The sequence below is a fragment of the Pseudorasbora parva genome, chromosome 9, assembly GCF_024679245.1.
Source record: "Pseudorasbora parva isolate DD20220531a chromosome 9, ASM2467924v1, whole genome shotgun sequence".
Lineage (NCBI taxonomy): Eukaryota > Metazoa > Chordata > Actinopteri > Cypriniformes > Gobionidae > Pseudorasbora > Pseudorasbora parva.
In genome coordinates this window covers 47,629,533-47,773,711 of record NC_090180.1, presented here as the reverse complement: position 1 = coordinate 47,773,711, position 144,179 = coordinate 47,629,533, and the positions used below count along the sequence as shown (strand labels likewise).

The 144,179-nt window shown below is 39.0% G+C and overlaps 6 protein-coding genes across 9 annotated transcripts in view; 2 read left to right on the top strand and 4 right to left on the bottom strand.

The window, feature by feature from the left end:
• The window catches only part of onecut3b (one cut homeobox 3b), a 31,091-nt gene extending 13,336 nt beyond the window's left edge, over window positions 1–17,755 (bottom strand). The window contains exon 1 of the mRNA XM_067453362.1: window positions 16,570–17,755. Coding sequence (XP_067309463.1) covers window positions 16,570–17,602 — 1,033 coding nt within the window. The 5' untranslated portion in view covers window positions 17,603–17,755. The remainder of the gene's footprint in view (window positions 1–16,569) is intronic.
• Window positions 17,756–46,327: 28,572 nt separating this feature from the next.
• pias4b (protein inhibitor of activated STAT, 4b) lies at window positions 46,328–107,508 on the top strand. Of its 3 annotated transcripts, none has more exons than XM_067453361.1 (11): window positions 46,328–46,404; window positions 97,678–98,005; window positions 98,854–98,938; window positions 100,005–100,046; window positions 100,125–100,215; window positions 101,227–101,352; window positions 101,823–101,928; window positions 102,805–102,878; window positions 102,960–103,120; window positions 103,212–103,336; window positions 107,113–107,508. In XM_067453361.1, the coding sequence occupies exons 2-11, from the start codon at window positions 97,681–97,683 to the stop codon at window positions 107,298–107,300; spliced, it is 1,323 nt and encodes a 440-aa protein (XP_067309462.1). In that variant the 5' UTR covers window positions 46,328–46,404; window positions 97,678–97,680; the 3' UTR covers window positions 107,301–107,508. The 3 variants fall into 3 exon arrangements, with proteins under 3 accessions (XP_067309462.1, XP_067309461.1, XP_067309460.1); XM_067453360.1 differs by lacking the exon at window positions 46,328–46,404 and adding an exon at window positions 96,642–96,787 and having other exon boundaries at window positions 107,116–107,508; XM_067453359.1 differs by lacking the exon at window positions 46,328–46,404 and adding an exon at window positions 96,642–96,787.
• Window positions 46,998–52,215, bottom strand: LOC137089892 (interferon-induced very large GTPase 1-like). The gene has a single exon (XM_067453456.1). The coding sequence runs from the start codon at window positions 52,213–52,215 to the stop codon at window positions 47,893–47,895; it is 4,323 nt and encodes a 1,440-aa protein (XP_067309557.1). The 3' UTR covers window positions 46,998–47,892.
• LOC137089789 (interferon-induced very large GTPase 1-like) lies at window positions 61,379–66,109 on the bottom strand. Its single transcript, XM_067453358.1, has one exon. It carries the CDS (start codon window positions 66,095–66,097, stop codon window positions 61,448–61,450), a length of 4,650 nt encoding a protein of 1,549 aa, XP_067309459.1. The 5' UTR covers window positions 66,098–66,109; the 3' UTR covers window positions 61,379–61,447.
• A 578-nt stretch (window positions 107,509–108,086) lies between the features above and the next one.
• On the top strand, window positions 108,087–136,238 carry map2k2b (mitogen-activated protein kinase kinase 2b). 2 transcript variants are annotated; one of them, XM_067452883.1, is made up of 12 exons: window positions 108,087–108,338; window positions 108,556–108,778; window positions 110,778–110,988; window positions 122,490–122,636; window positions 123,644–123,721; window positions 126,820–126,871; window positions 126,959–127,083; window positions 128,008–128,209; window positions 130,372–130,424; window positions 130,846–130,907; window positions 131,321–131,366; window positions 135,202–136,238. In XM_067452883.1, exons 2-12 carry the CDS (start codon window positions 108,690–108,692, stop codon window positions 135,310–135,312), a joined length of 1,176 nt encoding a protein of 391 aa, XP_067308984.1. In that variant the 5' UTR covers window positions 108,087–108,338; window positions 108,556–108,689; the 3' UTR covers window positions 135,313–136,238. The 2 variants fall into 2 exon arrangements, with proteins under 2 accessions (XP_067308984.1, XP_067308982.1); XM_067452881.1 differs by having other exon boundaries at window positions 108,087–108,778.
• Window positions 111,996–119,438, bottom strand: LOC137089788 (uncharacterized). The gene is made up of 4 exons (XM_067453357.1): window positions 118,602–119,438; window positions 118,252–118,420; window positions 116,793–116,951; window positions 111,996–116,389 (listed from the first exon to the last, which is right to left on the bottom strand). The coding sequence occupies exons 1-4, from the start codon at window positions 119,257–119,259 to the stop codon at window positions 112,381–112,383; spliced, it is 4,995 nt and encodes a 1,664-aa protein (XP_067309458.1). The 5' UTR covers window positions 119,260–119,438; the 3' UTR covers window positions 111,996–112,380.
• Window positions 136,239–144,179: the final 7,941 nt, after the last annotated feature.

Here is a 144,179-nt window from a genome sequence, read left to right as displayed (position 1 = left end):
ATCTTTAACCCAGCATTTTTATAGTCATCTGGGTTCAATTTGAATGCATTGATTAAATAATTATTTATAGTAAAAATAACAATCATCGGGTGCATATTATGATCAAATATTAAAATCGCCCTTTATTTTATAAGATCATATGCGCGGTGTAAAAATAATCGATACTCTGAACGTCTGAACACAGAACAGGTTAAATCTGAAGCATTTGATTCGGTTTAGATCTGACTTGATGTCATATCTGCTCTTTTTATTGTTTATATGCCAACTGAAAACACCATATTTTGATTATTCGTTGCCACAAAAATAAATAAAATGATTTGACCTGCACGCTTTATTACTGATTTGATTGTTAAATATCCATTATATCAGTATGCGCGATGCGAATAAATAGATAAATCGATACAACTATAGCCTAAAACATAAATAAAAGTAATAAACCACACGCGCTTGTCTGTGAAATGCCTATTACAGTCATGTTTAAAATATGTGTGTGACATTTTGTGTCAACCAGTTGTAATAATAAAAATAATAGCCTGTTATTCTAGTTATTAGGTATAATCTCGGTGTTTTTAAACGCACGATGCATCATTTAGTCTCCAAAACCTCCGAATATTAGAAATGCTCGTGGATATTTACAGATATGGCGCGTTTAATGCAGACAAAAGTCAATATTTGCTTGTGTTTGTGTGACTTGCACAATATTGATGAGTGTGTTTATCAATCTGGCTGCGTTAAAAAGCGTTCGCGTCGCTTTATACAGATATTGGGATGTCATGGATCGGCATGAATTTAGAATTTCGGGCAACTCTCTCTCTCTCTCTCTCTCTCTCTCTCTCTCTCTCTCTCTCTCTCTCTCTCTCTCTCTCTCTCTCTCTCTCTCTCTCTCTCTCTCTCTCTCTCTCTCTCTCTCTCTCTCTCTCTCTCTCTCTCTGAGAGAGAGAGAGAGAGAGAGAGGAGAGAGTTCAATGCCAGCTATGAAATGAAGTCGCCTAATACAAATTAAGTAATAAATAATGAATGCAGTAAGTCCTGGACTGGAGACAAATATTAGACGATAAAGATGCTCTATTGTTCTATATGAGGGAACATCTGCTCGATGAATATACTCCAAATGTGATGTCCCATATTTAAATAATCTGACTAATCAACTGTAAAGGTTCATATTTTCATCAAAATCGGCTTTACAACAAGAAAGGTGAAGATAAAGGTTCATGTTGGAGTATGTTAGACATGTGTACTGTACAATACTTCAGTAGCCTATAATCGCATTCATATTGAAATATATCATAAACTCTCACACAGACTCAAAAGCCCATCATAACCAAATTTTATGTTCCTAAAATTGAAATTTACTGTTCCATAAAATAACCTTCAACATCCACAGACTCCTTCCGTTCGGTCCTTTAGATTTTTAAAGGGTTAGTTCACCCAAAAATGAAATTTCTGTCATTTATTTACTCTCCCTCAAGTTGTTCCATACCTGCATTATTTCTTTCTTCTGCTGAACACAAAGGAAGATATTTGGAAGAATGTTTGTGTAAGCAGATCTTGAGCCCTATTGACTCTAACTAACCCTCTAAAATCACTGAATGGAGCCACAATCTTCATTCAGATCATAATTATATCAGATGTTTATGAACTCCAGTATGAAACGAGAGTGTGTTGGCCAGTGTAATATATATATAACAGAGCGTCCAGGTCAGGGTGAGTTCTTCTTTGTCTTGCGGGTTTCCTAACTGGTCTCCAAAATCAATTTCTCAGTGGACAAACATCTGACAGCCCAGATCCATCCCCACCAGCTCAATTAAACGCCATCATAGAGCGTTTGACTGATCCGACGCCAACAGCAAACCCTCACTTACACTCCAGAAATTAAGATGCTATGTGTGTGTGTGTGTGTTTGTGTATAGCTACTTGTTTATTTTACATTGTGAGGAGCAAATGTCCCCACAATGTAATATAAACCTGAGATCAGCACCCAGCGGTCCCCACAATGTAAAGCGATTCATAAACATACTAAATTATGTTTGTTTTTTTAAATGTAAAATTGCAGAATGTTTCCTGTGATGGGTAGGTTTAGGGGCTGTGTGTGTGTGTGTGTGTGTGTGTGTGTGTGTGTGTGTGTGTGTGTGTGTGTGTGTGTGTGTGTGTGTGTGTGTGTGTGTGTGTGTGTGTGTGATGGGTAGGTTTAGGGGCAGGGGCTGTGTGTGTGTGTGTGTGTGTGTGTGTGTGTGATGGGTAGGTTTAGGGGCAGGGGCTGTGTGTGTGTGTGTGTGTGATGGGTAGGTTTAGGGGCAGGGGCTGTGTGTGTGTGTGTGTGTGTGTGTGTGTGTGTGTGTGTGTGTGTGTGTGTGTGTGTGTGTGTGTGTGTGTGTGTGTGTGTGATGGGTAGGTTTAGGGGCTGTGTGTGTGTGTGTGTGATGGGTAGGTTTAGGGGCTGTGTGTGTGGGATGGGTAGGTTTAGGGGCAGGAGCTGTGGTGTGTGTGTGTGTGTGTGTGATGGGTAGGTTTAGGGGCTGTGTGTGTGGGATGGGTAGGTTTAGGGGCTGTGTGTGTGTGATGGGTAGGTTTAGGGGCAGGAGCTGTGAGTGTGTGTGTGTGTGTGTGTGTGTGTGTGTGTGTGTGTGTGTGTGTGTGTGTGTGTGTGTGTGTGTGTGTGTGTGTGTGTGTGTGTGTGTGTGTGTGTGATGGGTAGGTTTAGGGGCAGGGGCTGTGTGAGTGTGAGTGTGAGTGTGAGTGTGAGTGTGAGTGTGAGTGTGAGTGTGAGTGAGTGTGTGTGTGTGTGTGTGTGTGTGTGTGTGTGTGTGTGTGTGTGTGTGTGTGTGTGTGTGTGTGTGTGTGTGTGATGGGTAGGTTTAGGGGCAGGGGCTGTGTGAGTGTGTTTGTGCGATGGGTAGGTTTAGAGGCAGGGGCAGTGTGTGTGTGTGATGGGTAGGTTTAGGGGCTGTGTGTGTGTGTGTGTGTGTGTGTGTGTGTGTGTGTGTGTGTGTGTGTGTGTGTGTGTGTGTGTGTGTGTGTGTGTGTGTGTGTGTGTGTGTGTGTGTGTGTGTGTGTGCGCATACAGTTTAAAATCCATTACGCCTATGGAAAGTCCTCACAATTCACAAAAACCTAACGTGTGTGTGGGTACTTATGCATTTTATGATTGATTGAGTCTTTTGATCACATTTTACACACACATGCACACACACACGCACTAAATGATTACCATATAGAGCATTTTTAGAATGTAAACACTTGCATTATTTGCAGTACTCATGGATTTATCTTGCATTTGGAGACAAATGTATCCCCAAACTCTAGTGTAAACAAGTACAATCATTATATCTTCTGTACTTGAATATATTGCAGTATTAGATGAGCGTTAAGTGAACATTACATTTTGTCATTTTGCAAACACTCTTCTATGAACATTCCGAAACAAGTTACATTTAAAAAAGGTTCCATGAACGATGTATTTTGCAAATGTTTTGAGAACAAAACGTTACTGGAAGAACATTTGTTCATGACTTCAAGAGAATATATGTGAACAGACTGAGCATTTGCTCTTCTGGTGTGTGTGTTTGTTCTCCATCTCACACACACACTGGTCATGTAAGATCTGCATGTGTTTGTGTGTGTTTCAAAGACAGATGTGTTGATGGGAAAGCTAGTGGTGTTGCAGGGAGGGGGTCCGTGTGTGTGTGTGTGTGTGTTGCACGGCTGGCTGCGGTTGCTGCTGGCGAGAGCCCTAGAGATGCAGGAGCGAGCAGGGAAAGGAAATCAATACAGATTCAGCGCAAGTCAGATAAGCCTTAACAATGTGTAGCGCAGACGCACTCTATAACCCAATCGCTCGCGTACACACAACATTATTCCTGCAGACGCACGGGTGCATTTAAACATGCTAATAGCCCACCGTATATATTCATGCACGCATATGTTCATACGGCTGCACATGCATGTGTTTAGCATGAATCTAATTTCATAACAGTTTGAATTCAGTAATGAAAATGCTCTTGGGCCAGTCCAAGCACTGCAGATGGAAGCGAGCCCTTTATCAGACATGATGGACACACATGCACTCCCTTTGGAAATAAAATAAGCATAAACATAAGAACACTGGAGCTTCATGAACAAAATATGATGATCATGTTCTCCTGTTTACAGCTTCACTTTAAATTGTGTTTCACAATCCCCAAATGTCCAGGTTTAAATTAGTCAACACTGTTATAAGAACGTTTTCCCAACGTTCCCATTAAGTTAGTAAACCGCTATTTCTGAATGTTAGGTTATGTGAACATTATGGGAGCATTCCATTTTAGATTTTTGCAAACATTATAGGGGTTACTTTTGAATGTACTCTGCTTTTTATTGGCTGGCTGATGTGTTGCTATGTAAAATTCACCAACCCAGAGTTTGGTCCAGAATTGAATATTTTAGTGGTGGAACAATATGGATATTACATTGACTGATGCAATACTGATATAAGATGATCTGAGGCTGAGCATTCATTTGCCGTACTCCTACTATTTTTACAATAATATATTATGCATTAGGGATGCTGCAATTATGGAATTTCTGGCCGATACGGTAACTGATAATCGGTATTATCTTGATATAAATTTTTCTGAGGCTGACTATAAAAATAAAATGCAATCAAATACAGTAGACCAATGCTTTTGTTGTAAAACTTAACTGTGATGTGGATTTTTTTTGCCGTTTACCGATATATCGGTATTATATCATATATTATTTAATAATTTTTCTGAGCCTGATTACAAAAACAAAATACAATCGGATGCAATGGACAACTGCTTTTGTTTTAAAAACGTAACTGCGATTTTATGGAATTTCTGGCCGATACGATAACCGATAATTCTTCATATTTAGAAGCCAATAACCAATATATCAGTATTATATCTTGATATGAATTTTTTTGAGCCTGATTATAAAAATAAAATGCAATCATATACAGTAGACCAATACTGTTGTTTTAAAAACGTAATTGCGATAATGGAATTTCTGGCCGATATGATAACCGATGATTCTTTATATTTGGAAGTCAATAACCGATATATCGGTTATATCTTGATATGAATTTTTCTGAGCCTGATTATAAAATAAAATGCAATCATATACAGTAGAAGACCAATACTTTTGTTTTAAAAACTTAACTGTGATATTATTATTTTTTACCAAAACGATAACCGATAATTCCTTATATTTGGAAGCTGATAATCGATATATTGGTATTATCTTGATATAATTTTTTCTGAGGCTGACTATAAAAATAAAATGCAATCAAATACAGTAGACCAATGCTTTTGTTGTAAAACTTAACTGTGATGTGGATTTTTTTGCCGTTTACCGATATATCGGTATTATATCATATATTATTTAATAATTTTTCTGAGCCTGATTACAAAAACAAAGTACAATCGGATACAATGGACAACTGCTTTTGTTTTAAAAACTTAACTGCGATTATGGAATTTCTGGCCGATATGATAACCGATAATTATTTTTATTTGGAAGCCAATAACCGATATATTGATATTATATCTTGATATGAATTTTTCTGAGCCTGATTATAAAAATAAAATGCAATCTTATACAGCAGACCAATACTTTTGTTTTAAAAACTTAACTGCAATATGGAATTTCTGGCCGATACGATAACCGATAATTCCTTATATTTGTAAGGCAATAACTAATATATCGGTATCGGTATTATTACATATACATTTTTCTGAGCCTGATTACAAAAACAAAATGCAATCATTGTTAATATTACTTTTGAATGTTCTCAGAAAATTCTAAAAACAACAGTAACATTTAAAAAACGTTAGACTAAAATATTTCAGACAAAATAATGTTTCTGCGCCAGAATGTTATTAAAAACCAGATAACATTTGTTCACAACCTTCTGAGAACATTCCCTGTTAGCTGGGGATCAGGATGTGTGCGCGCAATGCAAGCGCCACTTCAACCTTCAGATATCTCTTGTATTTGCTGACGAGCACAAATGATAATCAGTCGAGCATGTAAATGAGTTCACGTCTGCTCCGTGTGTCTCGCGCCGATATCCTCCAGATCCTCGCTCCAGTTTTCTTCTTGCTTTTCCTTCTTCAATCCATTCAATGTTAATGTCGTGCGTGTGTATTCGTGGCACGTTTTACTTTGCTTACCAAGAACTGACTGGGTTACGCAGGCCTCACGTCTCCCTCCCCTCGCGCTTATCAATTATTAAAGCCCCGATCGATCATTTCAGCAACTTGCCTCCATCCTCCGCTCCTCACAAAGTCAAACCTCTCCCACCCTCAATCAATGGCTGGATCACCTCGGCGTCTGCTTTTATGTCAGATATCATCTGTTTCATATTTTAAGATTTCATGTTTTCCAGCTTTGTGCTCCTCTAAAATACGCTAACTGTTATTTCCACACTTTTGAGAGGGGAGAGAAGAGAAAAGAAACAGTGCTATTTTGTTTTGGAATCTTTTGAAGTTTGCGTGTGTGTGTGTGCGTGTGTGCGTGTGTGCGTGTGTGTGTGTGTGTGTGTGGTTGTGAGAGCGTGAATGTGTGTGCCCGTGCGCGCGCGTGTGTGTGTGTGTGTGTGTGAGTTAATGTGTGTGTGAGTGTGTGTCTGATCATATACTGATAAAATTACAGTTTTGAGTATTTATTTGATCATTTGTTGCATCATATGTGAAAATATTTGAATTGGTTTTAAATATTCACATACTTGATATTAATAATCGAGTTTGATAATCAAATAAAATGAGGATATATACCATGGTAATATCATGGTTTTCCTTAAATTATTATGGAGTACCATGTAAATACCAACATTAATCGATTTGTACCGTAATATCAGAATAAGGGAAATTAAATATCATTAATGTTGATGTTTAGCAGACCTTTTCCACTTAGTTATCTGAATGAGGAAATATTGTAGATATCTATTGTTTATATGTGTGTGTGTGTGTGTGTGTGTGTGTGTGTGTGTGTGTGTGTGTGTGTGTGTGTGTGTGTGGTGTGTGTGTGTGTGTGTGTAAATTGCTCCCTCTGAAAATGTACAAAAAGATGATTCATAAAGTACATCAGTATTTTATTGGCATTAATGTGGTGTAAAGGCACGCGAGACGAGTTTTGCATTACTGTTATTTGCTAATAACTTTGCTGTTTTAATAGATATCATGCTATTATATTATATTATTAGTAGCCTGTTGGTGTAAGGCAAATACTGTGCATTTAATTATAACCATGTCAACGTCAAATGTGCAGATTTTGCCTCTTTGTTTCTGAAGGCCAGCTCTTGCACTGCACTAGTTACTCTCAGATATTATGGATGCATAATAAGGTTTGCAAAGCAACTTTAAGCATTTTAATAACCGATATGAGCCGCTGTGTTTCTCATTCAGCGACTCCTGTCCTCTCATCAGGTCTCGTGGGTTTTTGCTGTTGTGAATGTTCGGATTCGATAGCGGTGGCAGTCGTAATGGATGGCGGGTAATTTTTTGTGATGTGTTGCAGAGAAAGAGAGAAGGGATGAAGAGAAGAGGGGGATGGTGGGCCACGTTATTGATCTTTGATACGTGCAGCGGCAGGCAAACATACGTGAATGAGAGACTGTAGGCCTATAGCGTGCTTTACAGCACCGCCGACTGAGATTCTGTCGCTCACAGCACTTCTCAACGACTGCTGACTCTCACTTCACCATTTCAGCTCAATTCAGTCTACAGATCATAAGATTCATTCAGATGAGACACACACACACACACACACACACACACACACACACACACACATTTGTTTTTATGACATATGGGGACATTCTATAGGTGTATTGGCTTTTATACTGTATTTTCTATCCCCTTACACTGCCCCTACCTCTAAACCTACCCATCACACACACACACACACACACACACACACACACACACACACACACACACACACACACACACACATTTCATTGGCAGATGCAATACTGATATAAGATGATCTGAGCATTCATTTGCCGTACTCAATATATACAATATATATTATGAATTAGGGATGCAGCGATATGGAATTTCTGGCTGATACGATAACCGATAATTCTTTATATTTGGAAGAGGATATATCAGTTTCATATATTGATATTATTATTTTTTCTGTGCCTGATTACAAAAACAATATGCAATCAGATAAAGTGGACAACTGATTTTGTTTTAAAAACTTAACTGCGATATGGAATTTCTGGCTGATACCATTAACCGATAATTCTCTATATTTAGAAAATGATAACCGATATGTTGTATTAAATATTGATATTAATGTTTCTGTGCCTGATAACAAAATACAAAAAAATAAATCATATACAGTGGACAACTGCTTTTGTTTTAAAAACATGCAATATGGAATTTTAGGCCGTTATGATAACCAATAATCCCTTATATTTGGAAGCTGATAACTGATATATATCGGTATTATATCTTGAAATACATTTTCGTGAGCCTGATTATAAAATCAAAATGCAATCGAATACAGTAGACAACTGCTTTTGTTGTAAAAACTTAACTGCGATATGGAACTGTTGGCCCTTACCAACAATTCTTTATATTTGGAAGCCTAGAACCGATATATCGGTATTATATCTTGATATCATTTTTTTTTCCGAACTTGATTACAAAACAATATGCAATTAAATACAGTGGACAACTGCTTTTGTTTTAAAAACTTAACTGTGATGTGGAGTTTTTGACCGATACCAATAAACAATAATTATTTATATTTGGAAGCCGATAACCGATATATCGGTATTATAGTTTGATATACATTTTTCTAAACCTTAATTGAAAACAAAATGCAATTACAAAAACAAAATGCAATCAAATACATGGCAAATTGCAATCCATTTTTTTTTTTCAAGGTAAAAAAAACGCTGACATTGCGTCTTCCCTCTAGCATAAACTAAAGCATGCATAATGTTATATAATAATGTGTGCAATAAAAAAAGAACTGTAAAAATTACTGAAGGAAACTAGTTAATTTTACTCAAATATTACTTAAGTTTCTAGGTTTATTTAATATTAAAAAATGTTCTCTTTATGTGTACTCAAATGTAATAAGTTCATAGCACTCGCACATAGTTTTTAAACTTGAATGGTTTAAAGCAATCGGTTTGAGTTACCTTAGCACATCTCATCTTCTTTGCTAATGTTACTCATTTCTGAGAAGCGTTCTGTAATGTCTGCGTGCCACTAAATTCACTATAGAGGGAATATATGGCATTCTATCAAATGTCTGCATACTATTGTATATATATATGCTAGTATTTATAGTCTCATTGTGAGTCACCAGCTATAACATTTACGATTAGCTTTAAATACAGGAGAAAATCTGATTTTACTTCATGAGAGCCAGTAGAATAATACCGTTAATCATTTCTACTTGGCGTTGTGTGATTATGGGACACTTAAAGACATTTGTTGTTGCACTGCCGTCACCTTTCCTGTGTGTAAAAATCAGCGCCAAGAACGAGTCGTGTGTGTGTGTGATGTGGGAAAGCTGCCGTTTATATTGTTGATAATTGTCGTAATATCTGAAAATGATCTGTGAGTAATCTTTACAAAACTATAGAGTTCTGCTGTTTGCTGCAAATCATTTTTGCATGGAGGGATTGAACTCAAATGAGCTCTGAATCATGTTTTATATCATATGAGACATTATTGTTAAGTGTTAATCATTTTCATAATGTTTTACACTGCACTGCATTGTTCATAGCTACAACTTTAAAGTGTATAATGCATCAACAATATAACACATTAAATAATATTTTTGAATAATAAACATACAACAAATTAATTTGCATTATGAATGCATTTATAATGCATGTTATTATAATCAATAATGTGTATTATGAATTAATTTATAATCCATTAAATGCACATATCATAGTGTCTGCTAATGTTTTAATTCAATCTACAAATGAATTATATTTCATAGTTACTGTCAAATGAGTGTTTTGCATGAGTTGTAATGGGAACGGAGAGTGATTATCTCTATAATGATGTCTGTAGTGTTATAACTCATCATTATCCCGTAGTGAAAGCTTTGCAGAACGGAGAGAGAAACAGATGTTGACATCAGCAGAAGTCTTACTCTGGTAAAACACACCGCTCTCGTGTCCCAACATGAATCAGGAAAACACCTGGCCACACACACACACACACACACACACAGTGCTCTCTCTTTCACATACACTTGAGAACCGGTGTCTTGAAGCGATGTCTTTCTTTGTCAATGCCAGCGGCGGTGTAATGTGAATCTGTGAGTGTGTTTAGTGAGTGTGTGATGAGAGACACGAGAAAGTGTTTGTTTGGAGATAACACTGGATTCACCAAAGTTCAGTTAGTTTGAGGCTGGTTCATAATTACTCTTCAGAACAACAGTGTGTGTTCATTGGGTTTGCGAAGACAAGACTTTAAACGAGTGAGTGAGTGAGTGAGTGAGTGAGTGAGTGAGTGAGTGAGTGAGTGAGTGAGTGAGTGAGTGAGTGAGTGAGTAAGTGAGCACGTATGTTTGAGTGTGTGTTTGTAAGTGTGTGAGCATATGTATGTATGAGTGTCTGTATTTTTGAGTGTGTGTGTGTGTGTACATGTGTGAGAGTTTGTTTGCGTGTGTTTGTGTGTGTGTGTGTGTATGCATCAGTTCACATCTGAATAATTTTCCTTTCTATAGCAGTTTATTATATATCACACTCTCATGCGTTTTGCTTACAATATCCATAATTTAACAGTAATTGTATTTGTTGTCCGGCTGCGATCCTTCGGGAATCACTGCAACGATCCTTCAGTTTAATATCTGTGTGCTCTAAACTAACAGAAATGCAGTATTTTATACACCGTCAGTTGACTAATGCTATATCTGATTATATCCGTATCACAGAGGTTCTGTTCAAACACATTTAATGAATCACTTTCTGTGATATACACTCCCCTAAAGGATTATTAGGAACATACACTAATACTGTGTTTGACCCTTTCGCCTTCAGAACTGCCTTAATTCTGCGTGGCATTGATTCAACAAGCTGCTGAAAGCATTCTTTAGAAATGTCCCGTTCCACCACATCCCAAAGATGCTCAATTGGGTTGAGATCTGGTGACTGTGGCGGCCATTTTAGTACAGTCAACTCATTGTCATGTTCAAGAAACCAATTTGAAATGATTTGAGCTTTGTGACATGGTGCATTATCCTGCTGAAAGTAGCCATCAGAGGATGGGCACATGGTGGTCATAAAGGGATGGACATGGTCAGATCAATGCTCAGGTCGGCCGTGGCATTTAAACGATGCCCAGTTGGCACTAAGGGGCCTAAAGTGTGCCAAGAAAACATCCCCCACACCATTACACCACCACCACCAGCCTGCACAGTGGGAACAAGGCATGATAAATCCATGTTCTCATTCTGTTTACGCCAAATTCTGACTCTACCATCTGAACGTCTCAACAGAAATCGAGACTCATCAGACCAGGCAACATTTCTCCAGTCTTCAACTGTCCAATTTTGGAGAGCTTGTGCAAATTGTCGCCTCTTTTTCCTGTTTGTAGTGGAGATGAGCGGTCCCCCGTGGGGTCTTCTGCTGGTGTAGCCCATCCGCCTCAAGGTTGTGTGTGTTGTGGCTTCACAAATGCTTTGCTGCATACCTCGGTTGTAACGAGTGGTTATTTCAGTCAAAGTTGCTCTTCTATCAGCTTGAATCAGTCGGCCCATTCTCCTCTGACCTCGAGCATCAACAAGGCATTTTCTCCCACAGGACTGCTGCATACTGGATGCTCTTCCCTTTTCACACCATTCTTTGTAAACCCTAGAAATGGTTGTGTGTGTAAATCCCAGTAAAGGAGCAGATTGTGAAATACTCAGACCGGCCCGTCTGGCACCAACAACCATGCCATCCTCAAACCTGCTTAAATCACCTTTCTTTCCCATTCTGACATTCTCTGAACTCTGTCTCGACTCGGACTCGAATGAGCTGGTCTTGAGTACAACACTGATTCACACCCAATCTGACGCTCACAGGAACTTATATTTTGCCCTCTCATACTGCTTGATTTTGGCGCGTGTGTGTGTGTGTGTGTGTGTGTGTGTGTGTGTGTGTGTGTGTGTGTGTGTGTGTGTGTGTGTGTGTGTGTGTGTGTGTGTGTGTGTGTGTGAGTGTGTTTTAGTGGGTGGATTACACTCGAGTGTCCTTCACCGGCGCTCATTCACTCTCCTTAATCTCAGAGCTTAACACAACTGTCCTCACATTTCAGATGCGTTATTAAACAGCCTCTTATTTGGCCAAAATTCCCCCTTGGTGTCAGTGAAAAAAGGCCTTATTGGAGGCTTACTCTAAATTGATGTTTTCACAGCACAAGATGGATTTCCCAAAGCCTTCGGTGCGTCAATATCTTTGCACTTGTAAAGTGTTTGCAGAAGCGGCTGCGGCAGAACATAAAACGCTCAAACCCGTCCTGGCCGTTTATGGTTTTGTTTATTCACGGATGAAAAGCTTTCATAGAGAAGGCCATTCAATATCATTTTTTTATGGAGAAAAGTACCTCTGAGGGTGTTCTTTGTGCATTATATGTTAACACTTTATCTGTTTTAGGACCGGTGGAGGATAGGGGGGGCTAGTTTGGAGTTGTTTTGGGATAAAAACAGAGCAAATGGAAACCCATGAAGTCAAAATGGCTGACGACTCCCTCCTGTCTCATAGTTTCAGACGCAGACCTCAACAGACTGACTGACTGAAAACACACACACTCGAACACACACACTCACACACCCAACACACTCTGAGTAACTCGCTCTCGGCCATCAGTTCCTATTCAACCCTCTTTTAAATACGAAATGGACTTAAATAAGTCACTGTTGTCATCCGATATGAGTATAGAGATGTGAGATTGTCGGGCATTTTATATTTTAGAGATATTAAAGAGAGCCTGTGTGGTTTTGCTTTCCTATGATGCATCTCATCTGTGCTTAGGATCAGTTATTAATATTCATGCTATATTTGATCATCTGAGTATTAGAGATTACCATTAAATTTCTGTTCCCATTTCAATGTATAGTATATAAAACACACACAATAGAGACTAGTTGCATGCTCTTGTAAATAATTGTAAGAACGCTTTAGTATGAATTGTTTGTGTAATAATGCATTAAAATACATTTTATTTTAAAATACAGTAGCATTCCTCTACTGTGGATCTGAACTCTGAGAGAGAGAGAGAGAGAGAGAGAGAGAGAGAGAGAGAGAGAGAGAGAGAGAGAGAGAGAGAGAGAGAGAGAGAGAGAGAGAGAGAGAGAGAGAGAGAGAGAGAGAGAGAGAGAGAGAGAGAGATGTCTTAGTTGTGCTGAGGTGTAATTAATCACGGTTGCCAAGCGATCCATTAGACATTCAGATGCTCACAGATTGGACATGTGTCCAGGCGCAGGTCACTAATGCTGCCCTCTCTAACCACACGCGTCTCATGGGCCGGAGCCACACAACCCCCAGAAGCTGAGAGGAGAATACCTATTGATTACTTTACTAATAAATCTCAGATATCAATATGATGAATAGATGTGGTGGAGTATTTCACAGCTGGAATGCTTTTATTAGTCTCTTTACTACGACTGTTTCTGCACGTAAGGAAAGTTCACTACAACCTCTCGATTCAGATGGTGGATGGATGGATGGATGGATGGATGGATGGATGGAGAGAAGAGATGGATGGATGGAACGGTAGATAGTTGGATGGATGAATGGATGGATTGAACGATGGTTGGATGGAGAGAACGATAGACAGTCGGATGGATGGATGGATGGAGAGAATGATAGACAGTCGGATGGATGGAGAGAATGATAGACAGTCGGATGGATGGAGAGAATGATAGACAGTCGGATGGATGGATGGATGGATGGATGGATGGAGAGAATGATAGACAGTCGGATGGATGGAGAGAACGATGGTTGGATGGAGAGAACGATGGATGGATGGTTGGATGGAGAGAAGGATAGACAGTCGGATGGATGGATGGAGAGTGATAGACAGTCGGATGGATGGATGGAGAGAATGATAGACAGTCGGATGGATGGATGGATGGATGGAGAGAATGATGGATGGATGGTTGGATGGAGAGAACAATAGACAGTCGGATGGATGGATGGATGGATGGATGGATGGATGGATGGATGGATGGATGGATGGATGGATGGATGGAGAGAACGATGGATGGATGGTTGGATGGAGAGAACGATGGATGGATGGAGAGTGATAGACAGTCGGATGGATGGATGGATGGATGGATGGATGGATGGATGGAGAGAGAGAGAAAAGGATAGATAGATAGATAGATAGATAGATAGATAGATAGATAGATAGATAGATAGATAGATAGATAGATAGATAGATAGATAGATAGATAGATAGATAGATAGATAGATAGATAGATAGAGCGCGGTGAATAAACGCCTCCTCTCGGGCTCCGTTCCAAAGGGACGCCGGAAACTGCGCTATCGATCAGGCGGAGGTCACGCTCCGTAACCGGGCGCGCGCTCGGGCTGTTTCTGAGAGTCGACGGGTATCAGATGGAGCCCGCGGGCGCGCGCGCGAGTGAACGCGCGGCAAAACACAGACGCGAGCGTTTCGGAGAAATCCCACGAGCGCTGATCTCCATCTGTCGTCGCTCCGTCCCCAGATCAGCCTCTGACAGCAAATCGTTCTGTAATGTTTGATGGTCATCCAGTGCAGAATCAGAAACACACACACACACACACACTCCGATCCAACGCGAGGAAACCCGCATCTAAAGCGCAAAATTAATACATTTGACTAAATATATATTTAATGGACTACATTATTAAAAGTCTTGCACGTGTTGCCGGTCAGTGAAGGCGTGCGTTACTGCGCGCTGAGTTATCGGTTTGTTTTGGTTCCCAAGGCTCTGAGTTAAACTATCAGGAACCTCTAACGCCGTCTCACCTTGCGTGCATTTAATAATATGATACAAAACTGCCATATGAAGTCCAAGCTTACACTTGCGGCAAACACTCTTAAAGCTTATGGACATCTGTGGCTGCATGAGAAGTGTGTGAAAATATGACTTTATATTATAAAACATGTAGAGACTCACAGCATGTTTATCAGGCACAAGTGCAATATTTAATATGAGATATTATTATGAAAAATGTTGCCAATTATTACATTCTTTAAAAAAATGCTGGGTTGTTTTAACCCAAATATGGGTAAAATGTGGTTTTCTATTACATTGTAGTTAATATTTGTCCATAAATATTTGTGTATTTTTTAACCCAAGGGAAGGGTTAGCCCAAACTTGCCCATCATTTTTTTAAATTCAATTTTAGTCCATATTTGGTCCCGCATTGCATTTTTTCTTCTTTTGATCACATGTTGCCCCAGGAACACATTCATATAATTAGATAGCGAATAATACATTGAATTAAATGGAAAACCCAATATATGGACATTTTACCCACATATTAATATATATTTCATAACATTGAGAATCATATTTCCTGAAACCTAAACTGTTCTGGTGTCCACATTGCATAACATACGAACAAAATATGATTTTCTCCACTTGTTTCTTATGCTCTAAACAATGTAATGACACTCTAAAAACGCTGGGTTAAAAACAATCCAAGTTGGGTTGGAAATGGACAAACCCAGAAATTGGGTTGTTTAATTGGTCCATTCACTGGGTTCAAACAACCCAATTTCTGTGTTTGTCCATTTTCAACCCAACTTGGGTTGTTTTTAACTTAGCATTTTGTGGGTGTATGAAAAAATATATATAATAAATAATGTTTTTTTTAGCAGCAATGCCACAATATATTATGTATTATATATTTGTTCATGCATTTAAAAAAATGCTGAGTTAAAAACAACCCAAGTTGGGATGAAAATGGAGAAACCCAGAAATCGGGTTGTTTGAACCCAGTGAATGGACCAATTCAAACAACCCAATTTCTGGGTTTGTCCATTTTCAACCCAACTTGGGTTGTTTTTAACTCAGCATTTTTTGAGTGCATGAACAAATATATAGTACATAATATATTGTGTCATCGCTGCTAAAATAAATAAACAAACAAACAAATAAATAAATAACCTTCTTTATTTTTAAGAGTGTAGATGCATGCACTTTAAACAATGCTGGGTTAAAAACAACCCGCGCTGGGTTGAAAATGGACAAACACAGAAATTGGGTTGTTTAATGGGTCCATTCACTGGGTTCAAACAACCCGATTTCTGTGTTTCTCCATTTCCAACCCAACTTGGGTTGTTTTTAACTCAGCATTTTTTGAGTGCATGAACAAATATATAATACATATATTATGGCATCGATGCTAAATAATAATAATAAATTAAAAAATAAATTAAAAAATATTTTTAAGAGTGTAGATACATGAACTAATACATAATAAATAATATATTATGGCATCGCTGCGTTAAAAAAAAAAAAAACAAAAAAAAAAAACACTATTTTTACGAGTGTAGATGCATGTTATGTCTCCCAGATGTCCCCGTGGATCCCGGCGATGTGAGGGGGTCTTACCTGCAAGCCTCAGCGCGGACATCCGCTGGAACTCGGGCTCCTGTAACCATTTCCACATCCGCCTGAAAGTCTCGCGGCCGGACTTGAGTTTACTCCACGGCTTCGGGTTGCGCAGGAGGTCCGACAGGGTTCCCTGCGACCGACACAAGATCCTCTGGGCGAAAATGGCTTGCGGTATGCTGTAGCGCTTCAGCTCGGCCGTGATCCGCTGCGCCACCTCTTTGGTGTTAATCTCCTCCACCTGCCCCGCGCCTCCGCTCTGCGCTGCGCCGGCCACATGACGCTCTCTCTCGGCTAACATGGATCCGTTCGCCTGCGAGTGCAGATGACTGTGGGGGTGCATCCCGTTCAAATTGGAGATCATACCGTGTCCATGTCCGCCTAAACTCCGTGCGAGATGCTCCTCGCTTCTCGAAAGCATCGCCGCGTGGGACTCGAAGCCTCCCGGAGAGAGCATCTTATCGTTGGGGAGGTGCGCACCGGGTCCGTACGCGGAGAGCGCTTGTTGGGAGTTGTGTAGAGAACCAAGCCCGTTAGAGAGCGGGGAGAGTGGCTGGCCCATACCGGACATGTCTTTGGGATAGTGGCCGTATAAGTTGCCCATTGAAGCCAGGCCGCGATCGTCGCGCATGAGGGTGAAACTCCCGCTGACGTTCCCGGTGGCGAGGCGCTGGTGCGCGGCGTGGTGATGCGAGTGCGGGTGCGGGTGGTGGAACTTATCGGAGACTGTAGAGATGGGTGGTAGATGCTGAAGCGGCGTGAGGGTGGTGTACGTGTTGGATAAACTCATGCCGGACTCACACATGGTCATTGCCGGATGCAGGTGTCCGGAAAGCGCGGGGTCGCTCCGGTACTCGCCGGCGCCCTCCAGAATCGAAGCCATGCTGGACACCATCGCCGAACGCCCGTGGGACACCAAGTTCCGGTGGGAAGCCGACGACGGTCTACCGTGCGAGGAATTCATCAAGTCCCCCGCCTGGGAGTGCGACGCGACGCCGTGCATGTTTCCAATGTTTTCCATCGTGAGCTCCATCGTTTGAAAGGGAAGGGAAGACCTGCACAAAAAAGACCCGCAACGATTTCAAAACCAATCCATCGATTTCAAACAGTCCGCGGTCGGTCCGGCTCGGTGCGCCGAGGCTTTTGTCCTGTGTTTAAATCGCCGTTCGCTCCTGCGCGTGTGGCTCGTTCGCTGCGCGGCGGCGCTTCTGCTGGGAGGCGGGACGCGCGTCTGTCTTTGAACGAGAGCGCGCGTCTGTGTGTCTGTGTGTGTGTGTGTGTGTGTGTGTGTGTGTGTGTGTGTGTGTGTGTGTGTGTGTGTGTGTGTGTGTGTGTGTGTGTGTGTGTGTGTGTGTGTGTGTGTGGGCATGTTTTTGTGAAATATCAGGACACAAATGTGTATAATGCCATGGGTATGACACAGGTATTACAGGAGAGGGTGAAATATGAGGACATTACCCATGGCCCCACTTTACAAAAGGCTTATAAATCACACAGGAGGAGTTTTTATGAGAAAGTAAAAATGCAGAATGTTTCCTGTGATGAGTAGGTTTAGGGTGTGTGTGTGTGTGTGTGTGTGTGTGTGTGTGTGTGTGTGTGTGTGTGTGTGTGTGTGTGTGTGTGTGTGTGTGTGTGTGTGTGTGTGATGGGTAGGTTTAGGGGCAGTGTAAGGGGATAGAAAATGCGGTTTGTACAGTATAAAAACCATTACGCCTATGGAATGTCCCCATATGTCACAAAAAGAAACGTGCGCGTGTGTGTGTGTGTGTGTGTGTGTGTGTGTGTGTGTGTGTGTGTGTGTGTGTGTGTGTGTGTGTCACCTTTGACTCTAGCATGGAGGAAGCCTTTATGACTAAGGTCATTAAATACCAGCCGCTCTTAAACTCCATCTCAGAGTTCGGTTATCGAGGTAGACTACTGGTGTTCATCTTCGGCAGCTTAGGACACACTCATAGGCTGGTGGTACGAGACCTTCAGCTACTTGGGAAGCCCAAGAAAATGGCCAAACAGCTAGCGAAGTATTGTGCCCTGTCCGCTATTATAGGCAGCCGCGATAAATGGAGGAGACGCTGCTACTTATACCCATAACACCTGAGAGATGAGCTTTTGTGAAGATCTGTGTATGCCACTGGGCCATGATTTTGTACATGCGTTTAACTGCACCTATAATGTTTCTGTCCCTGTAAATTATTTCTTTTAAAGTGGACTTAAATAAATTGTTAAAGTGTGTGCATGACGTGCGCTGGCCTCGGTGCTGAAGTCTCGTCTGTTCTATCAGTATGAGTTCACTTTCTCTCCTAAAACAAATAAAGCACATTAATTATTTATTTAGGGAACACTTCATTTTAAGATACAAACTCTTCTGAGTAGTGTTCATTAACTACATGCCCTTAGTCACGGTTAGGCTTTAGGGTTAGTTACTCGTAATTATGCATAATAATTTACTTTATTTCCCGGTGTCTTTGTTACACAGTTAAAATAATGAAGTGCATTGATTACAGTTAGTTGCGTGTGATGTAGTGTTACCTAATTTACTGTTACTACTATATGTAGTAGTGTTACCTTTATTAGGTGTATATATAATTCCCGTAATATTAATATGGTTTTATAGTATTAATCTGATCTGAAATATGCTGTTATTTTGAATGAATATGTGATGCATGACCGGATTAATAATACCCAAACAAAAGATTATAACAACATATTTATGAAACATCAAATATATATTGCATGCAAAATGTGTTTATTTATTACATAAACATATAAGGCTAGGTTTGCATGCAATTTATTGCTTTATAATAAATATAGGCCTGTCTTCTTACAAAAATTGCTTTATTGAAAATGCGCAGATGTCTGTTAATATTGCATTGAAACAGATACACACGTGTTGCCAAATAAAGATATAATATGCATTCTTAAATATCATATTTCCTGTCATGCAAACTAAAGCATGTTGTGAGATATAACGCGTATAAATATCGCACACGTGAGGATAAATGCGCGCTGATATGATGACCGTCGGCTCTCCTGCGCGTGCTTCCTTTTGGGTGGTCATTGATAAATCTGATCAATATATTGACTGACACTGATTAATTATGTTTTTTGACCCGGGCTGAGGGGCAGCACAGGTCAGAAAGTTTTGCTGCAGAGAAGAATGAACGCAAAGCGAGGAGGAGCAGCCGCGGGAACACAGGTATATATACTGTATAACATCATAGATCGGGTTACACTTTATTATAAAGGGTGCTCTGGGATTATAGTATTTAACAATAGGGGTAGGATTATGATTGCATTTGCTTTAGGGTTAGTTGCATGCAATTATGCATCATTTATATAGTTATTATTACTATAGTAAGTGCATGCAACAGTGGGTTACACATGGACGGTGTCATGTTTACAGTGCAATTATATATTTAAGTGCTGAGTAATATTTATTAACACCATGCACTACTATAGGGATGCAGTTATGCATCATTTAGAAAGTTATTATTATAGTGATGTAACGTGTGTAACAATGATACTGTAAAAACAGTGGGTTATACTTTATTTTTTAGGTGTCTTTGTTACACTGTGATTATATATTTAAGTACTGAGTAATATTAATGAACTGCATGTGCTTACTCTGGGGTTAGTTGCATATTATTGTGCATATGGTAAATGTGACATGTAAAAAATAAATAGGCACTGTATAAGTGTCCCGGTTTTTATTTATTTATTCGGTTGCATTAATAGGTTATTTATTAGTTGTATTAATTTATTTGGTGAAACTTAGTCATATTGTAGACCTCTGTAATTCTCTGAAGTAATTTAAAGCATGCATTTCGGACTTTTTCCGCTCGTGCACATCATTTGACTCATATTAAATGAATCCTATCTTTGACTGGTTGATTGAGTTGCGACTAACCGAAGCGTGTTTTAGCTCATCTGAATTATGAATATAGCATCAGTGTGGATGTGCATGCTTTTCTCGGTGTGCAGATGAGCGCGAGGCCTTCAGAAGTAATGCCCACACTTTAGAGCTGACACACACACACACACACACACACACACACACACACACACACACACACACACACACACACACACACACACACACACACACACACACACACACAGCTCTGTGTCTCCTCGCTTTAATGTCCCTCTATTGATGCGCACTTCTATCGGATATAAATCACGCGTCTCGAGCCAGCGGTGGATCGGTTAGTGTGCGCGGCGCCGCGGCTCTGGAGCTTCAGTATCGGCGGCCTGACCACCGGCTTGATGGATGTGCGCGAGCGCGAGCCTTTAATTCACCCACCGGCATGCGAGCGCGCGCGTGCGCGCTTCAAGAGTTTAAGAATGAGTGTTTATGAGTTTATGCACTGCACAACTCATGCATTTATTTGCAAAAATCATAATGGTAAATGCACATGCAAACAGGAGCGTGCATTTGTCCACGAGCGCGGCGGAAAACATTATTTAACTATGTTAAATGCATTTGTTATAATGTTCTGCTTATCTTTTGTTCAGAAGCGGCGACTTCTTATAACCTCAGCGATATAATGTGCATATCATCTAGTAAATATGAGTTTATTAACCTTAACCAGGACATGTTTGCCTGTTTGTGAGTCTGCTTTGGTTGCCGTTTTATTTTGTCATCTGTACTGTATAAAGGAAATCATGTTTGCATTGAACAGATTTATTAGTGGTCAATAATACACAATATTTCCTTAATAATTATGATTCTAAATTCCTAAAATCATTATATTTGTTCATTTCATTCGCTCTTTTATTTATTTTATAAGCCATGCCTGATTTATTAAATATAGTAAACGTTTCTATGAACTAAATAAAGTTATGTTATGTCAAAATATAAATAAAATATATATAATATAGGATATATAATATCGGTCTTGATTAGATCTTTTTGTTAAACTTTTAGCTATTCTTTTTATGATCCCGGTTATTGATTAGACACATTTTGAGAAAGTCCGACTTTCCTAATATTTTAAAGTCGTTATGATTTTTTTTACACCTACATATTCTTAGAAAAAATACCTGCTATTTTAGCGATGGCTTGTTCATTTTATAGAATTATTTTAGAGTTTATTATTACTATTATTATTATATCAAAAACAGCTGATAACATGAGTTGTTGTATTATTATTAATAAACACAATTTCCCCCCAAATGTCAGATGTTGGGTAAATATAGTAAATTAATTTGACAGAGATTTAAAAAAAAGTTTTTATTAGTGATCTAAAATGTTTTGATCTTAAATTACGCGGGAAAATAAAGGCTTGTGTTTGACGAATGCCTCCTTCAGGCTCTGTTAAATCGCTGTTTTGCTCTCATTCAGGTAAATATCTCGGAGGATCTGTAATAATCCAGTTTTTTGAACTCTGTGCCCTGATCTCAGATCTGCTGTGTGATGTTGAGGGAAGACAGACGACCCGCGCGCTCCTGTATCGATGCGATCGGTAATCAATAGCCTTTAGGTCAATGGGAATGCACAGATTTGGGGTCTTACGCGGCAAATGAACCTCCAGAAACACGGAATAAAACACAGCCGGATCGACACGAAACGCGCGCGACCTGCAGCTCTTCCTGTGAACGCGCATCTCTAATAACTGTTACTCATAAACAACATTCGCGATGAACTTTTTAAGTTCATCATAATTTGTCAGATAGAAAAAACAACGGGAGAAGCATCAGAAGGAAACAGAGTGTGCTATATTAACTCTACACTCTAAAAAACGCTGGGTTAAAAACAACCCAAGTTGGGTCGAAAATGGACAAACCCAGAAATTGGGTTGTTTGAATGGGTCCATTCACTGGGTTCAATTTCTGTGTTTGTCCATTTTCAACCCAACTTGGGTTGTTTTTAACCCAGCGTTTTTAGAGTGTATATTAAAAGGGTATTCTTGAAGTATTTCATTTTAATATTTCTATAGTAGAACTCTCCTAAAATAAATCACGAAATCCTGAAATTACATCAGAGTTAGAATTAGTTTGGGAATATTAATAGGATACAAGAGTGTTTATTATTATTATTATTATTATTATTATTAAACATAAAAAACAATGACATTAAACAACTAGTCCAAATATTAAGTTTGCGTTGAAAAAGTTATATTTATCTTTCTTGTTTTGGCGCGTGCGTTTTATTTGGTCAACGCATATTTATTTTAGTAAAATGCATTTGCTTAATTTCATCGTGATGATATTAAAGGGGCTGATATTAAAAATCATAATAAGGGCAACATCATGCAGGCCTACAGAAGATTCTGCATAAATTCATAACTCATACCGCGGCAGAAATCGATGAGACAAAAGCCTTCAAATGCATCAAAATATTGCGTGTATATGGTATTATTTTGATGCAATATGAAGTGTGTCTGTGTGTGTGTGTGTGTGTGGGCATGTTTTTGTGACATATGAGGACTCAAATGTGTATAATGCCATGGGTATGACACAGGTATTACAGGAGAGGGTGAAATATGAGGACATTACCCATGGCCCCACTTTACAAAAGGCTTATAAATCACACAGGAGGAGTTTTTATGAGAAAGTAAAAATGCAGAATGTTTCCTGTGATGGGTAGGTTTAGGGGCAGTGTGTGTGTGTGTGTGTGTGTGTGTGTGTGTGTGTGTGTGTGTGTGTGTGTGTGTGTGAGTGATGGGTAGGTTTAGGGGTTGTGTGTGTGTGTGTGTGTGTGTGTGTGTGTGTGTGTGTGTGTGTGTGTGTGTGTGTGTGTGTGTGTGTGTGAGAGAGAGATGGGTAGGTTTAGGGGTAGGGGCAGTGTAAGGGGATAGTAAATACAGTTTGTACAGTATAAAAACCATTACAACTATGGAGAGTCCCCATATCTCACAAAAAGAAACGTGTGTGTGTGTGAGAGAGAGAGAGAGAGAGAGAGAGAGAGAGAGAGATCAAATAGTCCAGAAATCAAACGGATCCGACATCAAATAAATAAAATAAATATTATTTGCAAACGCATGCGTATTTTTGTAGATCTTGAATCGCTCTTCAATAGTGACATCTGCAGATATAATGACACCCGATTGATCCTTCAGCCTTTTTTTCTCCTTTGCACATTATGAAATATGAATGTTGATGACTATCAGTGACTTCTGCCCTAAAGCTGCTCTTTAGCAGTCCGAACATGCGCCTTTATAATCAACTCCAGCACATCCATGAAGCATCTTTTGTAAAATAAATAAATATTAATAAATAAATGAAATAATAAAACATCCCAGGCCTGAAATTCATTGGCGCACCGGTTGCTAAGAAACAGACAGAGAGATGGATTGAGAAGGAATAGTCGATCAATTCTAGAGAGAGAGAGAGAGAGAGAGAGAGAGAGAGAGAGAGAGAGAGAGAGAGAGAGAGAGAAATGGTCCATTTTGCATTTTTTCCTTTTCTTTCTCTTGCAAAGAGACATTTAAAATATAGCTATATTGGAAACTGCATATTTGCATGCATATGCATTAATATTAAACATTTGTGCTTTAACACACCACACACACACACACACAATATCCTCCTCAAAACAGGTCAAGTAAATACTGGTGAATTTGACCACTCGTGCGTCCAGATAAACACTAGCTGTACACACACACACACACACACACACACACACACACACACACACACACACACACACACACACACACACACACACTGTGAGGATATTGAGAATGGATATTGATCTCCAGCTCTGTCTCATCTCTATTCTACAGTAGCAGTGAATGCCAAACTCTCTCTTTCTCCTTCATTTCTTCCTCTCTTCCTCCAGCTGTGGAGTGTTTTCTGTGCTCTGTGTGAATTTATTAGGACCAAAATATCTGGAATCGCTATGGAAACACAATGAGATCAGAAGCTCTGGCCCAGTTTGAATCGTGCAGCAGGGTTTCAGGTGTGTGTGTGTGTGTGTGTGTGTGTGTGTAATGCTGTATCCACAATGCAATGTACTTGACTTGACCTTCCGTTTCCAGTGTGATGCATCATCCACTAAAGGAACCGCGTCACCATTTCATTCCCAGATGCACACAGAGTCTTATTTCTGTTCTCAAACTTCTCCAGATCTCACGCTCCACTCGTCACATGATGGAAACCCAGACCCAACATAACACAACCGGCATAAATCTCACGCTTAACGTTAATTTTGCACAAAAGAGTCATAATGTAACGCTTCATTTGGGCCCTCTCCCCTTTGAGTGTCATGGCAAAGCATGCTGGGAAATATAAACCCCAGCCCAGTTTCAGTTCAATTTAAGTTCGTCTGAATTAAAAGAAACAAGTTCATAAAACTCAAAACAATGAACGAGTTCAGATTACTGAGAATGGTTTTGAGAATTTAAAAGAAATATAAAGTTCTAAATACTCAAAAGTTCATTTGTTTAATTTGAGTCAGCTGGGTTGTTTTAGCCCAGTGATTGGGTTGTTTTAGCCCAGTGATTGGGTTGTTTTAGACCAGTGATTGGGTTGTTTTAGCCCAGTGATTGGGGTGTTTTAGACCAGTGATTGGGGTGTTTTAGCCCAGTGATTGGGTTGTTTTAACCCAGTGATTGGGGTGTTTTAGCACAGTGATTGGGTTGTTTTAGCCCAGTGATTGGGTTGTTTTAGCCCAGTGATTGGGTTGTTTTAGCCCAGTGATTGGGTTGTTTTAGACCAGTGATTGGGGTGTTTTAGCCCAGTGATTGGGTTGTTTTAGCCCAGTGATTGGGTTGTTTTAGCCCAGTGATTGGGTTGTTTTAGCCCAGTGATTGGGGTGTTTTAGCCCAGTGATTGGGTTGTTTTAGACCAGTGATTGGGTTGTTTTAGCCCAGTGATTGGGTTGTTTTAGCCCACTGAATGGGTTGTTTTAACCCAGTGATTGGGGTGTTTTAGCCCACTGAATGGGTTGTTTTAGCCCAGTGATTGGGTTGTTTTAACCCAGTGATTGGGTTGTTTTAGCCCACTGAATGGGTTGTTTTAGCCCAGTGATTGGGTTGTTTTAGACCAGTGATTGGGTTGTTTTAGCCCAGTGATTGGGGTGTTTTAGCCCAGCGATTGGGTTGTTTTAGCCCAGTGATTGGGTTGTTTTAACCCAGTGATTGGGTTGTTTTAGCCCAGTGATTGGGGTGTTTTAGCCCAGTGATTGGGTTGTTTTAGCCCAGTGATTGGGTTGTTTTAGCCCAGTGATTGGGTTGTTTTAGCCCAGTGATTGGGTTGTTTTAGCCCAGTGATTGGGGTGTTTTAGCCCAGTGATTGGGTTGTTTTAGACCAGTGATTGGGTTGTTTTAGCCCAGTGATTGGGTTGTTTTAGCCCAGTGATTGGGGTGTTTTAGCCCAGTGATTGGGGTGTTTTAGGCCACTGAATGGGTTGGTTTAGCCCAGTGATTGGGGTGTTTTAGCCCACTGAATGGGTTGTTTTAGCCCAGTGATTGGGGTGTTTTAGCCCACTGAATGGGTTGTTTTAGCCCAGTGATTGGGGTGTTTTAGCCCACTGAATGGGTTGTTTTAGCCCAGTGATTGGGGTGTTTTAGCCCACTGAATGGGTTGTTTTAGCCCAGTGATTGGGGTGTTTTAGCCCAGTGATTGGGTTGTTTTAGCCCAGTGAATGGGTTGTTTTAACCCAGTGATCGGTTTGTTTTAACCCAGTGATCGGTTTGTTTTAGCCCAGTGAATGGGTTGTTTTAGCCCAGTGAATGGGTTGTTTTATCCCACTGAATGGGTTGTTTTATCCCACTGAATGGTTTGTTTTAACCAGGCGATTGGGTTAAATGTTTGCCCAACCTGCTGGGTAATTTTATTTAACTCAACTATTGTTTAAAAATGACTGTATTCCTTGCTTAAAATGAAGCTAAAATATGTTGGAAATAACATTTATTAAAATGCTTAATAAATGAAAATGATTAATTATGAATAATATTATGAACATTTAGTTTAATCAATAATAATTAAACAATAAACATTAAATTGCTTATTAATAAATTTCAGCAGGTTGGGCAAACATTTAACAACCACTGGATGTAGACCTATAAATAACGGTCTCAAAACTTTATTAAACAGCAGATAACTTCGAACAAACCTTTTATTGTCGTTACCGGAAGAACGTTTGTTCATAACGCTGAGAGAACATTGCCACAGCGTTCTGAGAGCGTTCCCTGATACTGTAGAGCGGTGTCTCCCCCTCCCCCTCCCCCTGACTCGAGGTTGCCAGATTGGCTGCAGGATCAGCAGAACGTTTGTAGATCTGCAGCTGTGGGAACTAGAGCAGATCTGGCAACCCCAAACACTACTGACTCGTGATTGGTCGATAGGTGGAGGGCGGAGCTTCAGGCCAAAACACAACATGACATCATCAACATCAGCTGAGGGCAACAACAACTTTATAATGACAATATCCGGCCGGACTACTGCTGGCAGCGATAGAAGTGTTTGAAATTAACATGATTTATTAATGTCTAGAGACATATCAGCGCCATTTTAGGATTAACTGAAATACATCTCTTACACACAGTTCCTTTAGAGGTTCGCTTCTCTTTCTCTGTTAACCGCAGCTCAGAGGTTAGTCTTCCAGCGCTGCTGACCGGTGAACGCTCGGGATGATACGAGACTCTTATCTCGTGCTGACAGAATCAGAGTCAGAATCACCGCTGTCGTTCACTGCGCAGATTAACTGATCAGATTAATTGATTGGCCAATATCAGCTGATATAATTGACTGTGGAGCTCCTGGGACCAATGACAGGCTTTCATCAAACTGTGCTGAGAGCATCTGGCCAATGAGAGACGAGAGCAGAGGGGAGTGAGTGATGCGTCTGTCAGGAGTTCAGGAGCTTCATCATTACTCTCTCTAGAGTAAATCTATACATTACTACAGTAAACACACGGGCATACTAACATCCTAAATCTGTTCATATGCACATTCTCTGTATTCTGGGAGCAAATTCAGTGCAAAGTTTGCAGAGGTTATAAATACCAGAGCAGCACTGTGTACCATATCCCATAATGCAATGCTCTTAACTTGGCTTTCCTTAAGTGAGATCCAAAATGATTCGTTTGGATTAAACTGGGTTCCAGTATGTATGAGTATATATAAACATACACTCTAAAATATTCTGGGTAAAAACAACCCAATGTTGGGTCAAATATGGACTAACCCAGTGATTGGGTTGTTTTAATTCTGCTTTTGGGTTAAATATTTGCTTAAGACAACCCAATCGCTGGTTTAAAACAACCCAATCGCTGGGTTAGTCCATATTTGACCAAACATTGGGTTAAAACAACCCAGCATTTTTTGAGTGTATATGTTTGTGTGCATTTGTGTGTGTGTGTGTGTATATGTTATGTATTTGTGTGTGTGTTTCTTTATGTGTGTGTGTGTGTGTGTGTGTGTGTGTGTGTGTGTGTGTGTGTGTGTGCGTCTGCGCGTGTGTGTATGCACACTCTAAAAAATTCTGGGTTAAAAACAACCCAATGTTGGGTCAAATATGGACTAACCCAGCGATTGGGTTGTTTTGAGCAAATATTTAACCCAACCGCAGGATTAAAACAACCCAATCGCTGGGTTAGTCCATATTTGACCCAACATTGGGTTAAAACAACCCAGCATTTTTTAGAGTGAATATGTTTGTGTGCATGTGCGTGTGTGTATATGTTATGTATTTGTGTGTGTGTTTCTTTATGTATTGTGTGTGTGTGTGTGTGTGTGTGTGTGTGTGTGTGTGTGTGTGTGTGTGTGTTTCTTTATGTATGGTGTGTGTGTGTGTGTGTGTGTGCGCATCTGTGCGTGTGTGAATGCACACTCTAAAAAATTCTTGGTAAAAAAACAACCCAATGTTGGGTCAAATATGGACTGACCCAGCAGTTGGGTTGTTTTAACCCAGCGATTGGGTTGTCTTAAGCAAATATTTAACCCAACCGCAGGGTTAAAACAACCCAATCGCCGGGTTAGTCCATATTTGACCCAACATTGGGTTAAAACAACCCAACATTTTTTAGTGTGTTATAAAAATGTGTGTGTATATATCTTTATTAATATGTGTGTGTTTCTATATGTATGTTTTGTGTATGTGAGCATGTATGTATATATATTCATATAATGTCTGTGCGATTTATGAATTAATTATGAGCACTAAATATCATAACTATGATTGGTTCTTGATATAGATTATATATTAGATCAAATGTATATAAAATGCAGATCTTTCCTTTATCATAATGTCACACTGACGTGAACATGGGCTGAACTGTAGAGCATTTCTCTCCTTCGGTTTGAGTGGAGTGTATTTTTGTGCTGCGATCTAACTTTAAAACTCGCAACTTTCTCCTTTATCGCATCAAAATATTGAGAATATCTCCATCCATCCTAATAGTCCTTTTGTTTTTTTAACAGAAGTCTTTAATCTTCCCACAGGAAGTGACGTAATTGAGGGAAATCATCAGCACTAACATCAGTAATGACGCTGTGATGAATTAAAGCCGTTGATTTAGCATATCTAATGAAATGTTCAAGTGAATGTGTGGATCTGCAGGTGTCCCAGTTCTCTCGTCCGCACCTGCATCTTTTCAAACCTCCAATCATAACCAGAGGAGAAATATGGCAGCCTCATTTTTTCCTTTCCACAGGCATATTGATTTTGTGAGGGAACAAAGGAGGATGGAAAACGCTGGAGACATAGCGTGAGGAAAGCATGTCATTTATTCTGAGAAATGAAGATTCGGCTTCACAATGAGCAAATCCAGATATTCCCCTAAAAACAGGACAGCGGCCACGTCTATACATCACAGCTTAAGTCTGGCATTTAACACTTGATTATTTATTTATTATGTATGTATATGTGTGTGTGTGTATGTATGTATATATATGTATGTATATGTGTGTGTGTGTGTGTATGTATGTGTGTGTGTATATATATATATATATATATATATATATATATATATATATAATATATTTAAAAAAAATATTCTGTTATTGTGTTTTGAATGTTGTGTTAAGTGTTAAATGTGAAGCACCATGAGAGCCTAAACTAACTGCCCCAAGGGGATAAATAAAGCTCTAAACTAAAATTAAAATTTAATATTAAACGACCATGAAAACATTATGAGGCACACTGATATGTAAAGCAGAGGGGGGAGATCAAATAAAGCTAAATGCATGATGAAATGTGTGTGTGTTGTTTAGTTGTACAGTATGTGAGAGTGAGAGTGTTGAGCTTGTGTTTGGGTGATTAGTCTGGTTGGCCAGCGATAGAGAGAGTTGATCAATACTGTATCGATCCGGAGCGTCAGGGGGATGGAGAGAGAGAGAGAAGGAGAGAGAGAGAGAGAGAGAGGGAGGAAGGGGGCTGCAGGTTGACTTTTAAAAATCCTTTACTCTGGAGATGACAAATAATCCTTGGAATTGGGAGGAAAATGGAAACGCTCAGATTTTCAGCTGAATCCAACAATAGAGAGACACAGGCTCCGGTCGTCACGCGTTCAGGGTTATGGAGACTTTACTGTCCAAAATGTGGATGCTAGAGGATTATCTTATTATATATTATGTGGTTGCTAGGGCAGGTTTCAGGGACCACCAAACATATCTTACATTAACCCTTTCATGCATGAATTATGATAACCACAGTCAGGGTTTTTTTTTTTTACTGTGTTTTTATTGCTCTTAGGGCATGAAAGACCAGGTTTGAACTATTGAACACATATTGAACAACAAGATGAATATTGGACAGTGTGTTTGTTTTATGCTGTATTCTGTAAAAAAAAAAAAAACAGAATAAAATATATAAAACTATAAAAATCTATAGAAAAATATAATACAGTATAAATGATTCCTAACTCAATTGAGTTCGACCGGTAAACAAAGAACTTCATACAAGTTGAACTTTGTGTGTTTTCAGAACAGGAGGATGGGATTCCATCAAAGATGGGAGTAACGCGTGTAACGTAATCGGATTACTTTTTGATGTAACAAGCAAAGTAACTCATTACAAGTAATGTTTATTATGTAATCAGATTACTTTTGGATGTGACGAGCAAAGTAACTCAACAAGTAATGTGCATTATGTTATCAGATTACTTTTTGATGTAACAAGCAAAGTAACTCATTACAATTAATGTGCATTATGTAATCAGATTACTTTTGGATGTGACGAGCAAAGTAACTCAACAAGTAATGTGCATTATGTAATCAGATTACTTAAAGTAACGTGCATTGTGTAATCAGATTACTTTTGGATGTGACGAGCAAAGTAACTCAACAAGTAATGTGCATTATGTAATCAGATTACTTTTTGATGTAACAAGCAAAGTAATGCATTACAATTAATGTGCATTATGTAATCAGATTACTTTTGGATGTGACGAGCAAAGTAACTCAACAAGTAACGTGCATTATGTAATCAGATTACTTTAAGTAACGTGCATTGTGTAATCAGATTACTTTTTGATGTAACAAGCGAAGTAACTCAACAAGTAATGTGCATTATGTAATCAGATTACTTTAAGTAACGTGCATTATGTAATCAGATTACTTTAAGTAATGTGCATTATGTAATCGGATTACTTTTTGATGTAACAAGCAAAGTAACTCAACAAGTAATGTGCATTATGTAATCAGATTACTTTAAGTAACGTGCATTATGTAATCAGATTACTTTAAGTAATGTGCATTATGTAATCAGATTACTTTTTGATGTAACAAGCAAAGTAACTCATTACAAGTAACGTGCATTGTAATCATTACTTTTTTGACATAACTGCAAATTATGATCTAATAACACAGTTACTGCAGATGAAGTATCTTCAAGAACAACCGTCACAGTAATTATATGAATTGTAGCTGAAATATGGCTAGTGATGCATGATGTCCAATTTAGCAGACAGATGATTAATCAGAATATTCTGCCAATCTAAAATCAATACTTGGAAAATGTAACTATAACATGACTCCTTAGATGTTACAACATTTCCCCTATATAAGGAATAGATGGATATCCCAGAGCAGCTTCAGACTGGCTCCACTCTAGAGATTGAACTATATAACATCAAAACACATTCATACGCAAGCAAATGGCTTTTTAATACCATAGTGACCTCATGCATGAAAGGGTTAAAAAGGAAATCTCCAAAATACTACACTAAAAAAAAAAATGACTTGTTGAATTTACTTTAAAAAGATGTGTCAAGTGGTTGCACACAACTATATTGAGCAAATTTTACAAATAACAATTTAGTTATATGAACAAAAGAAATTCAAGTAAAGCTGACAACATTTCTTTGAGTAAATACAAACCATTTAATAATAATAATAATAATAATAATAATAAATTTTATTTATAATGCACTTTATATTAAACAAAATCTCAAAGTGCTACAGAATTTAAAAACAAAAACAAAACAATCAACAACAATAAATAAATAAAACCGAAAAATAAAATAAAATAAATTAAACAAGTAGCAAGTCAATTAAAAGTCAATTAAAAGCTCTGCTAAAAAGGTGGGTTTTAAGACCACGCTTAAAAGTATCTATAGTCTGTGGAGTCCGCAGGTGGTCAGGGAGAGCGTTCCACAGACTGGGGGCTGCAGAGCAGAAGGCCCGATCCCCCATAGTACGGAGATTGGCTGTGGGAGTTTTGAGGCGATACAGCCAAACAGAGCGGAGGTTACGAGTGGCTGTTTGTGTGGTGAGGAGTTCCTTGAGATAGGAGGGAGCATCACCATGGATGCACTGGTGGGTAAGGAGAGAAATCTTGTACTCGATCCTGAACGACACAGGAAGCCAGTGGAGTGATTTTTCATTTGAATCAGTCAGTGTTACATAATATTTATATGTGCCGTTTATTTAATAATGTTACATTTATAAAAGTTTATTATGTAAGCTGAACACATTTATCAATTTAATTTACCTTTAAATATTTTAAATAACAAGCATATTTTTAGAAATGAAATGCAAAAATAACTCATTGGACAAAGTCAAATTTAATTGCGAGCAGGAATTCCTTCCAATTAATTTGTGTATAAGTGCCCACAGACTAAACACACACACACACTCTTCTGTATAATGGTACACTCAAAAAAATAACTCATTGGACAAACTCAGTTTAATTGAGGGCAGGTTCTCCATCCAATAAATATGTGTAGCCCCAAAACAAATTAAGATTGTAATTAAGATGGTCCAACTCAATTTTATCAAATACAGTTTAAATTATATTTTTATACTTGTAACATGACTTTTTTTGAATGTTTCAAACTTTCATCATCATAATGTATATAATGAAAATGTAAGGAAGGGCCGGTGTAACGCCTGACATTAGCATTGATCAGCCTAAGCTCAGGCGCCACTCTTCAGCATAACCACAGAATTAATAAACATTAAATAAACTTCTCTAAATATCCAACATAACTGAACATTAAACACTAACATTAACTAACAACATCTTTCCCTTTACTGAAAACCATAAAATACACTTTAATCCCTACACTAGTTATGTCAACACAAATATTTCATGTACTTTTAACACAAATTAATTAGGTAAACTTCAATTTTAAATATATTAGGTTGACTGAACACAATTAAATTAAATTTTATCAAAATTAGATATGTTTAAGTAAAGTGAACAGAATTCAAATGTGTGAATATATATAATAATAATAATAATAATAATAATAATAAATTTTATTTATAATGCACTTTATATTAAACAAAATCTCAAAGTGCTAAAATATATGAAGGGCCTGAACCATTTTTTTGAGTAACCATAATTACAGAAACTCCTCTAAATGTCCATCATAACCGAACATTAAACACTAACATAAACTACTAACATCTTTCCCTTTACTGTAAAACACATAAAATTACACTTTAATCCCTAAATTTACTCTCCTAGCGCAGTCCCTCGCAAAGCATGCTGGGAAATACTGATCCACTGCCCAGTTAGTTATGTCAACACAAATATTTCATGTAGTTTTAACACAAATTAATTAAGTAAACTTCAAATATTCAAATTTAAATATATGTTAGGCTGATTGAACACAATTAAATTAAGTTGTGTCAAAATTAGATATGTTTAAGTAAAGTGGACAGAATTTAAATGTGTTATATTTATGAAGAGCCTGAATCCTTTTTTCCGTTGTGTTTGATCAGATTTGTTGCGTTCCCTCAGAAGTGACTGCCGGTATTCTGTGAAGTCCTGCATGTGTCGCTTTGGGCTGAAGTGCATTAGAAATCTTCATTGGGTTCGTCACGGCCCGCGGCGTGTGTGCAATCAGGCTCTATAAAACACACCGCCGAGGAGAGTTCAGAAACTGATTGGAGAGCCCTTACAGGAGTGTGTGTGTGTGTGTGTGTGTGTGTGTGTGGCGCCTGAACGCTGCAAAAGGCATTGTTATTAGTATTGATCCAGTTCCTTGACTTAGGTGGTAAAAATGTGCTCTATTATTAGGCCCGTGTGCTTTGTTTTCAGTGTTGGAGAAGTGTCCTTTCCAGGATGAGGTGTGTGAAAGCCTCTAAATCTGGACACACACACACACACACACACACACACACACACACACACACACACACACACACACACACACACACACACACGCACACACACACACTGAGGCCTTTAAAGGTCAGCACCTTAATCTGGACACTGCATATTGGGATTCTTCTCTCTCAAGTGGTATTAGTAAATATTAAAATTGTTTAATTTTTACATTTTCGTTTTAATTGTATTTAAAGTTTTAGTATTTTTGTAGTGTTTTTGTCATTTTTATTAGTTTTAGGTTTTATTTCAGTTTTAGTAAATTGAGGTATTATTACTTGACTAGTTTTTGATATTTTAAAATAGTTTTGTAGTCTCTGTTTTGAGTTTCATTTTAGTTAAATTTTTAGTTACAAGTTTAAATTATTTTAGTAAATTGTGCACTATTATATTATACTTTTTATTAATATTTTAAAATGGTTATATATTCTCTGTTGTGATTTTAATTTTAGTTAAACTTTTATTAACTCTGCTGTGTTTTTGTAATTTTATTGTTTATTTCATCTTCAGTTATTTTAGTGAATTTATGCACTATTATAGTTTTTATTAATATTTTGAATTAGTTTTATATTCCCTGTTTTGAGTCTTTCTCTTTTTTAATGTGCCCATTTAGTTTTTATTAATGTTTATTCCAGTTTGAGTTATTTTGGTAAATTAGGTGCTATTATAGTTTTTATTAATATTCTAAAGTCTGTTTTGAGCTTAATTTTAGTTACATTTTACTATAAGTTTGTTTTTGTAATTTTGTATTAGTTTTTCAGTTATTGTAGTAAATTAATATTAATGTTTATTAATATATTTAATTAGTTTTTATATTCTGTTTTGAGTTTTATTTTAGTTACATTTTATTGATTTTATTTTATCATATTTATTGGTTGTTTTTTTATTAATTTTATTTCAGTTTTAGTCATTTTAGTGCATCAAGTTAAACGAAATGAAAATGCTTTTTTAAGTTTTTTACATATTTTATTTTAGTTAATGATTATTTTATTTCAAGTAATGCATTTGTTTTTGTTTTACTCCTTTGTTTTATTACTCATCAACACATGCATATTGTGTGTGTGTGTGTGTGTGTGTGTGTGTGTGTGTGTGTGTGTGTGTGTGTGTGTGAGCCTGTTTATGTGGTTTATGAGGACACAAATTTGTATAACTACACTGGTATTACACTATAAATGTGGTTTATGAGGACATATCAAATGTCCCTATAATTCAAACGGCCTTAAAAACATACTAAATGATGTTTTTTTGAGAAAGTAAAAATGCAGAATGTTTCCTGTGATGGGTAGGTTTAGGGGCAGTGTGTGTGTGTGTGTGTGTGTGTGTGTGTGTGTGTGTGTGTGTGTGTGTGTGTGTGTGTGTGTGTGTGTGTGTGTGTGTGTGTGTGTGTGTGTGTGTGTGTGTGTGTGTGTGTGTGTGTGTGTGTGAGATGGGTAGGTTTAGGGGCAGTGTGTGTGTGTGTGTGTGTGTGTGTGTGTGTGTGTGTGTGTGTGTGTGTGTGTGTGTGTGAGATGGGTAGGTTTAGGGGCAGTGTAAGGGGATAGAAAATACGGTTTGTACAGTATAAAAACCATTACGCCTATGGAATGTCCCCACAATTCACAAAAACAAACGTGTGTGTGTGTGTGTGTGTGTGTGTGTGTGTGTGTGTGTGTGTGTGTGTGTGTGTGTGTGTGTGTGTGTGTGCGTGTGTGAGGACCTCAGTGTGCCTGTAACTTCACATTTTACTAAGCACATTTTTAGTGCCATATGTCAGAGGTCAAAGGTCAGAAGGGGTGACCAATCACCATAATCAGATCTATAGAGGCTCTTAAGTGACCAGAAACATTTACTGAGATGCAAAACGATGATGCGTGTTTGCAGATGATTAATCATGAGCTGAGCTCTGACTGTGTGGAGGATCTGCTGGGATCTTTCGGAGTCGCACTCATATTCCGTGAGGAAATACATCTTCCTCAAACAGACATTACAGCACAAGAGATGTTTAACTCGGTCCAGGGGTTCTGCAGGTCAAAGGTCAGGGGGAGAAGTGAGTGAGGTCAAAGGTCAGCTGTGTAATTCTCCAGGAGGGATGTTACGTAACACGTGCCGTTTATGTGGACAAATATCACACGGTGGAAATGTTTTATTAGTATGAAGAAGAGGTCACGAGAGTTCAGGAGCTGTTTGCCCCCTTTTACATTACACTCTTACCAATAAATCTCACGCTCCATATCCAGCCCTGAAAACCTCTAAAGTTCAGGAAAACTTGTGTCTGTGATCCGACGAGAAAACCAGAGTGTCTGTGATCCGACGGGAAAACCAGAGTGTCTGTGATCCGACGGGAAAACCAGAGTGTCTGTGATCCGACGGGAAAACCAGAGTGTCTGTGATCCGACGGGAAAACCAGCGTGTCTGTGATCCGACGAGAAAACCAGAGTGTCTGTGATCCGACGGGAAAACCAGAGTGTCTGTGATCCGACGGGAAAACCAGCGTGTCTGTGATCCGACGGGAAAACCAGCGTGTCTGTGATCCGACTGGAAAACCAGCGTGTCTGCCATCCGACGTGAAAACCAGCGTGTATGTGATCCGACGGGAAAACCAACGTGTCTGCAATCCGACGGGAAAACCAGCGTGTCTGTGATCCGACTGGAAAACCAGCGTGTCTGCCATCCGACGTGAAAACCAGCGTGTCTGTGATCCGACGGGAAAACCAACGTGTCTGCCATCCGACGGGAAAACCAGCGTGTCTGTGATCCGACTGGAAAACCAGCGTGTCTGTGATCCGACTGGAAATCCAGCGTGTCTGTGATCCGACGGGAAAACCAACGTGTCTGTGATCCGACGGGAAAACCAGCGTGTCTGTGATCCGACGGGAAAACCAGCGTGTCTGTGATCCGACGGGAAAACCAGCGTGTCTGCGATCCGACGGGAAAACCAGCGTGTCTGTGATCCGACGGGAAAACCAACGTGTCTGCAATCCGACGGGAAAACCAGCGTGTCTGTGATCCGACTGGAAAACCAGCGTGTCTGTGATCCGACGGGAAAACCAGCGTGTCTGTGATCCGACGGGAAAACCAGCGTGTCTGTGATCCGACGGGAAAACCAGCGTGTCTGCGATCCGACGGGAAAACCAGCGTGTCTGTGATCCGACTGGAAAACCAGCGTGTCTGCGATCCGACGGGAAAACCAACGTGTCTGCGATCCGACTGGAAAACCAGCGTGTCTGTGATCCGACTGGAAAACCAGCGTGTCTGTGATCCGACTGGAAAACCAGCGTGTATGCGATCCGACGGGAAAACCAGAGTGTCTGTGGTCCGACGGGAAAACCAGAGTGTCTGTGATCCGACGGGAAAACCAGAGTGTCTGTGATCCGACGGGAAAACCAGCGTGTCTGTGATCCGACGGGAAAACCAGAGTGTCTGTGATCCGACTGGAAAACCAGTGTGTCTGTGATCCGACGGGAAAACCAGCGTGTCTGTGATCCGACGGGAAAACCAGCGTGTCTGTGATCCGACGGGAAAACCAGAGTGTCTGTGATCCGACGGGAAAACCAGCGTGTCTGTGATCCGACGGGATTATTACTGTATTTTGGATCAAATAAATGCAGTCTTGGGGAGAAGAAGAGACATAAAAGTTTACAATAAGGTTTTATTAAATAACGTTAGTGCTCTGTTCAGCATTAGTTAATCTTTATTAACGTTAGTTAATATAAATCCGTTGTTTGTTCCTGTTAGTTCACAGTGCATTTACTAATGTTAACAAGATTTTAATAATGCATTAGTAAATGTTGAAATTAACATTAACAAAGATAAACAAATGCTTTAAAAGTGCTGTTCATCATTAGTTCATGTTAACTAATGAACCTTATTGTAAAATGTTCCAAAGATCGTAATTATTCCACACTTGTAACCAGTTATGTCAAGTATAATAGCAATACCGGTCAAAAGTTTGTAATAATGTGGAGTTCTAATCTTTAACAATAGCTGCGCTCATGGTGGGTCTGATATGCATATGCTTTATATTAATGAGTCCGAAATCTTCCCGATAAGTGCCGACTGTAATCTGTGTGAGTGTGTGTTTGCCCTTGTGCTCGTCCTCCACCCCAGGACTCTAACACACGGCGGGCTCCTCCTGCTTCTGCTCTTAAATTAATATATTGATATTGACAAGCCATCTGCTGCAGGGCATAAATTACTGGAGGAAGAAGGCTTTGATCACGTGCCTTTCACCATCCGTGATGACACACACACACACACACACACACACACACACACACACACACACACACACACACACGCACACACACACTCCTCTGGGATGGACGCGCTTTAACAATCCGCATTTACATCTGTGCATTCCTCAGATGCTTTTAAAGCATGCATGCATACATAAATCTTACCAGAAATATGCCTATATGCATAAAAATCCTATTCATTTTATTGTTACGTGAATTTAAAAAAAAATTTGTTAGTAGTCATTTTAGTATTTGTTATACTGGTTTTAATTGATGCTGATTTAAATAAAAAAATGCATTTAATGCAACAACCCCAAATTTTTTTTTAGATAATTAATCTGGTTCTGAAAACATAATATATTGAGTTTCTATTCCTTCATTGTAGTAACTCAATTTTTAAAGTTCAATTAACAATATTTTGTTTACTATTTATTAGTTATAAAACATTACTAACATTGACTAACAATAAAGTTTATTCATCTTTGTTAACATTAGTTAAAAATATAACTGTTAATTGTTACTTCATGTGAACTCCATTAAATAATAATAGCACAAAACTTTTGATTTTAATAATGTAGAAATTAACATCAACATGACATCAATCATATAACATAAATGCTTCAAAATTGTTAATGAAAGTGGAAACTTAACAAAATTATTATTAAAAATAATGTCAAATGTCCACACAAGGGAGAAAATGTGCTTAATCGACATGAAAATAATGCACTTTTTAAAATAAACGTCACAAAAAATATGCCTTAAAATATACAAAACAAGTCATTCTTATAATTGAATTGTGAAAAAATATTGTTTATATATTATTAAAATTATTAGTGATTTTTACATCATTGGAGTGTTTGTTATACTAGCTTTAATTTATGCTGATTTTAAATTTACGCTGATACTGATAAATAAATAAAAACATTGCATTTAATGTAAACATATACTCGAGGAGACTCATTACACTTTACAACCTTTATTTTCAGGATTTATCAATACATTTTATCTCAACTTTTGTCAATAATTTTCTGTTATTTCATTGTATGAAGTCAAAATTTTAAGACAAGCAGGAAACTTATAATTATATCAAAAATAATTCACAGTGGAGAGAAAATACACTAAATTGTCATGAAAATAATGCAATTTTTTAAATAAATATTTTTTAAAAAATTGCCCAAAATATGCAAACAAATTCTAATTCGTATGTAAAAAAAAAAAAAAAAAAAGCATATTATTTAGATTGTTAGTAAGTTTTACATTATTATTTGTTCTGCTGGCTCTAATATATGATTATAGAATAAAAACATTGTGTTGCATTTAATGCAAAAATACTTCATCAGAAAAAAAAAAGTAACACTTTACAGCCCTGAAACTGTTGTTCGGATAACATCATATTTTGAGTTTATTTTTTATTAATCTCTCCTTTAACTCATTTTTTTTTATTTAAATGAACTCAAAATATTAAGGCAAGCAACCGAATAACTGACTTTAAGTTAAACCAACACTTTGTTTACAGTGAGAAATGAACACCAACTAAGTATAAAACAATCTAAATTATTATTAAGAATATAATATAATGGGAATGATGTGTAAAATGTCCACACACATTATTTTGTAATTTTTTTTCTTTTTCTTTTGATTTAGTGATGGCATATGATGATCTTTGCCCAAACTCTCGTGTGTGTGCCGAGTTCATTGGTCAATATTCTAATCATCTTGATGAAGGTTGAGCCGGTTAAAGCGACAGCCAATCAGTGAGAGTACGTCCCAGCCCTCTGGCCACCGCTGACCCCTTGACCCTCAGGTCAAAGGTCAGCCCCTAAGGTCAACTATCTCTGGACACTGCACTGGACAGAGTCATCTCCATGGATACAGGGCCGTCTCCGGAGACTGTGGGAGTCATGGCGACGACCCCTGGGTGGTGTTTCCGGAAAAGACCTTCGACTCCATCTGCTGGATTTAAACACACTTACACACACACACAACTACACACACACACACACACCGGTGCTGAAGCTCCATAATATAGGACAAAAGCTGCTGTGCTGTAATGCTTATTAAAGTCTAGAGCTTTCTTTATTCTTCATTTATATCCGAATCTGCCTTGAAGGATGTGTGTGTGTGTGTGTGTGTGTGTGTGTGTGTGTGTGTGTGTGTGTGTGTGTGTGTGTGTGTGTGTGTGTGTGTGTGTGTGTGTGTGTGTGTGTTTATTTCTTTTTCATTTGATACTAGAAAACTTACCTGTTAAAAACAGTCAAATGTTGGATTAGTCTGGATTTTTGGTGTGTGTGTGTGTGTGTGTGTGTGTGTGTGTGTGTGTGTGTGTGTGTGTGTGTGTGTGTGTGTGTGTGTGTGTGTGTGTGTGTGTGTGTGTGTGATCTCAGAGTCTTTTCACTCGTGGTGATTTATGGCCCTCTAGTGGTGAGATGTTATATAACACTTTACTGTCTAATCTTCTGCTCAGTAAGACATGACAATTATTGTATTATATTATTATACTTTATCGTATTACATTAAATAATATTATATTATTATATTTTATCATATGTATATATACACACACACACACACACACTACCGGTCAAAAGTTTTAGAACGGTAAGATTTTTAAATGTTTTTAAAGAAGTCTCTTCTGCTCACCAAGGCTGCATTTATGTTATTAGAAATACAAAAAACCTGTAATATTGTGAAATATTATTAAAATATAAAATAAGTCTTTTAATTTAAATATATAGTAAAGTGTGATTTATTCCAGTGATCAGAGCTGAATTTATCATCATTACTCCAGTCTTCATGATCCTTCACTAATCATTCTAATGCCGATTTGCTGCTCAAGAAACATTTACTATTTTCATTATTATCATCAGTTTTTTTCAGGATTATTTAATGAACCGAAAGTTAAAAAGTGAAATAATTTATGTGATTATTTTTTTTTGCAACATTATAAATGTGAGTCTGGTCACGTGACTCTGCGATCGATGACGTACAGTCTCTTAATTTAGTTTTTTGTTGCGAATTTCACGGTAAACATTTTAGGCTTTCTCTACATATACACATAATTCCTGATAATGTGCAGATGTTTCAGAAGCCACTGTGAGTATTTATTTCCGCTTCTGTGTTAAAGAGACAGAGTTGAGCTCACTCTGTTATCGCCTTCATTTTAAGTTTTTAATTGTTTTGGTTTAAAAAAAGACAAAATAAAAACGTAATTAATTAATATAATGAAGTGTGTTGTCTCATAGGAAGATCTCAGTCGGGTTTTGTTCCAACTCTAGTTTTAAATGTTGTGTCTTTTATGTTGTTTTGTGTTTCTAGCTTAAATCCTGCAGTTAAATGGCGTCTGTCTGCGTACAGTATTAAATTATTGAGACAAAGCTAGAATCTCTGTAAATTAAGTGTGTGTGTGCCTCTCTCTCTCTGTCTCTTTGAGAGAGTGTGTGTTAGCGTCTCTCTCTCTCTCTGTCTGTGTGTGTGAGAGAGTGTGTGTGTGCCTCTCTCTCTCTGTCTGTGTGAGAGAGTGTGTGTTAGAGTCTCTCTCTGTCTGTGTGTGTTAGTGTATCTGTTTTGTCTGTCTGTCTGCATCTGTGTGTGTGTGTGTGTGTGTGTGTGTGTGTGTGTGTGTGTGTGTGTGTGTGTGTGTGTGTGTGTGTGTGTGTGTGTGTGTGTGTGTATGTGTGTGTGTGTGTGTGTCTGTCTGTCTGTCTGTGTGAGAAAGATTGTGTGTGTGTCTGTGTGTGAGTGAGAGGATGTGTGTCTGTGAGAGTGTGTCTGTCTGTGTGTGTGTGTGTGTGTGTGTGTACATATCTGTAAGAGTGTGTGTGTGTGTGTGTGTGTGTGTGTGTGTGTGTGTGTGTGTGTGTGTGTGTGTGTGTCTGTAAACAATTGTCTGAGTCTGTCTGTCTGTGAGAGTGTGTGTGTGTGTGTAAGAGAGAGAGAGAGAGCGTGTGTCTGTAAGCGATTGTCTGAGTCTGTCTGGGTGTGTGAGTGTGTGTCTATCTGTGATTGTGTATCTGTGAGAGTGTGAGTGTCTATCTGTGTGTGAGTGTGTGTCTGTCTGTGATTGTGTATCTGTGAGAGTGAGTGTCTATCTGTGTGTGAGTGTGTGTCTGTCTGTGATTGTGTATCTGTGAGAGTGAGTGTGTCTGTCTGTGTGTGAGTGTGTGTCTGTCTGTGATTGTATGTGTGTCAGAGTGTGTGTGTCTGTCTGTGTGTGAGAGTGTGTGTCTGTCTGTGATTGTGTATCTGTGAGAGTGAGTGTCTATCTGTGTGTGTGTGTGTGTCTGTCTGTGTGTGTGAGTGTGTGTCTATCTGTGATTGTGTATCTGTGAGAGTGAGTGTGTCTGTCTGTGTGTGAGTGTGTGTCTGTCTGTGATTGTATGTGTGTCAGAGTGTGTGTGTCTGTCTGTGTGTGAGAGTGTGTGTCTGTCTGTGTGTGTGAGTGTGTGTCTGTCTGGGATTGTGTATCTGTGAGAGTGTGAGTGTCTATCTGTGATTGAGTATCTGTGAGAGTGAGTGTGTCTGTCTGTGTGTGAGTGTGTGTCTGTCTGTGATTGTATGTGTGTCAGAGTGTGTGTGTCTGTCTGTGTGTGAGAGTGTGTGTCTGTCTGTGTGTGAGAGTGTGGGTCTGTCTGGGATTGTGTATCTGTGAGAGTGTCTATCTGTGATTGAGTATCTCTGAGTGTCTGTCTGTGTGAGAGTGATTGTGTATCTGTGAGAGTGTGTGAGTGTGTCTGTCTGTGATTGTGTATCGGTGAGAGAGTGTGTGTCTGTCTGTGTGTGAGAGTGTGATTGTGTATCTGTGAGAGTGTGTGAGAGAGTGTCTGTCTGTGTGTGAGAGTGATTGTGTATCTGCAGGGCTCTACATAACGCCCATTTTGGGCGCATTTACGCCTAAAAATTACTGCGTGCGACTGTGAAAAATAATATTGAGGCGCACTGGTGCGAGTGAGCTGCTCAATTCTCATGAATGGATGTGTAATACATTCGGAATGAAAACTACAACTCCTAAAGTGCATATACACAGAGAAACTGACAGGCTACGTTTCCTACTGCAATCAACTGCTTTTCATGCCTTCAGTCAGCAGAATAAGTGCAAAAAAAAGTGTGCGACGGACTACACTTCGTGATCGTTTACAAAGTGAAACGTGTGTGACGACGCAGCCATGCGCACTTTACCAGACACCTCACGCTGATGATTTACAGCCAAATCAAAAAGAACTGGAAATACCACATTTGGATTATCATAAACAAGCTCAGAAATTAGCGGATGCTTGGGGCATAAATGCCATCAAAAAATAATGTATTAACAATACATTTAAAAAGCCCTTGAGTTTAATCTTTATCACACATGCTATTTCGAAAAATACTAAATGTATACAATAAGCAAGTATATCATGAAGATTTTTCCCAAACCGTGTTTTTGTCTTATCCTGAATGAATCACGTTGGTACTACACATAAAATAAGTGTTTATATTTCCACTTCGGATTAGCACAGTAGCCTATATGCGCGACTCACCATAGACACAAGCATGCGGTTCTGTTTATGAAGCGCCAGAGCGCCAAAAGTTACTACTTGCTATTGTACTGATCTTGTACAAAAATCCAATAGACAAGTTGATATTAAGTAACAACGTTTTAGCCACAACACAGTCTTATTTGTGAAAATCCAAGGCATACCAGAACTGATTCGCATCTCCAAGCGATTCGATTCAAATGAATCTTGTATTTTGATCTATTCACTGAATGACTTGCCGCCACCTACTGGCGGTTCTATTTTCATACTTATACTTTGCATGGACTTTTTATTTAAAATATTAAACTTAGCTTAATTTGTACTCAAATTTTAAATTCAAAAACGTGTATGTAAAACATACAACATTTACCCGCTGCATTAAATGCTTTAGGTGTTTGGTTGTTTGTGTACTGTGTGTATTTCTGCTGTACTCTAAGAAGTTAATGATAATATGTCAGAATTGTGTGAATTTTGGAGTTTTAGCTTTAGTTTTAAACTATGTATATAACGGTCGTTTCTGAGTATATTTTATATTTCACATTTCAGGGTTTTGTGCTGCAATATCCTAATTGTCAAACCTTAAATAAACCCTGAACACTATGTAAATGTGTCTAAATCTCACTTCAGATTGAGCTTCTGTTCCACTTCTGCTGTGCAAAGACGGATCTTTTGATGCACATCTCATTTGATTGGAAACAGTCTGATTGTGTCTAATTGTTCTAACTGAAATTATTACTTAAATTAACATTTTAAAAACAACTTTTCTATTAATGTAAGAAATTGACAGATTGTATCAAATACATGTAATAAGGTTAGAAAACATTGCTATTATAATGGTAAAAATGCCCCTGGACATTCATTTAAAAGGGTGGTTCCGTGTTTTTTTTTTCTAGGCTCGGTTGTGTTTATGGGGCACAGTCTTAATACTTTTCTTTTTTTGTTGCCGTATTTTTCTTATATTTTACCTTTCCTCCACACCGCTGTCTCCACTGTTCTTTGAACGGCTTGTTTGCTTCCTGCTTCGAAGGCCATCCCTCCGAAAAATGCAATGGTCTTAGATTGGTTAGATGGCCCAATGTAGTTTCATGTATTTTTATTGGCTGAAGTGCCAAGCACAGGTTGTCTGGAAACACCACGCCCCTTACCATTACAGGGCAGAAGTCACATCTGGGGCAGTGTTTATGTTAGTAGCGAGGGTTTATGATGTCACCAACCCGGGAAGAAGCTTGTTGTAGTCCAAACCGGCTGTTTTTGTAGGCAATAAACTGCCATAACTTTAAAAGACAATATCTCTGTTTGCATTAAACTTTCAGCGCTGTAACTTTGCAGAGACTGTTTATGTTCAAGCAGCCACATTTCACACTAACTAAATTTTTAAAAAAGTGAAATCGCATTAACCACCCCTTTAAAAGGACAAATATCGTCCTGTAATAGGAAAATTATAATTGGCATGTGTTTGATGGATTAGAATGTGCTCCTAAATTTTTGACTGTGCTCCTAATTTTTTATAATTAGGAGCACAAGTGCTCCTCAAGAAAAAAGTTAGCGTAGAGCCCTGATCTGAGAGTGTGTCTGTCTGTGATTGTGTATCTGTGAGAGTGAGTGTCTATCTGTGTGTGAGTGTGTGTCTGTCTGTGTGTGTGTGTGAGTGTGTGTCTATCTGTGATTGTGTATCTGTGAGAGTGTGTGAGAGAGTGTCTGTCTGTGTGTGAGAGTGATTGTGTATCTGTGAGAGTGTGTGAGAGTGTGTCTGTCTGTGATTGTGTATCGTGAGAGAGTGTGTCTGTCTGTGTGTGAGAGTGTGATTGTGTATCTGTGTGAGAGAGTGTGTCTGTCTGTGTGTGAGAGTGATTGTGTATCTGTGAGAGTGTGTGAGAGAGAGTGATTGTGTATCTGTGAGAGTGTGTGAGTGTGTGTCTGTCTGTGATTGTGTATCGTGAGAGAGTGTGTCTGTCTGTGATTGTGTATCGTGAGAGAGTGTGTCTGTCTGTGTGTGAGAGTGTGATTGTGTATCTGTGTGAGAGAGTGTGTCTGTCTGTGTGTGAGAGTGATTGTGTATCTGTGAGAGTGTGAGTGAGTGTCTCTGTCTGTGTGAGAGTATATCTGTGAGAGTGTGTGTGAGAGTGATTGTGTATCTGTGAGAGTGTGTGTCTGTCTGTGTGTGAGAGTGATTGTGTATCTGTGAGAGAGTGATTGTGTATCTGTGAGTGTGTGTGAGAGAGTGTGTGTGTGTGTGGTTTCTCATTGATTCTAACCGTGTCTACAGCGCTGCTTCTCTGCCTCATAATGAGTTTGATCAGTGTCCTCGGTATAATTGTTTTATTTGGGATATTTCGTTTTTTCCCTCCTTCCACCAGGACGTCTCCGTCTGGCTCGACGTCTCTTCAGCTGGTGCTCAGGTGAATCTTTACTGTCAGAATACTTTCAACTGATTGTGAATGTGTTTATGTGCTGGAAAGAGATAAAGTAAATGACATGTATTGCTGTTCAACCGCATCCAACCTGAAAGTGTGTTAAATGTGTCTTTCAGGATTTGTTGGAGACAGATGTGAATTTGAAAATGGCCGATCATGGGGAACGTGCTGCCCATCCTCTCTGGCCATAACTGGTATGCTATACACACCCCGGGGGAAAATGAGCCATAAAATGCCATAACGTTGGGTTTTTAATCATTTTCATAATAAATCATTGGTCAGGAAATTATCAGCACAGGCGTCAGCGGTGTGTGAGGAGGGAATATATTTTTGGTACACACGCTTACAAACGAGTGTTCAATCACAGTGGAAAGCGTCACATGAGCAGCCGGATAATAAGATCATCTTTGGTTTTGGTGCTGAGTCTATTTTTATATTTATCGTCTAGTGTGTTTGAATTAGAGAAAATTGTCAGACATTTTAATGAAGAGAAATAAAGTATTGTAGATAACTCATTCCTATAATCCTTATCGTCATGTGAATAATAATATTTCACAGAGATTAAATTAGAAATACTTTTTAATGACCCACTTTTGATTACCATATATTGAGTTAACCTCTAACATTTTAGCTGAATGTGAATAATGAAACATTTCACCTGCGTTTAATCTGGTCAAGAGCGATCAGATTGTTCTTCAAACACTTAAAGCTTTAAATCCAGACGTGTCTGGATGTGATCTGCAATAAGGCACGCAATGCACATGAGTCCATTTAAATCTGACATTTATTCAGAATTGACATCATTTTAAGACATGTGCTAAACAGTTTTCTTTAATATCACAGGTGAAATAAGGCACATGCAATAATATATAGGCCTTAATCTTAGCATAATTGTGAAATTTACAAAATAATTCATACTCAGAAATCAAACCTGTACTTGTAATATCTTGTAATTAATCAGAATGCAAGATTTTCAAATGACATGTTTACTGTAGTTTTAACACATTTCATCAAGCGTAAGTATTTCTTATACATTTAGGAACTAATCATTATTGCTAACAATGAGATTAGGAAAATATCATCTTAAAGTTTCAAATACACATGCAAAAATAATGCATTTTCTTAAATCAAAAGCATAAATTCAGAACTCCATTTTATACAGAAGTGTTTAGTTGCATTTAATGATTAGCTTTATTATTATTATGATTATTAAGCTTTATACCTTTTCTAGCAGTCTAGCATGTTCTTTAAAGGTTCTGACTTGAACTAAAATATTATTCAGAAACACTTAAATCAAAGTTTATCAAGACTGCTGTTTAGATGTATTTATCCAGACTCTCAATGGCATCCTGCTTTGAGTGGTTTCTCCATTCATCTGGAATCTCACCCCGCCCCTGAAACTTTTTATCGTAGTGATTTTCCAGCTCTTTCTGAAATCTGCAGACAAACCACTTCCAGTAGGACAGCTTCGTGAGGTCAGGGGTGATGCTCCATTCAGCATAAACTCCTCCTGCTGTGTCGTAAACTTTATATGGAATGTATTTTTCAGATTCATGACATGGGCGAAATGTCTCAGTACTTGTCACTAGAGTTGTGCAAAAACCTGCACAAAGATCTTTTGTTCCTCTGTAATTCCACCCATTCAGGCCATCCAGTCGATGGAAAGGAACACTGTGTTGTGATTAGTGGTCTTCTACTGTGTTGGTGCAGATGGCTTTGGAGAACGGACACTGAACCCAACAGCACTGACAGAAGTGTTCCTTTAGTATCTCATCGGGCCTGTCCTTCTCCTCCAGCTTCAATGGAAAAGATTCAGTACTGAATGTCTTGCTCATGTCAGATATTATAGAAGTAAGCTCTTTTATTATTGCATCTTCTAGGAGTTTTACATCAACACCATCACGGCTAACTCCGCTGAGGTCATTCTCAGAGAATATCAGCACATCTGATAAACTCAGTGTGAAAGTCTTCAACCAGAGATCAGCATCTCCATGGTCTTTATTAACCTGTTCAGTTGCTCTCTTCACTGCTTCTGTGATCCGCTTCTTCTTCAGTCCTAACTCATCTCTCATCTTGGGCAGAACACTGCTGTTGAACTTAGCAGAGATGTACTGATCGACTTCATCTCTGATGAAACTCTTGAAGTGTTCTTTGGGATTATGAATGTAGGTCATGTATGCTTTAAAATCCTCCTTCTCTGCCAGTGTCTTCAAGATGTGTTTCTCCAGATTAGATCTGTTTCCATTCAGTGATTCACATGTGGCCCTCATTTCATCTGCCAAATCTCGGGCAGTTTTTTTGAAGACACTCTGCTGAATGGGCTCTTTAAGTTTATTACAGATGATCTGACCTAAGATCGCAGCTGATGTTGCCCCCTGGCAGTATTTCTTGAAAATACTGTAATATTCTTCTCTTTTTCTTGTAAAATAGAGAACAGGATCATTGGCTTGCTTGAAAATGTTGTGCTGTTCCACGATTATCATTTGTACTTTGTTGACTATGGCAAGCACCAAATCACTGAAGAAGTGTTTTCTGAACATATATTCCCCTTTATGTCTTTCCTCATGGTCTGTTAATTTGGCTTTGATGAAATCACTGAGTTCTTGAATGTAACTTTTATTGTAGCCCGTCTTTGCAATGTTAATTAACATGATATTTCTTTTTGCTTGCTCTGCAATATCTGTAATTAAGTTTTTGATTTGAGTGTGATCCTCAGCTGATAGAGAATAGCTACTTGTAAACACTTTGAGTGTCTTATTTTTTTGAACCTGTACATAATCTGAATAGTTTGACATCATGAAAACGTTGCACATTTTGTTTTCATTAGAGAGCTCAGAGAAGGCATCCCTGAGGAGCTCTTTCATATCTTTTAAAATGTTGAGATCTGCGCCTTGAGGTGTCTCTTTCTTAATATCATTTACACAATATTCCCAAAATGAATCAAACTCTCTTTGCAGGATCTTCTCATCATTTGCTTTGTCTTTGAGAGTTAAGGCAAGAGTTTTGGCCTTCTCAAGGAGAGCGTTTTCATTGTGTGTCCTCTGAGCATCAATCTTTTTCTTTAGGTCTCGCTGCTGAAGCACCTCATTCAGTTTCTCCTTCGTTTCCCCAACAATGTTTTCCTGTATGTGTGAGATTTTTGTTTCAAATGATTTTTTCCAGTCAATCAGTATATTGGCATTGGTGTCCCTCTCAAAGAATTCTGACATAGATTTCTTCACATCTGTACTTATGTTTAGTTTTTCTTTAAGATCAGGTTCCTCAACCACGCTGATTGCTCCATTTTCTATTTTGTTCTGTAATTTGTTTTCAATTTCCAGCATGGCCTTCCGGAGACTCCAGGTCCACTTGCTGTATTCTGTCTCCAGTTTTCTATATGCGGCGATCTCCAGAGCATTTTTGAAGCTAAACACAAAGCGGTCATTCAGTATAGCATACCAGAGGTTTCTAATACAATCTTTTATGTCTGTCAGCATCATGCCATCTGATTTTAAACCATGAGAAAGAATAGTTCTCTTAAGTTCTTGAACATTTTCACAGTATGAAGGGTTTGGTGGTGCCATGGGTGGGCTGCCCTCCCAGAGCTGAGCAAAATACTTCACATCCTTCTGTACATCAAATCCAATAACATCACTGAAACATTCTGCATCACAGACTTCATCTTCAGCAGCGAGTTTGGTCATCTCATCCAGTGTCTGCTGCAGTCGTCTCCTTGCCTCCATGGTGTTCTTTTCAGCTGAGACGTTCTGATGCACAAACACACAGCTGGGATTCACCCTGACTTTATTCATCCTCAGGAAAGCCTGAACAACAATCTGAAGAATGTCCTGCATATCAGAGGGGTTTTCTCCAAATATGTTGATCAATGTCAGATTTCCAAGGCCAACAACAAATGTGGCCAATTCATTGTCATGATGTCTTGTTGATCTTCCAGCCAGTTCTAGAGAATGAAGTCCCTCAGTATCAACAACCAGAATATAGTCAAACTTCATCTGTGTTTTCATCTCGTCTGACACTTTGACCAGCTGCATGAAAGCTCCTCTGGTTGTCCTGCCAGCACTGACGGCAAACTGGAGTCCAAACATGGCATTGAGCATGGTGGATTTCCCAGAGCTCTGAATCCCTAAAACTGACAGCACAAATACTCTCGGGTCTCCCAGTTTCTGGATGAGTTGATCTAGAACAGCAGAGATCCAGATCAGAGGAACATGAGCAGCATCTCCGTCCATCAGCTCCAGTGGAAAACCAGAGATCATCATCTCTGCTGCAAGACTCGGGAGAGAAGAGAAGTCACACTGCAGGTCTGCCTTGTTCTTCTTCACAAATGAACATGATTCAAATATCTGTCCAATTTCTCTGAGGATGTGCTCCAAACCAAAGGTTGCATCTTGAAGTTTCTTAGATATTTCCAAAAGTGTGAGTTTTTCAGATTCATCAGCATTTTCTTTCATGTTTGACCACTTTTCATCATACATACGATGTAGATCAGCGAGGTCAGCTGAGGTATATTCATCCAGGAGGATTCTGAGCCATTTAAGGAAGAAAACTGAATTATTTGCAGCATCTGAGTTCATTTGTTTTATGAATAATTGTGTAAACTCACTGATGTCAGATTTATGCTGCTGTTCACGGATTTTCATCATCTCCGCTTTTGTTTTACTAATTATCATTTCTGGGTTATCCCCTCGAGGTCTATTTAATTCTTTATTCTTCTGACACCACTCATGCCACAGTTTGCCCTGACAGGGAAACAATGATTCTTTCATTTTTGTCAGATATTTCTTCTCCAGCAGACTCATCATGTCTTCTGCTGCCTTCTTTCCTCTCCTGCAGTCATCATCATCTTTCTCATCTACTCTGATGTCTGTGTGTTTAGCCACATCTTCAAGTCTAAAAATGACTGATTCTGAAGATGAGAGACAGCATATAATAGCTTCTCTGAGATCTTTAGATATATCTGCATGGCCTCTCTCTTTCAAACCAATTTTATATTTTCCATTCAGAGAAGTCTCAGTGAGAGCTGAATCATCCTCAGAAAGAAGGCAAATCAGTGGCTTTGGGTCCTTGTACAGGTTTTGGATTATTGTCATTCTTTTGTCATTTCTTTCCAGTTGTGGTAAAACAACAACATTGACCGAGGCCATTTCAGTCATTATACGCAGCTGTTTCTCATGGTCTGCTGCATCACCGTGTAGATTACAGAATGCAACACGTTCAGTGAATTTGTCATCATATTTTCCAGAAGGGCAGAACCAGGCGACCTCCACCACTCCATCCATCAGGACTCTGGTTCTGCTGCTGCCTGGGCAGTGTCTGTGGAAGAACGTGTTGTGTTTATCATTGATCAGGCTGTTCATCAGCTGAGACTTGGATGAGGACACGGAGCCAAACCTGAAGAATAATGCCATTGGAGTTTCTGCCTTGTAGATCGGCTGTATTTGACTGATGGTTTTCTTATCGTTGTTTATTATTTTCCAGCTCTGGTTAATTTCTCTAAATGTCCAGAGAGGGAACTCAATCTGTTGAGTGAAAGGATTGGGAACAAGCAGAGGCAGAGCGTACCGGCACTGGGAAAGCTTATTGACCATCATCTGCTTCAGGATGCGATCAGCACAATGAAACACAGCCATCTGAACATCCATTGGGTGAATAGGGTCTGTGTTTCTCTGTCTTTCATTAGACAAAGATGTTTTTCCAAAAATGTCACTATACGCATCAACATTTGCAGCATATAATTGTTTGGCTTCTTTTTCTTTGGGATGCTCTGTAGTTTCTGTAACAGTGATTCTTCTTGCCTTGTAGTTCATCATCAGTAGTTTTTGTAAAAACATCTTAACCAGTTCCTTCTCAGGATAAGACCCAAGGGACTGTGAATCATTTTCAGTTATCTGAAGAACATCTGAAGCTCTCAGTTTATAGTTGCTCTTGACTTCAAGTTGAAGTCTGTGAAAAAGTTCCTCCACTTCTTTCCCCTTTTTTCCAAGGTAGGCCTGTAAAATAAGCATTACAGTTTTACTTTATATCATTTGTGTTTTTTGTTCTTGTTTTTTTTTTATAGAAGGGGCTGCAGATAGGGGGAAGAAATAATTTAGTAATTTAAAACTTTGAACATTTTACCTCAATTACGATTGAGCTCTCAACTCATAGTTCACTGATAAGGTTTGTATTGTAAATGTGAATTATCTTTGTGATTTTAAAATAATTGAAGGAAACTAACTTTGATGTTGGCTCTATGCACTGTAAAAAATGATTTAGAAAAAAAGTTACCTGGTTGCCTTAAAATTTTGAGTTCATTGAAATTTACATTTTGAGTTAATACAATGAAATTTTTTTTGAGATTTGACAACCTTTATTAAAATATTATTAAAAGATTTTGTAAGCATATTGGGTAATTGTGTGTTTTATTTCTGATGACACAGTGAAACATGCCAAATAGTGCTATTTCCATGATTTTTTTTTTGTGTGTGTGGTTCAGATGCATAATATTTTGAGTTTCTATTTATTAAACAAATTACCTTCATTGTATCAACTCAAATTTTTAATTTCAATAAACTCAAAATTTTAAGGCAACCAGGTTTCTGACTTTTTAAAGTTAAAGTTAACCAACAGAAACCAACAAAAAAGTTACAGTCTGGGTCAACATTTCTTACAGATTGTTGTAAATCTGTGTTCGTTGTATATCAGATAAAGATAAATTAGCACAGTACCAGTACATTTATTTGAATGTATTAATGAGAGCAGTTGTGTGCATAAATGTCATACTGTCTCTCTATTATTTGTGAAGCTGTAGGTTGTAATTCTGTCAAAATTAGAAAAATCTATGCCATAATAATTGAGTTTCTAAGCTACTTTACAGATAAATCACAGGACAGCAACAATGAGTTTCCATTCAGTCGGTCACTCAACGCGTCAGGAGACCGACAAATAGGAATCTCACTGGTGAGAGCCAATCTACTTTGAGTGTGAATGAGCCAATTAGCATGCAATGATCATTCCCTCCATGATTTCGCGCAACTATTAACGCAACTTCAACAAATCCCCGTGAATTCAGTGCGACTCGCAATTTTGACCAATCACCGCAGCTTTTCTGCAACTTTGACCAATTATTCGCGGCCTCCTGATTTTTACACCGAGCACATTCTCTGCAGTCCGAGCACGATGCACTGAAGCTCACTCTCGCTCATATCTGAGGTAAATCATTAACACCATCACCGCTTACATTACATGGTTTATTGAACTAAATACATTACAATCGGCCAAAACGAATACGCAGTTTACTTTTCTGAACAGCTCAAAACCCGTCTTCAGCGCAATAATTCCGATCTTTCATGTATTCATACTCTTGTGTAATTGACGCCCCATCCTAAATAAATCTGTCTCTTCCGTGATACCCTGAAAATTTTGAATAATCCGATCTAATATGATTTCCGACCTGTAAGGTTGCCAGAATAATAATCTTACACGGTGTGTTAATAGGCCAGAGGAGAACTGGCACCCCGACTGAGTCTGGTTTCTCCCAAGGTTTATTTTTCTCCATCATGCCCTGATGGAGTTTTGGTTCCTTGCCACTGTCGCCTTTGGCTTGGCTTGCTCAGTTGGGGACACTAAAAATATGATTAAAGTTATTCAACTTATTATACAAATAAAATATATGAATTAGGTTTTATTTAATTCTATAAACTATAATACTGATCTGCCAACATTGTCGCTATATGATAAATTAAAATAAGCTGATAACATCACTGTTTTCTCCAGTACGGCTGTACAGCCAAATCTAATTTTGTCGCAATATTACCCTGTTTGACACTGTGAAGCTGCTTTGACACAATCGTGATTGTAAAAGCGCTATATAAATAAAGTTGATTGATTGATTGATTGAACAAAAGCGCTCCAAGTCCGCGTTTCTCACACTGTTCGTGTGAATCGCGGCACAGTTCGGCACAGACACAAAATACCGCAAAATACCAGCAGTTCAATGGGGGACACTTTGGGCTTTTTTTTACTTTTTCACCTATAAAATAAACAAAAAAGATATTAAAAACACAATAAAGAACAGGGGAAAAGCAAAAAAGCATAATATGAACAATTTAAAACATCGCAACTTTTTAAAAAAGTGGCCGTAACATCAGGCATTTTAGGCTGCAACAATCACAAAAAAGGCCTGCTAAATCCTGGAGGGACTGAATGATTGCATCAGCTGCACATGCCACACAGCGTGGGTATAAATCAGCCACAGGTCAGGTGCTTGCATCAAATTAGATTTTCAGTTTGGAGCCGAGAGGCGGATGGATCGTCCTGAAAGCACTCTCTACAAAGCGGTGAAACTTTTGGAAGTGGACCTCTTCAGTTGGTGTTGGTGTGACAGTACAGCAGTGGGTTGCATGGTATTTTTACTGTCTTTCTGTTTAGTTTGTAAGAGCAAACACAAAGGCTGTTCTCACAGCTGGTTTAGTGCGCTGGTGGAGAGTGCTAAAAAGCTGTTCTCACGGCTGGTAAGAGAGCACCTTTGTGATAGAAAGCATGCACGTCAGGCTGCACTACTCCCCTGTCTGTGACGTCGTGGCCGTTCCCCTGCGTGCTTCAGCACCAAGGAGAGCAGTCCTTCTAAAAGAGCTACACAAATAGAGCTTTTGTTGTTTTCAAGATGACATTTTACAAACCCGATTTCAAAAAAGTTGGGACACTGTACAAATTGTGAATAAAAAAGGAATGCAACAATTTACAAATCTCCATAAACTTATATTTAATTCACAATAGAATATATAGCAAACATATTAAATGTTGAAGGTGAGACATTTTGAAATGTCATGTCAAATATTGGCTCATTTTAGATTTCATGAAAGCTACACATTCCAGAAAAGTTGGGACAGGGAGCAATAAGAGGCTGGAAAAGTTAAATGTACATATAAGGAACAGATGGAGGAACAATTTGCAACTTATTAGGTCAATTGGCAACATGATTGGGTATAAAAAGAGCCTCTCAGAGTGGCAGTGACTCTCAGAAGATAAGATGGGCAGAGGATCACCAATTCCCCCAATGCTGCGGCGGACACTAGTGTAGCAATATCGGAAAGGAGTTTCTCAGAGAACAACTGCAAAGAGTTTGGGTAACACTTTATAATAACGTTCAGTTGTAAGTCATTTATAAGTGGTTAGTTAATGATGAACTAATCATTTACAAAACATTCATAAATGATTATCAAGTGATATGCTAACATTTTATAAATGTTTTGTAAATTCTGTTACAAGTCATTTACAAGTGATAAGTAAATAATTAACTAATGATTTATGAAACATGACTACGTGTTCATTAAAGGGGCGGTGAAACACTCAGTTTCAGTCAGTGTCATGTCAATCTTGAGTACCTATAGAGTAGCATTGCATCCTGCATATCTCCGAAAAGTCTTTAGTTTTTTATAATTATATAAGAAAGATGCGCTGTTCCGAGTCTTTCCGAAAAAAGCTGAGCGGGTGGGGGCGTGTCGTGTGAGCGGAGCTAAAGAATGACGTGTGCTCGCTGCTGCTATTGTGTTGAGTCGAGTGCGTCGTAAAGCTGTGTCATCCCTAACAGCGGGAAAAAACTTTATTCAAAATAAAAATATGGCTTTTAATCAGATACAGCCATACATCTATGATCCGGAATCAGACCCAGAGGCTGCAGTTGAACAGGAGCAGCAGCAAAAACGACTAGAGCAGGACGTCTCTATGTGGTACAAGTTATACACTAACTATATAATATGCTTAGCGGCTTGTGTTATTTACATATTTATACTTGAATTATATCGTCGTATTTTTGTCTTTGAAGGTGTACATGTGGGAAGTGCAGTTGTGCACGTGTGTGTATGTGTGTGTGTGTGTGTTTACGCGTGGTTTGTGTAGACAATTGTAGTAACGTTAAGCGGACTGGTTTTGCACGGCAGGCTAAGTCAGTGTTTACATAGAAAGACATGGAATAGTAGCGCATTTGAATGAAGAAGCGCGCTTTTTAGTATATCATTTTCCCCACTCTTTGTGTATTGTTGTTTGGAGTGCTTTTACAATACACAAACATAAAGTTACACATATGTACACGCACTACACATCGCATGCTCCATTGATCAATTAACTATACGTGATCATGTTTGGGCTACTTGATGAGCATAGGCAAAAACACAGACATTTGAAGCAGTCTCACTCACCGCCTGCGGTTCTAACGTTGGGACCTTTATCGTTGGGACTGCTCCATCCTTCAGCATTAGGCGACAGGAAAATCCTGTGTCGAGCTGGACCTTGTTTATGAAACAGTCGGCACCGAAATGCAGCGAACAGATATAAACATTCGCGCAACTCAGTTGCTGATCCGGAAAAGCAAATTACATCCACTGTTGCCTTAACGCGGGGTTTTTGGGGAATCTGTGCAGGACTGTCTTGGTCTGGCAACCAAAAACGCACTTTTTTGGTGACATTGTTAATTTCTTGAAGTCACATCACCTGTGCAACGCAGCCTACAAGCCAGCGCTTTGATGGGCGTAGGCTGTTGCTCGCTCTCTCCCTCTCTCTCTCTCTCTCTCTCTCTCTCCCTCTCTCTCTCTCTCTCTCTCTCTCACGCTCTTCCGGTAGAATTGTCCGTAAGGCCCATACAAGGAAATTCCGCCCCCATTAACGTCAAAGGGGACGCATGATCTCAAAAAACTTGCCGAAACTTATGACTAACCGGAAGTAGTATTTTTGACAAAGAAATACTCCCATCAAACGTCCACCTTAACTTTTGAAACTTTGTCTATGTTTAGTATGGGAATCCAAGTCTTCAACAGCATTTCACCCCCCTTTACTGATTAATGAGTGATTTGTTAATTATTTTACATATATTTAGTATATTGAGTTATAAGTAATTTACAATTTAATAGTTAATAATGAACTAATGATTTACAAAACATGACAATGCGATTCATAAATGTTACTGAATTGTTACTTTTGTGTATATTTTGTAGATTCAGTTATACATTATTTATAAGTTATTAGATAATGATAAACTAATAATTTACAAATCATGACTATACATTCATAAATGATTAAGTATATGCTAACAATTTGCAAATCTGTAAATTATCTTTAAAAAATAGCATATCATAAAATAACCAAACAGATCGTTAGTAAATGGTTAAGTTACTAGTTAATATATTATTAATCACTGAAATGTCAGTGTACCATTATCTCAATAAACAATTGTTAATTGTGAACAAATGATGATCAAACCATTAGTAGATAATGAATATATAATTTATTGATGCATCATTACATTTTTAAGCTGGTCTGTTAAAACCCACAAAATGCATTTATGCTAAAGGAATTTTCTTTTAAAGGGGGGGTGAAACACTCAGTTTCAGTCAATCTCATGTCAATCTTGAGTACCTGTAGAGTAGTATTGCATCCTTCATATCTCCGAAAAGTCTTTAGTTTTATTATATTTATAAAAGAAATATGGGCTGTACCGAGTCTTTCCGGAAAAAACCGAGCGCCTGGAGGCGTATCGTGTGGGCGGAGCTAAAGAATGACAAGCGCGCAAAGCTGTGACGTCCTCAAGCGTGGAGAAACCCATGGCTATCTCAGATAATACAGATAATGATCCACAATCAAATCTGAGGGAGAAATAAATTGAACAGGAGAAACGGCAACATCCGGACGTCCGTCTCTGTGGTATGTAAGTTACTGTATTTAGTGGCCTCTCCACATTCAGGGTTCGTACACCTTTTCAAAGGTCAAATTCAAGCACTTTTCAAGCACTTTCAAGGTCCATTTTAAAGATTTTTCCAGCACCTAACACAGCAGTAAATTACATACCAATACATTGTCAAAATTATTATTTAGTGTTATCATCACATTAAAAAGATATAATACTATAAACAGCCAAAATTGTGTTTTGTAAAGCAGAAGGATCAGATATTTAACCAAATCACGTGAAGTTTTATTTCTTTTAAATGTATCACTGTCTGAGTAGACTGTGCTTACTATCTAACCTGCCTTTGGGGTAATTGTAAAAACAATTACCCTAAAAAAATCACTCGACGGGTTCACTTAACTTTCAATTAATTTATTGAAAATTTAAAAACGGCAAACATTCGTCTTTGAGGTAGACAGTCAATCAGGTTCAGCTCATTGACCTTTTCTATTTTTAATTAATTTCTTTTTTTGTGTGTGTCTATTAAAGGTCTAGGCAATCAAATATTTCTTCTGAAGAGATCACTTTATATGATAAGGCTTAAGCTTTTTTTCATAAACACTGATCAATTACCATTACAATTATCTCACAAATATGCTTACAGTGCATGTTCTACGATGGGGTAATTGTGTTGCAGTAGCTTACATAGAGCACAAGAAAGCTTGACTTCAAACGGTAAAAAGAAGAGAAAACAGTAATAAAATAAGAACAAATAAGCAAAAACAATAGCACAAATAAATCAGGTAGGCCTAGGTCTAACTGTAATCAGGTGAGACACTGAATTAAAAATTTTTTTTAATTATTATTTATTTTGATAATTAATTATTATTTATTAAACTTATCAAATTTAAAATAACAGTGGATTTTCATTGTAAAAATTAAATACATATTAATCTGTTAAAGTTACACAAGTTAATCAGTAAAGAGCAGCAAGTGATCTTTTGTCTTTTTGTAGTTTGAGTAACTGCTGCCCCTGACGCAAGCGTGGAATCAAAACACTGACATTGTAACATTGTTGTATGTATTTGACCATTAATAAGCTGGGAAAAGGAGCAATTTTTTATTTTATTTACTTTTATGACAGAGGTCGGCTTTATATCGGTATGTGCGCACCAGATATGAGCGTGAAATCTGCGGAAATTTGTAGAATTATGTCTAATCCTGTGCGAAATTCAGACCGATCACACACTAACACACTGTCATAAAGAAAAATCCAGCAAGACGCGTCGGCACGTTAGTGTTCAAAGGGTTAACCTGTCGGCCGGAGGCGGAGGAGAGCAACAGGTGTAAAGAGTATCGTTTCGGTTATTTCATTATCGATGCATATCAAAAAATATCAATATTTCTGACAGCACTAAGTTACTTGTATGATCATCTGACACTATTTTTATGCACTGAGCTAACGTCTGTAGGTTTTAATTTGCGGATTTGTGGCTACGTTCACTGCCTATTCCACAAATGAACATGCCATAACGGACATGCTAATCTTACATTACCACATTATACATATAAAGCCCCGTTTCCACCAAAACTACCCGGAACAATTTGTACCAGGAACTTTTTTACAGGAACTTTTCTCCCCCCCAGACCTGCAGCTGTCTGTGTTTCCACCGCGAGCTAAAGTTCCGAGAAGATTAGGCAAATTAGTCCGGTGATGTAGGACTGCGAGTACTGCTCCTCCAAGCCAGTGACGGACAAGGGCTGTCACTTTTTATTCGATATTCGAATATGCTTCGAAGATGACGTGAAATATCCGTAATCGAACTATAAATAAACTATCCGGTTTTTAAAGTGCCATGTAGCGCAATTTTTTTTACTGCCGGTGCGTTTACATGGAGCACTTTAATCAGTTTAAAAGTCCAATCTGAAGGAAAATGCTCCATATAAACACCTCAATCGTAATAAAAATGCCCAAACTGAATGAAATTGTAATCGTTTTGAGATGGGTGGATAAACCTTTCCATGAATCGATCAAACTAAACATTTCACCATGACCTGACCGGATTACTTTTGTGTGCGTCCTTATGTGATGTCCACAGCGCGCGCCTTCACCACTGAAGAGCACACGTCGCGCTCATGCACCAAGCATGACAAAAGAGGAAAGTACATTTTTCTGAGGGATAACCTTTTTGTTTCATAAGAAGTTATGAAGATAATGTTGGCATAATGACACTGTCCCTAAGCCTATGTAAGCAAACAATCATTAACTACTTCAACTGCGCCTGACATTAGAATTTATTTTTTCTGAGATGATTATTACACTTTACAACAAATGAATAGCTTTTATAAAACTGTATAAGTCCTGGTGGCCGTTGAGAGTTGCTATGGCATCCGTAAACACATTCCAGCTGCTGGAGATGACGGCGTTGTAGATATTCGAATATATTCGAATGCATTGCTTGATATTTTAATTCCGTTCGAATTAGATTTTTTTTCAAAAATGTCAGCCCTAACGGACAGTAATCATTTTTGTGTGTACTGATTGAAAGATTTAGTGGACTGTTTACATGAGACGTTATCTAAACCGATCTGGTGTTTACATGTAATGACTTTCAATCGCAATCATTTTGTCACATAAGCAGTTTGTCTGCCGCATCAAAAATGTCAACGCTGTTTTCTCCAGCAGCTATAGCTACTCTGTCACTTATGCGAATTCCTAGCTAGCAGTTAATAGTGCAAGTTAAACAAATAGGCGCTAATGTGTAGGCTAAAGTAAACTACTTTAGTTAGCTTACTTGAAAGTCTATGACTTAGCCTACCTTTCATGTGACTCGAACGAGCAGACTCGCCCATAGTAAAAAGCTGCAAGTGTTTTTGCAGACTTTACAAGAGGCACTTCGTGGGGTTTGAGTCCATTTGATTCAAAATTCGTATTTAACATCATTCAGCCAACATTCATTGAAACGACAACATGGGGGCGGAGTCACACATGGAAATAGACGGGCAGATCGCGAGCACAGCAGGTTTCATTTTAGGCTCCCAACATTTTATTTCTACATTTAATAAACAAACTATTTAGTCAGATAGGTATTTGTTGTAAAATACATAGTTACAATTTCAAGCATTTTTAAGCACTTTATACAAAATTCAAGCACTTTTCAAACCTTGAAAACACAACATCAAAATTCAAGCACTTTCAAGGATTTCAAGCACCTGTACGAACCCTGTTAATTTTTAAATTAATATCAAAATTTAAAATGCAGGATTTTTCAAATGACCAGTTAACAACACAATTCATCAAACGCAAGTATTTGTATACATTTAGGAACTAATCATTATTCCTAACATTGAGATTAGGAAAAGATCCTCTTAAAGTTTCAAATACACATGCAAAAACTATTTATTTTCTTCAACATCAAAAGTATAAATTTAGAACTCTTTATTATACAGAAGTGCTTAGTTGCCTTTAATGATTAGCTTTATGCATTTTGATTAAGCTTTATACATTTTCTAGCAGTCTAGCATGTTCTTTAAAGATTCTGACTTGAACTCAAATATTATTCAGAAACACTTAAATCAAAGTTTATAAAGACTGTTGTTTAGATGTATTTGTCCAGACTCTCAATGGCATCCTGCTTTGAGTGTTTTCTCCATTCATCTGGAATGGCACCCCGCCCCTGAAACTTTTTATCGTAGTGATTTTCCAGATCTTTCTGAAATCTGCAGATGAACCACTTCCAGTAAGACAGCTCCGTGAGGTCAGGGGTGATGCTCCATTCAGCATAAACTCCTCCTGCTGTGTCGTAAACTTTATATGGAATTTTTTTTGTTAAATCATGAGATGGGCGAAATGTCTCAGTACTTGTCACTAGAGTTGTGCAAAAACCTGCAGAAAGATCATTTGTTCCTCTGTAATGCCACCCATTCAGTCCATCCTGTCGATGGAAAGGAACACTGTGAGGTTGTGATTCGTGGTTTTCGGCTGTGTTTGTGCAGATGGCTTTGCAGAACGGACACTGAACCCAACAGCACTGACAGAAGTGTTCCTTTAGTATCTCATCCGGCCTGTCCTTGTATTCCAGCTTCAATGGAAAATATTTTGAATATCTGAATGTCTTGCTCATGTCTGATATTATAGAAGTAAGCTCTTTTATTATTGCATCTTTTAGGAGTTTTACATCAACACCATCACGGCTAACTCCGCTGAGGTCATTCTCAGAGAATATCAGCACATCTGATAAACTCAGTGTGAAAGTCTTCAACCAGAGATCAACATCTCCATGGTCTTTATTAACCTGTTCAGTTGCTCTCTTCACTGCTTCTGTGATCCGTTTCTCCTTCAGTCCTAACTCATCTCTCATCTTGGACAGAACACTGCTGTCGAACTTAGCAGTGATGTACTTATTGACTTCATCTCTGATGAAACTCTTGAAGTGTTCTTTGGGATTATCAATGTAGCTCATGTATGCCTCAAAATCCTCCTTCTCTGCCAGTGTCTTCAGGATGTGTTTCTCCAGTTTAGATCTGTTTCCATTCAGTGATTCACATGTGGCCCTCATTTCATCTGCCAAATCTCGGGCAGTTTTTTTGAAGACACTCTGCTGAATGGGCTCTTTAAGTTTATTACAGATGATCTCACCTAAGATTGCAGCTGATGTTGCCCCCTGGCAGTATTTCTTGAAAATACTGTAATATTCTTCTCTTTTTCTTGTAAAATAGAGAACAGGATCATTGGCTTGCTTGAAAATGTTGTGCTGTTCCACGATTATCATTTGTACTTTGTTGACTATGGCAAGCACCAAATCACTGAAGAAGTGTTTCTTGAACATATATTCCCCTTTATGTCTTTCCTCATGCTCTGTTAATTTGGCTTTGATGAAACCACTGAGTTCTTGAATGTAACTTTTATTGTAGCCCGTCTTTGCAATGTTTTTTGACATGATATTTCTTTTTGCTTGCTCTGCAATATCTGTAATTAAGTTTTTGATTTGAGTGTGATCCTCAGCTGATAGAGAATAGCTACTTGTAAACACTTTGAGTGTCTTATTTTTTTGAACCTGTACATAATCTGAATAGTTTGACATCATGAAAACGTTGCACATTTTGTTTTCATTAGAGAGCTCAGAGAAGGCATCCCTGAGGAGCTCTTTCATATCTTTTAAAATGTTGAGATCTGCGCCTTGAGGTGTGTCTTTCTTAATCTCATTTACACAATGTTCCCAAAATGAATCAAACTCTCTTTGCAGGATCTCGTCATCATTTGCTTTGTCTTTGAGAGCTGATGCAAGAGTTTTGGCCTTCTCAAGGAGAGCGTTTTCATTGTGTGTCCTCTGAGCATCAATCTTTCTCTTTAGGTCTCGCTGCTGAAGCACCTCATTCAGTTTCCTCTTCGTTTCCCTAACAATGTTTTCCTGTATGTGTGAGATTTTTGTTTCAAATGATTTTTTCCACTCAATCAGTATATTGGCATAGGTGTCCCTCTCAAAGAATTCTGACATATATTTCTTCACTTCTGTACTTTTTATGTTTAGTTCGTCTTTAAGATCAGTTTCCTCAACCTCACTGATTGCTCCATTTTCTATTTTGTTCTGTAATTTGTTTTCAATTTCCAGCATGGCCTTCCGGAGACTCCAGGTCCACTTGCTGTATTCTGTCTCCAGTTTTCTATATGTGGCGATCTCCAGAGCATTTTTGAAGCTAAACACAAAGCGTTCATTCAGTAAAGCATACCAGAGGTTTCTAATACGATCTTTTATGTCTGTCAGCATCATGCCATCTGATTTTGAAACATAAGAAAGAATAGTTCTCTTAAGATCTTGAACATTTTCACAGTATGAAGGGTTTGGTGGTGCCATTGGTGGGCTGCCCTCCCAGAGCTGAGAAAAATACTTCACATCCTTCTGTACATCAAATTTGATGACATCACTGAAACGTTCTGCATCACAGACTTCATCTTTAGCAGCGAGTTTGGTCATCTCATCCAGTGTCTGCTGCAGTCGTCTTCTTGCCTCCATGGTGTTCTTTTCAGCTGAGACGTCTGAGACGTTCTGATGCACAAACACACAGCTGGGATTCAGCCTGACTTTATTCATCCTCAGGAAAGCCTGAACAACAATCTGAAGAATGTCCTGCATATCAGAGGGGTTTTCTCCAAATATGTTGATCAATGTCAGATTTCCAAGGCCAACAACAAATGTGGCCAATTCATTGTCATGATGTCTTGTTGAGCTTCCAGCCAGTTCTAGAGAACGAAGTCCCTCAGTATCAACAACCAGAATATAGTCAAACTTCATCTGTGTTTTCATCTCGTCTGACACTTTGACCAGCTGCATGAAAGCTCCTCTGGTTGTCCTGCCAGCACTGACGGCAAACTGGAGTCCAAACATGGCATTGAGCATGGTGGATTTCCCAGAGCTCTGAATCCCTAAAACTGACAGCACAAAGACTCGCTGGTCTCCCAGTTTCTGGATGAGTTGATCTAGAACAGCAGAGATCCAGACCACAGGAACATGAGCAGCATCTCCGTCCATCAGCTCCAGTGGAAATCCAGAGATCATCATCTCTGCTGCAAGACTCGGGAGAGAAGAGAAGTCAAACTGCAGGTCTGCCTTGTTCTTCTTCACAGATGAACATGATTCAAAAATCTGTCCAATTTCTCTGAGGATGTGCTCCAGACCAAAGGTTGCATCTTGAAGTTTCTTAGATATTTCCAGAAGTTTGGGTTTTTCAGATTCATCAGCATTTTCTTTCATGTTTGACCACTTTTCTTCATACATACAACGTAGATCAGCGAGGTCAGCTGAGGTATATTCATCCAGGAGGATACTGAGCCATTTAAGGAAGAAGGACTTATTTGCAGCATCTGAGTTCATTTGTTTTATGAATAATTGTGTGAACTCACTGATGTCAGATTTATGCTGCTGTTCACGTATTTTCATCATCTCCGCTTTTGTTTTACTGATTTCCATTTCTGGGTTATCCCCTCGAGGTCTATTTAATTCTTTATTCTTCTGACACCACTCATGCCACAGTTTGCCCTGACAGGGAAACAATGATTCTTTGATTTTTGTCAGATCTTTCTTCTCCAGTAAGCTCATCATTTCTTGTGCTGCCTCCTTTCCTCTCATGCAGTCATCATCCTCTTTCTCATCTACTCTGATGTCTGTGTGTTTAGCCACATCTTCAAGTCTAAAAATGACTGATTCTGAAGATGGGAGTGAGAGACAATCTACAATAGCTTTTCTGAGATCTTCAGATATCTCTGCATGCCCTCTCTCTTTCAAACCAATTTTATATTTTCTTTCCAACACCTCTGTGCTGGCTGAATCATCCTCAGGGAGAAGGCAAATCAGTGGCTTTTGGTCCTTGTTGAGGTTTTGGAATTTCTCTGCACTTTTGTCATTTCTTTCCAGTTGTGGTAAAACAACAACATTGACAAGGGCCATTTCAGTCATTATACGCAGCTGTTTCTCATGGTCTGCTGCATCACCGTGTAGATTGCAGAATGCAACACGTTTAGTGAATTTGTCGTCATATTTTCCAGAAGGGCAGAACCAGGCGATCTCCACCACTCCATCCATCAGGACTCTGGTTCTGCTGCTGCCTGGGCAGTGTCTGTGGAAGAACGTGTTGTGTTTATCATTGATCAGGCTGTTCATCAGCTGAGACTTGGATGAGGACACGGAGCCAAACCTGAAAAAAAACACCATTGGAGTTTCTGCCTTGTAGATCGGCTGTATTTGACTGATGGTTTCCTCATTGTTGTTTATTATTTTCCAGCTCTGGTTAATTTCTCTAAATGTCCAGAGAGGGAACTCAATCTGTTGAATGAAAGGATCAGGAACAAGCAGAGGCAGAGCGTACCGGCACTGGGAAAGCTTATTGACCATCATCTGCTTCAGGATGCGATCAGCACAATGAAACACAGCCATCTGAACATCCATTGGGTGAATAGGGTCTGTGTTGCTTTTATTAGACAAAGATGTTTTCCCAAAAAATGCACTAAACACATCATCATTGTTTGCAGATGGTTCTTGGGCTTTGTGTTGTTTTTCTTTGGGATGCTCTGTAGTTTCTGTAAAAGTGATTCTTCTTGCCTTGTAGTTCATCATCATCAGTTTTTGTAAAAACTTCTCAGTATAAGACCCAAGGGACTGTAAATCATTTTCAGTTATCTGAAGAACATCTGAAGCTCTCAGTTTATAGTTGCTCTTGACTTCAAGTTGAAGTCTGTGAAAAAGTTCCTCCATTTTTTCCCCCACATCTTTTCCTTGGGTTCTATGTTCTTTGGCTGTTTTGGCCTGTAAAATAAGTATGAACATTTTTCTTGTCTCTCATTTTTGTATAGATTTACCAGTACAAGTATCTGCAAATAGAAAATGTCTAGGTTACATATGTAACCCCCGTTCACTAAAGCCATACGAAGATCATACAAACATCCCAATAATTGGAGAGCCCAATTATCTTCATTACACTCCATCGAGTGTTATCTAAACGAGCTAATGCACATTGGCTTGCGAGATTGGCATCTGGCACATAAATATGGAAGCAGCTGCAACGCACATTCAGGTTTTTGCTAAGGAGCCAAGCCAGTGACCAAGCTGCTCAGTGGTGGAACAGCAATTGTGCCGATGGGACGTAACATCTCCGTTTCCTTCTTCAGGGAATGGGGGTAACAACCTAGATGTTCTCTTTCAGTCAGTCACTTTTGACGTTATGTCTGAACGGACGACTGACGAATTGGGATCCCTGTCAAAGTTCCACTATTGCTGCCCCTTTCAGCGTCTGTGTAAGCCACATGATCCACCTGGCGTCAGACATCTACACCACATCTGACTGCCACAGGTGGTGGAGGAACTCCAACAGGGTTCGCCATCTGGGGAACTCATTTGAGGAGCAGAGTAAGTACATCTATCCAGTCCTTAAAAGGGTAATGGCACAGCAACTGAGAGACCGATCTGTCTCTGGTGTTTACTGGTGAGTACACGGGAGGACACCGGCTCTACATGAATATTATGAAATCTAACAAATGTGTTGGGTGTCACCCAGCCTACAGCTCTACATATACAGTACCTGCCAGCAAGGTGCCGTGCGCAAGTGCCCAGGAGAGAGCAACACTTCTGGTTGTCAGCACAAAAAAACCTGATGATCAGGTCGTGCTTCTTCACGGATCCTTTGCTTTTCATACAGAGACCAGATGTGGAGATTGCAGAGGTCTGGATGCGACAACTCTGTGATGGTCATCTTCTCGCAGTGGGCAAATTACTTGTGTACAATAGCTAACTTGGCGTGCTTGACGCCTAGACATGCGAGGCAACAACTGTGACTGTCAGCTGGAGCCAGGTAACAACCATGCTCAGAAACACACGGTTGGAATGACATCTTTAAAAAGACGCAGTGTCACACCCGTGCAGGGTTCCCGGGGGTCTTAAAAAGTCTTAAATTTTAAAATCAAAAAGGCCTTAAAAAGTCTTAAATTTGCGGATATATAGAGTTCTAGGTCTTAAATCATTTTAAACAGGTCTTAATTTTCCTAAGTCCATGTAACGCTACTTCTAAAGCCTAGTTCAGACTGCACGATTTTCAAACTCGTCGAGTGACTGCACTTTTCACACTGCATGACTTTATGGGGTATCATTCAGTGACTGCTGTGTTTACACTGCATGATGGTTTGACGACAGAGGAGTTCACACTGCATGACTGAACAAGAGGAAGAATCGCCGACAACTCTCTCTCTCCGGTGCGCAAACTACGTTTCCCAACTACACGTGCGATGTGACGAGTAAACAACGCCAGATCACACGTGTGTCAGACCGGAGTTCTCGCGCGAGACGAGTTATTAAAAATGATAAACTGTAAAAAAGTTTGCTTCAAATTGCATGTGCGCTGGTTTGTGAAGAAAAAGAAAAAAGATTATGGTGGAAGAAATTGTTGGAGAGACAGAGGGAGCCAGGATTGTGTTCTGCAAAGACAGTTTGAGGTAAATAAACAATTTTGTAATGTGCTGCTGCTGCAGCTGGATGTGCAAATGTTTGGGCTTTGTTTCTGTTTGACAGAATTGTAACTATATCTATTAAAGGGGGGGTGAAATGCTGTTTCATGCATACTGATCTTTTTACACTGTTAAAGACTTGGATTCCCATACTAAACATAGACAAAGTTTCAAAAGTTAAGGTGGACGTTTGATGGGAGTATTTCTTTGTCAAAAATACTACTTCCGGTTAGTCATAAGTTTCGGCAAGTTTTTTGAGATCATGCGTCCCCTTTGACGTTAATGGGGGCGGAATTTCCTTGTATGGGCCTTACGGACAATTCTACCGGAAGCGCGTGAGAGAGAGAGAGGGAGAGAGCGAAAGCAACAGCCTACGCCCATCAAAGCGCTGGCTCGTAGGCTGAGCTGCACAGGTGATGTGCACAATTAACAATGTCACCAAAAAAGTGCGTTTTTGGTTGCCAGACCAAGACAGTCCTGCACAGATTCCCCCAAAACCCCGCGTTAAGGCAACAGTGGATGTAATTTGCTTTTCCGGATCAGCAACTGAGTTGCGCGAATGTTTATATCTGTTCGCTGCATTTCGGTGCAGACTGTTTCATAAACAAGGTCCAGCTCGACACAGGATTTTCCAATCGCCTAATGCTGAAGGATGGAGCAGTCCCAACGATAAAGGTCCCAACGTTAGAACCGCAGGCGGTGAGTGAGACTGCTTCAAATGTCTGTGTTTTTGTCTGTGTTAGCCCAAACATGATCACGTATAGTTAATTGATCAATGGAGCATGCGATGTGTAGTGCGTGTACATTTGTTTAGCTGGCCACTATATGTGTAACTTTATGTTTGTGTATTGTAAAAGCACTCCAAACAACAATACACAAAGAGGGGGGAAATATGTTGAACTAAATAAGCACACTTCTTCATTCAAATGCGCTACTATTCCGTGTCTTTCTATGTAAACACTAACTTAGCCTTCCGCTTACTGTCTACACAAACCACGCGTAAACACACAAACACACGTGCACAACTGCACTTCCCACATGTACACCTTCAAAGACAAAAATACGACGATATAATTCAAGTATAAATATGTAAATAACACAAGCCGCTAAGCATATTATATAGTTAGTGTATAACTTGTACCACATAGAGACGTCCTGCTCTAGACGTTTTTGCTGCTGCTCCTGTTCAACTGCAGCCTCTGGGTCTGATTCCGGATCATAGATGTATGGCTGTATCTGATTAAAAGCCATATTTTTATTTTGAATAAAGTTTTTTTCCCGCTGTTAGGGATTGCTTTACGACGCACTCAACACAATAGCGGCGCGCTGCTGCACACGTCATTATTTAGCTCCGCTCACACGATACGCCCCCACCCGCTCTGCTTTTTTCGGAAAGACTCGGAACAGCGCATCTTTCTTATATAATTATTAAAAAAATAAAGACTTTTCGGAGATATGCAGGATGCAATGCTACTCTATAGGTACTCAAGATTGACATGACACTGACTGAAACTGAGTGTTTCACCCCCCCTTTAAAATACTGATATTCTGCTCTATAACTCCTCCCTAAACCTCCCGCTGCCCTGTATCTCATTCTTTCATTGGCTGTCGGTCATCGCCGATGTAATTTTCAGTCAGAACGCAATTCACACAGCAGGAGTTTCAATCGCCGACAACTCCAGATATTTAGCATGCTAAATATCTCACCGCCATCGGCGACTCATCGGTGATTCTCTCTGATCAGGTCACACTGCGTGATTGTCACTCGCGTGCACAAGCACCGACTTACCTATGATCTCGGGCATTTGTCTGCGATTTCACAAAACCTGTCTGCGACTACTGTTGTAGTTTCTCTTTCGCTAGTCCAATTATAGTTTGCTGCATTACAACTACAAATGAGACCAACATGCATCTTATATTGCAGCCTCAGGAATAAATTAAAAAAATAAAATGAAAATAACCTCTTAAACCATGACTTCTGGCAAGTTTTGTGGATAGAAATGGACATTTTGAGGCGTACAACTATGACATACCATCAACAGATTCAAGGCAGGATTATAGTAGCACGTACCTAGAAACTGGTCATAAAGAGAAACCTTCATTTTATAATTTTAGACAGGATTTTTCAGGTCTTAGTACGGAAGAGGATTAGGCCAAGCTGGAAAAAAAAGACAAGCATCTCGAGATTAAAGTCATTATAATGCGAGATTAAATTCGTTAAATTTCGAGAAAAAAAGTAGATACAATCTCGAGAATAAACTCATTAAATATTGACAATAAAGTTGTGTTTCGAGAAAAAAAATCGTTATATTTCGAGAAAAAAAGTAGAGATACAATCCCGAGAATAAACTCATTAAATATCGACAATAAAGTCGTGTTTCGAGAAAAAAATCGTTATATTTCGAGAAAAAAGTCGAAATAAAATCTTGAGAATAAACTCATTAACTATAGAGAATAAAGTCGTTGTGTTTCAAGAAAAAAACTTCAAGGAAAAAAGTCAAAATAAAATCTTGAGAATAACGTATTTGATCGGTGTTCAGATAGAGGGCATGGCAGAGTTGGATTACTTAGTCAAGCTATATCAGACTTTCTTTCAATAACATAAAAATAACATTCTATCAACTTTAGCTAATGATGCATTGTTTTTTTCTCTCTTTCCCGCAGGTCATGTTTTGAAAGACGATGTCCTGTATCTTACTAATGTAAATAAATAAAAATGGATACAAAAATCCATATATCTTTTCATTTATTGTAAAATTCATGTATAGTAATGATTTATAAAAATGAAAACTAAAACCAGTGTGAAATAAATGTTAAAATCAGGAATAAGAAATTCATTGTACATGATTCCCTGCTTTTCCAGGTACTAACCATGTGCAATGTTTAGTCTGCTGTCCACAAATGACAACGGACTTTTCGCAAAAACATGTACGCGTTTGCAAAGTACTACGTTAATTCTGCACTAATTTGATAGCTAGGCCTGTAATTAACTGGTTAACCTTCAACCAACAAGAGAGGGGGGGGGGGGGGGGTAAATCTAAGTCGCATTTGATTGCACTCAAAAATAATACCTAAATAAAGTGAAATAATGTAGACTACACTACAAACATTATAAACAGACATAGCTATACGTTATTTTAGTTCCACTCACTCTACAACAAATCCTTGTATAGGCCTAATGGTATTTAGAACAGATCAAAAATTAAAAAAGGCTATAACTATAAAGCCAAAACAAAATAATTTAATGATGAATTGAAAGTAACCAGCATTGTGCTCACGTAGCCTAACTCTCCAAATGTTTCGCAATGTATTTGGATGCTAAACAATTATTATTATAGGCTTTGTATTTCACGCGGGACTGGCGGAACTCAAACTTCTACAAAATAAAACATCTAACAAATAAATTGTTATTCATCTATTGCAAAAAACCAACGAGGAACTAAAACTAAATAAAAACAATTTACAGGCGCAAGCAGGCAGAGTAACACATTTTTGCTGCATTGTGCATGTAACCAATAGGCCTATGTTTTTATTTCTAGAACACAATGACGAAACAGATGCATTTAATATAGAATCCATCTAAAGAGTTTTTTGCGCAGTGCTGAATTCTGTATAATGACAAATACTCTGATTATAGCAAAGAAATTGTTGACATTATGCAAGATTCATGGTGCAGTCATTTTTATTGATAACAGAGCTTTGTGAGATCGCAATGAAATGAGATGTTATCTTTTTTGGAATTATGAAGCGAGCGCATTTTGCGCGTATTCTGCCATGCCAACCCACGCATGCACACGCTTGCCTTTACAGTAAATTATTGAAATAGTGTCATGGACATACAGAAAAAAACGATTTATTCTTTTATGCGGACAGGAGCGGGACAAAACATAAATGTTGCGAGCGGGAGAAGGTTAGGAGAAGCAGTAGCCCTCTACTTGGAAACATCACAGTGGAGCAGTACTCACACTAAATGGCACGGATTGTTGGCTACTACTGACTATTTAAACTGAGCTGTGTAACTTCTTATATATTAGGTTGGCTGTTTTATTTTGATAATGAACTGACTGCGATGTCAAGTTTGCAACGAGCAGAGGGAACAAATAAATGCATTGTGCTATTGTAAAATAAAGAAAACAAGATTTGCTTTCTGTCGTGGGTTTCCATTCCGTGAACTTGTTTGGAGGAGCGCCGTGCCTCACGATAATGAACCAAAATCAGTAGCAACTGTCGCACCTTTCTTTCTTTCTCCTGCTTGACGCTCACGCGCTACTTCTGCTCCCGGTGTGAATCATTGCGATCATTGATTAACATTGGCGCTCTCGCGCTGCTCACGTTTGCGGTGTGATGGTCTGTTATTAATAGATAACTAGGCAGGAAGTAATGCAGGACCAATGCCTAGCACTACTATAGCTTGACTAAATAATCCAACTCTGCCATGTCCTCATCAGTATGCAATGAAGACTGATCGAATGAGTTATTCTCAAGATTTTATTTCGACTTTTTTTCTCGAAACAATGATTTTATTCTCAATATTTAATGAGTTTATTCTCAAGATTTTATTTTGACTTTTTTTCTCGAAATATAAAGAGTTTTTTTTCTCGAAACACAACGACTTTATTCTCGATATTTAATGTATTCTGTCCTCTGCATGCGTGTATGTTGGGCATGCATATACAGATAGCTAAACATTTTGAAGTGATGAAGATGCCTCAATGTCCACGCAGATGAAGAAGTAAATTTGTATCTTTACTTGACTTTGTTGAGTGCAATCATGTTGTTTCTCTCATCTCTGTTACATTATTTTTTGTGAAACTGAAAAAGAAATACAAATATGCTTACTTAAATATAAATAAACAAATACAATGACTCATTAATACAATGTTTACATTACCATCGGTAAATTACAGTAGTCATTACGTGATCGCGTGGTGATCTTTTGAAATGTCTGAATAACGCACGTGGAACCGATAACATGCTTCTAATATATACATCATAACAAGATATAGACCCAAAATACATAAATTAAGAATAATAAATGAAACTTACAAGCAAAGCTTCTCCAAGGCGTTAAACAACAACAACAGAAAATGGCTGAAAGACGCACGCGATCTCTCTGATGTGCAGAACGGCTGATATGGCTGCAGAGTTTTCCGTGATTGTCTCTATGCAGCATAACAAATAAAGTTTTTCAAAGGGAGGTAGTTTAAATAAACCTTTGTAAAACAGCGCCATCTAGCGGAGAGGAATTAACTTTAGACAAGACGTAATACTCCCGTCTGGTATTAGGCATAATACCACTCTTGAATTTCCGACAAGTGGATACGTGGTCACAGGGGTAACTTAACACATTAGCAAAATAACCTCTGTAATAGGCCTTAAGAATGTCTTAACAATACAACTCTTAGTGACTTTCAGTTCCAGTTTTCTGACTTTCCCGTCTGAGCCAGAAATAGCCTTGGTGACCAGAGCCATTGGCCATTCGTTCCTTTTTACCTGATCATCTTTCATGAGGACCAGGTCTCCTTCTTTGATAGTAGGCTTGTTGTCTTGCCATTTCTGGCGAGCCTGAAGGGAAGCGAGGTATTCTTTCCTCCACCTGCCCCAGAATATGCTGGCGAGATATTGCACTCTTTTCCACTGTTTCCGATATAGGTCGGCACCCTCAAAGGGTCCTGGGGGTGCGTATGGAGTACACACCTTTTGGGTGAGGATCATTGCTGGAGTGAGGAGAAGAGGCAACTCAGGGTCAGTTGAAATGGATACAAGAGGTCTTGCATTGATAATGGCACACACTTCAGCCATTAGAGTTGACAGCATTTCATGAGTCAGATGTGAAGAGCTGATTTGAGGAAGCATGGAGTCCAGGATCCGTCTCGAAAGTCCAATCATCCTCTCCCATAAAGGGAGAGCTCTGTGATCAGTAAAGGGTGGCTCTGTGCTGATGCGGTCAGGAGGGAGGTCTGCCATTTTTTGCTTAGCCGTTTTACCTCTCTGTTTGCGGCAAGTGATGCACTTGTGGAGAATGCCATTGATGTGTCTTTTTGCACCAACTATCCAGAATCCTCCAGAGCGGATAGCTCCTTCTGTGAAGATTCGACCTTGATGACTTACTTTCTCGTGGTAATGATTTATTAGGAGGGTTGCTATGTAACTATGGCCGGGAATGATGAAAGGGTGTTTCTCTCTGCTGTGGAGTGTGGACTGTTCTAGTCTGCCTTCAATTCTTAAGAGTCCATCCTCCAAGACAGGGTTCAGCTTCTTGAGGGAACTCCGCTTAGGAATGTCTTTTTCATACTCCAAACAACTGACTTCTGTTTTATAAGCCTCCCTTTGTGCACACCTGATGATGATCCTTTCAGCTCGAGTCAGTAACTCTGATTTGTATGAAAGCTTGCAGTGGTGCCAGCCGCAACATGAAGTTTCTTTGTTTCTGAAAGACTGAGTGATGTGAATAAGAGAAGATATGGCACTTCTTAAAGATCTCCATGATGAAAATCTTTCAAAGTGGTGAGAACCAAGGCTAGAATCGGGGTTTAAGCAGGTGGTGGCATGTGTTCGCACTTCCACGTCTGAATCTGGATCGATAAGGTTATGGGGCGCTTCCTTTACAGGAATGGATGCAGAGTGCTGCAAAAACGAAGGACCAGTAAGCCAGTTGGTTTCATTTAGACGGGAAGCAGGAACGGGTCTAGTAGCAACATCTGCAGGGTTTTGTGAGGTTGGAATGTACAGCCACTGCTCTGGGTAAGTGAATTTCCTAATCCTTAGGACTCTGTTGCTGACATACACATAGAAGCGTCGTGTCTCGTTACAGATATACCCCAGTACGACTTTGCTGTCTGTGTAAAACTGTAAGGTGTCGGGTTTGATGTCTAGTTCTTGGACGATTTGTTCTGCTATTTCAACTGCAAGGACGGCTGCACACAATTCAAGCATGGGAACTGTATGACCAGTCTGTGGGGCTAGCTTGGCTTTTCCCATAATGAATCCAACATGACCCATTCCATCATGATCCATTACCTTCAAGTATGCAACAGCAGATATAGTCTGGAGGGATGCGTCTGAGAAGACGTGAATCTCCTTTCTTACTGCGTTGGAAATCGATGTTGGATTGTAGGTTCTGGGAATTTTGAGCTGCACTAAGTCTTGCAATGAGCTTTTCCAGATGTTCCATTCCACTTCCTTTTCGGCTGTGAGTGGGGCATCCCAGTCTGAATTCCCAATTGAAAGTTCACGGAGTAACAGTTTCCCTTGTATGGTGATTGGTGCCACAATGCCGAGAGGGTCAAACAAGCTGTTTACAGTCGCCAGAACTCCTCTGCGTGTGAATGGCTTGTCACTGAGGTTGACATGGAAAGTGAACGTATCATTCTGAAGATCCCAACTCAAGCCAAGACTGCGCTGCAAGGGAGGTTAATCAGTGTCTAGATTCAAATGTTTCAAGTCTTTGGCGTAGTCAGCAGGAGACAATGCGTGCATCACAGCTGGGCTGTTGGATGCTATTTTGAGTCTCAGGTTAGACATAGCGAGCATATCTTTGGTAGCCTTATTGGCAAAGGCCACACCCAATCTGTGAGCACTTAATTTGGGCCATTAATACTGACACGCATGCATGTGGCCAGGTGCTGTCCTTGTAGCCTATTTCTAAGGTCTGTCTTCAACTAGAAATAAAGCAAACAAACACTGCATGAAGAGATTTTATGTGGCTGGAGCTGTAGGTATACATATATCACATCAATATGTCTTAATAAATGAATAATGGAGCTGATTAAAATCGCCCTATTCACTGTAGAAAAGTCACTCTCACACTTTATTTGCTTCTACTGTAGAACACTTGATGGTTATCTAATCAAACTATGCTACAGTGATGTTAAAAAAAACAAATGAGTTTCTGATTTGTTTATATGTGTCTGTCAGCTGCGTGAGGATACAGTTTGATTGTTCATGTCACTAGCTTCAAATATGCCACTTCGCAGCATAAAAGCATCCAGATGGATATAAAAGAATGCAAATAAAGTTAGATGGTAACAAACGTGGCATTAAACGTTTGGGTCAGACTTGCGTGTGTTTTTGTCACTTTGTTTTAACTGCTTGAGGTAGTTACTAATGTTAGCATCAGCCTCGATTGCATTAGAACAGTATCTAGTCAACAAAGTACTTACTTTATAGTGATAGTAAAGCGTACTGTACATACCGTTTTGTTGTCTGTTTTAAATCTGTTTTTGAAGTGTCCCGCTCTGCTGTGCGCAGTCTCATGTGTCAGTAGCTATAGCAACGGATGCAAGCTCACCGCGGTTGCGGAAGCACTTGTTTACTATGGTTTACACACGTTTGCACACTTCCAAATTTATTTTATAGTAGTAAGTAACAAAAATGCTTTGGGAAAATGTGAGAAAAGTGAAAAGAAAAGTGCTTTGAGTAAAAGTATACATTTTATATACAAAGTATACATTTTATGTAGGAAATGTAGTGCAGTAAAAGTAAAAGTTGACAGAAAAAAAAGTAGATTCTCCCCTAAAATATTACTGATTATGTGGAGAACTTGCAGCGGTGCTGAAAATCCTGCGCTGCATCGCTGTGAATACATTGTAGGGGAAACACTGAGTAAGTACTGGATCTGCACATTAATAACTTCTCAAAGTGAAATCAATCTAATATAGATTATACCTATAATAAAACAACACAAACGGGGAAAACGGCACTTACACTTAAAGCACTGTTTGTATCTGTATCTTTATGTTGTATTTATTTGTCCTATTGTCATTTGTATATAAGTATATATTTTAGACCATTGACTTGATTACTTAATTACTTGAAAACTTTTTACTCATATTAAGCAATTGCTTAGTGCAGTGATTTACTTTTTGGTCATATTTCCCACCCTAAGCGATCATGTTATTAAAGATAGATAGCACAACAGCCGTTGTAATACCAAACAAGATTCATGCATTTTGTATGTTTTATTGCCATGTGTGACTACTGTGCATCTAACATAATAATATGGTTAATGTGGCATCCTAATAATGAAAAAAAGACAAGAACAATTTTCACAAATTTATGGAAGTGACCACCACAAAATCAAAAAAATAATTTTGATAAGATTTTTTTAAGTAACCCGTGTGTGTGTGAATATATTCAGTGGGGATTGAAAGTTTGGGCACCCTTAGTAAAAAAAAAAATATTAATGTGCATAAAGAAGCCAAGAAAAGATGGAAAAATCTCCAAAAGGCATTAAATGACAGATTAGACATTCTTATAATATATAAAAAAAGTTAGATTTTATTTCTATCATTTACATGTTCAAAATAACAGAAAACAAAAAAAAAGGTGTCTGCAAAAGTTTGGGCACCCTGCAGAATTAATACCTTGTACTGCCCCCTTTGGCAAGCTGAGACCTGACAGTAGCTGTGTCTCATTTCGTTAAATTTCGAAGGCTGCGTCCTCCGGAGGACACGTCCTGTGTAGGATGCAGTATACGGAGTGTCCTCAATCAGAATTAAACGAGACGTCCTTCGTAGGACACGCAGGCAGGAAGCATCACGTTGCTCTGCCAACACATTCAGCCTCGCTGGGCTCTCACGCCAGTTTATATGAATGAAAATTATTTATAACTTTAAAATTACTATGAAATGTTTCTTGTCTTGACAGCAATGTACTTCTAAACGTTTAAAAAGCACTAAAGCGTTGTAATCCTGTTAACCACAACTATCTGTTTGAGGTAATAGAGCTTAAACAACAAAAAAAGCTTGAACTTACATTTTAAACACCACACCTACGCTCACATGTATATCTGGCAGTGGTGCAATTTTTTTTATATAATATAAAAAAATATATATGACGGTTGTTAACGGCGACGCAAAGAATTGTGGGTTATCTCCAGCCGTGAAGGCTACACCTCATGCACACTCCGAAATCCTGTGAAAGAAGGACGCATTCGAAGGTCGCATTTGGTGTGTCCTACTCACTTTTTTTAAATGAGACGGCCTTATGACGTATGCACCCTTCGAATGCGACCTCCGGAGGACGCAGCCTTCTGAAATGAGACACAGCTAGTGTCATAGATTGTTCTCAATTATCGTCTGGATAGACCAGGTGATGTCAATCTCAAAGGTTTTAAATGACCAGACTCATCTGACATTGCCCCAACAATCAGCACCATGGGTTCTTCTAAGCAGTTGTCTAGAAAACTGAAACTGAAAATAGTTGACGCTAACAAAGCAGGAGAAGGCTATAAAAAGATAGCAAAGCATTTTCACATGCCAATGTCCTCTGTTCGGAATGTAATTAAGAAATGGCAGTCATCAGGAACAGTGGAAGTTAAAGCAAGATCTGGAAGATCAAGAAAAATATCAGTGACAGAATGGCTCGGATTGTGAGAAAAGCAAGTCAAAACCCATGTTTGCACAATTCCTCCAGAAAGATCTGGCAGACAGAGGAGTTGTGGTACACTATTCCACTATAAAGAGATACTTGTACAAATATGGTCTTCATGGAAGAGTCATCAGAAGAAAACCTCTTCTACGACCTCAACACTAAAATCAGCGTTTGAAGTTTGCAAATGAACATATAGACAAGCCTGGTGCATTTTGGAAACAAGTTCTGTGGATGAGGTTACATCCAAAACCTTCCAAGAAGTTACATCCAAGAAACAAAAAAGATGAGGTTAAAATATAACTTTTTGGCCGGAATGAGCAAAGATATGTTCGGGGAAGAAAGGGCACAGAATTTAATGAAAAGAACCTCTGTCCAGCTGTTAAGCGTTGGGGTGGATCGATCATGCTTTGGGGTTGTATTGCAGCCAGTGGCACAGGGAACATTTGACGAGAAGAAGGAAAAATGGATTCAATAATATTTTATAAAATTTTGGATGCTAACTTGATGCCATCTGTGAAAAAGCTGAAGTTAAAGAGAGGATGGCTTCTACAAATGGATATTGAACACACATCAAAAATCCACGGTGGATTACATCAAGAGGCATAAACCAAAGGTATTTCACCACACCTTTACAATCTACTGACCTCAACATCATTGAAAGTCTATGGATAGACCTTAAAAGAGCAGAGCGTGACAGACAGCCCAGAAATCTCAAAGAACTGGAAGACTTTTATAAGGAAGAATGGGCAAAGATACCTCAAACAAGAATTGAAAGACTCTTGGCCAGCTACAAAAAGCGTTTACAAGCTGTGTTACTTGCCAAAGGGGGCATTACAAAATATTAATTCTGCAGGGTGCCCAAACTTTTGCAGACGGCATTTTTTTGTTTTCTGTTATTTTGAAAGTGTAAATGATGGAAAAAAATCGAACTTTTTTTTCTTATTATAAGGATGTCTAATCTGTCATTTGCTGCATTTTGGAGATTTTTCCATCTTTTCTTGGCGTCTTTATGCACATTAATAAATTTTTTTACCTGGGGTGCCCAAACTTTCGATCCCCACTGTATATATATATATATATATATATATAGTAAAATCCTGGTGGGATTAAGATATGAATGAGAGCAAGTTTAATAATACATTGTTCAATTTAAATAAATTAATTTGCTTTGCAAGTAATTTAGTGATTCTGTGATATAGGTCTTAAATTTAAATCATAGTGGTCTTAAAAAGTCTTAAATTTGACTTGGTGAAATCGGCAGATACCCTGCCGTGTTTCTCTTTTAGGGAAATAAGCTCTTTTTCAGTAATGAAGCACACAGTGGAAATGGCCACAGCTCATCTTAGAGGAATTAGTGCAACCTGCAGTGTGCAAAGCAAAAGCTCTTTTAGGCTTCCTATTGAAGCAACAGGAATGTTTTTTAGAGATCATGACCACCAATACAGTGCCGCCACACCAACAGCAGAATCACTCGACTGAAGTGATTAGCTGAATGTGTTGCTTCCACTTCCGTATTTATACCTATGCTATGGGACGGAGCGGGCAATGCAAATTTTCCATTTGAAGGTGATAGGGCTCTCAGGCGAGTTTTCAATTCATCAGTCTTCTGTTCTGACGTAACATTGGGGAACAGTAATTTTTCTAACAAGATACTGCAAACAGACTTACACCATAGTCAGATATGATCAAGAACTTGTATATTATTATAAAACAACTTAATGTTCTAACTTTTACAAACTTAACTTCACATCAGCCGCATGTGTATAAAAACCAACTGTACATTAGAGGCAGCATTTGTCTGGCCAAATAAACAAATGGAATCCCAAACCTGTTACTCTGATTGCTTTACACTTCACAGAGCACTTACCTCTCTTTTGTCTTTAATGGTTGTGTTGTCCATGTTCTCTTCAATAATTGTGGTTTGATCTTGTAAGAAAAAAAGAAAGAGAATGTTCATTTTACATAATAATCATTCCACAATTAAAAACTCTACACTATATATAATTCACATAAACAACAGAGAACTTTATCCCCAGTTGATGTATGAACATTAAAGTTTTATTGTTTAATATAGTTGTAATTGTCCAATTTCTTTTCCATATTACTGCATGTTGTAATGTCAGAGTCTGATAATTAGGGCCGAGCACCGATGGTGTGAGAAACCTATTTTGGAATTGCTCAGCCTATTATTATTATTCTCCCAAATGAAAGGCATTTTTGAGGGCCTAAAGATGCTTCAACAGTCAGGAAACTTTGCACGCGTGTCAAAAGTGGTGAAAATTTACATCTGATATGGGTTTCATATCAGCCATAGCAGAATGCATTTTTTTGTCTATTGTAAGTTTTAATGTGACTTTTTTTATTTATTTTTACAAAGGCCCATGTTTAAATGTTTTGCCACTTGCGTTAGCAACGTAATATATAATAAATATAAAGAAATTATAAAGTGATTCATTGAATAAAATGTTGTTTAAATGTAGGTCTAGTGCGTTTAAACGTGACTATGAAAGGGTGTGCAACTGTTGCGCTTTCATATATGCCGCGTTTGTAGTGCGTAACTGATCCACGGTTGTATAAAAACACAACATTAATTAATTATTTTTATTTAGAATGCAAACGTTGTAACTGAACATGATGGCTTGTCAGCATTGCAATACATACCCTTGCTTAGTCACGTTTAAATGCACTAGGCCTACATTTACATTATGATTCTTTTAATTAATTACTTTATATAGCCTACTTTATATATTACGTTGCTCAAGCAAGTGGCAAAACATTTAAACATAAGCCTATGTTAAAATCAAAAAACATTTAACATTAAAACTTACAATAGACAAAAAAAAAATCTAGTCTTTAATTTTTTTCATTTTAAAATAATTTTACAATAAATCCTGCAGGTCATAAAGAACTTTGTTTCTCCACCTTCAAGAAAGGACGAGTGCTCTCCATATTTACCTAAATGTGTCGGTTTCCTTGCTTTACCCTAGGCAAAAAGTCATGTGTTGACTTGGAAACAGATTAGACTTTAAATTATATGCATCTGTGGTGAAATAATTAGATTTTCACTTCAATACATGTTTATTCTATTGGGAACAATGCGCTGTCACTTTAATTCAGCACGTCCAGCACAGAAAAAAGACTCCGCTAACATGGGTACGAAAAAAATAATATATAGGCTTTGCACTGCAGTGCAAACGGAGTATGTGTGAAACAGGCGATGGAGTCATCTATTTGTGATCACACTGGTTGCGTTGCGGATCACTAAGCAGTTAGTAAGAGTCATTTGTTTGGACTACTACACAATAACAGAAAAACGTGTGTTCTTGTTATTATCACATTTATGCGCCGCTGATGTAAATCGGTAGAGGAAACAATTTATAGTTTATACATTGGGAATTTAGGATACACTGTTAGGGTGGCAATAGTCTTTCCTAGGGTGGCGTTTGCCACCCCAGTAGATCCGCCCTCGGTGGTGAGATCTGGTATTAATCTGATTAAGCCTTAGAATACAATAATAACTGCAACTAAGTAGCCTTGTGCTGTCAGGTCAGAATTAGGTCTAAACCTCCACTAGCTTGTTTAACTTATACCAGTAATCTAGGTGTATGACATTTTACCCTTTAATGAACAATACAAAATAATCAGTAAATAACCATTTAAATAAATGTATGCTTACCCTCCAGCAGATTTTCTCGTGGATGGTTGGTTGACCGTGGCCTTGTAAGATGTACTTAAATGCTCTTTTGTATTCTTATAGAACTATCTTTATAGGCTGAAGAAAAAACTGAACAGTATTTTGCCTTTAAAAAATAAAAATGTATTTAAACAAAAGATAATACTGGTTAAACAACGATCAATTTTTGTTAGCAAAATATCAAAAGGTTACAGGTTATAATACTTCAGCTTTTCCAATCTCAACCGGGCAGTCCTGTATAAGTGGAAGAATACAGAGGCTAATTACCTTGTATCCAGTTCAAAGCAATAGATGTAAAAAATAAATTGTTCTCATTCAAGTAATTTAAGTTAAAATAATACAGCAGAACAATTTGAGAAAATACTCGTAGAGAATTAATTTCTTCATGAGGATACACCTATCAATCAAATCAAAAGAAGCACACCCAAGAGACAAAAGACAGGGGTATTTATACAGTTCTCTACATTGATCTCAACGAATCCCTTCAGGTTTTTCCAGAGGAACTAAAACTGCTGACCGTCTGTCAGTTGACCTGTTCCACAACAATGGCCCAAAGACAATTGTGGCAGACAATGCTGATTTCTACACATTCTTCCTTCCCTTTCTTCTTCTTTGCTTAGGTTCCTGTCTCATGTGTGTGTTTGTGTAATAGAGGATGGATACCCGACCTGAGCCCGACGGTCTCCGACGGGCCTTGCCGGGTTCAGACAGATATTTAGAAATGACGTTCGGGTTGGTCACGTCAGCGCGATAAGGCATTGAACCATTTACATTTAAAATTGCTTATTATGTAAGTAGCTAATGGGCCTGTTTAACTTGATGCAATGGTTTGTTTTTGTGATTAAAATAAATTTTAAATATTACCCTAACATCCGTCTTCCTGTGTGTGGAAATTTGTTTATGTCGCTGTGACAACAACGCGCAACACGTGCTACATATTGCCCGCAGCATTCTCTTCATTCCAGCCAGCAGCAGTAGCAATGAGCGCAACTTCAGGCGCTCACTGAGCAGAGGAGGACAGCCTTAAAGCCATCCACAGTTGATGATGCAATCCTTTTTCCGCATAACAACTTGATTAGCCTAAACTTCGATGGATAGATTATGTAAATAGATCCCATGTTGCAATTTAGTAACCAGACAGTTTAAGAAAAATGGTAAGAATGACTTTCATTTCAATAAGCATTTCAATTGTGTTACGTTAATGTTTTGTTCTGTTAGCTTGGGCCTTTTTTATTAGAACTTTGTTCATTTAATTTCAGTTGGCTATTTCCCAGCCAGCAATGACATGTAGGGCCCAGATGGGTTAAGTACGGGTTCCATGGCTACTGAGTGGGCATGGGCTTTGGCTGGGTGAAATCAACAGGTCCCATGTAGGTTTTGTAGAGTACCACATAAGAAGCCCATATAAGCTGATTACATGGGCCCTATAAGGGACAGACATGGGCCAACTGGGCATGGGTTTGAACTGAGAACACATATATGGGTTCTGCATTGCATATTTATGTGCCAAGTGGGCATGGGTTTGAACTGGGAATATATATATGGGTCTTGAATGGCACATTTATGGGCAGAGTGTGCATGGGTTTAAACTGGGAATGCATATATGGGCCCTTCATAGAATTTTTATGGGCAAGGTGGCCATGGGTTTGAACTGGGAACACATATATGGGTCCTGCATGGCATATTTATGTGCTAAGATGGGTTTGAACTGGGAACACATGGGTCCTGCATGGCAGAGGCACAAAGTAGCTATGTAGGCCTTTTGAGTTATGTAATTACTTACTGTACAATTTTGAGTAACTTGTAGTAACTCTACATCAGTGTTAATTTTGGCAGCCATTTTTGATTTAGTCTGTCTTTGTCTTTAGACAAAAATGCTTATTAGTCTTAGTCACATCTTAGTCATTTTTTCTTTCATAGTTTTAGTCTAGTTTTAGTTGACGAAAATTATTGCATTTTTGTCAAGTTTTAGTCATTACTTTTAGTCAAACTGCTGTTACCAACATTCATTTAGATAACTTTTATATATACAGTTTTCATTGTATTAGGTGTATTACAGAATGTAATACCCCGACCCCTGTGTCCTCTTCCTTCCCACATACACGAACCTCTACACTGGTGCCGAAACCCGGGAGGAAGAAGGACCATCGCAGCCGCCATGCAGACACCACCGTCCTACACGCCATTTGCGGACATCATCACGTCCCTCGCGGTCCTGCACCGCGAACAACATCAAGCCCTACTGGACCTGCGAACGGATCAAGAACGCCTCTTCCAGGCTATTGTCCAGGCCCAGAGGGAGGACCGCGAGAGATTCCGGAGCTGGACGGAGGTTCGCGCCGAGGCCACCGGGCAGTCAGCTGTTCCCTTGAATGTCCCTCTGCACAAGATGGGACCCCAAGACGACTCGGAGGTGTTCCTGGAGTTATTTCAAAAATCCGTGGAGGCCTGCGGGTGGCCCCGCGAGCAGTGGCCGATGCGCCTAATCCCATTACTGTCTGGAGAAGCCCAAGTGGCTGCATACCAACTTCCGGTTGTGAACCTCCTCATCTTCGAAGATCTGAAGTGGGCCATCATCCAGCGGGTCGGCCAGTCGCTTGAACAACACCGTCAGCACTTCCGGTCTCTGAACTGGGGCGACGCGGTCCGACCCTTCGCGTTGGCCCAACAGCTCCGGGACTCCTGCTGCAAATGGCTTCTGGCCGAGGGAAGCGACGTGGACAAAGTGATCGATCTGGTGGTACTGGAACAGTTCATCGCTCGACTGCCTAAAAGGATGGCCGAATGGGTCCAGTGCCACCGACCCACGTCGCTGGACTCGGCCATCGATCTCGCGGAGGACCACATGGTGGCGTGCCCAGGGGTCGGCGAATCCACAACCACTAACTCTCTCTTCCCTCCCCTTCTCTCTCTCGCCCTGTCCCTCGGCCTAGGTCGCGACCACCCGGACCTCCTCGGGCCCCGCCCCGGAGCCGGGGCCAAGGTTACTTCGGGTCATCAAGGGCTCCGCCTAGGGGGGCGTGGCCTAAGGCAGGTGGAGGAGACAGTGCATCTGTTTCTCCGCTCTCTTCGCGCCAAGTCTCCAACCCACTCCCCGCCACTGGAGCGGCGGGTAGGTCTGGGCTGGCCTGTTGGCATTGCGGGGACCCGGACCATTTTGTCGACCGGTGCCCGGTGATGGAGGTGGGGATGATGGTCCGGGTCCCGGATGTAACACGTAACTAAGCAACAGAGTCCATTAAAGATACCGAAGCTTGCATACTTTTCTGCTACACACTCAAAAGTATATACTTTTTCTTCACAAAAAGAGTACATACTTTTAGGACGTAGTATAAGTAGAAGAATTGGGACGCAGCATCTGTTTCTCCCCAGTTTGGTTAATTAGTCATGTCAGTCACCTGTGCCTTGTCCTTCACCTGCACCTCGTTATCCTCACTTGCCCCTGTGTATTTAGTTCTCAGTTACCCCTCAGTGTTTGTCTGTTGACGTCTATGTATATAAAGGCTGCAACATACTCCGCAAGAAAAGATAAAAAAAGTTCTCGCTCCCAGGGCTGCGAGAACAAAATTACGTCATGTTGTTCTCGCAGCCCTGGTTTGGGAGTTCTTGCAGCTTGTTCTCGACACATCGTCTGAGCAGAACTTTTGGTGATTGGTGGTTTGTGATTGGTCAGACATTTAAAATGGGCGTGGTTAATGCGGAGAAACAAGGATGATCGGCACCTGCTTTTCTCGTGAAGTATGGAATGTACTGGCCAGAACTAACTTTGTTCTTGCCACATTGAGAAAATGAAAAAATATCTTTGTTCTTGCAGAGTATGTTCCAAGCTTAAGAGTTGTATATTAAAGTTCTGTTCCAAGTTCTCCTTTGCCTTTGTGAATGGTTATCTACACCGGTTTGTCACAGCCCTAGTCTGGAGAAGTGACGGTGAAATCACAGTTAAAAGTAACTAATACTCTGAGTAGTTTTTTTGTACAAATTGTACTTTTACTTGAGTATTTCTCGAACACATGTACTTTAACTTGTCATAGAGTAATATTTTAGCAATGTAACAGTACTTTTCAGTACTCTTTCCACCACTGCCTGTTATGCACATAACCCTTAATTAGGCTCATTCATAATGAAGCCAGCGAAGCAGTTAACGTTTGTTATTTCTCTCACATATCCTTAAATTTATGAATTTTACTGTATTTAAAGGGGGGGTGAAACACTCAGTTTCAGTCAATCTCATGTCAATCTTGAGTACCTATAGAGTAGTATTGCATCCTTCATATCTCTGAAAAGTCTTTCGTTTTATTATATTTATAAAATAAATATGGGCTGTACCGAGTCTTTCCGAAAAAAAACCGAGCGGCTGGAGGCGTATCGTGTGGGCGGAGCTAAAGAATGACGAGGCGTATCGAGTGGGCGGAGCTAAAGAATGACGAATGCGCAAAGCGGTGACGTCCTCAAGCGTGGAGAAACCCATGGCTATCGATCTCAGCTTATAGATATGATCCAGAATCAAATTCGGAGGCTGAAATAAACTGAACAGGAGAAACAGCAGCAGCAGGACGTCCGTCTCTGTGGTATGGACTGTATTTAGTGGCCTGTCAACATTTGTGTGTGTTTACTCGCAGTTTATGAGGACATGATTCGGTTTATGGACTATTGTATGCAACTAAACCTTAGCAGTAGCAAGCAGAACGGTTTTGCACGTCAGACTAGTGTAACGTTATACAGAGAACAGCAATAGAGTCCGTTAGCGCATTTGAATGACGAAGCACGCGATCGTGTCGTTTACTGATGTTTACTCACGCGACGATAGCCGACAGCACAGACATCTGAAGCAGTTTAACTCACCGGCTGCTTCCAAAGCAGGACCGACCCTTTATCGCTGGGACTGCTCCGTCAAAAACACACTTCTTTGGTATGATTTGGTGAAGCCCTGACAGCAGTGACCGTGGAAATCCACTTTTGTGACCCGACTGAAGCGATGTTGTGAAGCTTCCCGTCATTTCTGCGTTCAAATCGGTTCAAATGCAGCGCTGCCTTCCCAGAATGCTGTGCTGAAGCGTTGAAGTCGCTTAATGTCACCCATAGGAATAAAGTGGAGCGGTGCGGACTATAACGACATATGCTTATGGGCGTCATTTCCTCCCTCGCTTTAGTCACGCGCGCGCACCCTACCGGGAGAAGAACCCGTACGGCCCATAGACATAATATACGTAGACGCCCCATAGACTTACGCTGCCTATTGGAGCGGACGTGTCAGCGCTGCGCCATCTTGGATGGGTCCCCAATGCGCCGCCCCCTGCATTTATTTCTACTGAGGAAGATGTATTCTCAACTACAATGATCATAACTCCCCGAGTTTTTACCGGATTTCACACAGTTTGGTTTGTTACAAACTGCAGAGACTTATTTATGATACAGGACGCTGTCACACATTGAACAAATCTGCTTTCATGTAGAAAGACTTTGTATTACGAGCTTTAACTAAGACATATGGTAGACTATGACATATTGATAATATATAAATGAATGAATTTTATATTTTAATAAAGAAGCCAGTTTGATTGTTCATTTGAATTTATTTCCCTCACACACTCACACAGGCATATTGATAAATGTATAAATTTATGAATTTTATATTTTAATAAAGAAACAAGTTAGATTTTTCACTTAGATTTATTTCTCACACACACACACACACACACACACACACACACACACACACACACACACACACACACACACACACACACACACACACAAACACTCACAAACACTCACTCACCTTCTGTAACACATATAAGCTCCCATATATACGGTACCAGCTCTGAATTATTTTTTTTTTTAAAGACTTAAAGTAAACGTTATAACTCCAGGTCATTCCAGCATCTTACATTACCCTGTCAGGCTTGCGACTGGGGAGCTAAAATCCTTTAAAAAGAACTGTTTTGCACAGCTTCTTGTGTATGCTTGCCCTCTGTAACTCCAGGGTAGTTAATTTTGCGATGTGTTGCAGCCTTACTTTGTGAAATAGGCCTACAGACACCACAAATGACACAAGCAAGAAATGATAATGATGTATAAATTGTAAATTAACCTAAATTATTGTTCAATCTTACTTGTGAAATGTAATCCCATGCGATCTGGTATCAATATTGCAATATTGCAACCGTAAGCTGCATAAAATACGGGCATAATTGCTCGCTCTCCATTGACTCTGAATGCTAGCGTTGAGTGGAGAGACCCAACCAATATGGCGGAGACGCTGAATCACGCTCCAGCACATCATGGGGCGTCTACGTATATGATGTCTATGGTATGGCCCATACAAGGACCTTCCTCTCTATTAACATCAAGCCGACCCATACTCGAAAAAAACTCTCCAAAACTTGTGAGAAACCGGAAGGAGTATTTTTGACACAGAAATGTCTATGTTTAGGATGGGAATCCAAGTCTTTAACAGTGTAAAAAGCTCAGTATATATGAAACAGCATCCCCCCCCCCCTTTTTTTTTTAATTGTTATTTGGTCAGGCAGTTCTTAGGACTTCTATAAGGGGCCTATATGCAAAGGCCTTGTTTTGCGCTCAAAACATTAACAGTCCATTCGGAAAGCACTGCTGCTGTGTCTTCGAGGAGAACTTCATATCAGACATTCACAAATTGAGGTAAGTTGAAATGTGTATCTGGTGTGCATTTGAGGCTAAATTTCAACATGTAATGGAAAAAGGGTTATAAGTAGGCATAAAACTCCATGGTAAATGTCACCCTAGGGCAAACATTTTAGCTTACCACATGTGGAAATGTTTTACTTGACTGAATGATTTGAAGAGTTGCAAGTTGAAGCAAAAAAGAACATTGCTTAATTGACTTATGCTCCTTTGTTTTTAGGTGCACTGAAGAGAAATGCAGTGACTCAAAATGTGAACCGCAAAGAAGTGGAAATGGCGCTGGGGAAGTGGTTTACCGGCGCACGTGAGCCCAAAGAGAAAAAGGAGCGTCCACCACACATACGCAATGAGTGTATTTTGTATTAATGTATTTTTTGGAGAGCATGTTTTTAAAAAAATATCTGATTTATTTACCGGTATGTTGTGACATTTACTTTTTTTTTTTTTTATTAAAGATTGTTTGACGTAACAATTTTGTATTAATGTATTTTTTGGAGTTTTTTTATTATTATTATTTTTGTTAACTGGTATGTTGTGACATTTACATTTTTTTCTTTTTTTTTAAAGATAATTTTTGTTGTTCAATTTAACAATACATTTCTTGCAGTTCAAAGCATCAAGTGTCTTGTATTTATACTCATTCTTCATTTTTAGTTTTTCTTAGATTGTTTCCTTAAACCATTTGGCATGGTTGGGCTTAGATAGGCCTTGCATGAATTGCCCAGTTAGGACCCACATAAGATCCTTACAGAGCCCACTTTAAGCCCATAGGGGCATTCACTGTCTAATCCTGGTGGAAGCCCACTTTAAACCCCTTTAGGCAGGTGGGGCCCAAATGGGTCGGGCATAAATTACCCAGTTAAGACCCTTACAGGTCCCACTTAAAACCCCATCTGGGCATCCACAGCTGGCCCCTGTGTGGATCACCGGGTACAAGCCCATATTAAACGCCCTTTAAGCAGGTGGGGCCCAAATGGGTCTGACATGAATTGCCCAATTAAAGACCCACTTTAAGTATGTCTGGGCTTCCATGCATTGCCCCAATGTGGATCCCGGGTGCAAGCCCTCATCTGGGCCCCACATGTCATTGCTGGCTGAGATGTGTCATTAGTAGGCTATATGAGGATAAAAAATAGATTTTAACTGTCAGGCTCACGTCGGGTTCGGCTTCTGCTGTCGGACGTGGGCCGGGCTCGGACAGAAAAATGCGGCCCGATCCGCACTCTAATGTGTAGGCTATGTATTTGGAAGTTCACAATACCTTTTAATATTTAGAATCTTGCCTTACAACAGTAAGACATCTCTCCTCAGCCTATTTTAGATTAATTCTGACAAACCCTGTTATAAATATAACAAAATGATTGACTTGCTGATACTATTTATCTTGCATTCCATTGACTTTATGATTTTATGACTTTATTGATTAAACTAAAAAAGTTTTTTTATTGTCACAATTCTGAATGTCACACTAGATGATGAACTGCACCACACCAAAATATAGATTTTAATGTCACACTATATGCAACCAATTGTACAGACAAAATGTATTTGGCCAAAGCTTGCTTTAAAATCATGTACAGACATCAACACTTTCTATTGTCCATTAAAATGCCTAATTCTGTTACTTAAACTGTAAATCTATCAATTATTTATACTTGTTGGCTGAGATATATTGTCATATTAGTAAGGTCAAACATAGACCAGATTTATTGATATTTAACATTCAGAATTGTTGTATTAATCTACAACATTGACTAAGAGGGGTTATGAAAATAAATATAAGAAGGTAGGGCTGTGTCGGTAAACATGACAACCGCACTACTGACGTGGCTGAGTAGCACCAGCGGAAGTCGGCCAAAACAGTTAAATTTATGTGAATGCTGTTTTACGTGCTTAAGATAAGATTATTGCACGAGGGAAGCACAAAGGTTTATTTACAAAATTAATAATAGGTTTGCAATTAAAATTTTCATCGCAGCCAAGAAAACACATGGATTCATGCCGAATGAGAGAGGTAGGCTTTGTGAGGTGAGCCAAATTGCTATTTGCTTCCGGTCACCCAATTTTAAACTGATTTAAGGTGCGTCAAGTTTGTGTGTATTGTATTTCATACACGGTGAAGATTTTTATATTCGCTTTCTCTTGCAGTGCATAATCAAACAAAGCCTAAAGTTCTTAACCGCACGGAAGATAAATTTGCCCTTCAGATAAATATTTAAAAAGCAATGCTCTCTTTCCTGCTTGTGTCCTACATCCCTTTCTTGGCAAAGCAGCATATGAAGCACCTCTGTGATTGTGGGGAAATATAAAACAAATATTTTTTAAACTAATATTTCACATTCTTATATTATTTATATTACCATTATTTACTGACATCTATTTAAATGTTTTACAGGCTGTAGTATGTTGTTTCACTGACAGAAGTACTGAAATAAACACATGCTGACTCTGAGGTTCTTCATTTAGGAATCAAACTCAAACTCAAAAGTGACCGGACCCCTGATTTTTTTCATTTTTGAACCCCTGAATTTTTTTTTTATCCCAGTAAAATCTGTGTAATATATTTCTGTTCAATAATATATTTTTTAAATAATATAATATTTTGAGATTATTTTTATGGTAATAATTCATATTTATGCAATAATTATGATCTATTTTTCCCCATTGAAAATTATACAATTATTATTTTTAAATAATTTTCCTTATTTTTCAAATAATGCTGTATTTCAGGTTAAAATAGAGACTTGGCCTTTAAAATCCAATTTTTGAAGTCAGATTGGTGCCCTCTAGTGAGAGTAGTGAGCAATAACTTCATGCAATACCAGATTGATATGCAGCTCTCTATAGAAAGGCTTGTGAATTCTCTAGTTGTTTTTGCCCATATTTTCTCCTTTTTTAAGGTTGTGGATGAATATATATATTTAGAGATTCTCAAAGACTACTTTTGTCAAGTTTTTTGTTTGTTTGTTTGGTTTAAATGGTCATTTGAAGTGACAGTTTTACTTTATAATACAGTCAAACCTGAAATTGCATTAGAAAGAGAACAAATGGAAAGCAATTTATTATTTTAATTATAATTTAATAAAAAGGCAATTCATTCATCATAAAAAAATGTAAACCTTTAATAATAAACATTTTCATTAAATCTGTTTTTGTAAAATTCAATGAACAGTAACTCATCTTCAAAAGGCAACAGCAATTATGAACAAAAAACTAAAATGACAACAAAAGTATAATAAATGTAAAACAATAAATGGAAAATAGAGAAACAAAAATATAAAATAAGTGTTTTAAATATTATCCTAACTATATTTACATATTATGTGCATATTATTTACAAAAAAACTGTAATTAGTGTTTGTTGCACAGGTCAAAGATCACAACTGTGTTTCTTGCTAATTGGATGATTGCACATTATGCTTGTTTTTACATCCCTTGGCAAGTACCTTTGAAAGTCTGTTAATGTGTGTGTTCAAGAGAGAGAAACAGTGTGAGACTTGCATTTTGGATCCAATGTCTCCCCTTTTTTTTCAATTTTATTTTTTCACGTTCTCAGTTTTCCATTACAGTAGTGATGTTACGTTCGTGAACGAATCGTTCTGTTTGAACGAATCTTTTAGGTGAACGAATCGTTCGCGTTCACGTAGTCTATTGACTCATGTTTCTCGTTCACTGAAATTCCTCCCTCCACCGCAGTGTGGATTCATTCTATCAAAGAATGACAAAACCTCAAGCCAATAGCGTTCGAGTATGAGATGTGACGGAGCATGTGATTTGTTGAATTCAGTGAACGAATACGCCCTTTACCCGAGAGGCTTTGAGTCTGACTCTGAACGAGAAATGTCGTTCATGAACGAATTGGTACATGTCGTTCGTTCGTGAACGAAATGAACCAGTTGTTGAAGGATACTGATAGCGAACAGCTTGGCTCGTGTAGGTGACATATTTGGCAGCAAAGAAAGAAATGTACACTTTACCACTGTAATGAAAACAGTGTAATAATGCAGGTTGATGGTTAAATGATTACTACAGAGTAAAGTCAAGTGTGTTTGTATTTTATGTTTTATATTTTGAACCGTTTTCTTCATTACGTTTGAGTCATGTCATGCACTTCTCTAAAAAACCTAAAAAGAGAGAGAGAGAGAGAGAGAGAGAGAGAGAGAGAGAGAGAGAGAGAGAGAGAGAGAGAGAGAGAGAGAGAGAGATCTCGTTCGTGAATGAACTGGTAGGCTACCTCGGTCATTTAGCATGCGTGTCAGTCTCGTTCAGCAATCAGCAGAAAGCAGATGCAAAGCAGTTATAGACAAACCTCATGTTTATAACCCCATGTTTACCATAATCCTAGATATATGAATGTCTAAATGTCTGACCAAACAATTAAAATGTTAATCATGCAAGAAAACATGCTTTGGTCATCTAAACCACTTATTTTATTTAATGAGTAGATTATGCACATTTTAATAAAGCCAAATCAGTTTCTTTTGTAAGTAAATACTTTCGTTGACTTAAGACATTACACATAAAACACTCTCTCTCATCACCTGCGGTCATAATTACCGGTAATGTAATTTTTTTTTTTAAATGTAACTGAACGAATCAATGAACGAATCATTTTGGTGAACGAACTGAAAATGAACGACTATCTAAAAAGAATCAAAATTTCCACCAGTACATTGCAGTCTCATATTTCTCTGCGTGTTTGTGTGTGTGTGTCTATTTTGCAATCTTGATGGCTTACAGTCTCATGCTTTCATTTCTGTGTACTTTTTTTTCTTACATCGTGGATAAAAATTGTTTTTTTCACACATTTTTCAAAATTAGCTTTTACAGTGACACATTCATTTGTGTGTGTGTGTGTGTGTGTGTGTGTGTGTGTGTGTGTGTGTGTGTGTGTGTGTGTGTGTGTGTGTGTGTGTGTGTGTGTGTGTGTGTGTGTGTATTTGTGTGAGTGTGTTTGTCTGTTTTGCACTCTTGATGTTTTAGAAATTCACCCCTTCACTGTTGTATACTTTTTTTAGGCATCGTGGCTGATTTCTAGATTGTACGCACACAAAAAATCTCTATGTTTTCGTATTTTTGCCAATTTCCAATGGCAGTCACTTTTGACTGCGAAGACACTGAAAGGGGTCGCACACCAGACGCGAAGCTCAGCGCCGTGTCTCAGGTATCTCACACCGGACGCACGCACACATTATATACGTGCAGGCTCAATTTTGAATCGACTTCTGACAGAAGAGCTGCACGAATGGTGTATGTTGTAGCACAGGGTGAAATCAGTACATTGACGATTTGAGGGAAATATAATATAAATTTAATATAAAACCTTGAAATGGTGCTCTGTGGCGCGGCAGGATTTTGAACAACATCCTTAGTCGCCGCGGACAGGCGCTAAATGCCGCAGCCGGTGTGTTTACACTAACTGAACACAAAATGTTCGAATTTTAAAGACATGGCGTGGCGCTGAGCTTCGTCTGCCGTGCAACCCCCTTGAGGGTGACAATTTTTTGACTTGCCACATTTTTTATAACTTGCCATTTTGACACTTAGCCTTGTCAAATCCTTGTCCCCAAGTACCATAAAAGTCACAAAGTTTCTTACCATTCCGATGAAGCCACGATATAAAAAAAGAAAAGAAAACATTTTTATGTAAACTTTTAGGTCAAAAGTGTCCAAAGAACCCCAGAGATTGTTTATATTTTTTATTTTCAAAATGTAGGCTATTATGTAGGTGTGTGTGTGTCTGTATGTATGTATATATATATATGGGCTAGTTATAGGGGTTTATGGGCATGCACAACCGAGAACTAGTGATGTGTCGTTCATGAACGATTCGTTCATTTTAAACGAATCTTTATTATGACTCGGGACTACCGAGTTGTCTCAGATAGTGATTCGTTCATTTTGTGTTGACCGCGCATGCGCATTACGCAACATATGGCCTCTGAATCAGCTCTGAAACTCTGAAAGATTAGATTTTTTGAGTCTCGGGTTTGAGTCTTTCGTTCTTCCTGTTAGTCCCATAGAGTCTATGCTGTCAGTAACGGAAACAGAAAAGATTAGTTCTTTTGAGTCTCGAGTTTGAGTCTTTCGTTCTTGCTGTCAGTCACATGCTGTGTGTGTGTGTGTGTGTGTGTGTGTGTGTGTGTGTGTGTGTGTGTGTGTGTGTATATATATATATATATATATATACACACACAGTTGATTCAAAATTAGTCTAATTGAATTTGTGATGTTAGACTTGAATAGTCAATATATTTCCCATATTTGTATATGTCTGATATTAACTGAGAATAATATAAAAAAATAAAATAAATAACTACGTGCTTTTTACTAAAAAGGTTGTGAACTTGTGTTCTATACGTGACAAGTCACGTGACAAAAGAACGAACGACTCAAACCCGAGACTCGATCAAAAGAACTAATCTTTTCTGTTTCCGTTATTGACAGCATAGACTCTATGGGACTAACAGGAAGAACGAAAGACTCAAACCCGAAGGACTCGTAAGAACTAATCATTTTTGTTTCCGGACCTGTGTCACGCACGGTCTGGGCGGCCCAGCCCCTTTGGATCAGGAGGTGAGGTGAACTAACAGAGAAACTGCAATAGCCAGACCCAACAACTAATCAATTAATTAAACATTTCAGTTTCTTATAATTTGGCTTTGGTTGCTGTACCCTATAGTTTATTTGTATGTAGTTTTAAAATGTAATCAACATTTTCATAAGTACTAGATGTGTTGGGCTATTTAACATGTCATTTTGGTGAAATGAACGAAATGACTCGAAAAAAGATTCGTTCATTTTGCTGAACGAGACTCAAAGATCTGAGTCAGTAAAATGATCCGAACTTCCCACTACTACCGAGAACCTTTTGATTTATTTTATCTACATAATGACGTTTGAAGGTTTAAAAAAGTGATAATAGCTATAAAACCATGTGAGTGGGCTGTGGACAGTAGATTTGTCATACCTGCTCTCTCCTCGTCTCCATCACTTTTTTTCTCTCAGTCTCCTTCTCTTGCTCTGTCTCTTCCCCTCCTAAAGATGAGCTCTGACTGATAGACTTTTCATTGTCATCTGTTAGTGAAGAAAGTTTAACACACGGTCAGCTGATATTTATGTTAATTATGAATAATTTTCTAACACGTCAATTAACTGAATGTAACTAGGAAAGCTAGTTTATTCAATTAATTTACAATATGAGCACATTCATTTTAAATCATCAATACCTAATACAATGAAAAAGGCTTCGTTATTGTGTATTGCCCCCTCACACGACAGTTAACATACTATTACACGAATCACGTAAATTAAGCCTATTTTAATTTCAAAATGGCGAAATTAGACAAAAGTGTATTAGTTTGACCTATTATTTTTGTAGTTTGTTTAGCATTTCTATCCTAAAACAGCTGTCACTTACATCTCGCAGTCGCATTTGACCGTTACTGCCCCGTTTCGCGCTCAACAGCTTCTTTGAATATAAATCCCGCCTAATTTGATTTGATTGGTCATCTCAAATATTTTGACATTGACGAGCGGTGACAGTCCAATGACAGCTCAGCTGAGAAGATCAGCACTGATGTAGGGTTAATACAATTATTTCACAACCTTTATTAGATACACCTCGGTGAGCTCATAGCTGGCTACCCCAACGAATCCCAAAAATAAATTAAACAATTCACAAGTCGTCTTGTTTTTAAAAAGTTTAAGTAAGTTATTGTTTTAAAATACATTTAATTATTCGTACGTTTTCGTACCACTGTAAACCAATTTTTGTACTACAATTTGCAAGTATGTCCTGAATCCAAAGCCTGCATGTCTTGTTTTTATTATTTATTTATTTTCATTTATTTATTGATTTATTGATTTATTTTGCTGCACGAGAACAACAAGGGCGCATTATTATTAGTATCTATTACATTTATAATAGCATTAAAGGAAACAGAAAGAATAAAAACAATGAAATAAAAAATATATAAATTATACAGGGGAAAACTTGAAAAATACAAAAATACAAAAAAAAAAAAAAAAAATACTTATGATTCTACTCCTGCATGTCACGTGACTCAGACTTTGATTGGTGACGTATGTGCTTTGATCCTCAACAGTTGACATTTTATATTGGCATTTGCACTTCACGTTAAACAATTATAAAAATTATTTTGTAATATTTCCCAGTTCTGCATGATTATGTCCACGGATGTTTCGGAAGCTACAGTAAGTACTCATTTTGTCCTCACGTGGACAGAGCACACTTTGATTGTGTTAGTTTGTTCATTTTGCGTGTTTAATTGTTTTTAGCCCTCTGTTTGCATTCTGGTCAGTACTTAAACAATACAGTCTATGGATGGACCCCATGAATTTAGATGAAATTCCTATAATGAAAAATGACCGCTGCAATTTGAAATGAATGTGTTGGATTGCAAAGCAGACAATTAGCCTATATCAGTTTTGAGTAAAGAGTAACAAACCACACTGTTAGAGGAACGCCATTATATTATGAGATTTGGACTAAAACATGAGGAGGACTGTGTTGTTGTTCAACGAGTATTTTTCATAAACGTCTAGTTTTCATATGTGTTATATTTTGGAATTTTATGTTGACCAAAGCAATGCTTTGAGATGGGTTACCATTCCCATTTTTTGCTGTTTTATGTCTCAATTGTTTTGCTACTGATATTCTGTTGACTGGCTATTAAAGCGATAGTTTTAGTATCTATCTATCTATCTATCTATCTATCTATCTATCTATCTATCTATCTATCTATCTATCTATCTATCTATCTATCTATCTATCTATCTATCTATCTATCTTTCTGTCTATCTGTCTATCTGTCTGTCTGTCTGTCTGCCTGTCTGTCATAAAAGTGCATCTATCCATTATAATAGTGCATCTATCCATCCATCCATCCATTTATCCACCCACCCGCCCGCCTATCATAAAAGTCCATCCATCCATCATAAAAGTGCATCCACCATCCATCCATCATATAACTGCTTCACACAATAAAATGAATTGGAGAAAAAATAAACCCACACTGTGAATAATAATGGAAGTCCATCATAAACCCATCTGAGTTGCTCATCAGTATTGCTCTGTCCCACAGGTGATGCTGGAGGCCTTCCGGGTGACGGAGCTCCGTCTTCTGCTCTCCAGGATGGGCAAGAGTAAGAGCGGCCTGAAGAAGGAGCTGATGGCGAGAGTTCGGGATCTCCTGCGCAACGACTGCAGTGCGGAGCTGCTGTCTGCGGTCCGAGAGCTTCACACACACCGGCAGGTTTCCAAAAACACCCGCAGGAGCTCGAAGTCCAGCCCAGTCCAGATCATCTCCATGCCGGAGTGTGTCTCGCCCGCATCTGTGTGTTCAGAGCCACAGATGATCAAACTGCCCTTCTATCAGACGCTGGACACCCTTCTGCCTCCCACACCTCTGGGTATGATGATGCATATGTGGAAAAATCACCTTTTTAATAATGCATGCAGTTTTTAGGGTCACAATAGGAAAGAAAATATTTCTGTCTCGTGCCCGGCTTTAAAGGGTTAGTTAACCCAAAAATGAAATGTATGTCATTAACTCCTCCCCCTAATGTCGTTCCACACCCGTAAGACCTCCGTTCATCTTCACACACAGTTTAAGATATTTTATATTTAGTCCGAGAGCGTATGCAAGTGTATGCACACTATACTGTCCATGTCCAGAAAGGGAATAAAAACATCATCACAGTAGTCCATATGAGACATCAGTGGGTTAATTAGAGTCTCTTGAAGCATCCAGAATACATTTGGGTCCAAAAATAACAAAAACTACGACTTTATTCAACATTGGCTTCTCTTCCGGGTTTGTTTTCAAACCTCAAATAAAGATTCAAACGGTTATGAATCAGTGAATCGATTCAAGATTTGGATTGCGTGTCAAACTGCTGAAATCACGTGGCATTGGCGATCCGAATCATGAATCGATTAACTGATTCATAACCGTTTGAATCTTTATTTGAGGATTGAAAACAAACGCGGAAGAGAAGACAATGCTGAATAAAGTCGTAGTTTTTGTTATTTTTGGACCCAAATGTATTTTGGATGCTTCAAGAGACTCAAATTAACCCACTGATGTCTCATATGGACTACTGTGATGATGTTTTTATTCCCTTTCTATGACAGACATTTCATTTTTGGGTGAACTAACCCTTTAAGTGCATTGCAATAATTCACTATTCAGATCAATGATAACCTAAACTCTTGATGTGGAAAGCTTACATGCATGTGTGTTTTCTCCTGTTTTTAGTGCGCACGTGTGAAGGAATCATGCAAAACTCAGATTTCTTGATTCATCTCAATGCGAATCAACAGGCTCAGATCCAGAAGAGCCGGTGAGTTTCTGTCTCGTCTGAACCCTAACGGACCGAGCTGTGCTGTTGTTTTTAGTGAGGTGTGTCCATATTGTGTGAAACCACAAAAATACTGAGGGAGAAAGTCATTTTTTGCAGTGTTTGGGGTTTTAAAATGTAAATGTTTAAAAATTCAGTAACCTTGTTTTCCTAAAAGAGTGACACATGCAATGCAGAATTCAAATAAGAAGAAAACTGAGCCAAATGCGTTTTAAACATGTTTAATGATTCTGAATTGTTCTTGTGATTGATTCACATTGATTCTAATGACCCGGGTTTGATTCACATTGATTCTGAGGACTCTCGTTTTTGATTCATATTCTGAGGACTCTCATGTTTGATTCACATTGATTCTAATGACCCGGGTTTGATTCACATTGATTCTGAGGACTCTCGTTTTTGATTCATATTCTGAGGACTCTCATGTTTGATTCACATTGATTCGGATGACTCTCGTGGTTGATTCACATTGATTCGGAGGACTTCCGTGTTTGATTCATATTCTGAGGACTCTCATGTTTGATTCACATTGATTCGGATGACTCTCGTGGTTGATTCACATTGATTCGGAGGACTTCCGTGTTTGATTCATATTCTGAGGACTCTCATGTTTGATTCACATTGATTCGGATGACTCTCGTGGTTGATTCACATTGATTCGGAGGACTTCCGTGTTTGATTCATATTCTGAGGACTCTCATGTTTGATTCACGATGATTCGGATGACTCTCGAGTTTGATACACACTGATTTTGATGACCTGTGTTTGATTCCCATTGATTCTGTTGACCTGTGTTTGATTCACAGTTATTAGAATGGCATTGATTCACAATCATTTGGATGGCTCTCGTGTTTGATTCACGTTGATTTGGATGACTCTCGTGTTTAATTCACATTGATTCAGATGACTCTCGTGTTTGGTTAGCATGACTCTCGTGTTTGATTCATATTGATTCGGATTACTCGTCCTCAGATGTCCTCAGGATAATTGGTTTATTTTAACTTGTGTTCTTGAGATATTTAAAGGTTTTTTCCCCTTTTTCCATCAGGACGTCTAAGTCTGGCTCGACGTCTCTTCAGGTGGTGATCAGGTGAATCTTTACTGCAGAAGAAGTGTGTATTATAGTGATGTTCGGCCGCATTCATTCAGTGTTAAATGTGTCTTCCAGGATTTGCTACAGTGAGAGCATCGGTGTTGAAGAAGATCAGTATCCGCCGAACATCGGTGTCTCAGTTAATCACGCGAACTGTCCCATACAGGTGTCCTGTTAGGTTTATCACAATTTTTGTCCGTGTATAGTAAGTATTTCTGTAGCATTGTTTACTGTGTAGTTTAGGGATGCAACAATACAGTTAGTCCACGGTTCAATACACACCTCGGTTTTCAGTTCGGTTTTTTGCTATTCTATTCTTAGGCGACAGGAACAGAAAAAGGTTACAGAGAAAAAGATTTTATTGTAATACTCTTTCTTTAATTTACTTTTAAAAATGTACTGACTTTAAAAACCTTACTTAAATTTAACTTTACAAAAAAAAACCTTGTGCACATTCCCAGTGTATTGTATAATATAAAATAAATATATATAAAGATTTGCAGTGGCAGCTCAGAGATGTACAGTAGCATTTAAGTATAAAATTAATTTAATAAATGTAGGCTAAAATTAAAACTACAGTCTTCAGTATACAATATACATTGATTAATAGTGACTGTATTAAAGTTTAAAAAAATTATTCAAGAGCAGTCATTTTCTCTTTGTCTTTTGTTGTTTTATTAACATAATTTTAGAGGTGAACTGTCCCTTTAAGGACAAGTGTTCACGACCTGCTCGCATCTCATATACAGACACACACGGTTTTACTTTCACTTTAGACATAACCGACTGTGTTTATATACGTTAACCTTGTGTGTTTGACAGTATTAGTGCAGTAAGACGACTTATCGCGTGTGTTTGAGGCTTTTAGTGTGTGCGAGCTCAGCGCATGTAAAACAGTGCATAAGAACGCCAATGAAATGTTTAACCGGCAAGAATTTAAAATGCATGCAAATAATGAACTCAGGCACACTCAAACACAGCTGAAATAAACTAAAAGAAATATTTCAAACGGAGAGAAAAATTAATTAATAATTAATTAAATGCAAAACCCAAACAAACGCAATTCACCAGCACGTATTGAACCGTGAAAGCCGTTCCGAGCGGTTCAATATTATATTGAGAATTGTGGCATCCTAGTGTAGTTTAATTGTCTAATTTGTATGTGTTTTGTTCGCAGTGTTCCTATTCATCCAATAAAATGGGGACGGAGCCGTCTCGCCCGTGCCTTCCGATCGACATCACACCAGAGTTGTATATCACATTCACAAACCGATTCTCAGTGGTGTGGGGAAACTTCGGCAAGGTACGTCTGTCTTACAGAATTAATCCCACATTATAATATTCATGAGGAGGCGGGTCTATCCATTTGACTGATGAGGAGTGTTTGAGAAACTTATTGGAACTACTTAATCTGTGCGTTTCCCTGAAATAAGTGCTAGCACTAATAATGAGCCGTGTGTGTGTGTGTGTGTGTGTGTGTGTGTGCCCTTGTTTATATTACATTGTGGGGACCAAATGTCCCCATAAGGATAGTAAAACCTGAGATCACCTACATTTTTGGAACCAGCCAGCGGTCCCCACTTTTCAAAAGGCTTATAAATCATACAGGAGGAGTTTTTTTGAGAAAGTAAAAATGCTGAATGTTTCCTGTGACGGGTAGGTTTAGGGGCTGTGTAGCGGGATATAAAATACAGTTTGTACGGTATAAAAACCATTACGTCTATGGAGAGTCCCCACAAAGATATTGAACCAGACGTGTGTGTGTGTGTGTAGAGCTATGCTGTGGCGGTGTATCTGGTGAGGGTGGTGTCGTGTCAGGAGCTGCTGGATCAGCTCCTCAGGGCCGCGGTGGAGCCGCTGGAGCTCTGCAGACGCCGAGGTGAGCGACTCCATCCTAACCATAGACTGTAAAAACATATGGATGTAGTGTCCGTGACGTCACCCATAGGATTCGGTTAAGCCGTTCTGAAGCTTAAAGTAGGGGCGAGCTGGGCGCCGCCATCTTGTGAGTGAGTCATCGCGTGTCACTCCCGGATTACAGAAAATGGGCAAAAAGGCGGGATGTGGGCGGAGCTTAGGGGACGCAATGACTATAGACGGCGGATAAATGGCTGTCCACCTGTCACTCAAAGTAACCACGCCCTTAATTATGCAGAACTGTAAGGCTTTATATAACGTAAATGAATGAGTTTTAAGAAAAATTCGTCATGAAGGGCAAAATTAGCCGTATAGACCAAAACCACAATTTGTCCCAGACTGTAAACATGTGTTTTCATTTTAACATGAGACTCGATGAGATTCTGCTCCTTCTGGAGCCGCTCTAGTGGCCAGTGGAGGAACTGCAGTTTACATTACTTCAGTATCGGCTTCAAGAGAGATCGGGGGGGAGCCGCTTGATCCTAACTCAGTCTGAGCCAACTTTCACTTTAAACAGGGCGAGTTCTTCAGTCTGCAACAATAATCTACTCGTGCCGCCAACAGGCTAGTGTGTGTGTGTGTGTGTGTGTGTGTGTGTGTGTGTGTGTGTGTGTGTGTGTGTGTGTGTGTGTGTGTGTGTGTGTGTGTGTGTGTGAGTGAGTGAGAGACAGAGAGAGACTGTGTGTGTGTGTGTGTGTGTGTGTGTATGAGTATCTGTGAGTCTGTGTGAGAGAGAGAGAGAGAGTGTGTGTGTGTGTGTGTGTGTGTGTGTGTGCATGTGCATGTGCATGTGCATGTACACTTATCATAATTACTGAATTAATTTCTCTTTTGATAGTTTCTGAGAAATTGCGCTCTGATCCAGAAAGTGAGGTCTCTACTACAGGACTACAAGTGTCACTGATGTGTCCCGTGAGTAGATATCATGGACACCTTTATTTCTGCAGCTCTTTATTCAGCTCCGACTGTGATAACCGTGAGTGTGTTTCTCAGCTAGCGAAGCTGCGTGTGTGTGTCCCCTGTCGGGCCGCCGGCTGCGCTCACCTGCAGTGTTTCGACGCCTCCTCGTATCTCCAGATGAACGAGAGGAAGCCGCGCTGGTCCTGTCCCGTGTGCCACAGATTCGCCCCCTGTGATGAGCTGCGCATCGACAGGTGAGGATCGCCCTTTACCTGCTCCGTTACTGATTTGTTTGCATATTTTGTCCTAACATTACAGTATTCAGCGTTCTGCTTTCTTCTGTAGTTTGCTGTGTGAAGTTCTTGAGCGCTGTGGTGAGGACGTGGAGGAGATCGAGTTTCTGTCTGACAGCAGCTGGAGAGCCGTGAGACACGAGAGAGACGACAGAAACAAAGAGTCTCTTCTGCACAGTGAGATCATCTAGATTCAATATTTGGGCTTGAGAGCATAGGCGTAATTTGCGGGTGGGACGGGTGGGACATGTCCCCACCACTTTTTTAAAGCATCTTGCTTAACGGATGAACCAAACTAATACAAACAAAACATCTCTGGTTCACTAGAAGAGCATAATTTCATTGGTTTGTTAAAGGGGGGGTGAAACACTCAGTTTCAGTCAGTGTCATGTCAATCTTGAGTACCTATAGAGTAGCATTGCATCCTGCATATCTCCGAAAAGTCTTTATTTTTTTAATAATTATATAAGAAAGATGCGCTGTTCCGAGTCTTTCCGAAAAAAGCCGAGCGGGTGGGGGCGTATCGTGTGAGCGGAGCTAAATAATGACGTGTGCAGCAGCGCGCTGCTATTGTGTTGAGTCGAGTGCGTCGTAAAGCTGTGTCATCCCTAACAGCGGGAAAAAAACTTTATTAAAAATAAAAATATGGCTTTTAATCAGATACAGCCATACATCTATGATCCGGAATCAGACCCAGAGGCTGAAGTTGAACAGGAGCAGCAGCAAAAACGACTAGAGCAGGACGTCTCTATGTGCTACAAGTTATACACTAACTATATAATATGCTTAGCGGCTTGTGTTATTTACATATTTATACTTGAATTATATCGTCGTATTTTTGTCTTTGAAGGTGTACATGTGGGAAGTGCAGTTGTGCACGTGTGCGTGTGTGTTTACGCGTGGTTTGTGTAGACAATTGTAACGTTAGTAAGCGGACTGGTTTTGCACGGCAGGCTAAGTTAGTGTTTACATAGAAAGACACGGAATAGTAGCGCATTTGAATGAAGAAGCGCGCTTATTTAGTTCAACATATTTCCCCACTCTTTGTGTATTGTTGTTTGGAGTGCTTTTACAATACACAAACATAAAGTTACACATATAGTGGCCAGCTAAACAAATGTACACGCACTACACATCGCATGCTCCATTGATCAATTAACTATACGTGATCATGTTTGGGCTACTTGATGGGCATAGGCAAAAACACAGACATTTGAAGCAGTCTAACTCACCGCCTGCGGTTCTAACGTTGGGACCTTTATCGTTGGGACTGCTCCATCCTTCAGCATTAGGCGATCGGAAAATCCTGTGTCGAGCTGGGCCTTGTTTATGAAACAGTCGGCACCGAAATGCAGCGAACAGACATAAACATTCGCGCAACGCAGTTACTGATCCGGAAAAGCAAATTCCATCCACTGTTGCCTTAACGCGGGGTTTTTGGGGAATCTGTGCAGGACTGTCTTGGTCTGGCAACCAAAAACGCACTTTTTTGGTGACATTGTTAATTGTGCACATCACCTGTGCAGCGCAGCCTACGAGCGCTTTGATGGGCGTAGGCTGTTGCTTTCGCTCTCTCCCTCTCTCTCTCTCCCTCTCTCTCTCTCACACGCTTCCGGTAGAATTGTCCGTAAGGCCCATACAAGGAAATTCCGCCCCCATTAACGTCAAGGGGGACGCATGATCGCAAAAAAACTTGCCGAAACTTATGACTAACCGGAAGTAGTATTTTTGACAAAGAAATACTCCCATCAAACGTCCACCTTAACTTTTGAAACTTTGTCTATGTTTAGTATGGGATTCCAAGTCTTTAACAGTGTAAAAAGATCAGTATGCATGAAACAGCATTTCACCCCCCCTTTAAATAAGAGGCGATCAGGCGCTCGTTGCCGCTGTTATCAGTGCTGCAGATTTCTCTCGCGGCTCAGTCTTCACAGAGACGAGCGCTTTAATCTAACGCTTAACGCCGTTGCAGAGACTTTCTATTTGCTCCGGTCAGATCACGAAACAAAATGCACAAAACTGTCCCTGCTCTTGATGTACTGATGATATTCGGTTTTGATGAGAGAAAAAATAGACCACGAGGGCAGATTAGAAACGAGAACTTCTGACACGTTTAACAGACTAGACCAGGGATTATAAGCAAAGTGTGCAAATCTATACGCCTTTATTCACGTGAAAAATCTTGGCACAACGCTATATTGTGTTTAGATGCAATAATTAAACGAGATCTATATCAATAAATGAACTATTTAATTGATTTCCGGACATCTTAATACAAGATTTTCTGCAATTGTTATTGTACATATTTAACATCTGATTGTATCAGCAATGCAACCCCCCTTAATACCATATAGTGCATATCATATGCACGAGGAAAAACTGCGCACCATATGCACGCCAAAGCTCACTTTGATGTATGAGCGCCTCTTATACGTCAAAATGAGGTTTGGCGAGCATATGGTACGCAGTTTTCCGCGTGCATATGATACGCAATTTATGTCCCGCCCACTTTTTAAAACAGTTACGCCACTGCTTGAGAGAGACAACAGTCTGATCTACTAATAGAAAAGAAAGCCAGGATTAGGCTGTAGTTTAATTAGGACAGTTTAGTAGCTTTTTAAAATGTGCTTTAGAAAAAAAAAACACATTACTGGTGTGCATCTTAAGACAAAACCATGGCAGTGACATATTTAAGATTCATCAGATCACGGGATATTCAGCTAAGACAGACACGTGCATTTAAATCTAGAGCTAGGCTTAAAGGGACAGTTCACCCAGAAATGTCTGTCTGTCTGACTGTCTGTCTGTCTGTCTGACTGTTTTTCTGTCTGACTGTTTTTCTGTCTGTCTGTCTGACTGTTTTTCTGTCTGTCTGTCTGTCTGACTGTTTTTCTGTCTGTCTGTCTGTCTGGTCTGTCTGACTGTTTTTCTGTCTGTCTGGTCTGTCTGAATGTTTTTCTGTCTGTCTGACTGTTTTTCTCTGTCTGTCTGGCTGTTTTTCTGTCTGTCTGTCTGACTGTTTTTCTGTCTGTCTGTCTGTCTGTCTGACTGTTTTTCTCTGTCTGTCTGTCTGTCTGACTGTTTTTTTGTCTGTCTGTCTGACTGTTTTTCTGTCTGTCTGACTGTTTTTCTGTCTGTCTGTCTGATTGCTTTTCTGTTTGTCTGTCTGTCTGACTTTTTTTCTGTCTGTCTGTCTGTCTGTCTGACTGTTTTTCTGTCTATCTGTCTGTCTGTCTGACTGTTTTTTTTGTCTGTCTGACTGTTTTTTTGTCTGTCTGTCTCTCTGATTGCTTTTCTGTCTGTCTGTCTGTCTGACTGTCTCTGATTGCTTTTCTGTCTGACTGTCTGACTGTTTTTCTGTCTATCTGTCTGTCTGACTGTTTTTCTCTGTCTGTCTGTCTGTCTGACTGTTTTTTTGTCTGTCTGTCTGACTGTTTTTCTGTCTGTCTGTCTGACTGTTTTTTCTGTCTGTTTGTCTGTCTGTCTGACTGTTTTTCTGTCTGTCTGTCTGTCTGACTGTTTTTCTGTCTGTCTGTCTGTCTGTCTGTCTGACTGTTTTTCTGTCTGTCTGTTTGTCTGACTGTTTTTCTGTCTGTCTGTTTGTCTGACTGTTTTCTGTCTGTCTGTCTGTTTGTCTGACTGTCTGACTTTTTTCTGTCTGTAATCTGTCTATTTGTCTGTCTGTCTGTCCGTCTGTAATCTGTCTGTCTGTCTGTAATCTGTCTGTCTGTCTGTAATCTGTCTGTCTGTCTGTCTGTCTGTAATCTGTCTGTCTGTCTGTAATCTGTCTGTCTGTCTGTCTGTCTGTAATCTATCTGTCTGTAATCTGTCTGTCTGTCTGTAATCTGTCTGTCTGTAATCTGTCTGTCTGTCTGTCTGTCTGTAATCTATCTGTCATCTGGTCATCTTTCTTTCGAGAGGAAGGGTCTGATGTGTGATTTTTGCCGTGACAGAAGGATATTCTCAGCGGGTGGAGAGCGTGGTCGTGGATCTGACTCAGTGTTCCTCCGACGATGAAGAGTTCCAGAAAGAGGAGTCCGTTTCCACACATTTAGAAGACAAATCTGTACATTTTAGAAAGTCTGGCATAGTTAAAACTTCTGGACCCAAAAGTCGGAAAAAACGGGTCCATAACTATTAACTGAGTGACAGTGATTTTTGTTTGAAGGTTTTTTTTCTGTTTTTAGTTTTTTATAATTGATATTATTTATGAATTACTTTGCCAAATGTTTTTAGTATATAAGGCTAAATGACTGACGTGAACCTTTTGTCATTTAATTGTGTTTGTGTGTTTTTCTCTGTTGTAAATCTGGCAATAAAGTGTATTTAGGTGATGAGTCTCATTTAAAGCCCTCGTAATAATCATTGTGACCTCACATTTTATATTGTATATTTTTGGTATGAAAATTATATATTATTGAATTAACAAAGCATTTGCAAAATAAATGAGTAACATGCCAATAAATTCATTAAATAAGAAATATTAACAAAAAAATGGACAAATTGAAAAAATATAAAGATAAACATTTACATTTTCTCTCGTTTAATAGTTAAGTCATTTAAAATCTGTGAGCTTCAGTTTAATGACAAACTGCGCATTGATATTGTTTGATAGAGCAAAATAAGTTAAATAAAATGACACTAATGCAAATGGAGTAAATAAGTAGGCTAGCGTTAACCAATAAAATAAGACGATAATAGGAATGTTAAAATATAATTGGATTAAATTCATTTCGATTCCAACTCGCGTGCACATTTACGACAGAAAAATATTATATACTTTTATATTTTAATGAAACAAGAATAATGCGGTAGATTGTTGGCACACAAAAAAAAAATACAAAAACTGCATAATAAAAAACGAAATATAAACAAACGCTCTTAGTTTTAGCAAGTCTCGCGATAGTTGCCGCGCGGGATCTGCACACTGAAGTTTCCGGGAAGCTGCCGAGAGCAGCTGGGCCAAAACTCTCCTCACCCTCCGGATCCTCAGCCTCCTATTCCGGGAAATTCCGTTAACCGGGACCGGCTTCGCTCGCCACGGAGCTAGGGAACTCCTTTTCCCGTTATATGAGCGAGACAGTGAGCGCTGACAGACGCTTTAAACCTCACCAAACACTCAAACGGATGCTAGCAAGCTAACAGCATCCTCTCGCGCGGGCTGAGGAATCAAAACAACGTGTTTATTTATTACTTCTAGTTCATTTATACTCGTTTTATAAAGTTAATGGGCTTTAGTTCAGTTTTAAAGGATGTCATACGTGTAGCTGATGTTGACATACTTTGATTTTACAGTTTATATCTGAATAATATATAACATATTAGTGTCATTTTCGCTTGAAGTGAATGTCTGGGGTGTATATTAGATTTTTTTTACCCTTTATTATAACGATCAGATCTGGGTAGGAAACCAGTTGAGGAGGTGATCATCTCGATGACAAGCTGTAAATTAGAGACTTTTTTGAGTAAAGCTCAGTGTGAGCTCGACTTTTGCTGTCCTAGAGATTAAGGGTGTCTTCACACATCAGCCATGGCTCCCAAAAAGAGACCAGGTCCAATAGTTATAACAGCAGTCGGAGAAGGACAGACAACCTCTACACCCATAGATGCTGCGACAGAGTAAGTTACACAGCTGTGTGTGTGTGTGTGTGTAGTCAGAGTGAATGTGCTAAATGACTTGTTTTCCTTGAAAGGGATAGTTCACCCAAATAGTGAAAATTATCCCATGATTTACTCTCCCTCTAGCCATCCTAGGTGTGTATTCTTTCACACGAACACAATCAGAGTTATATTACAGAGCAGGTCTAATGCTGTTTCATGCATTCTGGCTTATTTACACTGTTAAATAGTTGATACTCATGATAAACAAGGACAAAACTTTAAAAAATTAGTTGGACGTATGACAGAGTATTTCTTGCCAAATAGACTCCTTCAGGATAAATACATTTCGTTAAGTTTTTTTTCAAGTATGTCCCTGTGTGATATCATAAAGGGCACTTTTCCTAGATATGCGCGCACACACACACACACACACCAGAGCATCACACGGGAGCCTCATCGCCGCTGGCGTTGTGGTTTTACACTCAAGATCAACAATGTCACTAAAGAAGTGTGTGTGTGTGTGTGAGGGAAAGATCACCTTGTTCAGCTTCCCAAATAACCCAGTGTTAAGGGAACAGGGGATGCAGTTTGTGTTTCCGGCGTTCTGCAAGTGTGTGTGTGTGTCTTCCCGGTCATGAGCGGAAACTGCAGGCGTAGAGTGAAACTGCATTAAATGTGTGTGTTTTGTTGGCAATCGGCACGCAAGTGCATATAATGTGAACAACGCCAACAAATAGTGTGCATGTGTGTGTCTCTTTAGCTCCGCCCACTGCATGCCTCCACGAGCTCGGCTATTTTGGGACAGAATCGGTTCAGTGTATTTATCTTTTATAAATTGGTGAAACTAAAGAGTCTTGTGAGATATGAAGGATCAGCACTACTCTATAGACACTCAAGATTAACACTAGACTGGCAGAAACTGTGTTACTCTTTAAAAAAATATCCTGGCTCTTCCAAGCTTGATAATGACTGTTTCTGCTTTGAATTCCATAAAAGTGCATCCATCCATTATAAAACTGCATCCATCCATTATAAAATTGCATCAATCCATCATAAAAGTGCATCTATCCATCATAAAAGTGCATCTATCCATCATAAAAGTGCATCTATCCATCATAAAAGTGCATCTATCCATTATAAAACTGCATCCATCCATTATAAAATTGCATCAATCCATCATAAAAGTGCATCTATCCATCATAAAAGTGCATCTATCCATCATAAAAGTGCATCTATCCATCATAAAAGTGCATCTATCCATCATAAAAGTGCATCTATCCATTATAAAACTGCATCCATCCATTATAAAATTGCATCAATCCATCATAAAAGTGCATCTATCCATCATAAAAGTGCATCTATCCATCATAAAAGTGCATCTATCCATCATAAAAGTGCATCTATCCATCATAAAAGTGCATCCATCCATTATAAAAGTGCATCTATCCATCATAAAAGTGCATCTATCCATCATAAAAGTGCATCCATCCATTATAAAAGTGCATCTATCCATCATAAAAGTGCATCCATCCATTATAAAAGTGCATCTATCCATCATAAAAGTGCATCTATCCATCATAAAAGTGCATCCATCCATTATAAAAGTGCATCTATCCATCATAAAAGTGCATCTATCCATCATAAAAGTGCATCCATCCATTATAAAAGTGCATCCATCCATTATAAAACTGCATCAATCCATCATAAAAGTGCATCTATCCATCATAAAAGTGCATCCATCCATCATAAAAGTGCATCTATCCATCATAAAAGTGCATCCATCCATTATAAAACTGCATCAATCCATCATAAAAGTGCATCTATCCATCATAAAAGTGCATCTATCCATCATAAAAGTGCATCCATCCATCATAAAAGTGCATCCATCTGTCATAAAAGTGCATTCATTCACTGCCATTATAAAGCTTGGAAGACTCAGGACATATTTGATGATCTGATGTTGAGTAAATTGTGGGCTAATTTTCATTGTTGGGTGAACTATCCCTTTAACCCTCAGAGCGAATCTGGAGGCCCTGCAGAAGAAGCTGGAAGAGCTGGATTTAGACGAGCAGCAGAAGAAGCGTCTGGAAGCTTTCCTCACGCAGAAGGCCAATCTGGGCGAGCTGAAAGATGATGATTTCCAGCACATCTGTGAACTGGGAGCTGGGAATGGAGGCGTGGTCAATAAAGTGTGCCACAAACCCTCGGGTCTCGTCATGGCCCGGAAGGTGAGTTGCCAGCGTGTGGTTTGTCACAGAAGCGATTAGACTCGTTTGTCAGAATGAACCGGATAGATGTCTTAATTTCGAAGAACTACTTAAATGTATATAGCACTTCATGTAAGTGCTTGAAATATGCATTTAAGTATCAGATTTCAGCTCCTGCTAGACTTCCATTATAAGTGTTTAGAGCTGGGTTTATCAGTTTGCATCATCACCCTTTCCCTCAACCAAAGTCCAGTAGGGTTTTTCTATTGGCATTTTAATTATTCTTTAAAATAAGCTCTATGACCGACAAAAGCTTATAATTCTTAAGCTAGTTATTTTAGTTTAAAAAGTTTTAAATATGGATATTTTTGGATGCACTTTTATGATGATGGATGAACTACAACAATTTGGAAAAACAAGCACAGAAGAGCAAAGAAAAAATTGCACAAGCATAAAAAATAATACAATTATTTATTTATTTATTTATTAGTTTATTTAACAGGGACAGTGTATGGCACTCAGCCATACGAGAATTAGCTACAAGCTAAATTTCATCTGTAGTCCCTGGGCAGGACGAGGTAACATACGATTAACAATCACATTTAAATAGACCATAGAACGTCATCACAAAAATAGCCTTTCAGACAACAAAATTTCACATTCTTAAAAGCCCAATAAAACAAAACAACAGAACAAAATAAAATGCAATATTAATAGACACAACAATACAATGTTAGGATGAGTGTTTTGAATTTATGACTAATGGGTATAGGCCATAAGGTGAACTAGGAAAAAGTCTCTAAAAGGTGATTTTTGTTCCCACACCTGGGCACTACTTTTTAAATGCATTTTTGCATAGACAACACCCTTTTAGACCTTATGTTAAAAGTTCTCCACAAAATATCCTGCAGTTTTCGGTCACAATCCATAAATGTATATAATTGTGAATTGAAAAAAAAACGAAATTCTTATACTGCTGGTTTTGCTTGTAACTTTATTTTATTCATTTTAGCAACACAAAATATCTATCAAACTGAGATTTATATATGTACCTTAACATTTGAGACAGACATTAGTGCATTACTATACTCAAGTGTGAATGTAGACCATGACATATGGCAAATTTGTAGAAAATACTCTTAAATTTAACAGATTGGCACTAAGAAAAATTAAACATAAACATTGTAAATGTAGCAACACTGTGAAGTTTTATACATAAAAATTTTCAGTAGGCACTGTGTATTCACAGAAAGATAGAAGATAGATAGAAAGTTAGAAGATAAAAAAAGAAGTACACTTTGCCCCAGGTTTGCTAAATGACTCAAAATGCTTCCCTGCCCCCTTAATTAAAAAAAAAAATCCACAATAGATTAATTACAGCTCAAAATCAGCCTAAAATTTGACAGCACGTCTTTATTCATCAGTATCATCCCTATCACTATCATCAAAGCCATCACCCCATGTAGCGCTTTCCTCTGTTTCCTGGGAAACATTTGCACAATTTTGGCACCGACATAAATCGGTACAAGACAGTCTTGCAGACATACAGGAACATCTTCCGGTCTCACATTTGCCGTGCTTGCAACTGCAGTGGACTACCTGCAACATACTTTCAGGGGCAGGATTTCTAGTCATCCAGGTCACTGTTAACTCCCCATCCTCAAGGTGCCATCCATTGCCAACGGGTGAAGGGGCACACATTACACTTCTCAGAGACTGTCTCATTATGGCTGCTTGGTAGTTTGCCCTTTTGCAGTGTTGGTACAGGGCGTCACTTGTTGGGGGCATGGATAGTTCTGGCAAAGCTGACGATGCCATGCAGAATGCTTTGTATCTTGCATCGTTCAGATTTTCAGCAGATGACTGGCCATACAGGTGGCACACATATTTGCAAAGTAGTTCAAATGTAGACTGGTCCAGGTTAAAACTGCTTCCCAAATTTGTAAATGCAGCCAGGTATTCCTCTTTCTCGCAAGCAACAGAAAATGCCTTTCTTTTGCCTTTGCCATAAAAGGCGCTAGTAGAGTCACAGCCTGAGAAGGTATGGATCCCAATAAGTGCCAAACACACACTGGTGCCAAGAGCATATGACACCTTAGCTAAATCAATGATCCTGGTTTTGTTGCCAACCCCCGTGAAAAAATACACCCTACATGGTAAGTCTGGCTGCAGACTTAAAGCAATCACTGCCACATCAGTATCAGGGCTCTTGATGACTACGGTCCGATGTTCCTGTGCAGCATGTTGTACATGTAAAAACACTCTAGTGTCACATTCCTCATGATCACACGTCAGATCTTCAACAGCACTGAGAGTTTGTAAACCCTCCTTTACAGTCACGCAGTGACACAGGTCTCCATGTGCTATGTACAAGCTGAAGTCCTTGCCCACAGTGGTGAAATCAGCATCTTTCCACGCAACATAGAGGAATTCTGCCAGTGCCTCTTTGTTTGTTCCATTTGATAGAAACTTCTTCCATTGTGTTGGTGTCTTCTGATCCACTCCATAAATTTTCACCAGTTGTGTACCACCAGCAGCTCTATGTGACCGTTCTAGATTCTTAATACTCATTTCCGGATACTGGTCAATCACAAAGTCTATCCGTGTACAGTTGTGCTTCAGAGCAAGCTTGACTATGTACAGCAGTATGGTGTCGGCGAGCTCTCCGAAGGTACTTGGTATGGATCGAATGGCTTGAATGACTGCCATGCCATCGAAGAGAATGGCTCCATCTGCCGGAACCTTGTCAACTAAACAGTCTCCACCTTTGGTTTCCAATAAATCCATTAGAGCTGATTTGTTTGTTTTAGCAAGTGAGCCATCAGCACTGGCTAAAGGATACGACACAGTTCCCAAGGAGTAGGACAGAATTTCCCGTAGGTCTATCTTTCTACTTTGACCTATGACGAGTAGTCTGGAAAATAGCTTCTTGTCGGCACGCAGAATCACTTCCTTGCCTGCTGCGGATTTCTTCTTTGTCTTTGCTTGATCACTAAAGGTCTTTAGTTTTTGTGTTTTGATGGGAGCAAATATGTCAACTGATGGTGATAACAGTCTATGGTCCATAAACTCTTTGACAGCGTTTTCCCCCTTTTCCGAAGCTGCAAGCAAATCTCTCATGATTTCTTCAGCTGCGACTGTCCCAGAGCTAAGACACACAATGCCATCTTGGTGTGTGTCAAAAGGATTCAGCATGGAATCTAGGGTGGAAATTATTCTGGTCACATCTTTTTCATCAGCATGAATTCGTGTACTGTCAAGGTCTTTTCGTTTCCTTATATCGGGAGATTTACCTGCCATTGCCTCACATTGTCTTGCTATGGCTGCTCTTTCATGTTGCGACAATATCCAGCGATATACTGCAGCTCGATTCTGTGTAATCCCTGTCCAACCACCCTTTGTCTTGGAATCTCTGTTGCATGTTTGCTCAATGGCCTGGTCACAAGCAATCGAGGCAAATCCATGGACACTTTGGCGTTGGACAGTCCACTGGCCTTTAACACAGAGCTCACTGTGGCAAGAAGGATGTGTGAGGGGCAAATTGACCATTTCCAGCCAGTATGAAGGTAAATATCTAGCATAATTGACACGGTCATATGCAAAAAACCATCCCATCATCAAGCGCACTGTTGACAGGTGAAGCTGCCAGTCTGATTCTCGTGTTGCTCTCACAAAAAGGAGGAGTATCTGTACCATGTCAATGTATGAACTCCAGAAGGCAAACGTTGGGTTTTCTGCACTTCTTCTTTTCACAAAGTCTTCATATTTTGAACACATTTTGGCAAATTTCTCATTTGTACACAAAACATCCATTGTTCTGTCCTGGAATGCACATTTGAGCTCACTGATTACATCCATACACTCATCTCTCTCCTCTGGTGTCAAAGAGTCTAAGAAGGTGAGAAGTCTAATACGTTGCAGACTCTCATAGAGAAGTTTGTGTGCCCTCATGCTGCGGTTGTAGTGATGACCACTGAGCACTCCATTGATGGATCCTGGGGCAACAACTTCGGACTCAATGAGTATGTCTTGAAGTCCTGCATCTCCAAACCTTTTTCCTAGAATGCCCAGGTAGGACATGCATGTGTGAAATTCACCTAGTCGAATCACTACACGCTGAGTAAAATCATCATCTTTCCAGCGGATTTGCTGAGCTTTGGCATATATAGCTTGGTCAAAAACTAAGACTATATGGTCCAGTTCTAGCTGATCTGCAATTTGGACACTTCGCTTCAGAATTGTGTTGACTGTTGACATCTCTGTCGGTGAAGCCTCAATGACTGGAAGATAATATAGTGCTGACTTTTGCAGAGTGCCATCACCTTGAAGCAATGTATGGAAACCTGTCCAGCTTGGGATAGTGCATCTTTCAGCATCTATGGACTTTATAAAAACGTATGCCAGTTCAGTTTGTGCGGCAGATGCGGTGTTCAATTTGTATGTCTCTCTCTCTAATGGAACCTTTTCATGATGAAACAAGTTCTGTGGTCCTTGTCTTTTAGACTGATGGTACTGTTCTATAGGGATGCTAGGGGGTGCTTTGAATGAGGAAACTCCCTTCTGTAGTGGTTGCCTGTTTGTTGTTGACTCAGTTTCAACTACAGAACTTTGCAGCATAATCCCATTTGTGTGGTGGGTAGTTCCACGACCTGACAGTGTCTCCTCCCCAAAGTCAATATTGTCCCACACAAGTATTGTAGGAACCTTCTTTGAGAAACCCTTTGGTATTTTGTCACTGCCCTCTACTAGTTGTAGTTGGGCAAGGCTAGTGTCTAGACTAACAACTGTGTCCCATGAAGCACAATGCCCTAGTCTATTTAGAAGTGATACAATTTGTGATGAACCTGTTAAATGGCGAACAGTTAGACCAAGACACAATGATTTAGGGGTCTGCCTCCGTCCCTTAGATGCAAGATACACAATGTCTTGACAAATAGATAGTACTTTAAGGTTCAAATCATCTGGAATATCAACATAATGGGCCAATGTTGGCTCCTCAGTTGCACCAATAATCCAGGAAATCAGATTGTACAGTTCAAGTGGCACAACAGATTTTGCTTCACTCACATTTAAATCATCTGACGTGGGTGGCCACGGGCATGTCATACTGGGAGAGTCACATAAAAGCATCTTTAATATTAATGCTGCACTATAAAGTGTCCTTGTGTCCTCTGTAGCATTGACAGAGGCCATTGAAATTGGTCTTTGCGGACCGGCTGTTGTGTTTTCATCATCACTTTGGCTACTAGTTTCCTCAGTTGACTCTGTTGTTTCTGTACCTGATGGATGAGGTAGCCTATCTATTAGCTTATCTGCAGACAGTGTCTCAACAAAAACCAGCTCACTGATGTTGCGCTTGCTGGGGGAGTGAAACACCAGCTGGGGGAAATCACGGGTCAACCTCCTCTTCAATTTATCCTGCCTGAAACAAAGATACAGTGAAGAATTATCACAACATAAAGATATATTAACACTGAAAACAAATAAGTTAAAATTCATCCCCCATTACTAGCAGCAAACTATATTAACGTTAACATTAGTGACGTGCCATTATGCTAATACTTCATGTCACTGTTTAAGTTCAGAGATAAGAACACTGTGATCTAGCGGTCGGGATATAAACAGACAAAATGATCCAACTTTCATGAATCTGTATGATTATGTATATTTTTTTGTATATCGATTTTGCGTTTTTGAAATACATTATCACCACAAAAAAATATTGCGATACTCAGGTGTATCGCTATTTTCTTACACCCCTAATAAATATATATATATATATATTGCATAAAAGCTGCCAAAGAAACTCATGGTAATTAAATTACCTGTAGTGTGAAGCATCAAGATCTTCATGGTTTTTCACAAGATTTAAAAAGATCCTTCTTAGCTGCGTCATTGTCAGCACCTCTTGGTTTACAATTATTCTATGGCGGATGATCCTCTCACAGAAGATCTTGTAGCTGGCTTCGAAGGTTGGATCATTTCTGAAAAGAAAACATTAAAAATGGAAAATATATATTATTTTGTGTGGCATATGCCATAACCATTTCACCATGAATTCTATTTAAAATAGTGTAAATAGTAGAAAATCCAAAACAATTGACCAAGCGAATTGTGAAGATTTTTTTTAAATTTATTCTTCAGATCCAGAGGAAGTTAATGCTCATCAATTGACAGACTCAAACTAAATGTACGAGAGTCTGTTAGGACTAGGCTACACATTTATGCCATGTAATTGTTTATAAACTAATGCAGATGAATAATGACAATGTTTATTTTACAAAGTTTACATTGTAATATAGTTTAGACGGTTGTAACAATGCATATATTTTATCTCCCTCATCTGAACTTGAAAGAGCAGCTGAAACTGCATTAGTAAGGCATTTCAAAATAAGAGTCAAATAAGAGTCAATGTGTACTTTGAGCTTGTTTATAATTACGTCATGTGTATATATATATATATAGCCTCCGGGGAACTAGGAAAAAAAACAGTTTTTTGAATTTTCTATTTATCCATGTCATTACATTTTCATAATATATGTAATATTTCATAGGAATATTGATATATAATTTCTTGGCTACTCATTTGTTGTGTCTCCAACATGCCTGATAAACATGATTTAAGTCCTGGTGTCTCTACAGTGGACATTTATGAAATCAATGCCCTGCTTTGTAAGAAAAAGTCATATTTTGATTAGAAACCCCATTACATTTTCCTGAGATGTTGATTTATAACAAACAATTTGAAAATTCATCAGATTTAAATTATAATTACAAAATACTATCATATTTTTTTATAAGAGTGCTAAAAATTAATGTCAGCCATTTTTAAAGACCAAGATGTTGTTGTTGTCCTGGTGAAACCTCCAAACATTTGGTATCTGTGCAAAGCCCCGAATGTGCTCTTTACAGGACATCCTGTGGACTAAAATATAATGTCCACTACAGTGGACACAAGTTTATTACTGGGTCCCAGGAGGATAGATGACTTTGGTTACACAAACACCATTTAATTTCATTCCCATTTAATTCATAGTAAGGAGGAAAGACTAAGAACATTATTCAATAAAGTATTGAGGTTATAACAGGTAACTAAAACTAAAATAAACAAACTTGACTAAAACTAAATCAAAATTTGCTATCAAAATTAACACTGCAATGTTTGTGTGTGTGTGTGTGTGGGGGGGGGGGGGGGGGGGGGTCAATGCTTTACTTTTGAAATGTGCAATAATGAGAGTAAGGGAATAATTAATTATTATCTGATAATGCAATGTAACAACTCACTGTTCTTCTGAGGTCCCAGTAACTGTTGCAGTAGACTTTGTCAAGAACCTGGTGTACTGTCTGTAACAGGACTTGTGGTATCGCACCTCCAGAGACACACAGTCTTTGTCTCGAATATGCACAAGAATGCTAGTGTCTTCTTTCATCTCAGCAGCTTTCAACAATTGGCCTGTAATTAATATTATACTCTCATTTTTATATATACATTTGTAAATAAAAACTGTATTAACATTTGAACACTATTAACATCTGACTGTACAATAAATATTAAATAAATAATGTAACGTTAATACCCAGCATATGACAAAACTTTGTGTGTGTGAGTGAGAGTGAGAGAGAGAGTGTCTTACCTGCTGACAACGTTTCTGCCTGTGAAAGACGGTCCTTCTGGCGTTTGCCTGCAACAGTAATGTACTTGTCCGTTTTCTTACAAATTATGCACAAGGCAGGAAGTACGGGACCTGCACAAGCTGCTGGCAGGCCCGTCCTGGACCGTAGTGTCTTTTTTGACGGACATTCAATTGAGGTACTACTACCCGATGACACAGACTGGCCTTGATCTTGAGCTTCAGGACGCTGCGTGACCCGTTTCTCAGCCGCATCCAAACGCTTTTTGTCAATGAAACGCCTGTAGCAAGTGGAGTGAAACCCAGCGTCTTCCGGAACATTATCAAACTCGATTTCTAGGCAATGTTTGTATGTTTCTGCAATTCTCTGATTCTCACCCTGCAAGCCAAGCCACCGTTTGACGCTGTTTCTGAATGTATCCCAACGTGTGTGTGTAAAATCCGTTGTGTCTTCTTTCTTTATGGACGTGAGATGCATATAGCATTGTTTATAATCCTTTTTACGGACTTTTGAAGGAGGTTTGGCCGTAATTTCGTCTTCTTCGCTGCTCGATATTGACGACATTCTGGACTTCTGTTTAAACGTCGTTCCAAAAAGCAGCCACCTTATTGGTCTAGCGGTAAGCACGTGACGATTGTTCCGCGAAGCCTCATCACTCATGAGCAAAATATGATTACGCGAGGAAGGAACTATTGCCGATTTTAAACACTGATAAAAAAATAAACTGCAGGATTACATATGGAGAACTTTTATTTTCTTGCTCAAAGCCAATAGATATTTTTTTTAGAATGAAAATAATTTAGTGCCCCATATATGGGAACGGGATAATACGAAAAACGGCTTCACCTTACGGTCTAGTACATGATTGTATCGATTTTAGCCATCATTTTATTTTATATTTAAAACAAGTAAATGAACTGATGTCTCTAATCTCATTTGGGACTGATTCCAATACTTAGAGGCTCTGATAGAGAAGGCTGATCTGCCAAACTCAGTACGTCTGTGCTGTACGGCACAGTGACCTCTACTGTTTGCCCTGGAATATGAGCAGAAACTGTTAGAGAGTAATAAAACCAAGGAAAACATCACTTTTAAAAACACATTACATATGTTTTGTGCAATATAATTTTGAATGTGTTTAAAGTTTTGATTCATACTCGTTATTTTTTTAAATGCACTTTCCACGCTTATAATAATTTTGTTATAATATTGACTACGCTTATAATATTGTTTTAATTTTGTATAATATTTTCACGTTTTTAAATTTTGAAATCATGCTTATTTTTTGATCCGTGACCGCAGTGAATTTAGCGGGAATTTAATCCCAAACGAGCGCTCGTTTTCATGAGCATTCGAGTGTACGGTTAAAAACTAGCCTAAACTAAGCTCAGAATCGAGTCACGATGCATCGATTTATTTTTCCCAGCTCTATTCTGACATGTCTTCATTCACATAAAAGCGCATCTATCCATCATAAAAGTGCATCCATCCGTCATAAAAGTGCATCAATCCATCATAAAAGTGCATCCATCTATCATAAAAGTGCATCCATCCGTCATAAAAGTGCATCAATCCATCATAAAAGTGCATCTATCCATCATAAAAGTGCATCCATCTATCATAAAAGTACATCTATCCATCATAAAAGTGCATCCATCCGTCATAAAAGTGCATCAATCCATCATAAAAGTGCATCTATCCATCATAAAAGTGCATCCATCTATCATAAAAGTACATCTATCTGTCATAAAAGTGCATCCATCTGTCATAAAAGCGCATCTATCTGTCATAAAAGTGCATCTATCTGTCATAAAAGTGCATCCATCTGTCATAAAAGTGCATCTATCCATCTTAAAAGTGCATCCATCTATCATAAAAGTGCATCTATCCATCATAAAAGCGCATCTATCCGTCATAAAAGTGCATCTATCTGTCATAAAAGTGCATCCATCTGTCATAAAAGTGCATCTATCCATCATAAAAGCGCATCTATCCGTCATAAAAGTGCATCTATCTGTCATAAAAGCGCATTTATCCGTCATAAAAGTGCATCTATCTGTCATAAAAGTGCATCCATCTGTCATAAAAGTGCATCCATCTGTCATAAAAGTGCATCTATCCGTCATAAAAGTGCATCCATCCGTCATAAAAGTGCATCCATCTGTCATAAAAGTGCATCTATCCGTCATAAAAGCGCATCTATCCGTCATAAAAGCGCATCTATCCGTCATAAAAGTCCATCTATCCGTCATAAAAGTGCATCCATCCGTCATAAAAGTGCATCTATCCGTCATAAAAGCGCATCCATCTGTCATAAAAGCGCATCTATCTGTCATAAAAGCGCATCTATCCGTCATAAAAGTGCATCCATCCGTCATAAAAGTGCATCTATCCGTCATAAAAGTGCATCCATCCGTCATAAAAGTGCATCTATCTGTCATAAAAGTGCATCTATCATCATAAAAGCGCATCTATCTGTCATAAAAGCGCATCTATCCGTCATAAAAGACCATCTATCTGTCATAAAAGCGCATCTATCCATCATAAAAGCGCATCTATCTGTCATAAAAGCGCATCTATCTGTCATAAAAGCGCATCTATCCGTCATAAAAGTCCATCTATCTGTCATAAAAGCGCATCTATCTGTCATAAAAGCGCATCTATCTGTCATAAAAGCGCATCTATCCGTCATAAAAGCGCATCTATCTGTCATAAAAGCGCATCTATCTGTCATAAAAGCGCATCTATCTGTCATAAAAGCGCATCTATCCGTCATAAAAGCGCATCTATCTGTCATAAAAGCGCATCTATCTGTCATAAAAGCGCATCTATCTGTCATAAAAGCGCATCTATCTGTCATAAAAGTCCATCTATCTGTCATAAAAGTGCATCTATCTTTCATAAAAGCGCATCTATCCGTCATAAAAGCGCATCTATCTGTCATAAAAGTGCATCTATCCGTCATAAAAGTGCATCCATCCGTCATAAAAGTGCATCTATCCGTCATAAAAGTGCATCCATCCGTCATAAAAGTGCATCCATCCGTCATAAAAGCGCATCTATTCGTCATAAAAGTGCATCTATCCGTCATAAAAGTGCATCTATCCGTCATAAAAGTGCATCCATCCGTCATAAAAGTGCATCTATCCGTCATAAAAGTGCATCCATCCGTCATAAAAGTGCATCTATCCGTCATAAAAGTGCATCCATCCGTCATAAAAGTGCATCTATCCGTCATAAAAGTGCATCTATCCGTCATAAAAGTGCATCCATCCGTCATAAAAGTGCATCTATCTGTCATAAAAGTGCATCCATCCGTCATAAAAGTGCATCTATCCGTCATAAAAGTGCATCTATCCGTCATAAAAGTGCATCTATCCGTCATAAAAGTGCATCCTTCCGTCATAAAAGTGCATCCATCCGTCATAAAAGTGCATCTATCCGTCATAAAAGTGCATCTATCCGTCATAAAAGTGCATCCATCCGTCATAAAAGTGCATCTATCCGTCATAAAAGTGCATCTATCCGTCATAAAAGTGCATCCATCCGTCATAAAAGTGCATCCATCCGTCATAAAAGTGCATCTATCCGTCATAAAAGTGCATCCATCCGTCATAAAAGTCCATCTATCCGTCATAAAAGTGCATCCATCCGTCATAAAAGTGCATCTATCCGTCATAAAAGTGCATCCATCCGTCATAAAAGTGCATCCATCCGTCATAAAAGTCCATCTATCTGTCATAAAAGTCCATCTATCTGTCATAAAAGCGCATCTATCCGTCATAAAAGATTTATTGTCCCAGCTCTATTCTGACATGTCTTCATGCTGTTCATAGACTTGAAGAAAATGCACGATCACGTTAACAATGTGTCTGTCGATCTTCCTGCAGTTGATTCATCTGGAGATCAAGCCGGCCATCAGGCATCAGATCATCAGGGAGCTGCAGGTCCTGCATGAGTGCAACTCTCCCTACATCGTGGGTTTCTACGGAGCGTTTTACAGCGACGGCGAGATTAGCATCTGTATGGAGAACATGGTGCGCTCAGAGGCTTATATTGTCTTATACTGTTATTCAATGGACCTCAGCTAACAATGAACAGTTGAGTTTTTATTAACTAACATAAACAAATCTTGAAAAAAAATGTCTTAACTCTTTCCCCGCCAGCGTTTAAAAATAAAAAAAGTTGACAGCCACCGCTTTGACCATTTTCACAAAAATATAATAGCCCATAAAATATTTAGTTTTATGACTCTCTGAGCATGCATATAGCAAAAGAAAGCTGATTCTAGCTTTATCAACACTTGGATATGGGTAAGTTTTATAACAAAAGCAACATTTTGAACAAAAAGCTGAGAAAAATCATGTTTTTGTGAAAGACCAGATTCAGAGCGAGGCTCAAAAATAGATGGAGGAGATTGAGTCCATCAACATGATTCGCAGTCCTGTAGCTCATCCTGGGTCCACATCTCATTCAGGAACATTAGATAGATTTGATTTATATGATGTTTAATATTGATGATCACGTTATTTTGCATATGGATCTGCTTGCATACAATGGCTTGTTTTACTGCCTCTTCCTCGTGTGTGTTTTGATCAGGAGATTCTGGGTGCGTCTCAATCAGCTCCCTAGTTCACTAGTCAGGGCACTGATCAGGGAGTCAGCCCTTTGACGTATGTCCTGATCAGTGCCCTGATTAGTGAACTAGGGAGCTGATTGAGACACAGGGTCTGTACTCATGCAGAAAATGCGTAATAGCGCCCCCTAGCTTCTGACAGTGAAAACACTGAAATTTCACTTTTTGACCTGGAAGCGTTTTCTCACAAATAACGGAAAATTACGTATTTTGGCGGAGAAAGAGTTAAAGGCATGAAGTAACAAACTAACAGAACCTGATCATGTTGATTGTGATCGTAATGATTGCCATTGACCATCTGAAGTTTTCATTTTTTAAGTGATCTGTTAATTGCGCTTTTATTTTGCGGTTCCCTCGCTGACCGGCGTGTGTTTGGTAACTGTTTTGCGTGTCTCTGCTCGTCCACAGGACGGAGGATCTTTGGATCAGGTCCTGAAAGATGCTCGCAGAATTCCAGAGGAGATCTTGGGAAAAGTCAGCATAGCTGTAAGTGTAAAAGGGATAGTTCACCCAAAAATGAAAATGTGATGTTTATCTGCTTACCCCCAGTGCCTCCAACATGTAGGTAGGTGTCTTTGTTTCTTCAGTAGAACACAAGATTTTGAACTTATAATGCTAGTTGCAACCGTTGCAGTCTGCTAGTCATATAATGCATGTGAATGGGTCACAACTCTATGAGAGCAAAACAAACCAACAAACATGCTTAGACAACATGCACAAAAACCCTGCTGCTCCTCACGACACATTGATTTGTTAAGACACGAACCGATCGGTTTCTGTGAGAAACACAACAGAATTTATGTTATTTTTTACCTCATATCCCGACGAGTCTCATCAAGTTTTCCCATCGGCAGTAACTTCCGTTAGGTGAGGTCAAAACCGACACGATCATAGATATATATATATATATAGACAGTGATGCCAGTAACGCGTTACATAGTAACGCGTTACTCTAATCTGACTACTTTTTTCCAGTAACGAGTAATCTAACGCGTTACTATTTCCAAACCAGTAATCAGATTAAAGTTACTTATCCAAGTCACTGTGAGTTACTATTTTAGTCATTTTCCTTTGTAAAAACCGACAGCTTATCAAAATTCTCAGCCCGAGTCCGGCTGGAGCCCGTGTTTTTTATTTATTTATTTTACTTTTTACATTGTTGCAGCCATTAAAATAGTTCAGTTTTGTTTTTAATGTCAAAGTAGTTATTTTTCGTTTCGTTTCTTTTTTATCCTTATTTAGAACAATGTTCAGAGCAATTTTTTGTTTGTTAAATTAAAGTTTATATAGGCAAGACAATTCAAGAGTTGGTTTGAGAGACTCATGCGGTTAACTCACTGGGTCGTCACATAAAAAAATTAAAACTTTAATTTAACAAACAAAAATTGCTCTAAACATTTTTCTAAATGAACTCAATAAAGAAATGAAACGAAATATAACCACTTTGACATTAAAAACAAAGTAGGCTAGTTATTATACCACCACAAAGGCATTTCTGACGAGCTGAGGCAGGCTGGTAGATTAGCCTATTGCTCGCAACGGCGCTCAAAACAACGAAACGGGCTACACAATCTAAAAAAAAAAAAAAGGACATGCAGGTTGTCTTATAGCCTACCTTAGACTTCAGCAAAATTAATATAAATCCGATCTTCAATTCCCGCGGTATAGCCTATGCTCATTTAACGGAGTTTACATCAAAGCAAAAGATTCTAGCATTTTATTCAGCAGCCCATTTCAAATTCAAAGATCGCAATATGAGAGAGAGCGACCTAAGCACTGGTAAGATCATTAGTCTCATTAATTTATATTGAAGATGATTGTGTTTTGTGTGACTTATTTTAAAGTTTCATTAACGGCCATTTGCGTTGGCTTGCTTTACTCATTTGCAGCGATGTAGCAGTAGCACCGTCATATCTATCTGACTACACCATAACACGCTCTCACACATTTATTTCTTAATTATTTGCCAGGAGTAAAATTTACACATGTGGTTTAAACAACCAGATATATTTACATTTGTCCGGTTTAGTTTGAAATGCTTTCATGCACCTTCTGAATCGGTTTGTTTGAGTGATCAGAATTAAATACGTCTCGAAAGACTCTCGGAAGGCATTTAGGCCTAACGTTACTCCTGGTTATTTCGCAATCAGATAGATACCTGCTCAGAGAAAACGAATGAAGGAACCGGTTGTAAAAAGGCCATAACTCTAGCAGCTGCACTGAAGAAACGGACTCTTTAACCCTGCGCGAGCCATTTCTCGACAGTGGCGCAAGCTATCATGGTCTCATGTTGTTTCCACCAGCACATCTCATTGTTCATTTTAATTATTAAAATAAATATAAAACGAAGGAGAAGCCTAAAAAAGGGGCGTAAAAAAGTCGGGGCCGTCAGGCTCTGCCATAAATGCAATAAAGTGTGTTGCCAAAAACGGTTGTCATTTCTATTTTGAGGCGGCAGGGGTGTTGTCGGCAACTCCTGAATGTAACTAATAAAGTAACTTGTAATCTAACTTAGTTACTTTTAAAATCAAGTAATCTGTAAAGTAACTAAGTTACTTTTTAAAGGAGTAATCAGTAATCAGTAATCAGATTACTTTTTCAAAGTAACTGTGGCAACACTGTATATAGAACCTCATTTGTGCCTGCGCAGGTCGATCGAATGAGGAATCTACATGGTATATATCTATGATCATGTCGGTTTTGACCTCACCTAACGGAAGTTACTGACGATGGGAAAACTTGATGAGACTCGTCGGGATATGAGGTAAAAAATAACATAAATACTGTTGTTTTTCTCACAGAAACCGGTCGGTTCGTGTCTTAACAAATCATTGTGTCGTGAGGAGCAGCAGGGTTTTTGTGCATGTTGTCTAAGCATGTTTATTAGTTTGTTTTGCTCTCATACGAGTTGTGACCCATTCACATGCATTATATGCCTGGCATGCTGGCAGGGATTTATAAAGTGCATTTTTTTTCCGCTGATCTTATGAAAAATTACAAATACATTACATAAGGATATGAGACTGAATATTTAAAACAAATAAGAAATTGTGTGTGTGGACACACACACACACACACTATTAAACATGAAATTAAACCGACGACAGGTGACCGTCTTAATGAGTGAGTCATTTAGTCAAATGATTCGTTCAAACGACTGATTCATTCATCATGAATGAGGCAGTTTATGAATGAGTCATTGAATCTTTGACTCAAACGATTCGTTCAAAACATTGAATCATTCAGTAATGAAGCACGGCTGTGTTGCTGTGAGATGCGCTGTGATCTTTCTTTGGATCTATTTTCGCTGCTGAAACTGAACAAAAACAGTCAATATTGTCTTAAACTACTTGTTTATTGAACTGTCATATTATGAAATCAGTCACGTTTTGAATCGTGATGGTATTCAGGAAGATAGCACTCTTGGTTGTGTAATGTTGCTTAACTGTATCATATGTTATAAATATAAAAACTATGATTACAGCAGTGTGTTAACTGAGTTTGGACAAGTGGACAAGCGTTAATGTCAAGCCTTGGGTTTGGAACTAAATTCATTTTTAAATCTGACTTTTCCCTTCAAACAGGTTTTAAGAGGTCTCGCTTACCTTCGAGAAAAGCACCAGATTATTCACAGAGGTAAAGAAAATAAAGTATTGAATCTTTCTAAATATCTGTATCTGCAAAAGAGTGCATTAATAAGACATATGCCCCTGTTTTTCACAGATGTCAAACCTTCAAATATTCTGGTAAATTCTCGCGGGGAGATCAAACTGTGTGACTTCGGCGTGAGCGGGCAGCTCATCGACTCCATGGCCAACTCTTTTGTAGGAACACGCTCGTACATGTCGGTACGTTTTCAGTTTGTGTTGGTATTTTTAGCCAGGATTATATATCATTAGGGGTTCTTGTCATTAGGAGATTCAAGAGCGTAGTCTACTGTAATTGTTAGAATATCTAAGGATCAGCATTGTCTCCTAAAAATGATCGGGCAGACCAAACCGTAAGTCTTAGAGACTTGAGACTTTAATGGGTAGTAGTACTCACACTGTCTACAACGACACCAAAGCTCATCCCAATCCGCCTGATGGTGGCGCTACAGCGACCAAAAGCACGTAATATTTCATAACTCCTTAACCGTTCATCGCATGCTCAAGTGTTTTATTGACTAAATGTTGGGGTATTTTGGATTTTTCGAAAAACCGACTTTTACGAACTAATCCTAGGGTTTTCTCCCGATCGGAACCGAACCAGCACAGATAGATGCGTTCAGTGCTTTGTCGAGACTGCTTTCCAAGATGGCGCCTGTCCGTGAACGTGTAATGTACTGTCTTTATAAAGTATCTTCTTCTTAAACTGTTTGTACTCTTACAAAGTTCTCAACGCTTCGGTTTGCATGCAGGGACCCTCATTATGCTGCCGTGTTAGTGTGAGGCTATTTTGAGCCTTGTTAGTGGTATTAACTAGCGATTTAATTTCACTTATTCCATGCCCCATACACTCGCGTTATAAGCTAATCTGTTTTTAGAGATAAAACTCTTTACATTCGATTTTCATGAAAGCGCATCCCAGAGAACGATCTACTCGCTAACCATCTGTTAAGTAGGTAAATTTTTCATCGGAGTTGACCTTTAACTGCTATTGTCATTGTGTGTTTGTGTGTGTGTGTGTGTGTGTGTGTGTGTGTGTGTGTGTGTGTGTGTGTGTGTGTGTGTGTGTGTGTGTGTGTGTGTGTGTGTGTGTGTGTGTGTGTGTGTGTGTGTGTGTGTGTTCAGCCAGAGCGGTTGCAGGGCACTCATTACTCGGTGCAGTCAGATGTGTGGAGTATGGGTCTCTCTCTGGTGGAGTTGGCCATTGGCCGCTATCCCATTCCTCCACCGGATGCCAAGGAGCTGGAGGGCATGTTCGGCAGGGCGATGATGGATGAGACACACAGTACCTCGCCTCGACCCAGACCCCCGGGCAGACCCGTGAGCGGTGAGAAATTATTTGTTTATAGATGGCAGCACAGTCTTTTTTGGATGTTATTAAAAGTGTAGTGTGTATTTTCTGCGCTACTGGCATCACCAAATGGAAGATTCGGCTCTTTGAGTTTTACACTACTGGTCAAAAGTTTGAAGTAATTATGATTTTTTTAATGTTTTAAAGTAGTCTCTTCTGCTCACCAAGGCTGCTTTTATTTTATTAAAATACAGTAAAATTGTAGCCTTGGAAAACCCAGACAACTTCCGGCAAATTTAGATTTGCTCTGCAAGTAGTCTGGCAAAGAGCCCATCCAAGCCCATTTCTAATCCGTCGAAATCACGGCACCAATCAGAAACGTTGGGGCTTTACACGAAGACGACAGCGCAGTGACGGTGAAGCAGATTTTGTACATTTTTTAAGATGGATGCCGCCGTGGAACATCACTCATTTAATCAGCTATCGCGTCTGTTTTAAGCGATTTAAACTTTTCCTTTTCGTTAAAACCGGAGCAAAGAACAACACTCGGCTCCAGATGTGGATTACACCGGCTACTGTGATGAGGAGGATGAGGAGTGTGATCATACACACACACACACACACACACACACACAAACACACACCTCTGGATCTGGCCTAACTGCGCTTATTTCCTCACACTAGATCTGCTAATCATGTAAAAATTGTAAATACATAACTAGCATATCTATGCTCAAGTCTAAAAAAGCTCAACACATCTAAAATGACTGAATTAAAGTTTGTGAGACACAATTTTCCAAAAGACTCCTCAATATTATTTTATTTTCAATATATTGCAGATCGCTTTCTAATCTCAACACAAACGCCTTCAGGGCGAATGCGATCAGAGCTCAATGTTTTCTGGTCGACCGTCAATCCGAGATGTTTCAGTCGCTCTGAGATGCTTTTAGGGTTTCCAAATTTGGCAAAAATGTTGATGGAGTGGCGGTGGACACTATTATCAGCTATTATCATATTTCTTTTACGACAACGGCAAAAGTCATCAGAAGCCATTGCAACATCTTCCTCGAAATCACAAACCGAGATTTGCTGTCAGAGTCTCAGATCTTTCTCCGCTCTGCAATCGTCATCTCCTTCATCGCTCGGATTGGTTTAGGTCTATCCCTACCCAAAGGCATCTGAGCGACGTCCGGTGGTGACGGCCCTTTGGAAATGATTTGTCTATGAAGCTTTGCCAGACCATAATTCAGTTACTACTGAGAATGGTCTAGTTTTAACCAGGCTAGAAAAAATTGTGAAATATTACAATTTATACTAGGTGTCTTCTATTTTAATATATAGTAAAATATAATTTATATTTGTGATGCAAAGCTGAATTTTCTCCAGTTTTCAGCATCACACAAACCTTTAGCAATCATTCTAATATGGTACCAGTTATTTTTGGTACTCATTTGGTAATAACACTTAATTTTTTTAATATTAAAAACTGCTTCATATTTTTGTGGAAAACATATTCTTTGATGAAAAGAAAATTCAAAAGAACAGCATTTATTTGAGATAGAGTCATATGTAACATTATAAATGTATTTTATTCATTAAAGTGACATTAAAGTATTGATTTAATTAATTATTTAATAAATAATGATCACAGGAATTAAATTACACTTTACTATATATATATTCACATAGAAAACAGCCACTTTAAAATGTAATATTTCAAAAATTTTACTAGATTTTGGTCCAATAAATGCAGCGTTGGTGAGTATATTCAATAAATATAAAAAATCGTAATTATTCCAACTTTTGACCAGTATTATGAATCGAAATAAATGAATAGTACTTGTATAATATTGCATAGAGTGCAGTATAATATTGCACCATGCCAGCAGGTGTCAGTATATTATTGTTAATAATAATAATAATAATTGCACCTTTCATACATGAAATGCAGCTCATAAAAAACATAAACATCAATTACATCACATTTAAAAAAAACAAGTTAACATATAATAATAATAATGTAATACATAGAATACTAGTTAAAAGCAATACTAAAAATGTATGCTTTTAGGTTTCTTAGGTTTAGGTAAATAATATGTAATGTTGTGTAACAGACAGCTGTTGTATGGGCTGTTTATGAAGACATTATAAGCTCCTGACCCTATAGCCAGTGAATGGATGTGCCTGTTCTCTTTCAGGTCATGGGCCCGTCATGGCTATATTTGAGCTGCTGGATTATATCGTCAATGAGGTGAGAGTCTTTCAATCACAGGCTGGGTATAATCCAATACAAAACACTGAAGGCCATGTTTAATGTGTCTGAACTCACAGAAGATTCACAGTCCAGGACTCAAAATGGTTTTTAATGCATGAATGTGCAGAGTAAACGGGCAGATATATATATATATATATATATAACGATTCCTGACTCTTCAAGACACTAAATAATAATAATAATAATAATAATAGATTTTATTTATAATGCACTTTTCATTCCGAAGAATCTCAAAGTGCAACTCAAATACTTAAATATAATAATAATAATTATTTGTTTATTTAGATAGACAAATAGCGCTTTTATATAGCGCTTTTCAATTAAATATGATACTGATGCTGTTATTAATGATTTATGAGTGTATAAATACTGAGGTTTTCTGTGTGTTATCCATCAGCCGCCACCTAAACTGCCTCACGGCGTCTTCACACCTGATTTCCAGGACTTTGTGACCAAATGGTGAGTTGTGTGTGTGTGTGTGTGTGGGCATGTTTTTGTGAAATATCAGACAAATGTGTATAAACACATGTATAATACCATGGGTATAACACGGGTATTACAAGGAGAGGGTGAAATATGAGGACATTACCCATGTCCCCACTTTTCAAAAGGCTTATAAATCAGACAGGATGTTTTTTTTGAGAAAGAAAAAATGCAGAATGTTTCCTGAGATGGGTAGGTTTAGGGGCAGTGTGTGTGTGTGTGTGTGATGGGTAGGTTTAAGGGCAGGGACAGTGTAAGGGAATAGAAAATACAGTTTCTACAGTATAAAAACCATTACGCCTATAGAATGTCCCCACATTTCACTAAAACAAAAGGTGCTGACGTCAGTGCTGAAGTGATCATTGCAGCTGATATTCTTTTCTTTCTAGTCTCATTAAAAACCCTGCAGACAGAGCGGACCTGAAGATGCTGGTGGTGAGAACATGTTTCTTATGCTTAAATGCAAAATTATATGAAATCAGAATTAGTTTTATAATAAATGCACCTGATCACACAGTGTTGATTATTATTATAACTATTGTAACCATAATATCCACCATAGTTAGGGCCCTGGGATTTACAAACATGGATGTGATCATGGAATAAAAACAGAAAACATGATTTAATTTTTTGATGATTAAATACAATGCAGGTCAGTGCACTTAAATCAAGTCATGATATAGACTGACTGTTACGGCATATCATAAAAGCACAGAAACTCAAAGATCTTCAACCTGTCAAAATAAAAGCTCATATAAAGGGAAATTTTAAAAAGAAATAAATAAAAATTAGCGCTGTCAAACGATTAATCACATCCAAAATGAAATTTTTTATTTACGTCATATATTTTATGTAAACACAATGTTATTATGTAAATATATAAATACACATGTATATATTTAAAAAAAATATTTATATATAAAATATTTATGTTTATATATATATATATATATATATATATATATATATACAGGGATGTAGTGGAGGCTAAACGCACGTAAACACCATTTACGCACCTCCCAAAATTCAGAAATAGCGTTTACCCACCTCCAAAGTGCGTTTATCCACCTCTAAATAGATCATTTTACTGACTCGGATCTTTGAGTCTCGTTCAGCAAAATTAACCAATCGTTTCTCTTCCCGTCTCTATGGGACTGACAGGAAGAACAAAATACTCGGATCTTACCTGTCGATTCAGAATCAGAACAATCAGAACCCATAGGCTATGTTGCGTAATGCGCACGTGCAGTCAAAACAAAGTGAACAAATCACTCTCTGACAACTCGGTAGTCCCGAGTCATATTAAAGATTCGTTCAAAATGAACAAATCAGTCTCTGAGACAACTCGGTAGTCCTGAGTCATATTAAAGATTCGTTCAAAATGAACAAATCAGTCTCTGAGACAACTCGGTAGTCCCGAGTCATATTAAAGATTCGTTCAAAATGAACAAATCACTCTCTGAGACAACTCAGTAGTCCTGAGTCATATTAAAGATTCGTTCAAAATGAACGAATCATTCATGAACGACACGCAACCAAGATTCAAAAATGGATATCCAGAAATGTTCAAAATGACAATTATCCATTTGTAGTACATTTAATGAGCTTGTGACACTTTTCAATCACTTTTCAAGTGGACAAAGAGGCACTCTGGACATTGTTGTGATATTAATTAATCACAGGCAGCTGGTTTAATGAGGAGAGCATGTCGAAACCCTGTAAAAAAGCTGTAATGATGGAGTGTATTTTGTGTTCAAATAGAACATTTTTGGTTTTATTGTTTTTATAGTTTAGCAAAATCGTCTGTTAATGTCGGCAGCCATTAGGCTACACTTGTGCAAACTACAGTCCAACTTATATTGTCTTTCTTCTGTTGATTACAGAAACTGAGTTTACTTTAAATTAAAATATGTGGCACCAAATTCATCCTTCTGTCGTTAATCTGCACCTGCCTCATTAGCAATTGGCAAAAACTGAAATCGACAACTATTTAGATAATCGATTAGTCGGCTTAAGTAATTTTTTAAGACAACAGTCAAATTCTTTGATTCCAGCTTGTTTAATGTGAATATGTTCTAGTGTGTTCTCTCATATGTGCTCATATTAGCCACCTCGTATTAGTACGCATTGCCGTGAGATCGGGCTGCATACACCGGTAGGCAGTGGCCCACCTTACCGGGACCACGATGCAGTCACCCAGAATTTATAGTTTACCCACCTCTTTTTTTACCACTACACCTCTGTATATATATAGATAGACATGCAAATATTTCTTAATGTACTGTTATGTATATATAAATACAAACAAACACACATATATATTTAAGAAAGATTTGTTATTTATATTATATATATATATATATAGTATATACTAGGGATGTCAATTTACCTAAATTTCCATGATCGATCGTCGTTTAAATTAACAATCAATTAATCAATTAATCGATACCCTAATACTGCGATTTGCATCTACAGCAGTGCCTTATAGCATGACGGTGTGCAAACGCTGCTCATAACGCCATGTTCCTCACCAAATGAATGAGAGCGGGTATTAATCTAAATGAAGGGCTATAGGATTGCAAAATGAGTCGATGGGGTTGATCCTTTAATTAAAGGACTTATTTAATAATCAAATATAACAACATGTCACCAACGCCGCCTCAGATCTGTTATTTCGAATGTGTGGACACACTCTTCCTGGAACAACACGCTGAAACGCCGCCTAAACCCAATTAATTCAAAACGATTTATTAAAATAGTGTTCTCATTAATCTTATGTAATATGACAGTCCCAATCAAAGTTATTATTAGTTGTGCGTTGCTGTTTGAGCTGAATGAACACTGGCACACTGAAGATCTTTGCTAGCGCGTGATTTAACTTCCTATATGAGATTAATCAGATATATATATAAAATAAACAAAATATTACAAATTATATCTGCCCAAAATGATGCGAATGCACAAGTGAACTTATGGAATAAAGTTGCGTGATATTAATATTCACATTGGGTGACTCTTGTTGTGCTCGCGCTCTTTCTGGAGCAACGCCATGAAACACAACTAAACCCAAATCATTCACACAGTTTTATTACGAATACAATAGTGTTCTCATTATAATGTTATGAAATATGACAGTCATTATTAGTTCTGCATAGCAGAAGATGATCACCTGCACGCATTACTACCGTGTTAATTCTTAACCAAATGCATCCTATTTGAGAGAAATAAAATAAACACAACATTACAACATACATTTGCACAAAACAGAAGGCTGCGAATGAACACACATACACACACACACACACACACACACACTTATACATTATGGAGGTGTGACTCCAGCTGTAAAATGGTCCCACACAGAGCTCCGGCGCGCTCGCTTCGTTGTGTCTGCTTTAGTGTTTCGCGGTTGAGCTTCACACACACGCATGACCTTGCTTAATTGATGATTGATAAGTTTCATCGATTAAATGTATTACCGACAATTTATCGATCATCAATTAATCCTAAATATCCCTAATATATACATGCAAATATTTCTTAAATATACATAAGTGTGTATTTATATACATAACAGTACATACACATATATTTACATACACTATATTTAAGAATGTATATACTGTGTATATATAAAAATAAACATAAATATTTTATAAATAACACATTTTTCGTGTGTGTGTGTGTGTGTGTGTGTGTGTGTGTGTGTGTGTGTGTGTGCGTGTGTGCGTGTGTGTGTGTGTGTGTGTGTTTATATACATAATAAAAAAGTATACACAATACACACACATTATGTAAACACAAACTTTTATTTTGGATGCAATTAATCGATTTGACCGCAATAATACTATAATAATTATTCCATTTGATTGTTTTTATGAATTAAATTAATTAGACATGCTTTTTGATTATTACAACTTAATTAATCCATTAAAAATGGAAGATGGAAAACTTTGAATTTGGTTAAAATAAAATCTAATTTGAGGAAAAAATAAAACGCATTTCTCAGGGCCCTTAACATGTCATCTTTGTTAAACTTTTAATAAAATGTTAAATTGGATACGTTTCATGATTTCAATTAATTAGACTTAATTTAGATTACAAAATGTTGTATTAAATCATTAAAAATGTAAAGGATATCATAGGGCCATACGTGGATAAAAGCACCTGTCGCCGGACATTATTCACTGTGACTTTACTGGCAGAATCATATATTGTTTTATTCACCAAACTGCGATATAAACTGCAACACACTTGATCTCTTTCACAGAATCACACGTTTATTAAGCGCTCGGAGGTGGAGGAGGTGGACTTCGCTGGATGGTTGTGTAAAACTACTGGGCTCAACCAGCCCAGCACACCCACACAAACAGCTGAATGACACGCACACACACACACACAATTCCCCTACACAACACCAACGTTTACAGCGTATCTGATGGAACACGTGCAGAGCTGCTTATTTTACACACATGGAGGATCTAATGAAACATGACACGGTCAAAACAAACATACAAGACGTTTTGCTGAAAGAAAATGAAGCCTGTTTTTATGACTTTTTTGCATGTGTGTGACGTTTGCCCACAAGCTTCCCATTACTGAGAAAAAAACAATGATACATTATTAAATTCTGTATATTATGGTAGTGTTTGTTACACTGCCTTTAAAGGACCTATTATTATGCCTGTTTTCAAAGTATTCCCTCATATTCTCCATTGTTGCGGCTCCTCTCTTCCCAGTCTGTCAGTAACTCTCTTTAGTTCCTGTCTCTATAAAGCCCTCCTTCCTTCCTCCTTCTCTGATTGGTCGGCTGGAGCAGTGCGTTGTGATTGGTCAAGCAGGGAAATGTCCCGCCCCTCACCATAACCGCTAGTTTTAAAACACTAACTAACTCAGACAGGCCCCGCCCCCTTCATTATGCATATGAATTATTATAATGAGGAATATTGTGACGGGTCGGAAACTCAAGACTACAATGGAGGCGTTTCAGGGAGTCTACTAGTACTTAATTAAATACTTAATTATTATGAAAATGACACTGCAATAAAAATATAAATGTTCCTAAGAATAAGCTTCATTTTTAAGCAAAACATAATTTCATGTGTTTTTCGCTTGATTTATGAATTATGACCTAAGAATGTTTCCGTCAGATTCGTCACATCCCTCTTGATCATGTGTAATGGATTTATATATGCCAGGAAATCACCGTTATAATTATTTCTGTATGCTCGTTCTTGCGTTTGCCACAAACTTCAACTACAGACAGTTGTTGCTTTAAGGCTCTCAATAAAGCGATTGTAGAGGGGATGAACGTTTTCTGCTTTTCATTTTATTTGTCCGTTGTCTTTTTAGATTAGAAAAATAAAAAGTGTACAGTAGTTCAGACTTAATATCAGTTCTCTGCTGTTTTAGATTTTTTTAAAAACAAGCGTTGTATAAGACTAAAATATATACACCGATCAGGCATAACATAATGACCGGTGAAGTGAGTAACACTGCTGATCTCTTCATCACGGCTCCTGTTAGTGGGTGGGATATATTAGGCAGCAAGTGAACATTTTGTCCTCAGAGTTGATGTGTGTGAAGCAGGAGAAATGGGCAAGCGTAAGGATTTGAGCGAGTTTGGCCAGATTGTGACGTCTAGACGACTGGGTCAGAGCATCTCCAAAACTGCAGCTCTTGTGGGCTGTTCCCGGTCTGCAGTGGTCAGTATCTATCAAAAGTGCTTCAAGGAAGGACCAGTGGAGAACCGGCCACAGGGTCATGGGCGGCCAAGGCTCATTGATGACCGTGGGGAGCGAAGGCTGGCCCGTGGGGTCCGATCAAACAGACGAGCTACTGGAGCTCAAACTGCTCCAGAAGTTAATGCTGGTTCTGATAGAAAGCTGTCAGAATACACAGAGCAGCTCAGTTTGAGGCGTATGGACCAGTCAGGGTGACCTCTGACCCCTGACCCCGCCGAAAGCACCAACAGTGGCACGTGAGCATCAGAACTGGACCACGGAGCAATGGAAGAAGGTGGCCTGGTCTGAGGAATCACATGGATGGCCGGGTGTGTGTGTGTGGCTTACCTGGGGAACACATGGCCCCAGGATGCACTATGGGAAGAAGGCGAGCCGGCGGAGGCAGTGTGATGCTTTGGCCAATGTTCTGCTGGGAAACCTTGGGCACAAATGCTCCAGGAATGGTTTGAGGAGCACAACAACCAGTTTGAGGCGTCGACTCGGCCTCCAGATTCCCCAGATCTCAATCCAATCGAGCATCTGTGGGATGAGCTGAACAAACAAGTCCGATCCATGGAGGCCCCACCTCACAACTTACAGGACTTAAAGGATCTTCTGCTAATATCTTGGTGCCAGATACCACACCACACCTTCAGGGGTCTGACTCAACAGGTCACCAAAAGGGGGACAACCACAATATTAGGAAGGTGGTAATGTTATGCCTGATCGCTATATATAAATGAATTTAAATAAATATATTAGCGTTGCAGTTTCTGCGGTGTTTTGCTGTGAAGCTGCATGGCGTTTCCTTCCACGCTGATACCGCTCCGGTCCCTCTTTCAATGTAAGTTTTTTCACTTGTTTTATCTAAAAAGTGCAATACTAATACTGAAGCTCTGACTACAAGTCTTATAACTGTTTGTATTAATGTCCCTCAGAGGAAGTGTTGAATGATTTCCTGATGGTTCACCAGTTCATAAATGGTAAGAGTTTGCCAAATGTCATACCAGTGATAATTGTGCCATATTTTCAGTAATATGCTCAGATATGAGGGAAGCAACAGCTCATCACGGCCATCAGGGGGCAGTACAAGTCAAAAAACATTCAACTGAACTGGTTTTGTGATGTTGCACCAAATATCTTCAAATAATACCATGCTTATTTATTTAAGATATTTAATATATTTATTATATATTTAATATATAAGATATTCCTTCATTTCAATGTTTTCGAGCTAAATTCTGTGCAAACACCCTGAACATGTGTCCAGCATCAATGATGGTTGATTGTTTAGACCAGAATTGACCGGCTTCTACATGACCCCTCCTAGTGTACGAACCCTTTGAGCTTTCGGGTTCATCGTCACGCATGCATGTGGAATGCTGGGGGTTTATTTGACCATTTTATATTATATTAATATTTCATGTAAGCAATAAACCCTGTGACTATAGACAGCCTATATTCACTAGAACGTTATTTTATCAATCAAAATGATTGGTTTTCTACCACTAGTAGATTTGTGATACGTAAACTAATGTTACTAGTTGGACATAATGCAGTAACTTCTAAACAAATGTAATATAATAATATAGCTGTGAGCAGCAGTTATCAGGGTTCAAGCGTTTAAAGGCATTTATGCACGTGTAAAAACATATTATGTTTCCTTTAGCAAGCCTGTTACCATCTAAAGAATTACCATAAATATGTTTTTTACATTTAATCATTTAGCAGAAGCTTTTATCCAAAGCGACTTACAAAAAAGGGGAGAGTAATAGAAGCAACGAAACAAACAAGGCCAACAACCTGTAAGAGCTGGAAGAAATCTCAGTTAATTAGCACAGTACACAAAAACATTTATTATTATTTTTACACGTTTTAAAAACACAAACTGCTTTTTAAAGCTTTGTAGCAGTTAAAGCGTCACCTATGGTCCGATCTCTATTAAAGTTGGCGTGCTTCTTTAGAGTCATGTGCTGCATATACTCACTAATTTTTGTGAAGTTCTGAGCTTTTGTTTAGGATTTATTAGCTTTGAGTATATTTAGCCACACCCGTTTTCTAAATGACCATTTTGCTGAGTATTGACCCAGATAACTGCACTGGTTTTATTCAGATATGAGCAAAAAACCTAGGACTATAAAAAATGCTGGGTTGTTTAAACCCAATGTTGGGTCAAATATGGACTAACCCAGCAGTTGGGTTGTTTTAACCCAGCGATTGGGTTGTTTTAATCTTGCGGTTGGGTTAAATATTTGCTTAAGACAACCCAACTGCTGGGTTAGTCCATATTTGACCCAACATTGGGTTGTTTTTTACTAATAATTTTTTAGTGTGTAGTTCGCAAAAGTAATTTTTAACATTAATGAACATTGTGTGTATAGCCCCTTTCTCACTGCGATTCCGGCAAATACACGGATAATGTGACCCGGCATTTGTTCCCGGGCCGCTAGATTTGGTCCATTCACACTGCCAGCGAAATACCGTAATATGTGCGCTTTCACACACAACCCGTAACGGTCCTGGGTCGATTTGACACGTGACATCCTGATGTGACGTATAACGGCGAGCGATCTCCGCTTCAGCGCGGATAGTAAGGAGCTCCGTGGCCTCGACTTGTGTCCGGTTTGCGCTCATTTCTGCTTGTTTAGTTTTAGTTTCTTTTGTATCCGAACACTCTCTGCGTTTAAAACACCGACGAGCTCTTCTGGCACTGCAGGGTTGTGTTATTGAAAAATAAGCTCTAGGAGTCGCACGATAACTACGCACACGTTGCGGCATTAGTTTCGGCTTTTGTTCACACAGAGCTTGTCCCGGATCGAATCCCGCAATGTTACTAGGTCCCCGACCCGGGTCGAATTCGGTAATCAATCCCGGGACGTGGTTGCTTTCACACAGAAGGCGACCCGGCAATTTTCCAGGAATATTGCGGGTCCGACGTGAAGTGTGAAAGGGGCTTGTGTGTGAAATACCGCACGATTACAGAGGCATAAAACTTGCTAGCACCAGCAAGTGGCTGATTTCTTCTTACAGACCTCCAGGGCCTGAGCCGAATATTCCCAGCGGACTTACCGTGTCTAATAGGTGCTCAAACTTCATTGGCTGATGGCAGCCATGTTTTTAGAGATACGCTAATGTCCTCATAGACCATCATGGCACCTTGGACTAAGCCACTGCATGCCAATTTTCAAGTCAATCAGACAAGCAGTTGGGAGGTTACAGACATTTTCATGTTTTTTTCTGTTATAGCGCCACCAAGTGGCCAATCATCACACTTTTTTTTCTCCATGTGACCTCAGACTTGAGCTCATACACGTGTACCAAGTTTGGCACAAGTATCTCGTTCCGTTCACAAGTTTTGTTTTGGTAAAATGCTACAAGTTACAGCCATTTTGGTAAAAGTGGCCCCGCCCACATCAAACATTTTGGCTCCCAGTAGCGACTGTGAATCAACATTCAACTTTTTTTGATAAATATTGATATTCACTCTCCAGAGAATATGTCTGCACTGGTTTGGTTCCAATCAGGCAAAAAATCTAGAACTTGTTCACAAAAGTAGATTTTACAAAAAATAAAAAAATAAACGGTTTAGGAATTAATGAGCCATTACGTGCTTTCGATGGCTGTAGCGCCACCATCAGGCCGATTGGGCCGATCTTTGGTGTCGTTGTAGCCGGTGTGAGCACTACCAGTCCTCAAAGTCTCAAGTCTACGGCTTACGGCTTGCTCTGCCCGATCACTTTTATGGGAGAATGCTGATTCTTGGAAAATGTAACAATTGCTCTTAAACCCCTAATAATATATTAATGTGATCAGACACCCTCTCCACATCATTACTGCATTTGAAACACATTGCAAAAAATGTTCATCCTCAGTATTTCTGTCGTGTTTTCCAGTACAAATATTTAAACATTCCTACATTTACTTGAGAAGAAAAATCATGCTTTCTGACAAATATATCCAGATTAAGTGAGTTTATACTTAAAGGTTAAAAAAAAATGTCCCTTTGAATTTCAATATTTTTCTAACCCGCTAATATTTTTTACTATCATGGGGCCTCCATGGATGGGTGGTCCAGTTCTGATGCTCACGTGCCACTGTTGGTGCTTTCGGCGGGGTCAGGGGTCACCCTGACTGGTCCATACGCCTCAAACTGAGCTGCTCTGTGTATTCTGACAGCTTTCTATCAGAACCAGCATTAACTTCTGGAGCAGTTTGAGCTCCAGTAGCTCGTCTGTTTGATCGGACCCCACGGGCCAGCCTTCGCTCCCCACGGTCATCAATGAGCCTTGGCCGCCCATGACCCTGTGGCCGGTTCTCCACTGGTCCTTCCTTGGAGCACTTTTGATAGATACTGACCACTGCAGACCGGGAACAGCCCACAAGAGCTGCAGTTTTGGAGATGCTCTGACCCAGTCGTCTAGCCGTCACAATCTGGCCAAACTCGCTCAAATCCTTACGCTTGCCCATTTCTCCTGCTTCACACACATCAACTCTGAGGACAAAATGTTCACTTGCTGCCTAATATATCCCACCCACTAACAGGAGCCGTGATGAAGAGATCATCAGTGTTACTCACTTCACTGTTATAATGTTATGCCCCTATAGTCTATAATGTATCTTGATTTAAGGATGTTTAGATGCGTATTTGTGCTGGAAAACAAGACAAACACTGAAGAATAACATCTTTTTTTTTCTGTGCATGACTCATAAATTCATAACATGCTCTTTACGGATTTATTCAGCATTACTGGCCTTTCCCCTCAAAACCGGCTGAACGCGTGAAGGTTTTGGCCTGGTCTGTGATTCTACGAGCGACCCGTGATGTGGCGCGTCAGGTTTCACAGTGACTGTGTGTATTCATCATGTGAGGAATAAATAGACAGGGTGACTTTAAACCCTCGCTCACTGCCGCAGTCAGACGGCAAACTCTGCAGTCATTAATATGCAAAAATGCAAATGAGTGGGTAATTAAGAGCAGGAGTTCCACAGAGGCTCTTTGATTGCTAATGAATTCTAATCTGCAAGAAAGGGGGGATGGGAGGACGGAAAAAAGAATGAAGAGAGACGGTGTGAATTCAAACCTCGGGATTTTTTTGTCCTCGGTTGACGGCCAATGGAAACAATCGAAACTAACCTGAAGTAAACACTACTGCAAGACGACAGCAAAAGGGTGACATTTAGAAACACACTGCATCCGTATGCAGATTTAATGATGACGAGATTTAATATTAAACAGTGCTTTCAAATTCTAACCTACACTGCAAAAAATGCTCTTCTTATTTAGTATTTAGTCTTGTTTCTAATCTAAATATCTAACAATTCTTAAATCAAGATGCATTTACTAGATAAGTAAAATGACATAAGATGTCAAAATGAAGTGAGTTTTTGCTTAAAAAAGGAAAAATGATCCGCCAATGGGGTGAGAAAAATAATCTTGTTTCTGATTGGGACGGAAACAAGATTTCAATCAGAAACAGGATTATTTTTCTCACCCCATTGGCGGATCATTTTTCCTTTTTTAAGCAAAAACTCACTTCATTTAGACATCTTATGTCATTTTACTTATCTAGTAAATGCATCTTGATTTATTAGATATTTAGACTAGAAACAAGACTAAATTACTGAATAAGAAGAGCATTTTTTGCAGTGTGAAATCATGACCAGGTCTGAATTGAGTTTGTATGTCAGATGTTTAATCAGGTTCAGGCCTTCAGTATTAATTATTTATAGTTTAGATGCATTACTTAATAAGTAATGATAAATGATGTTCCCGTGAGGCCTTGTGTGTGTGTGTGTGTGTGTGTGTGTGTGTGTGTGTGTGTGTGTGTGTGTGTGTGTGTGTGTGTGTGTGTGTGTGTGTGTGTGTGTGTGTGTGTGTGTGTGTGTGTGTGTGTGTGTGTGTGTGTTTTGCAGGGCCTGTCGCCATCTGACCCTCAGCGAGTGGTTTTTGGTGTCTTGGCAAAGCCTGAAACTGCAGCATATGTGTTGCAAAACCCAAACGATGTCATATTACCATTTTGGCAAGCCGTGACTTCACATATGCACACGGAGACAGAGATGTTGTTTAGCGCTCCCCTGACGACCGCTTCTCATCTGTCTCTCTCTCCGTCTATCTCTCACATTCTTTCACTTGCGTGGTGGACTAATGTAAGCAGTGCATGATATTAGACGCAGAGCGGCTCTTCTGCCTGTGTTCGAGGAAACGATTCCAGTTTTTAAATCTATTACTGTGAGAAAACACAATCATTTTATATGATCCTAAATCAATATGAACATGGGACAAATCTTTCACATTTCAAAATCATGTTTGGGATATACAGAAGGGGAAGACATTTCAATTTGAGACGGATTCTTCCTTTCCACAAGCTCTCACTCTCACCCCTATAGATAGATAGATGGATGGATGTGTTGGTCCCCCTTTTGCTGACCCGTCTCTGATGGACTCCACTAGACCCCTGAAGGTGTGCTGTGGTATCTGGCACAAAGATGTTAGCAGCAGATCCTTCAAGTCCTGTAAGTTGCGAGGTGGGCCTCCATAGCTCGACTTGTTTGTTCAGCTCATCCCACAGATGCTTGATTGGATTGAGATCTGGGGAATCTGGAGGCCGAGTCGACGCCTCAAACTGGTTGTTGTGCTCCTCAAACCATTCCTGAAGCATTTGTGCTTTGTGTCAGGAGCATTATCCTGCTGGAAGAGCCACAGCCACCAGAATACCGTTTCCATGAAAGGCTGAACATGGTCTCAGCAATGCTTAGGTAGGTGGAGCGTGTCAAAGTAACATCCACATGGATGGAGGACCCAAGGTTTCCCAGCAGAACATTGGCCAAAGCATCACACTGCCTCCGCCGGCTCGCCTTCTTCCCATAGTGCATCCTGGGGCCATGTGTTCCTCAGGTAAGCCACACACACACACACACACGGCCATCCACGTGATGTAGAAGAACACGTGATTCCTCAGACCAGGCCACCTTCTTCCATTGCTCCGTGGTCCAGTTCTGATGCTCACGTGCCACTGTTGGTGCTTTCGGCGGGGTCAGGGGTCAGAGGCCACCCTGACTGGTCCATACGCCTCAAACTGAGCTGCTCTGTGTATTCTGACAGCTTTCTATCAGAACCAGCATTAACTTCTGGAGCAGTTTGAGCTCCAGTAGCTCGTCTGTTTGATCGGACCACACGGGCCAGCCTTCGCTCCCCACGGTCATCAATGAGCCTTGGCCGCCCATGACCCTGTGGCCGGTTCTCCACTGTTCCTTCCTTGGAGCACTTTTGATAGATACTGACCACTGCAGACCGGGAACAGCCCACCTTTTGTTTGTTAAATACAGCTGTTGTTGTGTCACAGAATGTAGTTTTAAGAGTTTTTTAGGTGAGAATGTAGTTATTTACTAGACCTCAACTATGTGCCTCGTATATAAACACAGCGCCTGTTTTACAATCTGTTCAGATGCTTTCGCGGATGTGGATTCCACTCGTACCAGATGTGAGCAGGTGTTGACCCCCTACCTGATTGATTAATCCTAACCC

What these genes read in the sequence shown, in the direction of transcription:
- LOC137089892 (XM_067453456.1), bottom strand. Translation starts at nt 52,215, where the DNA reads ATGCTTATTTTACAGGCCTACCTTGGAAAAAAGGGGAAAGAAGTGGAG.
- LOC137089789 (XM_067453358.1), bottom strand. Translation starts at nt 66,097, where the DNA reads ATGGAGGAACTTTTTCACAGACTTCAACTTGAAGTCAAGAGCAACTAT.
- pias4b (XM_067453359.1), top strand. Translation starts at nt 96,755, where the DNA reads ATGATTATGTCCACGGATGTTTCGGAAGCTACA. An exon ending in TCTGCCTCCCACACCTCTGG is followed by an intron (nt 98,006 to 98,853) that starts GTATGATGATGC and finishes TCCTGTTTTTAG; the next exon opens with TGCGCACGTGTGAAGGAATC. An exon ending in ACGCGAACTGTCCCATACAG is followed by an intron (nt 100,216 to 101,226) that starts GTGTCCTGTTAG and finishes TTTTGTTCGCAG; the next exon opens with TGTTCCTATTCATCCAATAA.
- map2k2b (XM_067452883.1), top strand. Translation starts at nt 108,690, where the DNA reads ATGGCTCCCAAAAAGAGACCAGGTCCAATAGTTATAACAGCAGTCGGA. An exon ending in GCATCTGTATGGAGAACATG is followed by an intron (nt 122,637 to 123,643) that starts GTGCGCTCAGAG and finishes GCTCGTCCACAG; the next exon opens with GACGGAGGATCTTTGGATCA. An exon ending in TGGGAAAAGTCAGCATAGCT is followed by an intron (nt 123,722 to 126,819) that starts GTAAGTGTAAAA and finishes CCCTTCAAACAG; the next exon opens with GTTTTAAGAGGTCTCGCTTA.
- LOC137089788 (XM_067453357.1), bottom strand. Translation starts at nt 119,259, where the DNA reads ATGAGTGATGAGGCTTCGCGGAACAATCGTCACGTGCTTACCGCTAGA. An exon ending in ACTGGGACCTCAGAAGAACA is followed by an intron (nt 116,952 to 118,251) that starts GTGAGTTGTTAC and finishes TTTTCTTTTCAG; the next exon opens with AAATGATCCAACCTTCGAAG. An exon ending in CTTGATGCTTCACACTACAG is followed by an intron (nt 116,390 to 116,792) that starts GTAATTTAATTA and finishes TCTTTGTTTCAG; the next exon opens with GCAGGATAAATTGAAGAGGA.